This window comes from Canis lupus, chromosome 1, assembly GCF_048164855.1.
Source record: "Canis lupus baileyi chromosome 1, mCanLup2.hap1, whole genome shotgun sequence".
Classification (NCBI taxonomy): Eukaryota; Metazoa; Chordata; class Mammalia; order Carnivora; family Canidae; genus Canis; species Canis lupus.
Window position 1 is genome coordinate 73,496,586 of NC_132838.1, and position 129,001 is coordinate 73,625,586.

The 129,001-nt window shown below is 40.6% G+C and overlaps 2 long non-coding RNA genes across 9 annotated transcripts; both read left to right on the forward strand.

Annotated features, from left to right (window-relative positions):
• The first annotated feature begins 57,825 nt into the window (after positions 1 to 57,825).
• LOC140638308 (uncharacterized) lies at positions 57,826 to 93,651 on the forward strand. Of its 8 annotated transcripts, XR_012035413.1 has the most exons (7): positions 57,826 to 58,109; positions 60,885 to 61,211; positions 66,879 to 67,009; positions 69,575 to 69,676; positions 73,383 to 73,524; positions 89,186 to 89,727; positions 92,866 to 93,651. It is a non-coding gene; the product is annotated as an uncharacterized lncRNA (long non-coding RNA). The 8 variants fall into 8 exon arrangements; XR_012035411.1 differs by lacking the exon at positions 66,879 to 67,009 and having other exon boundaries at positions 73,359 to 73,524; XR_012035407.1 differs by lacking the exon at positions 66,879 to 67,009 and having other exon boundaries at positions 57,827 to 58,109; positions 73,383 to 73,534.
• A 10,626-nt stretch (positions 93,652 to 104,277) lies between these two features.
• Positions 104,278 to 108,229, forward strand: LOC140619612 (uncharacterized). The gene is made up of 3 exons (XR_012019496.1): positions 104,278 to 104,502; positions 106,159 to 106,322; positions 106,788 to 108,229. It is a non-coding gene; the product is annotated as an uncharacterized lncRNA (long non-coding RNA).
• The last annotated feature ends 20,772 nt before the right edge of the window (positions 108,230 to 129,001 follow it).

A 129,001-nucleotide genomic window follows, 5' to 3' on the forward strand; every position in this document is an offset into this window, starting at 1 on the left:
CACAAAATATTCTATAATAGGAAAAACGAGGTGTGAGGAGTATGGACACTTATGCACTATTATGAAATATATCGAGAAAATCCAGGTTTTGCAGTTCATAGGAAGCATCTGCATCTCCTTACAAGGCCCCACGTGTTGCAGGTGGGAGAAAGACAGGGGAGCCCCTGTTTTCCTACTAGTTCCATATTTCAGATTTCTTCTCTCTGCTGCGCCCTAGATGACAACTGGCTATATGAGAAAACTGACAGGAACTGGCAGAGGTGAGGAAGGAGAACTCAGGCCCCCGGGCACTGGCCCAAGGTCTTCTGGCTGTAGATGAGTCGGGCCATTCTCGGGGCATCTACATGGAATCTGCCAGGGGCAGCTAGCCCTTTCTGGCTTTCTGGGTACCATGTTGGGGATGCGTCATGAATCACTGTGCTCCACAGACCCCACGGCCCCCCCTGCCCCTTTGGCTAACAGGGGTACTCTCATAACTTCTGGATCTTTCTGCTCAGGAATCTTCTGGATCTTCGGCAGTAGCACTCAGGCTATCTATTCCACCATGTTGGAAGTGGTGCCACACCGATGACTGATCCCTAAAGACCTGCTTGGGAGTTGTCAGGGGCCCACATCTATGGACCTGGAAGTGGGAGTGGAGAGAAGATGTTGATAACACTGGCAACCGACCCCCTCTCTCTGTTTCTAATCCCTTTCTTTCCACACTCCTTCAAGGGGAGAAAAAGGTTCTTCTGCCTTCTGCATTACAGGAACTTACCTTCCATCACATTTTTTATCCTGTGACTTGGATTCTCTTTCTAGGACTTTAGGCGAACCTGTAGAACCAGTTTTCCCAAGCCTCACTGAGCCATTCACAGAATTGTCAAAAGTATCATATTTCTAGGGACTCGAAAATACGATTTTTGTCATCAAAGTCCAAAATTAACTCTTTGTGTGCATTTTTTGACGTAATTATACTGATTCCTCTCAGAGGCAAATGGATGCTTCTGGCAGAATGGGGAGACAGAATATATTGGGAAATGCAAATTGAAAAGCACATTGAGGACCACCTGGGTGGCTCAGCGGTTGAGCGGCTGCCTTTGGCTCAGGGCCTGATCCTGGAGACCCCGGGGGATCGAGTCCCACGTCGGGCTCCCTGCATGGAGCCTGCTTCTCCCTCTGCCTGTGTCTCTGCCTCTGTCTCTGTGTCTCTCATGAATAAATAAATAAAATCTTTCAAAAAAATGAAAAGCACACCGATGTCTTTCAATAAAACATTGTCTTCAGGCCACTGTTGTTATTCATTCTAAAAATGCAAACCTCCCAGTTTGGACAGAAACTTGGAAAGCGAAGTACAGGCATCAGTATTACTTCTTAATGCTTCTCTCCCGACTAGACCAAACTCAGATCTGTTGATATTCGATTTTGCATTGACAGTCTCCTCAGGCAGATGAAGAGCAAGGAGAGTAGGAGATGCTGGTGTATTTTAACAGGGATCCAGTTTCCCATGGCAGAGAGGGTGAGTCTGCAAAGCCAGTCTTCTTGACAGGCCAGTCCCCACACGGAAGCAGTATTAACTCTTTCTAAACAAATATATCTTTATTATGTCTTCCCTTCAAAAACCTTCAGGGTTCCCTAGGAGAGACAGATGGAAACTTTCAAGGTCCCTTATAATAGGGCATACTTTTACCCCGCAGATGCAGCTCCCACCACCCTTTGGTAGATAGGTTGTAGGCAGACAAACTGCTATGTCAGCCTGACATGCTCTGTCCCTTGCCACGACCCCACTCTGAACATCCATTTCTTTTTTCTGCTACTTAGATTTAGTTCACCCTTCCAGGACCAGTTCAAATCCCTTCTCATCTGTGAAACTTTCCCTAAAGAGTCAGCCTCTCTTTCCTTTGTATTTCTTTAGGTCTGTGGTTCTTAACCTGCAATGAGAATCAGAATTACTTGGCAAGCATTTGATGGGCATATTCCAGCTTCAGACTTGGAGAACTTAATTCACTTGTTCTGGGATTGGGTCTTTGTGGTTCTGAGACCATTCCTGCTGAAGAATCGGGGCTGAAATTTAAGGTCTGTCCTATTCTGGAACGTTCAGTTTGGCATTTAGCAGCCAGGGCTTGCCTGTCAGTGACCTGTTTGAGTGTAATGAAGTGTAATGAAGATCCACCATCAGGCTACATCAGAGCTGATGCTCCCACTGTCCCCCGGGGTCCTCTGCATGTCCCGGACACAGCAGTCTTCTGCTTGCTCAAGGAATGCTCTAGGAATGCCAGCATGTTAAGGGACATGAAAATTCCTGATACTTCCCTTGATTTACTTTGTGGGCAAGAGCAGAGGCTTTTCACAACATTGGATTTCAGACACGCAGAGCCCTCTGGTGGTCGTAGGATAAAACAACCAAATGAAAAGTCATTACTAGGGAGGAATTAGTATTAATTCATTAACATTTATTTGTTCAACACCTCTTATGTGTCAGACGGTACATTGGAGGTGCGTGATAACAAACAGCCCCCCACGATCTCCCTCATTTCAGTGGAGCACGAGAAGGAACAGATGATAAAGATGCCACTAAGCACAGAGGGCAATTCCAGATAGCCCTGAAGGCTCTGAAAAACAGCAGGTACGCGAAGGAGCCCCGGGAGAAGGAGGGAAGAGAGGGGAGAGGGTCTCATTCTGAGTAGGCTGTACCTACCTGAAGGGCAGGGTAGCCCCTTGCATAGCTCCCTCTGAGTCAGCAGACTCACCCCCGGAGTGCTGGGACTCCAAAGGAGGACAGGCCATGAAGGAAAAGACAATATCACTAGCAACTAAATAACAGGGCAATGAGACCTTTCCTTGGAGGCTGGATGGAAGCTTGACAGAGGCCAGGTCCCTGGAGAAGAGAGGCAGGGGTGTGGAAACTGGGCCTTGGGGCATGAAGGTTGGTCTGGAGGTGAGGTCTGGAGGTGATCGCGAACAGTGTGGGCCAAGGTCCAAGATCAGGAGAGTGACAGTAGGCTGGTGAGCAGGGAGGACTCCAGGGCACAGAACTGCAGACTGTAGAGCACTCCCTCTGCACCCACCTCTTCAGAATCCTAGCAGGAGAGATACCCCAGGAGGGGTCTGGGCTCTCAGGTCCCCTGTGCAATCAACACCACAGCTCTAGCAAATGTTCCTGGCCATTAGTCAGCAGTCACCACGTATTAGCCAGTGGGCACCCAGGGTGGGTGTTTAGTTAGTGTATGAGGGCGAGGGAATGTGGTGGCTAGGCTGTGCCCCTGTGCCTGAAACCTGGCCCACTCTCTATGTATCGTTAGAGCCTAAGGTCAAGAATTCTGTGTTTAGCACCAAGCAAAGTGTCTCCTGCTGTAGGAATTAGGACCTCAACAAATACTTATGGGTTTCTATTTGACTGTTTCAACTTTGGGCTTTGATTTTTGTTTGTCTCTTATCTGGAGAAGCATTAAAAGACTGGCATGTGAATCACATTGATGTGGGTAAATCAGTGGTTGATGAAATTAGGATATTTTTCTTCCTGATTCTCCTGCAAGCATGATTTAGATAATTTGTAATTATATCTGAGGAAGAATTACAATTATGAGATGCAAATGAGCTTAAAATGGTACTCTTTGGGATCAAATGTACACAACTGCTCAATTGTTGGAGACCTGCCCCAAATTTGTGTTTCAGTTATTTAGTGCTGAGTGACAAACCACCTTAAAACTTAGTGACTTAAAACAACGATTTCAAAAAGATATACGCACCCCTGTGTTTATTGTGTCATTGTTTACAATAGCCAAGATATGGAAGCAACAACCTTTGTCCACTGATGGACAAATGGATGAGGAAATGTGGTATATATAGTCCATGGAATATTATTCAGCCATAACAAATTAGGTTTTGTTATCTGCAACAACATGGATGGAGTTAGAGGGTATCATGCTAAGTGAAATGGGTCAGACAGAGAAAGACAAATACCAGGTGATTTCACTTATATGTGGTATCTAGAAAACAAGACAAAATAAGAAAATGAGAAAAAGAAATAAAGAAGGGAAGAACAAAAGAAGGAAAGAAAGAAAAGAAGGAGGAAAGAGACTCTTAAACATAGAGAACAAAGCAATGGTTGCTAGAGGGGTGGTGGGTGGGGGATGAAATAGATTAAAGGGATTAAGAGGTATAAACTTCCAGGTATAAAATAAAATAAGTCACTACAATTATCGTGGTGAGCCCTGAGTAGTGTATAGAATTGTTGAATCAATAGGCTATGAAACTAGTGTAGCATATGCTAATTATACTTCAGTTTAAAAAAGGGAAAACACATACCTGATTGTAAAATAATAAACAAACAAACAAATAAATAGATTTTGTTGTCTTTCCCAACCCTATGAGTGACTGAACTCAATTGAAAGAACTTCTAGTGGGCAGCCCCGGTGGCTCAGCGGTTTAAGTGCCACCTTCAGTCCAGGGCGTGATCCTGGAGACCCAGGATCAAGTCCCACATCAGGCTCCCTGCATGGAGCCTGCTTCTCCCTCTGCCTGTGTCTCTGCCTCTCTCTCTCTCTCTCTCCCCCTGTGTGTGTGTATCTCTCATGAATAAATAAATAAAATCTTTAAAAAAAAAAAAAAAAGAACTTCTAGTCCACATGATTTGGGCTGAGGCTATAGTCATTTGGGTGCTTGGTTGTACTGAAATGTCCAAAATGGCTCATTCATAGATCTGGCAGTTGACACTGGCTGCCGACTGGCTCCTTAGTTTTCGTATGTGACCCTCTTCATAAATACAGCTTGGGCTTCCTCCCAGCATGGGAGCTCAGTCCCAGGCAGTGTTTGGGAGGAAGGAAAGAGAAGTTGCTGGTCCTATTAAGGCCTCTGGGGTATGATAAGAAACTTTCACCACATTCTGTGTGGCAAAGTCCTCATGGGGCCAGCCCAGATTTCAGAGGAGAGACGTAAACTCTACTATTAAATTGTGAAAGGCATACATGTGCAAGAAGCCTCCATCTTTGGACATGACGTACCCTGCCTGCTCTCTGACCACTACAACTTGCATCCCTTCCATGTGCAAAATATACTCACCTCCTCCTTCCTACCTCCACTTAGTTTTAAGGTATTAGGTCACAGTCCAGGATCGCATTATCAAAACCTGGTTCAGGTATACATGGGGGTCCTTGGGTACAGCCTCACTGGTGCGGTTCCTGCCCTACACACCACACCCCCAACTTACAGTGTGAGAAGTGGACAGTGTAACTGCAGCAAATACAGCAGCAGGAATATAGCTGTCACTAGTCTATAGTAATTCTGAAACCCAGCCGTGTATATGTTGACAGGTGGTTGTGTTTTTTTTAAACATTTATTAAAAACCACTCCTCCTAGGGAATCGTTCTCTATGACTCTTGATTTGACTGATTGAATCTGTCCTTTCTTTTCCATTAGAAATGTTTGCAAACAAGTAGCTTTCTCAGCCTTCTTCTCCACAGTAAGAGGTTAGGCACCCAGAAATCTCATTTTGAGCTGTTATTCCCTTTAGTACAAATTAGTATAATTCCTCTATAAAAAACCGTTGTAGGTTTCCTATGTATCAAATTATGAAATTTTCTCCATTAGCCAAACTCCCTGGCCCATCACTGTTTTGAGACAGGCACCTCTAAACCCTGGAATGACAGTCAGGATGCTGTGGGCAAAGTCCGTCATGATTCTAGAAGGCCTATTGTCTGGCTGAGAAGGTCTTGAGACAACGTCTCACATCTTTCTGTGGACTTAGAAGGGTCTTACAGCTGTGTTCTTGGCTTGACTTTGACTCTGAGACCACATTTTACTTGCAGAAACCTAACTTAATCTTTACCTAAAGGCCAATCTTCCTTGACGACCTCTTCTTGGGCCTGGGGGTTCTCTGTGTGTTTTCTAAACTCTGCTCTTAAACTGAACTGTCCTGTTTTGAGGGACTCATCAGTTCCTTTCCTCAGATTTTCTCAGAGGCTACTAAAAGAAACTAGTAGTTCCTTTGAACATTCTGTCTGGAAATCTCTATAGCCAGGTGTGCATGTTTGTTGGTTACCCATTGTACCCATTGCTGCAGACAAGGTGGCCCAAATTTCAGAGTGGTGCCAAACTTGGACACAGATTGTCTTTTCTTCAGTCTCCAGTAGCAATTTCCTCTCTCACTTCTTTCAGTTTCCATCAATGTTTTCTTGGAGGGCCGTCTGGCTCTTGCCTGCCACTCAATCCCAAAGCCAAGGCTACATATTTTTGATTTCTGTTACAACAATACCCTAGATTCTGTTTTTTTTTTTTTTTTTTTTTTTAATTCTTGCAGAATAAACTCTAAACCAAATAAGCCTTAAAACTTAGTGGCTTAAAACAATATCGAGTTAGCTATCTCTCAGAATTCTGAGTGTCAAATGGACTCAGCTGGGCAGGCCTGCTCCCAGAGATGGCAGCTAGGACTGAGGTCCTCTGCGGGCTAGGCAGGAAGGGAAGCTCCAGGATGGCTCACTCACATGTCTGGCACTGGCTGTTGGCTGGGAGCTCGTTAGGCCTGTTGACCAAGGCCTTCCGTTCTCTTCCATATGGGCCTCAGCATGTAGCTGCACAGATGTCCTCAAAATCCGGTGCTTGAGTTCCAAGAAAGAGCATTCGAAGAGGAAGGAGGTACAAACTGCTAGCTGATGGTCTGGGTTCGAAATTCGCTTCTGGACATTTAAGCAATTGGAGCAAGAGGCCTGCCCAGATTGAAAGGGAGGAAAATAAATTCAGCCACTCAGTGGAGAAGTGGCTTGCATACCCTGGAGTGGCTGGAGTGGCTGGAGAGGCTGGAGGGCATGTGGGTCAGCTCGCCTTGGGAAATAAGCAAAGCAAGTGAGTAATGATCACCTCTTGTAGCAAGGAATCACATTGAATCAGACAGTGCTTTTCTCTTGGGGAGGAGAGAGACCTCACATTTCTGGAGCCCCCTGATCATTTTTTCTTCTGATTCATTCTGTATAGTAAAGGTATATTAATACTTCCCATTCAGACAATTGGTATTTTACTATCTACTTAGGGTAAAAAATTTACCAGGGTAAAAAAATGTGACATTTCCTTCTGTTGGACTGTGATCTTTGGAAAAAAAGTTAGAAAAATAGGGATTGAGGCATGAATCAAAGTCATAATTTAGCACTGATCAACAATATTAAATGTCACCACAGTGTTCTTTTCTGATAAACATAATTTTTGTAAATTGTTGCAAATTCTCTGGCTGATCCTGATGGGGGGAATGGAATGACCATGAAGAGTAAAGCTGTCCCTAAACCACACTTATTCCATGTTGGTGTGTGTCTTCTCCTCCTTCCTCTTCTTCATGTCCTTCTCCTCCTCTTCCTCCCCATCCCCTTCCCCTTGTCCTCTACCCTCTCCTCTTCCTCCTCCCTCCTCTTCTTCTTCTTCATTTTTTTAATTAAAAAAATTTAAATATCTTTTTATTTTTTAGATTTACTTAAGTTCAATTTATTAACATATGATGTATTATTAGTTTCAGAGGTAGATGTCAGTGATTCATCAGTGTTATTAACACCCAGTGCTCATCACATAACATGCCCTCCTTATTGCCCATCACCCAGTTACCCCATCCCCTCACCCCCTCCCCTCTAGCCACCCTGAGTTTGTTTCCTATGGTTAAGAGTCTCTTATGGTTTGTCTCCCTCTTCTTTTATTTCATCTTGTTTTATTTTTTTCTCTTTCCCTATGATCCTTTGTTTTGTTTCTTAAATTCCATATATGAGTGAGAGCATATGATGATTGTCTTTCTCTGACTTATTTCGCTTGGCGTAATGTCCTCTAGTTCCATCCACTTCATTGAAATGGCAAGATTTCATTTTTCTGATGGCTGAGTAGTATTCCATTTTCTTCTTTAAAAAGATTAACATGCTATAACAACTCAAACCATCTGGAATGATGTAAAGTTAAAAACAAAATCTCTACCTAAGCCCCACATCCTTCAAAAACCAAACGCCACTCTCCATAGACAACAGTTTCTGGTGGCAGATCTTCTGGTGGTTGCTATCATCAGAAAGCAGTTGTTCCCAAATTTTAGAGTGTATTGGAAACCTCTTGAGGGTCTGATTTAGCAGGTTTGGGATGGGGGCTGAGGATTTTAATTTCTAGCAAGTTCCCAGGTGATGACGATGCTTTTGTCTGGGATCCCATTCTGAGAATCCTGTCATGAAGAATAAAATTTTTGTTATTGACTTACACTATATCCTCTTCTCCTCTCTCATTTATCTACTATTTTTCTTAATTATATATATTTTAATTTGGGTGTTTATCTTCGTGTGAAATACAAATGTCCATGTTTATTTCTGGGTTGGTCATTTTTAGACAGTATCTATTGACAGCCAGAACTATAACAGGTGAGCAAACATGGAAATTATTTCTGTTGCTTTATAAGTATGTCTTCTGGGAAATTATACTTTTAACCATTTGGTGATGTTACAGGGAAATGCAATTCATTTTTACATTTTGTTCTTATATCTAGTCTTTCATTGCTAATCTGCTAATCTTTCATTGATGCTAATTCTTATAAGATTGCGCATGTTGATACTTGCAGTACTCACTGACTTTTACTGTTGCATGTTTATTTTCTGATTATAACAGACACTAATAATCCATTTTCATATCGGCGGATGTTCAGGATTTTAGGTAGTCTCCTGCTTCTGCTTCTCCTTTGACTTTTTCTTTGCTGTTACACAATGATGCAACAATAAAATTTTAGCACGTGTCCTTGTGGACATGTGCGATTTCTTTGTACCAAGATATGCCAGGGAGTGGAGGTACTGGGTTGGGGAGACTCAGATACCATTTACATATGCACAGTTTAGAGCCTGTTGGCCTGACCTGTTTTTCTGGTGATTGCCATGGTGACCAGCTCTGTGAGATCTGCCAGTGACTTCGCACGGGTCTCCCTCCTGTCTTTACTCCCTTCCTCCAGCCCAGGACTGCAGACTCTGCTCGTGTGTGTGTGTGTGTGTGTGTGTGTGTGTGTGTGTGTATAGAGTCTATGCCCACAGGGGCACACCTTTGGCACTGGGACACAGAGGCCAGTGGATGAACCTTCCCCTTTGTTCCTCAGGACTAACTGCCCTGCAGTTTGGCCTCTAGAAGGGTGATCTCCTTAGACCCAGCAGCCAGACCAGACTCTCCTGGTGTTCTGTTTCCCTACCTCACTCTGATCACTTTGAAGAGATTCCTTGTCCTTGGTGGGGATGGGGTGGGGCGGGGCAGGGTGTGTGTGTGTGTGTGTGTGTGTGTGTATGTGTGTGTGTATGTGTGTATGAAGCAGTGTCTGCATGGGCTGATCTCTTTGGCTAATGGGGCTGCTTCGAAGTCTTCCTATCTACCAGGGTAGGAGATGTGTGGAGGGCTTGTGGAGAGAGTACTCATAATTGAGACCTAGGGGCTTAAATGACACACCGTAAATGCTGCACGGAGGAGAGTAGGGATTTACTTTACTGGGCTTTAGCTTTGGGGTTCCAACAAAGTTGGTCCTAGCAGAGATCCTAGTATAAGGGTTGGTTTGTTGCAGTGAAAGTCAGCTAGGGATTTAGCTGTATATTCAGGAGGTTGAAATGGATGCGACTTGGATACCTATTACCAGCTTAGATTAGTAAAGAGAGTCAGGCAGATGGCTCAGTGACTTACTAGCCATGGGCACTCTAGGAAATTGTGAAATACTGTGACTGTTTCTTATCTGTAAAGTGAGAGTAATAAGAGCATACTGTAAAGAGTTACGGTGGGGGTAAGATGACTGATTTGTGCTATGCACAGAACACAATGACTGACACACAGTAAGTACTGTGCTAGGTACCACCACCACCATCATCATCTGGCCCATGACTGAGTTCCATGAAAGTGTATGTCGACTGATATACATTTAAAAAATCCACTCATTTCTATTTAGTTCCAGAAGTATAAAGGTATCTAGTCCAATCTCCAAATATCACAAAAGAAGACAAGAGGATCTAGAGATTATGTTTTGATTACATAGCTCACAGAGCCGGCAATTGGCAGACCCTGCAAATACTTTATGAAATGCCAACTCAAATATGGAAAATCAAGATAATTTCCAGACCTGTTTTGGCTTCTGGAAAAGTATAACAGCTGGTTTTTCCATTGCTGCTTCTGACTTTCAAGCACTTGGTAGACCAGTCCGACCAGAACTCAGATGCTTCTTGAAAGACCCCAAATGACATTTAAAGCATTATTAGAATTAAACAAATGTGTAAACCACTTTGTTGCCTGTAAACACCTTTTGGTGAAGGGATGTCATTTTAATTAAATGGAAATACGACTTTGCCTTTTGTTGGTCCCGCTCAACACTGATTCTTTTTTTCTGATAGAACATAGTGATGATGTGAGATTGTAATGGGTTTGGGTTGGTGAAATAAATCTTTGAGAAGATAAATTTAAACACCGTTTAATTCAATGCTATTAAACAGCTTTAGCTATTGATATCACCCCAAGCAGGACTCTTGTTCTTAAATGCAAGGGGAGTATGTGTAATTACTCAGTGAGTCCACTGAGAGGAGCCATTTCCCTAACAAAGATAGAGATGAGACCTGGAACTGGTGTTCAGGCATCCCCATCAAGGTCTAAAGATAAAATTACTTATGTGCGAGGTCTCCAGATTTCCAAATACACCATAATTTTGTACTAATCAGACAGAAGCATATTCAAAGAGGCAATACAAACATTTAGCTGCATTGATTTAAAGCATGAATTTGTTGAACTCAGCTGGTGGCACATCTCCCCAAGGGAAGGTGGCACATCTCCCCTTTGTTCTTTCTCTTTGCATTCCCTTCAGAAATATCAAGCACCACCTACAAGTTAGTTGCTGGTAGCAATAGCAATAGATAATGTTGATAGAGGGCTTGCTATGTGCTGAGTCTGTCATGAGTCCTGACTCATTTAACCTCACAAGGCTCCTGTAAAGTTGGGAATAGTTATCACCATCCATATTTCATAGCTGGGACACAGAAGTGCAGGGAGGTAGGTGAATGTCCTAAGGTCACAAAGCTACCAAGAAGCAGCCAGTCTGGCTCTCATACTTCCTATGCTGCCTTTCAATAGCAGAGCCCACTAGCCTTGGCTGAATGAATGAGTGAACAAAGCAGGAAGTGTGAGAGAGAGATCATGACATAAGGTAGCCCAGGCAGGTGTTCCAGTGATCAGAATTAGAAGGGTTTTCACTTGAGACAAAGAGAGAAAAGTCAAAGTACACAAATTAGTCCTCTATACAATCACGTGACTATAGCACAGACGCAAGAAAAGAGATGAAGATGAACTTGATTTAAATAGGCTTTAATAGCAAAAATTCTGTCAAAAATTCTCACGGATAATGATGTTGGGAATTGTAGCAGAAGGATTTGACCCAGATGAAGGGAATCAGGCATCAGAAACAGTTTGGGTGAAAAACATGCTGTGTTGAACAAAATCGAACTTTGTTATGGTTTTGTCTTCTCCATATTTTGTTAATATCTTTGAAGTGCCTCATCTTCCTGGACTGTCTTTAAAAGTTTTCCCTCTTCTCTTTTATTCCTGTTTTCATAGCTGTTTTGAATACCCTGACATTGCCATATTATCTTGGCCGTGATGATATGTGAACCCTAATTTGCCTGGTGATAAAAGAGATCTCACAGAGAAATCCAGAAAGTTAAGAAAACTAAGCCAATTTTTCCTGACTTCAAATGATTTCAGCCATACTATGTTTGACACACAAAATATTAAAGATGAAAAAAGTAAATGAATCATTTATAACCCCAAAGAGAGGAAAAGAGTCTCTTAGAGACTCTTCTGAGGAAAAATATCTAATATGGAGCCTGAGAGATAAGCTTGTGGTCCTTGAAGAAGCTCATGACCCGTAGCTGTGTTCACTTTCAGATTATTTTCTTGGCAAAACAAAACAAAACAAAATAAAACACATGGTGATTCAGAAAAATTAACTTCTGGAGACTATCTGCTTTGCCAAGGGTAGTGTGAGAGCCCTGTTTTATTATCCTTGTGAGTCATCTCTTCTTGGTTCTGTAAAAAGATTGCTATGAAACTCATTAACTTTTACTTAGGAATAAAACCAATGTTTGTGATTCATTTATAAAGCAGAAATTAATTGATTTCCATAATTAAATGGAGTCTTAATCTTTGAAGTAGAAATGACATTTGCCATTTACGATGTCATTTTAGGTATCAGTTGTTTGTGTAGAAGTCTTTTTTTTTTTTTTTTTAAAGATTTTATTTATTTGTTCATGAGAATACACAGAGAGGAGAGAGAGAGGCAGAGACACAGGCAGAGGGAGAGGTAGGTTCCATGCAGGGAGCCCAACATGGGACTCGATCCCGGGTCTCCAGGATCAGGCCCTGGGCTGAAGGCAGCGCTAAACCACTGAGCCATCCAGGCTGCCCTATAAGTCTTTTTTGGATTCTCTCACGGGCTTCATTTCAGTTCAGAGTAAGAAAGGCAGTCTTGGAGCTTTAGTCAACTGCTTGGCCATCTGGCTGGATGGTGCACAGAAAGTGAACTTTTCTTTTATCTGTTTAATTTCACCTCAGGAAGGGCCGAGTGGCCACAGAGGGGTTTTGAGCCATGGGAACCTAGGAGACTGGTAGGGGGCAGGGCTTGGCCAGATCCAGAGAAGGTGGCGGTTTAGCCACAGAATGCAGAGAATCACAACTAGAGAACCCACATCCATCAGTAAGTTCCAAAGGAATTGGGGATCTGAGAGAAGCCACCCAGGGGAGAGTCTATGTAGACACAAGAACAAAATGGGGATCAGAAAGCATAAGCAGGAGCAAAGAATGTCTAAGAAACTGCCTCTGATGGGTCCCCTGGGCCACTCCTTGTGGAGTTGTCTACTTGACACATGTCCTATGGCAAGGTCAGACTTCTTAAAGTGCATGGTTACCCTGAAACCACAGAGGCTAGAAAAATAAATGAAAAGACACATATGACTATGTAAAAAAAAAAAAAAAAAAGCCTGTCTAGCGAGTTGCATTTTAAGAGAAAGTTAAGACACTGTCTTAACAGCTTAACCCTCAGTCTGTGGATGAGGAGAATGGGGCTGGGCAGGGAAGGGGTTGGGGTGGTAGGGCCTCACTCAAGTTTACCCAGTCCCTGGGAGTCCCTGTCGTGGAGCTAGTTTTTCCCTTCACCTACCTTAGCTATCCTCCCACCTCAACTGTTTGGACGGGGGCTGGTGGTGACTCAGAACCAGGTCTCCCAGAGCCTGTGACTGGGAAGGTAACTGGGAGCGGGGCTGGGAGAACCCGCCCATGGAGGTGGGAACCACACTTCTCTTATACTCTTGCACCCTGGATACATGACGGCTTCCACACATTTCTGGGGCAAGTCTGAAAATCTATCATTTATGTTATATATATATATATATTTTTCATTCTTGTCAAAAACACCCCATAATACATTTTCTCTGGAATCCAATACCCAGACATTTTTGGGATAGCCTGATACAGACTTATATTCCTTCTCTGGGAAAAGCAGCTTTTGCATCTTGAGGGAGTTTTCTTTTCCAAGAAAAGGGATTGAGATGAATATCTTGGAAATTCTATCTCCTTGAATTGCCGGCTCATCATACTGGGAATTTGAGGAAAACACATGACATGTGTGACAAGATACAACTGTTGATGTGAGCATAGCAAACACTTACTGTGCTTTGTTCTAAGCACTTTCCCTCCTTCACTCACTTAATCCTCCTCGTAGCCCCCCCCAGGATACATAATTCCCATTTATAGGTGAGGCTACTGAGGTAGCTAATCAGTGCCAGGATGGCTCTGAAGTGAGCTGTCTTAGTCACTCTACTCAACTGTCTCCGAAAATGGAAAGGTGATCCATTTGTTCCTGTTCACCCCTCCCCTTGTTTTTGAATTAGAAAAATGGAAAGAGCACTATCTTTCTTGCCCCAAATGTCCTGGAAAATTTGGACAGTAAATCTTGTAGACTCTCAAGAAGAAAGAAACTAGTGTTGCTCTGGGGGAAGTTTATAGGTCTAATGGACCATCCGCTTGAGTGTGAGAGAACTAGATGAAATGTGAGCTTTCACAAATGCCTTTGGAAGTTGGACAAGATCTCTAAGGCTAAATGAGGGCAGAGGATGGGGGAGACGAAGAGGAATTACTGAGTGGTTCCAGGAGAGCGGGGCTGATCTGAGAGCTATTGCCTAAAGAATAAGAATTCTCACCCTGGGAAGACTTGGGTGGGTATATTGACTTAGCAAAAGACTATCATGGACGATAGAGTCTGTCGTCACTTTTGTGCCTCTCTATGAACCCCGCCTCATGGTATTCACATACTTGTGTCATCTCTGCTTCTTGAATCTGATCTGAGCTGGTCAGATTGTGAGTTGCTTTAACCAACAGAATGATGTACAGGAAGGTGGCTCAGCCAGCTTCCAGCTGTTGGGGCAATTCTAATGGAGGCACCAGATGTAGGAGTGAAGAAGCCCTGCAGACATCATATGGGACAAAGACAAGCTATCCTCCGTATCCTGACCAGAGAATCATGAGAAATATGCAATAATTATTGATACGGGCCAGCCATTAAATTTCAAATAGTTTGTTTCACAATGCTTGATAACCAAAATAAAGTGCATAATTTGCATGTCTGGGAGCTGCAGAGAACTGAGGCCCAAACCCCCTTTACTTGACCCCAGCTCCGTGAATCCTGGTGGCAACATTATTTCACCTGTATCCAGCATCTCACCTGTAGGACCCCTAGCATCAGTGCTGCCATGACTTGGCAGAAATTCTTCCTAGTTACCCCATATGGGCAGCCCCTCATCCCCCTGGGCTCCTCCTTTTTTTTTATTTTTTTATTTTTTTATTTTTTTTTCCCCTGGGCTCCTCCTATAATGTCTTGGGATACTCCTAAGCCTAAACAAGTGGAGGGGGTGGAGACTTGGACATTTGGTGAGAGATTGTGGTAGTTAATTTTATGTGTCAACTTGACTGGTCATGATTTCCAGATATTTGGTCAAACATTATTCTGGATGTTTCATGCTTGTGTTCATTGAATGATATTAACATTGCAATTGGTGGTCTTGGTAAAGCAGATTATCCTCCATATTGTGGGTGGTCCATATTTAATTAGTTGAAGGCCTTAATACAACAAAGATGGACTTTCCTAGGGCAAGAAGGAATTCTGCCAGAAGATGGCCTTCAGAGTGGAACTACAATTCTTCCTTGAGGCTCCAGCCTGGTGGCCTGCCCCCATCAGATTTTGTATGAGCCAGTTCCTTAAAAATCTCTTAACCTCTCTTTCCCTTTCTGACTTTGTATATATATATATATATATATATATATATATATATATATATATGTGTGTGTGTGTGTGTGTGTATAAGCCTGTTGGTTCTGTTTCCCTAGAGAACCCAGACTATTACAGATAATAAGGTTTGCTGCATATATTCTTTGTGTCACTGAATTGAATGAGCTCAAGACCTTCTGAGTGGGGACAGTAGTGAATGACCCCTTGTTATGTGTATTAGAGCAATTACTGGTTTGAGAATTTGGGGCTGTGTGTTTGGCTTCTCTGGCTCTGCCCCTCTGTGACCTTGGGAAAACCAATCAACCTTTTTGGGCCCCAGTTTCATTATGGCTATAGCTCTCAAAAATTTCTGTAATTTAAATATGGTTATTAGGATAAAAAACGAAACAATGGAGCCATTGTTACTGCAATAATGAATGCTTAATCATGGCCCAGGTGGGGACCATATAACAAGCTTTTTTTTTTTTTTTTTTTTTTTTTTTTAAGAGAGCTTTAGAAAGTGTGCATATTTTGCACTTCCTACTTTCTGCAGTTTAAGTTGTGTGAGCTGAACAGAGGGGGATTCTCGAGGGTTGCCATACTTAATCAATTATCCAGGGACATTAACTGGCACACCTGTTCACATTTACCTTTTTATTACTTGGCCTCAGAGCCAATAAAATTATGGTTTGTTCAATTCATTTTCATAACACATTGATTGCTTTTAATCATATGTTTTCTCCAAGTGTCTGAGTGCACAGGGGAGAAGGACTATGTAAGCATCAGGGTCTGTCACCTAAAGGGAAGCCAACAGATTCTCTTTGACCTCAAAGGTCCTAACAGGAGGAGGTGTGCTTTCCCGGCCTGGGTGAGCTCTGGCTCCCTGGCCCCTGCCCCAGCATTAAGGAGGCCTCTGATAGTCCTGTGCAACCTAAGAGCAGCACCTCACATCCTTAAGGGACCTACTGATGAGGGCTGGCTCAGGTCACCTTTATGATAACACAGCTGGGATCCAGTTCTCCCGTGAGCTGTGGACACAGACCACAGGGGTGGAGCACCTCTTACATGTTTTCTGACTCCCAGGAAGATCTTGTCTTGCTTGCTGGGACCCCGTCTCTGGACAGACAACAACAGTGGACTGGTTGCTGCTGCTCCATGTGGAGTTCTAGAGCCACAGAGATTTGAGCCTGGAAGGTGTGACCTTAGCGATGGCAGGTGCATAGTTGTCAAACTTAATTTCAGCGGTGGAGCCATTTGTTGAAAAGAAATGTGGTGCAGAAGTGCAGTATTGGAAGCTGATGGAAGGGGCACTTCAGGATGAAGCAGTCAGGGGAGGGCATGAGGGCTGATACCCCCTGGGGGGGCTCCCTCAGCCCTCACAAAAACCCCAAGGAGGTGGCCCAATTTTTCCTCTTACTCATGAGGAAACTGAGGCCCAGGATCATGAAGGGCCTTCCCAACAGCACTTTGCAGAGTGCAGCAGCCTGGTGCATTTCTTCTGGAAGCTTCTCCGTCAAGTTATTCCCACACCACCACATTGCTTTTACCCATGACTTGCAAGGATTTTGGTTTGCTCTTCCTGTTGTAAATCATGGTGGGTTGCTTCCGATGATCTGGAAGAAATTCTGCTGTCATATATGGTAGTTCTCCCTTATCTGTGGCTTTGCTGTCTGAGGTTTCAGTAACCCGTGGCTGGTCCTGATCTGGAAGCAGAAGATCCTCTTTCTGACATGTTGTCAGGAGGGCAGCAACTATATCACATTCTCCTCACTTCATCTCATCATGGAGGCATTTTATCATCTCACTTCATCACAAGAAGAAGGGCGAGTATAGGACAGTAGGATACTTTGAAAGAGAGAGTGAGACCACAATCACATAATCTTTATGATGGTGTAGTTATAATTGTTCTATTTTATTTAGTTATTGTTGTTAATCTCTTACTGGGCCTAACTTATAAACTAAAGTTTATCTTAGGTATTATGTATGGGAAGAACATAGTGTACATGTGGGGTTTGATACATTGCCTGGTGGTCTCAGAATGTACACCCCACAGAAAAGGGAGGACAACTGTACAGCCTTTCTGAAGATGCTTCGGTGAAGGAACAGAGATCAATCTAGGAGCTGGCTGCTGCTGTTTCTAATCCTGACCCCATGCCAACCAGCTTCATGATGATGGGGAAACTGCTTTCTTTCACTGGGCTACAGTCTCCTTATCTGGAAAATGAAAGTCATAACTTCTGGGATATGAGTCATATTAGCTGTTGTTGGTGCTGCTGTAGCAAATCATCACACACTTGGCAGCTCAAAACAACAAAAATGTATTCTCCCATAGTTCAAAGGGCCAGGAGTCTGAAATTGGTTTTGTTAGGCCAAAATCACCATGCCAGCAAGGCTTTAATCCCTCTGGAAGCTCTAGGGGGAGAGCGGTCTCTTGCCTCTTCCAGGTTCTGGAGGTTATCGACTGACATTCCTTGGCTTGTGGTCACATCACCCCAGTTACTGCCTCAGAGGTCACATTACCTTCTCTTCTGTGTGTGCCTCCTTTTAAGAACCCTTGTGATTATATTTAGGACCTGCCTAAAAATCCAAGGTACTGTCCCGACTTTAAGACCTTAAACTTACATCTACAAAATTTTTGCCATATAAGGTAACATTTACAGGTTCTAGAAATTGAGACCTGATACCTTTGGGGCTACTATTCAGCCTACCACTCTAGTTGACCTCAGGGCCTTGTTCTGGCACTCAGGGAAGATGATGTGTGCAAAAATCCTTAATAATCAAATGCATTAAGTATGGCTTTTTCAAGTGATAGCAAATGTATTAAGTTTTTTTATTGTAATAATGATAATATCTGTCTCTGCAGCAGAATATACATTAAAGTTACACAAGATAGTAAAATGTTAACAATAGAGATCTTACATGAGGTAAATTGGGTACATTTATTCATTTTACAGATATCAACTGATCACCTACTATGTACCAGGACTCTTCCAAGCACTTGAGATCCACTAGTAAATAAAGATTACTGGTTTTGTGCAACTTCTGTTCCATAGCAAGTTGGGGCTGGTGGGAGTGGAGAACTACCAATAAATGTGATAATAATGAACTTACAGAGTATGTGAGGAAGTTGGATAATTATTCCTATTGAGAAAGCAGGGACCAGGGGTTGGAGGTTGGTGGTAGGCCCATTGAATGGAGATACTTGGAGAGAGTTACAAGAAGCACAGGCATGTGCCCTGCAGGCATTGGGAAGAAGAGGGGTTTAGATTCACTATGATTATAATGGGTTGAGGTGGATAAATTGTTAACAGAAATGAAACAGTGAATTTGTTTTTCAACACACTTCTGCTGGCCTGTTTGAGGGATTGTGAGTGAAGATCTTACAGAGGCCATTCACATCGTGAGGCTGACCTGGGAAGGCTGGTAGAAGCCATGTCTTGGCAGAGAGTGTCTCATCCACCAGAATAATCTGCACACTCTAGCTGCCCGTGCTCTGTGGAATGTACACCAGTGGGCCTTGGGTGGCCAGCTTTGTGAAAGATGGGGTACTTTATTAACCCAAGGCAAAGGGGGTAGGGATGGCAAGTTATCACCTCCTTTTCTGAATTCCTGCACTGTCCATCCATATATCACTGGTGAGTGGTGTGGCGGATGTTTCTACTGTTCAACAGTGTCTGGTTCCCTTCTGCTTCTGGGCATCTAGGAAGACTGTACATGCCTGCCTGCTCAAAGTCAGACATGCCACGTGACTTGCTTGCCTTAGCCAGTGAAACATGAGTGGGAGTGACACGTGTCCCTTCCCAGAGAAGACTTTTAATTGGTGGTGTTCATCTCTCCAACCTCTTTTCCTGCTTCAGCAAGTATGCAAACATCCACCAATCTGGGGAGTTGACACAGAGTCATCACATGGATGACAGCTACCCTGCAGAATGGTCCTGACCTATAAGAGATAATTCATACCACAAAGATTTGGGGATTTGTTTCCATAGGTGAATCCTAGCTTATTTTGACTCACTATATATATATATATATATATATACTCACTATATATATATATATATATGCTGCCATATATATATATATATACACACACACACACACATGCACACCAGTTTTATATATATATATCATATATAATATAGTAGGCATAGTATCTTATATATATATATATATCTATTATAATGGGCATAGCATCTTACATCCATCTATTACATGCATGTATTTGCCCATTAGTTAACAAAAAGTCCTACTATACTATGGAAGAGCACAGGCTTTGGAGTTAGATCCTGTTTTTTGTCCTGGTCCCTTTGCTTGGTCATTGAGTGACCTCGAAGACCCAGTTTCCTCATTTTTGCAATGAGGAACAATGACTGGGAGCAACTTTTGGTTGGAGAAAGGGAAACATTGTGAGAGTTATGTATTGCCTATCACTTTGATGTGTATAGAGTGTGGATCCCTCAGCAGGGGAGGCAAGCCAGGTCCCTAAAGCATAACATGTAAGGAGGCACCCACTTCCAGGCTCATGCCAGGTGGATGCATATCTGTGTCAGTATCTGTCACTCCCTGGCTGGGAGATCGCAGCTTCTTGCTGGTCAGAGCTGTATCTGCTTCAGCTGCCTCAGGGACCGACTCCCTGGAGGGCTACATAACACGATTTCCATTTATAGGGGGCAGACCAGCACTTTTGCTCCAGCAGAAGGACTGATGCCTCAGAGAAAATTCTGTCACTAGCCCTAGACTGCCAACTTCCTTGGAAGTGAACGGAGCTCTTGCCTTCTGGCTTGGGGGAGCTGCAATGCTTTGAAACAAAAGGGTGTTTGGGGAGTCAGGAGTCAGGCTGGGTCTTCAAGGGGTGTTTGGTGATGCCCTTTCAGCTCAGATCCACTGTTGTTGGCAAACACCCAATCCACTTTGGACTGTTGTCAATGAGAGAGCTGGAGACAATGTTCCCCCCTCCCCCAGCCAGGCAGAATTCCAAATTATTGGCTGAACCAGACTAAACTAGGACTCATGGAAAAAACTTGCCAATGCCTTTTAATAGCTGAGTCAGTGTAGAGGTTTGGATGCAAAACTATCAAGTTCTAGACATTATACTTAGGAACATTCCAAAGTCACCAGGATAACCTGCAACACATATCATTGCTTTGCTCCTTATCTGCCCTTTCTTTTCCAGCACTTTGCCAGTTCTCCTGTTGGAAAACAAGGACACTGAGCACTTCATCTGTTTGCTTTGCCTCTTTCACCTGACCAAATGTGTGCTCTCAAATGAACTTGGGGAGGGACGCCTGGGGGGGCTCAGTCAGTTAAGCCTCCAACTCTCAGATTTCAGCTGAGGTCATGATCTCAGGATTGTAGGATGGGGCTCTGAGTTAGGACTACAAAATAAATAAAAATAAAAATAGATAAAATGAACTTGAGGAAAAACACTAGTCTGGGTTCTTCCTTCCTTTTTAGGATTTATTTATTTATTTTAGGTGGAGAGAGTGAGAGTGTATGTAAGCAGGGAGGAGGGGCAGAGGCAGAGGGAGAATCCCAAGGAGACTCCACATTGAGGGGCTTGTCTCTCCACCCTGAGATCATGACCTGAGCTGAAACCTCAAGAGCTGGACACTTAACTGACTGAGCCCCCCTAGGTGCCCCAGTAATCTGATTTCTTTGGTTAATGCAAAGGCTCAAAGTGTCCAGTTAAACAATCCAACAAATGTCATGGATTCTCTAGAACAAGATTAGATGCCATCTCAGATAAATAGACAAATGATCGTTCTATTTCACTGGCACAGAGTTTGTATTGTCATGTGATATAGGTATTCTAAAGAATGTTGGATTCTGCAAAATTGAGCACTTGACAGAACAGGGCATCTTTTGACCTTTGCACCTGTATAACTAGACAACACAAACAATCATCACAAAAACACTAAGACATTTTAAAAGGCATTGTTTCAAAAAAAAAATAGAAATATCACTAAAATATGGAACTTTACCTTTAAAAAAAAAGATGAAAGTTGTTTGATCGGAGGAGATGTAAGTCCAGGAAAGCCTGAGTTGTGAAGACAAGCGTATCATGCACAAAGCTTGGGGAGAACAGAGCAATATGCCCTTGTTATAAGGGGCATATGGTGAACTGAGCAAAAAGGAAGAACATGGAGTGAGTGGGCTTTTTACACAGTGTTCTATTCTTCGGTGGCTTTGCAGCAGTCAGCACTCTTGGTATGCTTGGTGGCTCAGTTGTGTTTGACTTTAACACCCTGGGACAAATCATGTATGAATCCATGGAACTCCTCCTTACATAATTCCCTTATTTGTTAATCACATAGGAAATAGTGCACGTCACAGAAATGTGCTTTATGGTCGATTGTGTACGCTCAGGCATGAACTGTTAGGATTGAGATCGAGGTGATTTTCAAGGAGTACAGGCAAGTGGAATCTTGACCAAAGAGCCTCCTATGGTCTCTCATCTTTCACCAATTTTCTCTTCTCTTATCCAGAAGGAAACTTACATCATCTTTTTCGTATTGACTTCTATATAGTATTGGTTCATAAAAGAAGCTCAGCTCCTTTCTTTTTAAAAAAGTATTATACTTGCAAACAAACGAGTTAAAATAGTTTAACTAAGGTTAGTGAAAACTTTCACAGTAAATAGACCCAGATTTGGGTAGGGAGAGAGGTTTGGCTTCCCAGTTTCTCTTCTATTAGTCACCGTTGGCAGGGGAAATTGTTAGCCTGAAGGCATCTAGATATTTTAGGAGAAACAAAATCTTAAGCTTTTAAAATTTTTCCAGCTATTTTGAGGCCTGGCAAAACCCCATGCATGTTTGCTGTTTTGGGTTTAGTTTTGCTGAACACTTTGCCTATTCAAAATCAAAGGAAGATTTAATCTGCATAGTATGTTTCTGATTATTTGTATGTAAGTCAGCAAAATGGTGCTTGGTCTGAGTTATTTATTTATTTTTTCATCTCTTTGATTCTTATTGCACTTCATGAATTTTTCCTCCCATTTCCTCTCTTTGGCTTTAATTTAATGAATGTCCTCTTCATGGACAATAAAATATTTGCATTTCGAGAGGCTCAGATTTTGTCAGAACATCAATATTCCCAAAGTGGGACACGATGATTTCCCATAAGGAATGTTGGGACTGTTTAGAAGCTGGAGGTGGGGCTTGGAAACCTTTGACTACTTCTTTGATTTCCTGACTTGCCTTTTTATTGGTAGTTCTTAGGGCAAATATGGTTGCTTATGTCTTAGGAATGATGGTAAGACAGGAAGGCAACACCACCAGCCAGCCTCCCGTCCTTCTTGCCCTTTCCCTCCTCCCCCTGCACAAACACTAAACTCAATCTTGCCATTGCTTTAAAAAGATTAGCTTCAAAGTTACAAGTTTAAAGAATCTGCAGTATTTTTCACAGGCTAAAACAAGAATATTTACGACCTGTCAACTTTGAAATAGTATTAAAGCCTGTTGGGCAATTTGACTTTTCCTCCTTCATTTTTCCAAATGTCTCATTTTATCTCATCCTCTTGTTATTCTACCTTCCCAAATGAACTTGCTCAGCTTTTCCAGATTTTGCGATTCTGCCCAGTGTCAGGAAGTGTTTGGCTCCCAGACTGCTGGCTTGGAGTGCTGGCCTCAGCAGGAAGCCCTGGGGGACAGCTGGTATCCGAGAGACTAGTGGGTTCGTGGCTCTTCGGCAGGTCCCAGGTTGCTGACAGAAGGCAGGACTCTGGCGCTGGCTCTTGGGCATCAGCTGCCTTCAGCAATGTCTCCTGGAGCTTACAGAATGTGGGTGAATTCAGGGGGAAACCAGGATCTGGAAGGCAAACACTGGGGGCTTGGCATTTATTTATTCTTTGCTTAAAATGATTCAACCCTGCCCATGAAAAGCAGTCCCATCTTTTTCCCCACCCATGGAACACATTTCCTCTGGATAACGCCTACACTCACAAGCTGAAATCTTGAATCATTACTGGTTTTATTTACATGTACTTTCTAGCTTTAATTTATGATATGGTTTTCTTGGGTTTAGACTGTATTTCTTCAGCCTTTAGCAATACAGATTACTTCAACTAAATAAAATTAATAACTTGTTTCCAGATTCACTGCCTGGGGTGGATTAGAAGGTCAAGAAAAACAGAAGGAATGCAATTATATAAAAGCCAATTCAGGATAGCATTTAATATTTTTCAGATAACAGCTTTAGTGAGATATATTTCACATACTATAAAACTTTTTAACAGTGTACAATTCAGTAGTTTTTAGTATATTCAAAGTTGTGCAACCATGACTATCTAATTTCAGAACATTTTTGTCACCTCAAAAAGAAACCTGGTACACTTTAGCAGACATACCCCATCCAACTCTTCCCCCACTCCCTGTCAACCATGAATCTACTTTTGTCCTTCTGGATTTGCCTAATACGGACATACATAAATGAAGTTATATAATACTTTGCCAGTTGATGGATATTTGGGGACAATTTTGATTATGAATAACACTGCTATGAGTATTCATGTACAAGTTTAGCTTGAACATGAGTTCAGTTCTATAGGGTCTATACCTATGAGTGGAATTGCTGAGTCCTCAGAAAACCCTAGACTTTTGAAAAACTACCTGTTTTCCAGAGTATCTGCATCATTTTATATTCCTACTAGCAGTTTGTATGCGGGCTCGAATTTCTCTACATTTTTTCCAACACTTGTTATTGTCTTTCTTTTTTATTTTAGACCTTCTAATGTGTGCGGACTGGTCTTTCAAGGTGGTTTTGATTTGTATTTCCCTGATGGCTAATGGTGCTGAGCATGTTTTTATGTACTTGTTGGCTCTTTGTATATCTTCTTTGGAAAGATGTCTACTCACATCTTTTATGCATTTTTAAATTGAGTCATTTGTCTTTTTATTGTTGAACTGTCAGAGTTCTTTATATATTCTGGGACAATCCCTTACATATGATTTGCAAATATTTCCTCCCACCCTATGGAATGTCTTTTCACTTTCTTAATGGATTCTCTTAAAACATGAAAGTTTTTAATTTTTAAAATATTTTTTAAAAGATTTTATTTATTCATTCATGAGAGAGGCAGAGAAACAGGCAGAGAGAGAAGCAGGCTCCCCGTAGGGAGCCTAATGTGGAACTTGATCCTCGAGCCCAGGATCACACCCTGAGCTGAAGCCAGACGCTCAGTCAGACGCTCAGTCGTTAAACCACCTAGGAGTCCCTTGAAAGTTTTTAATTTTGATGAAGCTCAAAATACCTACTTTTTGTCATTTGTGCTTTCAGTGTCATAGCTAAGAAACCATTGCCCAATCCAAGGTCCTGAATATTTACTCCTATGTTTTCTTCTAAGGTTTTTTTATAGTTTATATTTTTTTGGGGGGGGGGTGGGTTATAGTTTTAACTTTTATATTTGAGTCTTTGGTTCATTGTGAGTTAATTTTTGTATATGGTGTGAAGTAGGGGTTCACCTTTTTTCTTTTGCAGTTGATATTCAGTTGTCCCAGAACCATTTATTGAGAAAACTATTTTTCCCCATTAGTCTTGGCATTTTTGTTGAAAATCCAGCTTTATTTTTGGTCTCTCAATTCTATCTGTTGACCTGTGTCTATCATTAGGCCACTACCATGCTGTTTTGATTATTATAATTTTGTAGTATGTTTTGAAATTGGGAAGTATGAAATCCTCCAGCTTCTTTTTCAAGATCATTTTCGATGTGAATTCATTGCATTTCCATATAAATTGTAGATCAACTTGTCAATTTCTGTAAACATGGCAGTGAGAATTTAATAGTGAATTAAATTTGTTTTAAGACGAATAAGAGATTATTACTCAATCACTGCTATACCTTTTATCTTAAAAAATAAGAAGACAAAACAACTGTGAAGTGTTTGTGTAGTGAGCCAGGAAGGCAGAATAAATTGTAGAGGTTGTTTAGAATCAGGGAGGTCTGGATTCCTTGTGAGTGCACCAACTTCTAATATGATTTTGTATAAGTTGCTTAACTTTTCTGTTTCCTCAGAAAAAAACTGTAAAATTGGAATAATAATGGGTACATTGTAGAGTGACTGTAAGGATCGAATCAGGTAACTTGTTTTTTATGCTTCTGGCACAGTGCCTGGTATATCGGTGCCCAGTATATAGTAGCAATTATTACTGTTATTAGACATTCCCCACTTCTGTTAAGAAGAGAATTAGAAGAAATGAGACAAATTATAGACCTAATTATGCAGATTATAATATAAAGGAGAACTCTTGGTACCAATTGTGAATAGCTTATTAAAAGGAGACTTGGCTTCTTCACCTGATGAAATTTAAGTGAGCAGGACAGCCTACAGTATGGGGAATTTTAAAGTATATTAATGCCTGAAAATAGAAGAATATAATACACCCATGATTTTCAATGTGTGATGTGAGGTCTGTCAAGGACAGAGAGCTATTATGTTAAGCTGTTTTTTACTTTTTCCATTGTCTTTGTCTTGGAGTGCACAGTGGAGTTTTCCAGAAGCTAGATGACATATGATGATGTTATTGCTCTGATGAGAATGGGCTCTGTACTTTTGTGTTTTAGACTTTTTTTTAAGTTTTATTATGAAATACACTAAGTATCAATAGACATAACCCTTACAAGCAAAAGTTCTTTGAGGTCTTCCATAATTTTAAAGCATAAAGGTACTGAGCTAAAAAATTTGGCAATTTCTTTAGTAGACAAACCCTGAGATACCACTAACAACTCATGTTTTGAAAACCTTCTATATGCCCAATACTGTGCTAAGTTTTCTTGGCATCATGTCATTGAAGCTTGATGATAGACCATTGTTGAATCTCATTTTAATGGTAAGGAAACTGGTCCTGAGTAGGATTAAGTAAATTGCTGATCAGTGGCTGGTAAATGGCAGAACTAAGATTTGGACCCACTGCATCTTGTTTCTTGGGCTCTGTCTTAAGATTCTGTAGTGTTGGAGATTCAGAGAATATTAAGCTTCACAGTGAACTCTTGCTCTGGGATCTGAAGAGCTGAAAGTCTGAGGTATGTGCTGAGCACAATTTTAGAAGGCAATATTGTATTATGAATCTTTAGCAGTTGATTGGAACAAAAAGCCAAGGCCAGGATTGGGTCCATAATATTCCCAGAGATCTTGCCTTGACACTCTCAGCTCTTTCTAAAAGAGGTTCGTTGGCTGCCCTCTGTCCTTTACCTCGTTAGATTTATGAGCTCTTGATTGCAGCAGGGGAGAACTGGCCAATGCTATAAGCCCTGCTGTGGGGGCTGATTAATCATTAGCTCCCAAGTGAAATTTGGGAAGAGTAGGACAGCCAGGAAGGTTAAGATAGGGCTATGCCTCCACATATAAACTTCTTCTGGTGCCAATGTCTGTACTTTTGGCATTTTAAAAACAAAAGAGAGCTAGGGATAGCAAAATGAGGTGAGGAGGAGGGGCTGTCACAGGCACTGTTAGAAAAAAGGAAGGAAGGAAGAAAGGGAGGTTAGAAGAAAAGAAAAAAAATGTCCCTAATATTTTCATATTGCGAAAATTTCTTGACTAGACTTGTCCAATGTTATGGATATCAGAAATTTACCTAATTGATTTCCATCATTAAAAAGTCTTTAAAAAATTACCATTTATTATGTGTGTGACCCACAGGAGACCTCAAGGCTTGACTTTGCCCAAGTCTCCAACCCATGGGCAATTTTACGTTTGGTGGGTACACAGGTTCCATTCATCCCCAATTTCCTGGTGAAGAAACTAAAGACCATAGAGTCTTAGGAGTTTGCTTGAGATCTCACAGCTAGTTTACAACACAGACACCATGCTATTTTCCTTTCTCCAGATACTTCACATTTCTGGATTTTAAGGACCAGCAAGTTTTTGTTTTTGTTTTTGTTTTTTTTTAATGGAAGTGTGTGGAGGGGGAGGAGGGATGAATATAACAATGATCTCCAATTTTTTGTTTTAGCAAGTAAAGACATTAAGAAACCATAACCACTATTTGATATAAGTAGTTCTAATAAAAGAAAGGACATTTACCTGTATTTTAGTGTCCTTTGAAGAAGCTTAAATTTAGCTCTATGCTGTACTTTAGATTTTTCTACTTTCCTTTATTTGAAGGCATGTTGGGGTAAACTTTGCCAAAGACTATTCTTTATCTTCAAGCTGATATTTGACCACCAATGAGCTATATTTTTCTTTTTTAAAAAATTATTTTTGAAGTATAATTGACATACCACATTATATTTTATTTCAGTTTCAGGTGTAAAATGTATTGATTCAACAATTCTGAACATTACTCAATGCTCACCATGATAAGTGTAGTCACTATTTGTCACCATACAGCATTATTATAATATTATTGACTATCTTACTGATGTACTTTCCATTCCTCTGACTTATCTATTTTATAACTGGACATTTTCACCTCTTAATCCCCTTCATCTATTGCTACCTGCCCAACACCCACATCCCCTCCAGCAACCACCAGTTTATTCTCTGTATTTAAGAGTCAGCTTGTTTTTGTTTGTTTGTCTGCTTTATGTATTTAGGTGCTTTTAGTTTCAGGTATATGACATAGTGATACAACTTTTCTATCTGTTATGCTATGTTCACCACCAGGGTGATACTATTATAATATCATTGACTCTATTTCCTATGTTGTCCCCTTTATTCTCCTGACTTATTCATTTTATTTTATCTTATTTTAATTTTTTTAAAGATTTCATTTTTAAACAATCTCTACATCCAATGTGGGGCTCGAACCCATGACCCCAAGATCAAGGGTCACATGCTTGACTGATTGAAACAGTAAGGTGCCCCCCAACTTCATTTTATAACTGGAAGCCTGTATGTCCTATTCTTTTTCACCCATTTCCCCATCCTCCTTTTCCCTTTCATTTAACATTTCGTTCTCTGTATTTATAGGTATGATTCTACTTTTTGTTTGTTTCTTTATTCATTTGTTTTGTTTCCATTAAAAAAGATGAGATTTTGCCATCTGTGACAACACAGATGCATTTAAGGGTATTATGCTTAGTGAAATAAGTCAGACTGAGAAAGACAAATACTGCATGATTTTACTCATATATGCAGCTGTACTTTTAATTCAAGAGGAAGGTGGAGCATAACCCTTCCATAATCTCTTCTTTGAGAGTGAGAGCAAGCCCTGCTTCCTGATCTTTTGAATAGCAGGTGTGAATTCTAATGCTTGTAAGCTAAGCCCCCAGGGATGGCTGCAGTCAGTCCACTGAAAACCATATGTAGCAATGCCTGAACTCCCATGAGGGAAGTGTCCACCTGGCCTGCGTTACTGGCTAACTGTCAGGGCCAATAAAGTTACTGATGAGAATCTGTGGGATGGCTTTTCTTTCCATTTTCACTTGGATTCCAAACCTACGCGATAGAGCAAAAGGTTTATGGGAACATTAAATATCTCCACTAATTGTCTGACCTTCTATGATTGGGGCTTTGCAAGACATCAAAGCTCTAGTTTTCGGTGTAAGCTGAACTCAGCTGACCACATCAGAAAAAGAGAAATAACTGACCTTAGTTGGACTTTACCATGACTTCCATAGCAATGACCTTTGGTTTTTGCAATAACAAAGTTATAAATACATTATATCAGAACGGGTGGATGTGATTATACCATGTGTCTGCTTTTATAGGTGAGAATGTGAAAAAAATTCCTCCCTCAAGGTGGTCCATTTACTCCTAAATCTCAGCAAGAGTCTTGGTCATTTCAAGTAACTGGCTAGCCATTGGGGTGATCACGTTTCACTCCTAAATTCTGGGATAATCTTAGGAACTCTTAAGTCTTCTAGGGGGTTCTGAAAAGTCTGAATTAAAATGGGTCATGGGGAATTTGCTAGAGCAGTGGCATCACCCAGGATGATGCTAGTCCTTATCCATGTGCCCAGGATACTAATAATTGGACCCCATTTCAGCCCCAGACAGTGCTTCTCTTGATTTATTGTTCTGTTCCTGAGCCTCTCTGCCCAAACTTCCCATCTCCAGATTAGTTTGGAAGCTCTGGGATCAGTCTGCTTTTCTGGGGGCTGTGGAGTCTGTTGTGCCTTAGAGCAGCAATGGGAATTTAATCAGGGTTGAAGATACAGTTAATTAAATGAAACTAATAAGTATTTCCAGAGATCTACTGTGTGCAAGTCCCTGATTCTTGTCACTCTGTTGAAGGTAGTGGCATAGGAAAAAGAGATAAGAAATTTGGAGTCCTTGGAAATTTCAGACTTTGGAATAGGTCCTATGGCAACATAAGAGTACTGATTGACTTATGGGGGCACCTGGGGGAGCTTAGTAGGTTAAGCATCTACCTTCGGCTCAGGGTCCTGGGATTGAGCCCTGAGTTGGGCTTCCTGCTCAGCGGGGAGTCTGCTCATCCCTCTCCCTCTGTCCATCCATCTGACTGGTGCTTTTTTGCTTGCTCTCTCTCAAGTAATTAAATAAAATCTTAAAATAAAAAGTATACTGATTTATTTAGCACATTATTTATTTTGTATGTACTTTCTATTGTGATCTCACTGAACAACCATGGTAAGTGCTGATATCTCCATTGTACTGAAGCCCAGAGAGGCACTGTGTCTTGCCTGAGGCCAATGGCAAATGAGTGGCAGAGCTGAAATACTTGCATTTCTAACTCCAAAGTTGGTGATGCTGTATTGATTCCCAATTCTCTCCTCCAGACCCTGTCCAGGAAATAAACTGCAAGGCTATACTTGAAGCTACCAACTCATCTCAAATGCAGTGATCTTTTTATTTTTTTAAATTTTATTTATTCATTCACGAGACACACACACACACACACACACACACACAGAGAGAGAGAGAGAGAGAGAGAGAGAGAGAGAAGAGAGGCAGAGACACAGGCAGAGGGAGAAGCAGGCTCCCTGCGTGGAGCCTGATGTGGGACTCAATCCCAGGACCCTGGGATCACAACCTGAGCCAAAGGCAGATGCTCAACTGCTGAGCCACTCAGGTGCCTCTGCAATGATCTTTTTAATTGTACAGCTATTTTTTGGCATTTCTGCAGCCATGCTGATGACGCCTACCTTATGCCAGCTCCCCGAAGGACAGTAGTGATGGAGAAGAATGTTCTGGTTGTTCTCTCTGTGGAGACTCATCTGACCAAAACCTAATTTCGTGAACCTAAGGGCTGCAGGAGCCGCTTCTCCATCTGGGTCCACACTGCTCAGAAGACTGAGCTTCCTTTGGCTGCAAGATGGTGAATCATCTCTCCCCCTTGTTGCTCAAATTGACCACTGGATGTGGGGCCTGCTTTCAGGAACCATGAATTATGAAAGCAGGTTCAAAAAGGTCATCAGCAGAAATGGGGGTTTCAATCCAATTAGATCCTGGGAATTGTCTTAATAACACTGACCATCACTAAATTTCAAAAATGGCTTTGCCACTTTCCAGGCCTGGGCTGCAAAAAGTCTGGAGCTTTAATGACCTCTTATGTCCATTAAGGGATATGATAGACATGAAGTTTTATAAGGTAAGGACCAAAAATGGATCAAGCTTTCGATGCCAAAATTCCATTAAGCCTGCAATAAAGGACATAGCCGATCTATTTTGCAGATATATTTTCAGGTAGTGAAACCAAGTAAAATAATAAAACCTTTTAAATTTAATGTTTATTCTAGGGACTGATCATTTAAAAGAAAAAAAAACATTCTTAATGTGGCTGGGTAATATGTTTTTCTGCTCTCTTTTTCTTCAGGGGCCTAGTTATATTTTTTCTTTTCCCTAGGGACAAAATAATTTTGCTATAAGAGTATGTTGGCACATGGGAATAGATACAGGGCCCTTGCTGGATCTTTCTCTAGACTGACTTCTCTTTGCTTCTGTCACTCACCGAAAGGGCCACAGGAGATAAAGCAAGTCTCCCAGCCAGCCCTTATGATCTGGTTCAGCCCTACCCACTTAGTATTTATTTCATCCTCTTTCACTAAAATGAAAAAGCATTTAGCTTGTTCTTAGTGTGTTACTAACCATCATATAACTTGATAGAAGATTGGTGAGGACAGGAAGTTGAATAAATCCAAGCAGGAGGAAAAGTTGTGAAAAAGAACAAATCTTTTGCTGCAAAAATAGCTTCCATCACCAGAGAGCCAGAAATTTTGTTCCTGGAATGTAAGGGAGCACACGGTTAGATTTCCAGAGAAACCAGGGGGCAGAAAATGTAGGGGAAAACCAGTGATGGAGGTAAAAGTGATTTCAGTGATGCTCCAAGTTCATCTGAGTTTCCCTGCATGGATGCAGGTGAAGAATAAGCAGTGCTAGCTTTAACGGGTTGGATTTGCCAGGTTTCTCTGATGATGGCAAACAGGCAAGACCACAGTGCATAGAGTTGAGAGTGACAGCCTCTGAAGTCTCACCTGAAAGTGTGAGCAGTGACGAAGGGGTGTGCTCAATTGTCTGTGGGTCCTAGTGGGGCTGAGGATCCGTCGACCAGTAATACCAGGAATGCCAATAGTGGTCCTAGGCAGACAGTAAGGTGTTTAAATGAGGGCTGCTGGTGGCAGAGTGGCTGCAAGATCTAGGATGGGGCCGTGAGAGTTGCTGTTGGTCCAGAAGGGTAGGAGAACGTGCCAAGAACCCCATCCTCCCGAAGAAAACAAAATTCCAAGAGAAGCCAGAAAAAACCCAAGCAACAACACTCTGTCACCGCTGCCACTGAAATATAGCCAAGCACTGTTGCATACGAGTGCGCCTATAAGAAAACAACAGAAGAACATTACAAGTAAAAAGAACAGGTAACTTCTAACCAAACCAAAGCCGGGAACACAGACGGCTCTAAAGATAGTGTCTCAGGGAAAGCCTTCGGTGAGAAAGAGTTGCTTCAATTTGGGAAAATTTACAGTTCAAGAAGGAGATGTAATGTGGATGAACCTTTATGTTCCTCACAGTGTAGACCCGAAATATGCAAAAATCAAATGATTTAAGAGAAACAGATCAAGTTACAACCACGGGGACACACAGCAGTAAGTCAGACACCTTCGTGGGTGCGATCCGTAAACAGACGTCATAAGTGCACTGATTTTATTTGTACAAAGGCACGATGCACGTGCACACAATTTGTTCCTACCTTGAAGGCTGCGAACACCGTCAAGAGGGGGTAACCGAACACGGTGCAAACTAAGGTCCGGTGAGTTATTAGAAGAAAATCCAAGGTTTACTAACAAGTAGCTGATCGTTTTTATGACACCGAAGCCTAAGTCTCAGCATTTTAATGGAATTCTGGCTCTAACTTTGATTCAATTTCTGCTCTTGTAGAAGACATGAGCCTTAAGTAGTGAGGTTCCCGTTGTAGCTGGGTGCCCGGGTAAGTTAATATGCAGACTGACTTGGCCCCTCACCCCCGCCCGCCCCCGCCCCCATGCTTGTGCACAATGCTTTGAATGTTCTGTGTTTTCCTTGCCTTTGATTGCCATTCCATCCCCGGCTTCTCATTTCCTCCTCTCCTGAGTTTTGGCCGGCATATTTTTGGAACTTAAAAAAAAATGCATCCTCTGTCTTTTCTCATAGGCTTCGTTTGCATGTTAGTCTATTTTGGATATTTTTTTTCTCTGATGTCTTCAATATGCTTTATTTCCTGTTTTTATAGGCTTTATATAACTTAGGAAAAAATGTGATCCAAGACGTGTCTGGAGGAGAGGTGATTATTATTATTTTTTTACTGTAATATGGAATATATTGACCTGCAGTGTTTACATGGGGTGTGGTTTGCAGAGTTGTCTTTAGATGACAGTGATGGGAGTATTTTCAGGGGCTCTTCATCGTGGGGACCTGGGTACCCGGGAGGGCAGTGGTGGGACACACATGCAGACAATTAGCGTACATGCAAACAAGAGGGTGGGATAGTGTCTGTTATCCTTCCATTGGCCCCATTTCCTTCTCTTCCATATTAACATTATCAGTGACCATTGAACAGCAAAAGTCTGAACCGCTTGCTTCCACCTGTATGTGTATTTTTTCTAATTAATACAGTACAGTAACGTGAATGTATTTTGTCTTATGATTTTCTTCATAACACTGTCTTTTCTCTAGCTTACTTTATTAAGAATACAGCACATAATACATATCACATACCAGCTGTGTGTTAGTCCACTCTTTGTGTGGGCTAGGCAAGGCTAGCTGGTCAACAGTGTGCTAGTAGTCGTGAGTTCGAGGGGAATCAAAAGTTATATAGCGACCTTCGACTGCATGAGAGGTCAGGGCCCTTGACCCCCATGTTGTTCAAGAACCAATTGCACTTTTTTGTATTCAGTAAGTGCACAAATCCTAAGTATTCAGCACAAGGAATTTTGACAAATGTACACATCGTGATTACCACATAAAATGATTTCATCCTCCTAGAAAGTTCTTTTATACTTCTTTCCAGTTAGTTCCTATTCTCACGGCTCTCAACCACAGGAAACCTCTGACCTGCTATCTATCATATAGTTCAGCTTTCTATGCTCAAGAACTTCCTATAAATGGGACCATATGTGTTCTTCCATTTATGCATTATTTCATTCTGCATGTTATTTTTGAGATTTATCTGTATTATGTATATCAGTAGTATATTTGTTTTTTTCTTTGCTTCATAGTATTCCTGCATGAATATGCTGTAATTTTTTGTCATTTTTTTAAAATTTAAATTTTAGTTAGTGAATATACAGTACGATATTGGTTTCTGGAGTAGAATTCAGTGATTCATCACTTACTTACAACACCCAGTGCTCATCAGAACAAGTACCCTCCTTGATACCCATCACCCATCTAGCCCATCCTCCACCCACCTCCCTCCATCAACCTTTAGTTTCTTTTCTATCATTAAGAGTCTCTCATGATTTGTTTTCCTCTCTCATTTCTTTTCCCCCTTCCCATATGTTCATCTGTTTTCTTTCTCAAATTCCACATATGAGTGAAATTATATGTATACCACAGCTGGTTAACCCATTTTTCTATTGATGGAAATCTGGGCTGTTTTCAATTTTTTTTGTGAATAAAATTATTATTAATGGACAGGTCTTTTTATGAACACATACATTTGTTTTGCTTGGTCTATACCTAGGAGTGTTACTGCTAGGCCATAGGGTAGGTGAATACTTAAATTTATCAGAGAATGCCAATTTGTTTTCAAAGTGACTGTATGCTTTTAAACTCCCACCAGTAACCTATGAGAGTTCTAGTTATTCCACATCTTTGTCAACATTTGGAAGAGTTAGTTTTAATTTTAGCCATTATGGGACGCCTGGGTGGCTTAACGGTTTAGCGCCTGCCTTTGGCCCAGGGCATGATCCTGGAGTCCCAGGATCAAGTCCCACATTGGGCTCCCTGCGTAGAGCCTGCTTCTCCCTCTGCCTATGTCTCTGCACGCCCCCTCTGTGTCTCTCATAAATAAATAAATAAAATCTTAAAAAAAAATTTTGCCATTATTGTGACTGTGTGAAAGTATCTCACTGTGATTTTGCTTTGCATTTCCTTGATAGCTAATGAAGTTGAGCACCATTTCATATGCCTATTGAGTGTCTTTGTCCATTCTGGGTGGTATCACAAGAATACCATAGCCTGGGTGGCTTTACCACAAACATTTATTTTTTAGAGGTGTGGAGGCTGGGAAGAGACCAGTGCCTGGCTTGTAGACAGCTGTTTTCTTGCTGTATCTTCACATGCTGGAAAGAAAGAGACATGAAGGAATAGAGATAGAAAGAAAGATAAGTAGAGGGATAGAGATAGAGAGAGAGAGATAGAGATAGGGGGCTCTTCTCTTGTGTTTCTTCTTATAAAGGGTGCTAACTAATCGCCTTCTAATGACCCAATCACATTCTCTTGTCCCATCTTCTAGTAATATCACATCAGAAAATTTCAATATATGAAATTAGGAGGGTGACACAAACATTTTTTCTATAACATTGAGCATTTGAATATCTTCTTTGGTGAAGTATCTACTTAAGTCTTAAACCAATTTTATTGGGTTGTTTACATTTTGAATATTCCATTTCCTTTTGAAGAGCTTAAATTATTAATATGTTAAAATCAAGAGGCAACTAGATGCCTGGATTACCACAGGCTTTCAGATGTAATATCTGAATCAATACAATAAACTACCTTTTTCTTACTTGACAGGATAGGACTCTGAGCCTCAGTCGGATTGAAAACTCCTCTGAAAGGGGAAACTTTCTGACCTGAAGTATACAGCCCTTGGCGGTCAGTTCCACCAGATTTCACTGAGAAATGGGTGGGAGGGAAGCCATTACAGAAGAAAATTCATTTGCCTGGAGATTGGCCCTGGCTTTAAAAAAAATCGTTAAAAAAATCGTTTAAAAAAGTAATCTTTTATCTTAGAATACTTAGATTTTTACAAAAAAAGTTGCAAAGCTAATGCAAAGAACTGCCATATATCCAACTGGTCCTTGTTTTTCCTTTAAAGTTGTATTGAGATGAAATTCATATACCCTACAACTCTCCATTTACAATGAAATGGTTTTTAGCATATTCACATATATGTGACGTGCAACCATCACCACAGTCAATTTCAAAACATTTTATCATCTCAAAAAGAAACTCCATATACTTTAGGTATCACCCTCCATTCCTAAGTGACCATCAATCTACTTCTGTCTCTGTAGATTAACCTGTCCTGGATGTTTCATGTGAATCGAATCATACAATATGTGGTCTTTTGTCACTGGATTGTTTTGGTTCTGGCTGTTCCTAAGCTGCTGTGATCACTACCCCTCCTGGGCACTCTGCAAACTCTATTTCCAGTCCCCTTGCAGCCAGCTGTGGCACGTGGCTGAGTTCTGACCAAAGAAGTCCAAGCAGAAGTTCATGTGTGTGCCATTTCTAGGCCTGGCTCTTTGAGGGCAAAACCAACCCAAACATCCCAGCCCTCATCCTCATGCTCTTTCCTCATGCTTGGGCCGAGTGAAAAGAATTCTAAAGACCTAGACAAAGGTGAAAGCAGAAGACCAGAGGAGCCTGGGATGGCTGAATGAGGAGCAGAACCCTCCCCTGACTCTTACTGAAGAGTGGCTGGGGCTCTAAACAAATGTTTACTGTGTAAAATAAGCTCTTATGGTTTAGGAGTTGTTTGCTCCAGCATCTAGTTTTATCTACCTCTCCTACTAACACATTCTGTGAACATCCATGACTGTACATCCATGAGTGTACTTCTAGTGTGTAAAACTCTGATCAAAAACTCCGATCATGCCTGTCTTTTTATTAAGGTGTCTAAGACAAGCCATTCACTCAAGGCTAAGAATTAAGAATCATGATACATTTTCTGATGGTGCTCTGGCCTGGTGTGCCAGCACAAATTTGTGATACTTTCAAGCAGTCTTAAAAAAACAGGCCTTTCCTAAACTTAATATATTATTGAGTTGGAAAGAGCCAGAGAGGACATTCTTATGGAATAAATCCCATATATCCAAAAACATTTCTCAACGTCCTTATAGTGGATTCTCCAAGCTTAGCGTTTACTTCAATGTCTTTGCTCCATAATCTCCTAGAACATAGAAGCCTCCTTACGAAACATGAGGAACAGAGCTATGTGAATTTCAGGGCATTTCATGAATTATAAAAATCTGCTCAATTCCAAAGATCAAAACTTCCACCCATCTGGGGTATATAAATCCTATACATAGAATTTATGAGGAGGGTTATCTTGAATTATGTGTTGGGTGTTGGGTTTGGCACATAATAAATATAAATTATCCCCACAGGACAGTAGATTAACATCCAGGGAGAAAAAAAAATCAAGCATCTGTGAAATTTAAACAGGAAGATGCCCTACTCTTCTCAGAGAAAAAAGAGTTTATAATCCCTAGGAGATAAGAATGATGTTTTTAAGTTCTTTACTAACTCTTCCCCATGGGAGAAGGAGAGATTTATCTGCTCAGTGATATTTGGAAAAGGAGCCAAAACTTGGTTTACTCCTCTGGGTCTTCTCATTTTCATTTCTTTCTGCCCCCAAAGGTGCCTTCGACAGTCTGCTGGGCTGCTGGCTAGCAATGCTGTGGGAGACCTGTGAGCCAGCTGCCCCAGGAATTAGTGAGTGAGTCTGTCCAATTTTGATGGGAGGTGTTAGGAAGCCAATGGAGGCTGGCTTTCTAAGATACACCCTCTAGAACAGCTTCATTGGTAATCAAGCTCACATTTTCTTTTTCATCTCTCTGACCCTGTGTCTCTCAACTGGTTCTGAACTTGGAGTGTGCAGGGCATTAGCATTGGAAATACTTATTGGTCCCTTGGTTTCTAGCTGATGCACATCTAGTATATTGCATGTGACACACAAATCAATGACTACCTAAACCTTCCTTGCCATGTGCAAAATTGCACTGAGACTGTGTGTGACGTCAAAAGAACAATAGCATTTTTGAGTGTTCTCAAATAGATGGAAACTCCTTGAAAGGAGTGGAAAACTTGCATGAAAGGTAAAATCAGTCAAAGATGGCATATATGTAGGGGTTAAGTCACGTGGGAAAGACGGGTCTAATAGGAGGTCAGTGACTGAGGAGGCTGTTGTGTACTGGAATACTTCTGAAGATTAAATGTAGCCCTGCAGATGTCTATAAGTCTTGTATGTATGTAAGTTTATACGCAAGGAGACAAAAAAAAAATCTTTTCAATGTACCTCAGCATATGTGGTTTCAGTTTTCCAGAGGTTATTTCTGGTTATTTCGGCCCTGACTTTTTTTCCCCTTCTAGTTGTGGTCTTTTCATGACATATAAGAAATGTTATAGCCAAATACACAAAGGGAATCTAAGGATTTTGAGTTCATGTGTATTTCTCTTATTAAAAATAATCCGGGCTTTTGAAATTTCCTTAGCATACCCACGTCAAGGATGTGTCAACAGGAACAATGTGAGATTTGACATGCTCTTCGTTATGTGGTTTTCTCTGGATATTTCTCCTCCACCCACACTTGCTCTGTAATGTATCATTTTTTTATTTTTATTTTTATTTATTTTTTATTTTTTATTTATTTATTTTTTTTTATCATTTTTTTTAGAAGAGAAGGTAAATGAACACTTTCGGGGACATCATCACAAATCAAAAAAAGAGTGAACACAGCCTGAAGAAAGAGAATGTCAAGAATGGATGTGAACCATGGATACGTGAACACAAGGATGAGATTGTGAAAGCTCGGGTTCCTGAGATGGCCTTTGCTCTATGGTTTACTAACACCTGAGTGGCTTTGTGAGCGTACCACACTCTCCTGGTTCTAATTTCCATCAATCACCTGAGTGTTGGCCAGCATCTGCTCAGCTAATCATATGACCTTCACATAACCTTAAAGAAGCGCACTGACGTAAACGAAACATGTGTTGCAGTGTCTCGGAAGGATTCCCCAGCAGTGTTATTGGGAGAGGGGTGCCTTCACAGGGGCAGGAAGGGAGCCGTCTGCTGGAAGTCCTGGGCATCGCACCCTGCCCCTGCATCTGCTGTCTCTGTGGCCCCTGTGTCTCCTTCTCCTTCACTCCACAGAGATGAAGTTGGGTCCAGAGGCACTGGCCTTGGGCACCTGTAAGACTGATTCCAATGTGAGGAGCTCAGGATTCTTGCCAGTCGCCTAAGTGCTCAGTTCGGAGCCCCTCTTACTTTGGGCACGGGTGCATTCCCAGCAGCTTCCCCAGATGTGTTCTGTGGGAGAAGAGGGGGGAATCTGGTTTTCTGGACTGTGGTAATGTCTTCCTTAGGTAGGGATGCTTTACCTTTAGCCATAAGATCAGGCACATTTCCCTTTAGGTTTCTGGGGGAATATGAAATGAACATATAAATCTCATAGTTCAATACTTGAGAAATATTGAAGCCAAGGTTATTTGATGGCTCACTGATATCCTTGATGAAATTATGTTTTCTTTTAATTTAGATAGATTTTTTAAATAAGCCAGATAACTTTAAAAAAAAGATTTATTTATTTATTTGTATTTATTTGAGAGAGAGAGAGAAAGAGATCATGAGAGCAGGGTGAGGGGCAGAGGGAGAAGGAGACTCCCCACCGAGCAGGGAGCTCCTGTGGGGCTCGGTCCCAGGACTCCGGGATCATGACCTGAGCTAAAGGCAGGTACTTAACCAACTGAGCCACACAGGGGCCCCAAGGCAAATAATTTTTAACCTCTGTATTATCCAACATTTGAAGCCAAGGGCTCCCCCATGGCTTTGTTATACTCCACGGAAGCGAGGAGTCTGCCTTCCACACACCACCCTGTCCTTCTGAGCAGATCTAGTTTCAAGACACTCATTAAATGCCATATGTCTAAGGGCTACTTCAGGCTTTGTGTCAGACGTGGTAGTTGCTTACCTAATATTCTCTCCTTTTTCTTACTGCGAGAATCACATTTTGTTGTGTTGTCAATGCAGCTACCTTATGTGTGTTCATTTTCTAACCTGTCTCACTTGTGATATGGTTTTAGCCAAAGAGATGTTAACAGAAATCACTGGATGGGGCTTCTGGGAAAGGAATTTAAAGGAGCTTGTCTTGACTGACATATACTCCTTTGCCTTTGGCCCTTCTATCCTCCTTTTGCCTGGAATGGCCACTGTAATTGTTGGTGCTCCAGCAGCCATGTTGGGATCTCGAAGATACTGTAAGACTGAAAACTATGTGCTAAGGATAGAGGAGCCTGCATCCTGATGACATTGTAGAAATTCCATGCCAGCCATCAATTTCTCATCTCTATACTTCTTTTAAGTCACTGCCACCTGTGTTTTCTTTTACATTTCAGCAAAACTCAATTCCTGACTAATAAAATACTCTATTTTCAGATTACTTCACTTAGAGATAAAACAGAAATATGAATGTTTCACATGAAAACTTCTTTTTTTTTAACACATAATAGTTCTGGTGAAATTCTAAATTTAAACCTTGAGGACAGGGCTTGTCCTACCTGTCCTGTTTCTCTGTAAATCCCATGTAGCAGCAGCAAAGAGGCCTAGCTTAAAAAAAAAAAAAAAATCAGGATTTTTTAATTTAGCCTGCGGGAAAATCTCTTTGCTTTGGTTTAGTTGTCATTATATGCATGTGAATCCCATGTTACTTGGAGTTTCATGGAGAGAGAAGCACACAGTTTGGTGCAAAGAATAAGGGTTTTGCCATCTAAGCAGATGTGGGTCTGAATCTTGACTCAGCTGTAAAACAGCTGTGTAATTTTAAACCCATTACTATATCTTTCTTTCTCAGTCTCAGTTTTTTGATTTAGAAAATGAGGAAGGCTTTAGGGTAAAAGAGAAGAATCTGTAAAATAGCATTTCAAAGACACCCAGTGAAGTACCTGCTGCCATGGAGGATTATTACCCTGTGTTAGCATCTTGTCTTTCATTCTTTCACTCAGCAGATGTTTGTTGAGCATCAGCTTTGTGCCAAGACTGTGTCGGCATGCAGTTCGTTGACTCTCTGAATTTGCTTCAAATGGAATTATGGCTTCAGGGCTGAGTGTCAGGAGGACTAATGTTGATCCACTTAAAAGCCCACTGGCACTAACTGGGGGAGAGTGGGTTGCAGAGCTCCATCACAAGGTTTCAGTTAAGAAACCAAATTGAAATCCTAGTGGTATGATGAGGTTTGGTGATTACCATCCAAAACCAAATACAAGGGCCAGGATGGATCTGGTGGATACAGTCAGTATTTGGAAGCTGTAGCAGAACTTTGAAATTCCATCTGGAAAAAGCTGTACTTCTCCAGGAAACAGAATGGATTTTGGTGTAGAGAGACCCTAAAAACTGAAATGAAATGAGGCTCATTTCCTCATTGACTTCAGCCCCCACCAATTTCATATGTCTCACAGATGTGAAATCAAGTACCTGAAAATCGTTACAGTCAATGGATTATTTACAACAAGAAAGCATATATTTTACCCAAGCTGGCCCCTGAGTTTTCAGGAGATCTTTCTTCAGGTACCTCTTGAACTTGGCCAACTGGGTCAACTCTCCAATGATCAGCAACTTAGAGGTTGTTCAATATATACCCCTTGCGGATCATGACATGAAATAAATATTTAGAAGAAAGGCTTCGGAAAAAGTACAGAGAATTTACCTTGTGAGAAATTATTATTCATTTTCTTCCCCTCATTCAGCAAGACGCTGGACTCAAAGCACTTACAAAGAGCAACCGTGGCAGTGGTTCATAGTTGCTGCACGGTTCTCAAGTGCTGGGACTTTATGTGGCTTGTTATCATATTTAGTCCCAAGTGTTAATACCTGTCTTTCGTGAACGCAAACCCAATGTGGTTTCCCTGGGGAGCCCTGTGTCACAGTGGAAAAAATAGGGTCTCTGGTATCGGTAAGGCTTGAGTCTGCCTACTGTGTACCTTTGAGCACGTTATTGGACCTCCCTCAACCATAGGTAATTATTTTCCACAGCTTTTCCTTTTTTTCTCAGATGAGTAAACTGAGTCTGGCTGAGTTGGGCCACCGGCTCAAGGTCACACAGCTGATTGATGGAAGAGCTGTCTTCTATCTGCGAGTGTCTGCTTTCCCACATGCTTCTCTGCAGATGTTAAAGACTCCATGCATCACAGAGGGACAGGAGACACCCTGCTTTTACATGGGGGCCCAGTGGGGTGAACTGGATGCTCCAGTGATGGCAGGTGCCCCAGCCAGGTGTCTGCCTCCACCGAGGCCATGAGAGGGGCACGCATGGAAGAAAAACAGTTTACCGTATTTTATTTTTATTCGTTCGTTTTCTGGCTCTGGACTGGAATGTGAGTCAGGATAAGATCTGGGTTAGAGCCATCCTACGGGTTTCTAATATTTCACATTTCTTCAGGACGTATGGATGTTTTCTCCCTGGCTGGAGCAACTGCTGTTCAATTATCAAGTTGTGTTTACATTTTTCTCTTATCTCCACAGCATCATTTGGGTCTCCAGCTACTGTTCTGCTCTGCTTTCCTGGGATAAGCTTCTGCCATTTGACTCCTTCCATTGTCCTCATGATTTCTCCTCCCCTCATGCTGGCAGTACCTCTGCCGCTTTCTTTGTTATCAGTTACCTGCTTTCTGCCTCAATGGCTATTTGTGTAATTTCCTGTCTTGTGTTTCCTGGTGGGTATAAAGATTATCTCCTAAATATTTGTGCATATGGGGGAATCAGCATTTGCGATACCCATTACCTCTCCATTGAGGAAAATACTTCTTTCTCCAGTTTCTCAATCCGGATCTCATAATGGGTCTTTTCTCTCCTTTTCCTTCCTCCCTTCCTTCCTTCCTTCCTTCCTTCCTTCCTTCCTTCCTTCCTTCCTTCCTTCCTTCCTTCTTTTCTTTCTTTCTTTCTTTTTTTTTTTTAAAGATTTTATTTATTTGTTTGAGAGAAAGAGAGAGAGAGACAGAGAGCAGGGGAAGAGAGCAGAGGGAGAGGGAGAAACAGACTCTTTGCTGAGCAGGGATTCCCCTTGTGGGGCTTGATCCCAGGATCCTGGGATCATGACCTGAGCCAAACGCAGATGCTCAACCGACTGAGCCACCCAGGCGCCCCTCTTTTCTCTCCTAAAGCGAAAGTTGTCCTGTTGTTCTGGGTTTTCAGTGGTTTTGAGGAACACTTCCGGTAGATCCTGTGTAACACAGAAAACATTTTTGCTTTGAGCCTCAGAACTGTGTTTTATGGAATTTTCTTTTTAAAAACAGAACAAAGAGCAGTTGCAACTGCCAGTTCCTTGGCTCTAGCTGTTTTGTTTTAGGCCCTAAATGGTAACCAGACACTGACTCAAATTCCGTGGCCCCATGACCAACACCCCCCTTTCCCCTTTTCCTCTTGAGGTTCATTATTTGCTCCAAATTAAAACGTTCTGGTTGGAATGAGTGAGTATAAAGAGACAGGGCAGCAGGGAGCTCCGGTTGTGCTGGGGGATTATAACTCGGGGAGGCCTTCCTTGCTGGTCTCTGATATGATTAATCGGCCGAAAGGAGCATAGCTTTGTAGTTTGAGGAGATCGGTTTTGAAAGGAAGTCTGCTTTCGTTACCGTGACAGTTGGATTTTAAAAACAATTTCTCAAACTATTGAAGACAATTCAGAGGTTTTGGCTTTATCCAAATATGAAGTTGTTGTTCATTCATCTGTTCACGCCCTCGCTCATTCATTCGTTCATCCTGCAAATACTGATGGCATGGCTACCATGTATCAGGCATTGCCTAGGCTCTGAGGACACCAGGGTGAGCCAAAGCATTGGCCCCAGCTGTCTCCAATCTTGTGGCAAAGTAAGGGTGAGAAATATGAAACCGATAATCCTGTGAGTAAGTGAACATCTGCACACTGAGACAGATGCCCTGGAGGAGAGCAGGGTCTTTTCTGGGCAGATGAAGAAGGGTCGCCTGCTCTAGGCCCAGCTGTGTGTGCCCAAGCATGTGTCAGCAATGCAGGAAGACTCAAGAGCTAGCTGAGGTATGAAAGGTAGTTCACTGGGCAACGGTTGGGAATGGGATTTGCGTGTTCTTTTAGGGGAGCCTGTTCCCGTGAATGAGCATGGTGCATGAGGAGAAGTGAACGGAGACCAGACGGGTCAAGTTTCTGAGTGTGATAGGGCAGTGGAGTAACAGGGACCCGATTATAGGCCAGGACCAGAGATTTAGTCTTCCTCCTCAGAGTTGCTGATGGGCTCTGCACCATGAAATAATATGACTACATTTACATTTTGAGAAGAGCACTCTCGTTTCAGTGTAGAGAACAGATTTTTAAGAGGCCAGAGTGGATCCATTCAGTCACTTCAACCAGGGCCAGGATGGGGGTGGGGGGACACGTTGATCCCTGCTCTGACAGGATTGAAGTTTGGTGAGTGAGGACAGATAATCAGCTAAAACATAGATTAAGAGAAAAGTAAGTTCCATTGGTGAAGAAGTCAACCAAGAGGCATCTGACAGAGAGTGTGGGTCGACTGGGGCAGGTGGAGCTACCAGCACCAGTTCCCTGAGAGTTTTCAGGAAAGATCTCTTTCAGGAAGTGAGATTTTTCTTCCTAAATGCAGCATTTCCCCCCACTTTTCGGTTTTGTGTCTTACCTAGAGCAGAGCCCATCACCTTACCAGCCCTTTCGATGCTTGTCGCTATGTGCTGACTCAATAAATGGACCTCTGGATACCCTCAATTTTCCTTGGTCTTCATGCAGTCATGGAGTGTGTGAGCTTGAAGGAACTTTCTAGATCATCTGATTTGCCTCTCCCATCTTACAGGTAACAAAGCAGAAGCCTGAGGAGGAACTGTGTAAGAGGTTAGCAACCACATCATCCTAGTATGCAGGCTACTTCGCCTGGGGATCTCCTACCCCACCATTTGGTCCTCCTGGTAAGGACGGGGGCATAACCGTGCTCACTAGGTCATGCAGCCTGTTTCCAAAGCACTTTTCACTCTTGGGTGCGTAGGAGACTCCAAATACCTGCAGAAAATGAGTAATAGTCTTTTTTTTCCCTCCCCTGGCATCTCCTAATGCAAAAAATCTTGGACAGCAATCAATTTAATTTAGATTCCAGAAAGTGCTACTTTTTTTTTCAATCTGGCTTATGTTAATGATATTTTTAAAACACCCTGAAGCTCTAAAGTGTATTTAAGACCATGAAATAGCATTAGAAAGCTTTTGCCATTTACTTTACAGAGTTGCATGGAATGCAAAGTCCAAAAAATAAATAAATAAAAAAGAATTCGGTTTCCTATTGGTTTCCTTAAGATTTCAAACTCAATAAGACATCTCTTATTTAAGATCTATAAAAATAAATATATTTTTTTCCATAATTGAGTCTTATTGGCTAAGGTTTAATCTAGAACATAGTTTTCATGGCTGAATTCAAAATCCCTTTGGGACTAATGGTATAAACTAATTTGAAATAACGCTTCCTGAGCTGGTTTTAATTAAAGTTCTTTTATATTGGATCTCTTAAGAGATTCCCCACCACTACCTCCCCCTTTTTTTTGCAACATTGTTCTGGGAAAAAAGTCCCAGTGCGCTTGAAGGCATCAGATTTAGTCAGGGCTGTAGGCATTGAAGAAAGAATTAGGTAGTAACATTAATCCTGGTGGAAAACACTTTACTGATGAATTTCAGATCTATCCTACTGCCAGGGAAGTTTCTTTTATCATTTGAATGAGATAGGCATTTTATAATTTCCAGTGTCAGATGAAGAAGTTGAAATCCAGAAAAATTAAATGGCCATATTCACACAGCTAAATCAAAAGCGTTTTTATCCATCTATCAAGTGGCTTGAAGACATTTTGTATGGCATTTCAGCTTAAATAAAACAAACAAGCTCGGTGGAGGGGGAGCTTCACTGGGAACCAACTTAAAAATTCATAAAAATTCATGGAACTTAAGCATTCATGTTTGAATATCCCTTTGGGGCTTTGGTTTCTTTGTTTGGTTTTCACAGATCAGAATGGCACCAGAGAAACCAATTCTCCTGAGTCAGTTGAGGACAGAAAAACAGCAGCTCTTCCTCAAAAGCGTCACAGAAGTTAGGGGCTAATACATGTGGCTTCACAGCGGCAGGTGCCAGAGGTCTGACTCGGGTAACCGGTGATATAGTCTCCTGTGCCTGCTGTAACAATGGTTCTGAGGGCCAGGTGTCCAAACTCAGCTTTACTCCAGCTCCCGGTGGCTGTCACAATTCTTTGGCTTGTGGCTGCATCACTCCACTCTGTCTATGTGGTCTCTGCCTTCCCTGTCTGTGTCAAATTTCTTTCCACCTTCCTCTTATAAGGATACAGGTGATTGTATTTAGGGCCCACCCCGATAATCCAGGATAGTTTTCTCATCTCACAATCCTGAACTTAATAATATATACAAAGTCCTTTTTCCTTATAAGGTGATATTTACAGGTTCCTGGGATTAGGATCTGATATTTTTGAGGCCACTATTGAACTTGCCATACTGAGCCTGGATCCATCAGGCTGACATCATATATTTATGGCCAACAGAGGAACAGGCTTTGGGCAAAAGGCCAGCAGAAGAGAGCCATCCTGCTCTCCAGACTTGGGGTAGAATGTCATAATCAGTGTCTGGCAGAACAAAAAGACCAAGGGTAAAATCTTAAGCAATACAAGGCTTCAGAGTGACCACACTGGCATGATTACTGCTGAGTTTGTTTATGAGAGGAAAGAAAGCAGCCATGTTGGAAGCCTCGGGTGGTTTTCATATCCTGGAAGTTATGTAGAAATAGTTGGAGAGGAATGTGTTATTCAGGAGTGTAAAATGATTTCTTGTTCAAACAGACCGCAAGGCTTGAGAGACTAAAAAGTCCTCCCAGGGAGCAGAAATGTAAAATGCCCTTCAAAAGGTTATTAGTGTGGCCCTTTGGGGACAAAGGCACACATTATCCTGAGTCTCCTGTTGATTTTACCCCATGGAGACTGGTTGTTGAAGAGGCAGGATGAAACAGAAGCTTCCAGCCCTGGTAACCCAATGTTGTGGTGAGGAGCAGTTCTCCTTCTTGACTTCATTCATGAGTCCAGCATGGAGGGGGATGAAGATGCCCGGTTAGTGGACACTACACATTCTTGTCCATTTACTTGCTTTAGATGAAAGAACAGCACCATACTGCTCAAAAATAAGTAAGTAAATAGAATTAGCCAAACTAGATCTCTTGTAAATTTCAGAAGCATTTGTGGGCATTGGCAGCAGAAAGAAGCTTCTAGGCCATCAACATCACTGCCTTTCCAAAACCTAAGAAGTAAGGATGAGGCATTTCACCGAGATGTTCCAAATGCACATTAAGAGCATTTCAAAGCTTCCCATGGGCCTTGGTAGTTATGTTTAGGACAGAAAACACTTTTTTCTCACACTACCATCTATTGCCTCTAAAAGTTCTGGAACTCTCTGAAGTCCCAAATGTCCTACCTCTTTTCATTTCTTTCCTTCTTGCTCTCTCATAAATAATTTCATATGATTAAGTAAGTTCCAGAAATGCTGTTCAGGTAAAATTCTTACCTAGCCCCAGTTATCCAAGCCCAGCCCTGGAAGCTGCTGATTCTAGAATAAAGGTCCTCAAACCTTGGCTGATCCTCTATTTGGCAATACTGTGATTAAAGAGAATGGCTGGGGATCCCTGGGTGGCTCAGTGGTTTGGTGCCTGCCTTTGGCCCGGGGTGCGATCCTGGAGACCCGGGATCAAGTCCCACATCGGGCTCTCTGCGTGGAGCCTGCTTCTCCCTCTGCCTGTGTCTCTGCCTCTCCCTCTCTCTGTGTATCTCATGAATAAATAAATTAAAAAAAAAAAAAAAGAGAATGGCTGGACTAGAAGCTGTTTACCAGGTTGCCTCTGGCCCCTCCAACTCAATGACTTAGAGCTTCTATCTTGTGTCCTGTGGGGACACCAGACACTCTGCATCCACTGCTGACTGATTTCAGTCAAATGAGCAACAACAGCCTTGTTGTTTCTTGTCGAAGAGCTATGCAGTGGGGTGACCTGTGTTATTATACTGTTTGGGCATATCCATTCATAAAGCATTTTTTTTTTTTCTTTGTGAAAGGGAACTCTGTCCAGGACAACTCCATTCCAGGGTACAACACTAGCAAAACTGAGTTCTGTGACTCGCTGTTCTATCAGTGACAGTTTCAGCCGAGACAAATCTCATGGCACCTGGTGGATTTTGACCTTTTATCTTTCTCAAGGCTGCTGGATTTTGACCCTTTGTCTTTCTCAAGGCTGCACTGTGGAGATGATATTCCTGTCTTGTCACATAAACACCTTTCGTATCTGCCCTTTTCAAAGCCCACTTTTCCCTGATCACCAAGCAGTTGAAGTACAGTTGCCTCCCACATTGTGTAGGACATCTGTAGGCTCCTGGATTACATTTCCACTAGACTTGGTTGGCTAGTTTAGTAACCAGGCCCAGGACATTGGTGATTGAATTTGTCTGATGGTCAGTCACTGACACTGAATTTATTGAAAACTTTCAAGTATTTTCCATTCTTCTGGACCCGACTCAGACCCTGCATTTGGAATGAGGAGGTTGCTTAAACTCAGCACCATGCCATGACCTTTTATTCCCAGAACATCTTTTGCTCACAGGTACAGAGGTGCTGCATGATCCCCTCTTTCTCCACCATAGCACACTGGCCTGCTGGAGCTCAGAGAGGGTTGCTGCCACAGTTTTCAATGAGATTTTTCAATTGAACCAATTCAGTAGCGACACATATCCCTCACAGGAGAAATATTGATATTTCATTCTGGAGGAATGTTTGCTGGGAGAAAACATATTCAATATAATTATTTTTCTGCAATATAAACTACAAGAAAGAAAGGCTAGACTCTCCTTAGCCTCGTGGACTAGGAGATCCCCTAGACTGATGGAAAATCATGGATAAATAGAAAATGGAGAAAGAAAATATTTTTAAAAAGATTATTTATTTATTTATTTATTTATTTATTTATTTATTTAAGAGAGAGAGAACAAGCACATGAGTGGAGGTGCATAGGGTTCAGAGAAAGAGGGAGAAGCAGACTCCCTCTAAGCAGGGAGCCCAGCTTGATCCCAAGACCCTGAGATCATGGCCAAAGCCGAAGGCAGATGCTTAACTGACTGATCCACCCAGGCACCCTAAGAATGAAAATATTATGTGGATATGAGTTAAATAGAAGATGGCTGCAAGCTTGGTTTTTTCACTTCTGTCCCAGCTTACACTTATTGTTTAGGAATAAATATGTATAGCACCCCTTTCTTTTGCTCCTCAAATATCCTGGCTTAGACATTACATGATCACTCTAGTTAAACAAAGGTTGAGAAGCACTGGTCTGATAGGACCTCCAAAAGAGTTCCCAGAGCTGATTCAAGATGTAATATCTGGGAACAGAGTTTGGGTAGGAGAAAGGCTTCATAGCAAAATAAATTCCATTTTTTTCAAGTGTTGTTTATCAAAGAGATAATCATGGTTAGCTGCTTGGTGCTTGTAAACAAATTGTTTCCCTTGGTTCCAGATATATAAAAGAAAAAGGCTGATAAGAACCAAATATCATTTGGCAGCTAAAACATTTAGCTCTCATAATGAGAGGAGTGATGGGAACCTTATAGTAAAGAAGTAGGAAAAGGGAAATTAAAAAATCCATTATATCTTTCTTTGGACTCTCTGGATTTCAACTCTTTGGGGACTCTTTTTCTTAATTATCTTTTTTGCCTTTATCCAGTACAATTTAGACAACTCTTGCTTCTAAATTCCTTCTCCTACAAGGAAAGGGGGTAAAACTTAAGACATAACCTTAGATGTGATTACTACATTCAGTTGGGATGTATGATTATTCCTTGATTGGTCATGGGGAGGGCTTGTCCTTGTCTCTCCCAGAGAAAAATTGGCTGAGTAGCTTTGCCTCACATCCATGGACCTGAATAAGAATATGCTGTAACATGAATTATAATTAGTAATTAGGTTTTTCAGTTCATGCATGAGAGACTCTAATTTAAACAATGAAAATAAAAACAATGACACCAAAACAAGATCAGTGCTTGCAGCCAAGTTGCTCGAGTGACTATCTCCAGTGCATTTTTCTCTTACTAAAATCTCATCTCTGGATTTTGACATGTTAGTTCTCTCTCTCCCTCATTTAATTTGTAAGCAAAGAAATAAGGTGATAACCCATCTCCAACAGCTGTCCAGATTCCACCGCAGCCCATGTGAGTCCTGACGGACACCAGTTGTCTTGGGAGTCTTCTTAGTATGTTCAGAGAAACCTGTAGTTTTTTTTTTTTTTTTTTTTTGTTTCAGTTAGCTTTATGGATGTTTCAAGCTGGGGCCTGCATTTTTCTGTGGTAAGCTCACCCTTCAGTGTTCCCCTGGAGGCTTACTAACCTTGGCCATATTCATATTTTATGTGAGCTGAGCTGTACAAACTTGCTATTGCCATTTTTTTCTTGCACTGAAATAATTTGCTTTTCCCTTACAGCAAACCTGGGCTTAAACAACTTGAAACTGGTCTACAAACTGAAAGAAGAGAAAATTTGCTTTGCGGTTATCACATCAGAGTGAGATATCCCAAAATTTAAGAGATTATCATTGTTTTGTTTGAGTCAACATGTATGGCAAGTTATCTGTCCTCCATCAGCGTAGTTCACAGGAGTCCGTGGGGGAGGATGGTTTCCCCGGGAGGCTGGGTCTTAATGGACAGTGTTTAAAATTCAGTGCTATTTGTATTAAAATGAGTCTTCAATAAGGCTGGCCAGCTCCATTTTTATTTTACATGGTTTTCAGTGTCTGGGCCCATTATTCCTCTAACACAGGAAGGTATTCTGTGCATATTTGGCTGTTCCTGCAGTCTCACTCAGAACAGAGGAAGTATGGCTAACTAGTAAGAGAAAAATCCTTTGAAAGTTTCTCTTTATACTTGTCCTCTGCTCTTTCGGCAGATGCATGCCTGAAAAGAAAAGGTAGATGCTTATCTCTCTAGCTTGGTTCAGGGTTATAGAAAAGTTGCCCTGAATTAAGCATTTCTATCCTACTGGCCTACTGGGGCACTTAAAAATCCCAACCTTTAGACCACACACTCTTAATTGTGGCATGTGGGTTTCTACGAGTTGAAATTTAAAAAAACCCACAGAAAGTTATTTAACAGTTCCAACTTTTAAGTGTGTCCTTAAGTCTCTTCCAGACTAGGCCCTGTGGCCAAGAATAGTGACAATGGGTTAAACCATTAAAGGCCTTTGTCTAAACAGTAATCTTGGGGGGATGGGAGGAGAGGGGAAGACACCAACAGTGCAAGATGATACCAGCAGGTGTGATGGCCTTACTGGGAATGTGCTCATTGATTAACCCAGTTGCTTAGGAAGGCCCTGGGGAGCAGGACAATGAAAGGAAGAGGGAAAGGGTTAAGAAGGACCCTGATTAACTCATCACATGATTTGCCCTATGTTGTCCTAAAGGAGTGTAAATAGGGTCTGTGAAAATATATATTTGAAGAATGTATTGTTAATTATTTAGCAGCCGTATGGAGATTCAAGTCACATACCATCATGCACACATTTAAAGCATGAGCTTTAATGATTTTTGGTATATTTATGGAGCTGTGCAACCTTCATTTAAGATTTTGCACCTTTCCATTTTAGCAGTCCTTCTCTCTGCAATGTCCTTGCAGTAGATACTGGCTCACTTCCTTCTTGTCATTCGAATTTTTGCTCAAATGTCACCTCTAAAGAGCTAAAGAGCTTTCCCTTCCCTAAAATAGCACCCTGTTCAAAGTTCTCTTTCCTCCTGGCTTTGGTGTCTCCAGAGCCCTGGGACAGTCTGGTTTGTGTGGGTCTGCATCCATGGCCCTCCAAAGGCAGGACGTTTGCCCCGTTCCAGCTGCTTCCTCAGTTCCTGGGCCCAGGCCTGGTTAGAATTAGCAGGTGAGGGAGGAACAAGGGTGGGAAGCTGTTCTATCCTGCAGAGACAGGAGGGGAGGGGAAGTGACAGGAGCAGCAGCTACAGAAAAGGGCTGGCTCAATGATTCCTGGGTCAATCATCTCCTGCCACCTGACCCTGGAACCAGATGCTGCCGGATGGGATGTGGAGAGGGCAGGAAAGCCAGGCCTCAGGTTCTGGGACCTTGAGCTCCTACTTTGTGTAGGGCCTGCAGAAATGATTTGGTAGGACCAGGACATTGGGCCTCTGGTGCCTTGTGGTTCTGACATTCTAGAACTCTGATGGAATTCTCTGATGGGGTGTAACCGAACAGATACAGGAAAAGTGCACCTGGGACGACCCTACCTTTAATAAATCCTGTCTCTATGGCTGCCTTTGCCAAGTGAAGCTGCATTTCTCTCCTCCTTCCCCTCCACTCCCGACTCACATCCTTTTGGAAGGGTGGGATTTTCTAAGGCTTGGGGTCTTAGGCCCATATGGCAGAAAAAGGGTGGAATATAAGTTGTGCTTGAATGTGCCATTCGAGCTGGAGCTAAATTGAGGAAAAGCTTTGTCTGTGAGTTTACAAACATACAATTAAGGCTCTTATAGTTATCTAAATCCACTTTCTTGCCTTATAATTTCATGGTTAGAAGCATTACAGTTGTTTTTAGATTTTCGTTATAACTGCATTATAACCACAGACGGAACCGAATAGTGTTTGTTTATTTGTGTAACAAATTATGCCCCTCAGCTAACTTTCCTGTGTAATTTGCATTGGGTGTACATTTTGCAAAAAAGCATACATTGGTCTGAGGGCCTTCTTTCCTTCTCTCTTCCCCAAAGCAGCACTGATAATAGAAGGTTGGGAACCAACATGCACATAAGGATGTTTCACCCCCGAGTGTATTACACATTATTTTAGGTGTGAATGACACACGTGTCTATAGACAGACCTGCAAAGAGAGAATTGTACTAAGAGACCCAAATTCAAACTCCATTTCTTCGATGTCATCTAGGTAACTCCATGTCTGCTTACTTCATCGATCTTTTATTCCCATTTAGCTCTGGCCCCAAAGTGCACCCCAAACACACCCTTATAAATTGCAGATATTTTGTGCAAAACCAGAATAATAGTTCTCTGAGTTGCTATTGAGTTGGAACAAGATAAAGTCTGAAATTCCATTTCAAATCTTGAGGTGTTTTCTGAGTACACGCTAGAGGTGACCAGAATGACAAGAGATGGTGCTATCTTCTACATCAGGTTAAAATTTGTTCAAGGTAATTTTTTTTATCTGCACGTATGGCATTTGGGTCTGAGAATGAATAGGGATAAACTTCTTTCCGTGTGCCCATTTGAGACACTCTGTGTGAGCCAGGACTGTTGCCAACCTGGGTTCTGGCAAGAAAACTGAAGACTCGCGAGGGGCATGTATCTCATTCTGTGTTATTTTCTGGTTCTTCTCAGCAACCCAGATTTCCATTGTGACCACGTTGCCTTTGGGTGTCCCAAGATTTTATCCATGGCTGATTTTATCCTTCGGTGTTACTTACTTTCTCTTTGGCCTCACAGACCACCTGTGACAAATGGTAGAAATGCCTGAAGTGGTGGTAAAGTGGAGTTCATCAAAAACAAACATATGTAATATATTTACACAATTTGAATTGATTAGCAAGTTGGGTGGGGATAAAGTTTTAATTCAAAACAACATAGGAGTTCTTGATAAATGACCAGTCCTTAATTAAGCCTAGTAGATTCTGGATTCCTGGTGAGACAAAATAATTATAAACGTAGAAGAATAATGTAAATACCTTACATCAAAATATTGCTTTATAGTTCACATAACATGAGATAAATCATTCTCTGAGAGATCTTGTCTCTGGTATACACCAGCTGATGACCTTGGCAATGACCTCTCAGTTCACAGTTCTTAATTCTGCCCTCTCAGAGGGTGGGGGGAGTGGCCTGAGGTCAGGGTTCCAACAAAACTTCTAGTTCAAAACAATCTATGACTCTGGTAACTTCTTTTATTTTTTCTGCTTTGTAGATTAGAAATGAGAGGAATCATGGGTGTCTTGTGATCGGACAGGATGACTTATTTGTAATGTTAAGAGAAAAACACTAATTTCTTCTTTCAATCCACACAGGTTTCTTGGGCTCTTGCTATGTGTCGGGCATAATGCTGAGGTGAATTAGGCCACTGCCCTGACCTTCCAGTGGGGAGTAGGGTGGCCTACTTCCCTGGGCCTCCTGCTAAGATGGAGAAGGTCTTGGGCACCCTGGGACTAGGGGGCCACACCAAGTGGGAGGGGCTGACATAATGAGTTTATGAGTTAAAACAAGTGAACAAGGTAATTTCAAGTAGTGACAATTATTGGGTAGCAGATTTTTAGGATGATGCTATTGAATGCATTTGTGGGTGGGAGTCGGCTGGTGCTTTCAAGGATCCCCCAGGAGATCACGTTCCTACCCAGGCAGGGAGGGATGAGAAGGGAGCAGACATGCCATGAGCTGCAGGAGCTGTGTTCCAGGCAGCAGTACGGCAAGTGCAGGCATCTTCAGAGGGGGAAGAACTTGGCTTGCTTGAGAAATAGAATGTTCTGGCAACAGGGAGAGGGGTATGGGCCTTGTGGGCCTCACAGAAACTCAGACAATAACAAGGATAACTGCTGTTATATTCTGGGCCCTCACTCATTTCATGACATCAATCTGTGTAGTTATGCATTTTACAGACGAGGATCCTGAGACACAGGGACTTGGGGTCTTATTTCACCCCAAGATGCAAACCTCAGTGGATGATGTAGAGTCCACACTCGTCATCACAGACTTTGGTGAGGGGAACCCCTCTGTCAACATGAAAGTGTGTCCGTTCCCCCACTCTCCATGCTCACTGACACCCACACCCCCGCAAGGACCCTCTGTGGGTGACGGGTCCCCCAGCCCTGCTCCCTGCGGAGCCAGTTTCTGCTTAGCCAGGAACAGCCATTGGAGGAGGCCTCTGCTGCCTTTGTGGACTCGCTCCAGAGCTGATGGGGGTAGTTACGGGGTGGCTTGGAAACGGTCACTCTGTGTGTAATCAGGTCACTTCGCTGAGAAAACATTTCTGTTTCAGCTTCCTTCCTTCCCTGGGCCTCATCCAGGGAACAGTGTTGCTGACCTTCGGAGCCACAAAGGCCACAGATAATGGGGCACAGCAGGTCGATGGAGTCAGCAGAGGGGAGAGTCCATGGTGAGGATGCACACACACACACACACACACACACTCACATGCTCACACACACTCACCCGAGAAAACTGTTAGAGTTGCCAGCCAGAATCTCACATTGTAAAAATGTTTAGAAAAATAAGGCTAAGAGGCAGATGAAACCTTTCTAGTCTATAATTCTTTTTGATTGCCTGGGATGCCCCTGCTGCTCGGGATCGGGCAGAGGAAGAAGGCACTCGGCTCCCAGCAAGTGCAAAAAATCACGCAGCTGTTTCCGGGCCCTGCTGTCCTCACAGCTCGGCTGCCGTTCAGCGCAGCGTGGCCTCTGTGGCTCTGACTTACCCTTATGGCCTCACCAGAAGCGCAGCCGGCATCGAGACATGGGTTTCACACTTTCTTTCCAGGCTGCTTAAGAACGAGAGAGATCTCTTCCTCCAGGAGAAAAGGAGTGCCTTCTGATTAATTAGAGCCAGAGATGAAAAATCAAAGTGACATGGAAAATTCAAAAGATTGGGATGTTGAATGCCAGTTTTAAAAATTAATATGTAAGATTTAATAGATTACTTAGGCCTCATGACAATGAACCCTGAAAGATTTTTTTCTGAATCATCTTTTTAAAAAAATTTTCTTTGTCACGATGCATAAATGATGGGCTTTACATTCTGGGAATCAGGAGAAAAATGGAGAAGGAATGTCATATATTTTGTTTTAATATGTTCCATGCTGTCATTTGGTTTTGATATTCAAATCTCTTTTCTTTGTAAATTCCTAACTCCCCCCCCTCCCCAGCATAATCATGGTTCTTTGACTTTTACAAACTTACTGAATATAAATCCTGTTTAATTGTAGCCTGGTTCACGTGTACTAAAGAGTTATGTTAGTAACCAAAATGCTGTTGATCAGTAACTGGAGACAGATTTTGCAAAGAAAGGAAGGTGGAAAAAAATTGGGGGATTCAGAGGGGAAAGCTAGACTTGATCTTCCTTGTCCTTCTGTTCACTGCTTCAGCTGCAGGTTTTTCCAAGTTATGGTGGACAGGGACGCATCCCTCTTAACACAGGGGACATGGGGGGGGGCCGTGTATGCTCTCTCCTTTTCTGGTAATGTCTTTGTGGCTCTCTCTGTCTCCTCTGGACTCTCATATCAGTATCTCAGTTACCCTCGAGGGGTTGGTGTGCCACTGCGAGGAGCTGACCTGCGTTCTAGTTCCCAGTCTTGTTAGCTGTGTGACCTTAGCCAAGTTACTTAGCCTCTCTGAGTCTCAGTGTTCTTATTTATAAAAATGAAGAATGTAACAACAATTCCATAGGATTGTTAGAATTAACTCAAATACTGTATGTAAACGTTGGGCATCAATGTTTTAGAGTATTATTATCACTTTAAGTCTTGAGCTTTGGGTCAAAGTCAGAAATAAAGGACGTCGAGGCACCAGGTAAACAGTGTTTGGCCTTTATGGAGGCTTGGTGTGGTGCCAGGTGTGGCAGGAAGCTGGGGGCGTGAGGCTGGCTCCCCCAGGTACCGGCCCCCTTGCCCCGTGTTGCTGTGTGTCAGCTGGGGTCCCAGTCAGGTGGTGTCAGGCTTTTCGTTCGGCTGTCAGAGGGCCCACCTGGGTCCAAGGATGTTCAGCCTGAGGCAGATCTTGAAGTTAGCCTAAAATGTCCCTGGCGGAGAGCAGTAGCCTCAGAAGTGGAAGCAAAGAATTCAGGTCCATTCACTGGGTCACCTGGGGAGGCACCGCAGGGAGGCCGTGCCAGAATGCAGGCCCCTCAGTGTAGACTTTGTATGCCCTGCGATACCTCACAGGCTTTCGGAGAGGAAGCTAAATAGGATAGTATGTGGGTCACCACATTTTCCTTGCTTTCATAATAATACTCCTAACCGGGCACCTGGGTGGCTCAGTGGGTAGCATCTGCTTTTGGCTCAAGTCATGGTCCCAGGGTCCTGGGCATGAGCCCCGCATCAGGCTCCTTCCTCAGGAGGGGTCTGTTTCTCCCTCTGCCCCTCTCCTGCTCACGCACATGCTATCTCTCTATCAAATAAATAAAATCTTTAAAACATAATATTCATAATAATAATAATATGTACAGTTTCTTGTTTTCTTCCCTGGGCCCAGAGTTCTCCCACTGTCCATTTGCTATTTCCCAGAATCCTCTCTGAAATGCTTTGCTTAAACCTATGTGGTATTCAAGGTTTTTTTTTTTTTTCAGTTTTTTCTTCCTCAGTCTCCATCCCTAATTCATGCACACAAACTGCCCCCCACATGCACACATACACACACACACACACACACACACACTCTCAACTTGTTCTATAATCTTTAGGGTCTCACTCTCAATTAGTTATCCTGAAAAATACCGTCGCAATATTTCCTTTTTTTAAAAAAATATTTTCAAAAAGATTTTATTTATTTATTCATGAGAGATACAGAGAGAGAGGCGGAGACACAGGCAGAGGGAGAAGCGGGCTCCACCCAGGGAGCCCGATGAGGGACTTGATCCCAGGACCCCAGGATCACACCCTGAGCTGAAGGCAGATGCTCAACCGCTGAGCCACCCAGGCGTCCCTATCCTCACAATATTTCCAAAGCTGTTGGTGGATTAATGTAACACAAAAGCACTCTTGGTAGAAAATACCAGGCCAGGGCTCAGTGAATTTTTTCTTCAAAGGGCCAGTTCCTAAAGATGTAAAGCTTACAGGCCATACGGTCTTTGTTGCAGCATCTGAACTCGGCCACTGTAGCAGGAAAGCCGCCGCAGATAATATAGGAATGAATGCACATGGTTGTGTTCTAATAAAACTTTATTTGCAAAAACTAATAATGAACTTGATCTGCTCTCTAAGCTGTAGAGTGCTGCCCTCTACCACAGATAAAGGAATGAGCAGGGGTGGTGATCTCAGGTGGTAAGGCCGGCTATCAGCAGGGAGCTTTAGAGCAGGAGAGGGCTTTGATGCCACCTTCCCCTGTCTGAAGGTCCCCCAGACCCGGGCAGGGCCAGACAGAAGCCCTCGGCCTGCGTCCCCAGGGTTAGCTGAGCTGGCAACTGGCCTGGGGTGGTTTAGAGGATGGAAATTTCCAAGTGGGCCAAGAGCCTTCTCTCTGCCAAGGACTGATTCAGAGTTCAGGGATTAAGCCTCTGGCGTGGGGTAAGCCGCAGTTTCACAGGCTCTGACCCTCCCGGCACCAGATGCTGGGCCTGGCCAGGTACAGCACGTGCTGTTGAGAAGGTCCTCACCCCGGGTGTGGGCATGAAAGGGAAGAATGAAATGAGGGGCCCGAGTTTTCTGCTTTCAATCTTGATTCTCTTCTACTTCTGCTGAATCTGAGATGAGAACATACTTTGGAAACAACCAAGGAGCAAGAAGGAATTTATCCCCAAGGCCAAGAGTGAGTAAACTGCAGAGTGTTAAGTTCTCAGTAGGGATGCAGAGAAGCATGGGCACAGACCTCACATTCCATCCTCGTGCTTTGTTCTGCTGGCTTCATGCTGCTGCTTCCTGTGTGTCTGGAAAACCACTCCTGATTTCCAGGTGCTTAGCACGCATGTGCCAGCCTACAGGGTCTATTTCAAAAGCAGCTTGTAGTTACCTGGGTCATGTTTGCACCTTCTGTCGTCAGTCATCCAGCAAACACTGGTCTCCGGAGGGTGGAGGTGGGGGTGGGGCTTTGAACTCTGGAGCTTGAGGAAGACGCCTCTGGGTCAGTCCTTTGTTTTCTACAGAGACAGAGACCCAGAAGGGGATGGGAGTGGTTCAGTTAAACACTAATCTGAGGTGCATGGAAGACTAGAATCCAGTTCTATGGGCTTCTAGTTCTGTGGTCCATTCGTGAGACAGAACTACACTGTTGTCTGTGATGATAAAGGTAATGGGTTAGAGGCACCTGTAGTGGATTTCAAGTCCAATCAAAGTAAAGTAAAGGCTCTTTGACTATGAGATGGAATAAGTTTTTGCCTCACTCTGTAGCTCTAACTTCTTCAAATCCTATAAAAATTAGCTTTTGTTTCCTTGCATGGAGGTTACTTGTGTATACTTCTGTAGCAGTCGGGGTAGGGTGAGTTATGTTGCAGTGACAAGTGACCCCTAAAGTTAAGTGGCTTACAAAACCAGAGTTGTATTTCTCACTCATGTTATGTGCGTGTTGTGAGTTGCTGTGTTTCTGCTCCCCACCTCCTCTCTCAAAGGCTGAGGCTGGCAAAGCTGCCTCTCACCCAGGGTTGGAAAACTCTAGGTGGTAGGCCGAATCCAGTCTGCCATCTGCTTCTGTGAATATAAATATATTTCATTGAAACATAGATATGTTTATTCACAGATCTGTTTATTATTCATAGATATGAAACATGGATATTATTTATAACTGTGTTTGCATTTTACTAACAAAAATGAGTATTTGCAGTAGAGGTAGAGTACAGGCCACAGTGCCCCAAAATTTGACTTTCTGGCCCTTTACAGAACAAGTTGGCTGACCCCAGTGTGAAACATTGACAAGAGAAAAAGAGAGCAAACTACAGGCTGGTTCTTAAAACTTCTTCCCAGGGCAGCCCTGGTGGCCTAGCAGTTTGGTGCCACCTTCAGCCCAGGGTGTGATCCTGGAGACCCGGGATTGAGTCCCATGTCGGGCTCCCTGCATGGAGCATGCCTCTCCCTCTGCCTGTGTCTCTGCCTCTCTCTCTCTCTCTGTGTGTCTGTCATGAATAAATAAATAAAATCTTAAAAAAAAAAAAAAAAACTTCTTCCCAGAAGTGACACATGGTCATTTCTGCTCACATTTCCTACACTCGAACAAGACATGTGGCCACTCTTGAGTTCACTAAAGAGGGATGGAAAATCAACCTATTTCAATGTGATTTATGTTTTATTTGTACAAAAGTGGACTCCTTTTAAATTAAGCAGAAGAAAGATTTATGTGAAGGGTATTGGGTAATCACACAGTTGACAGGAAGGCTGGAAAGCCAGGCTCCCGAGGGAAAGAGGAAGAAGCACCACAGTCCCACCACAGCCATGGCCTCTGTGCGTCTTGCCCCCTGGGGTCTCCTGCACTCCAGGTCCTGACCATTGCCCACTTCCCTGAAGCCACTGGGGGTAACTTAAAATTGGACCTTAGCCTGCTTGTCATTCTCTCAAGATTCACAGTGCTAGGTGGGTGCCACTTATTGACCACATTTAAGCCATAAGGCCATGTCCTAGCCACTGAGAGGCCTGGGAGAACGAGTATAAAGGTTGTTGGTTTTTTTTTCTTCCCATCTTGGGAAGGCAGAAGGAAGGGGCCTTAATTATAAAGATTTATAAAGGGAGAGATTTCATTGATGTAGGACTCCATGCTGGGAAGCTCAAGCATCATCCATTCTATGCTCAAGTGCTGCTAGCTGGAGGCTGGGCAGGGTGTGCGGAAGAGTTTGGCACTGCTTTGGGTTTAACTTCTTCAGTGACATTTGGGCAGCCTTATCTCTCCATGCTTCCAGCCCGTGGCCTGGAAAGATTGGAGAAGGGTGGAACAGCTTCTCTCTCCTGGTTGTCCAGAAGCCACAATGACACTCATCACCTGGACTTTTCTTATCCCCTTCCTCCTTATCCATCATTCCATCCCCATGAAAGACCTCTACCTTTTTGTAAAAAGTAAGTCAGAAATCTAGTCATGGCCAGAGGGGCAGGAATGTATCAGAAATCAAATCGAATACGTTTCACTTTGTTGCTCCCACTAGGTAATTCTACTGGTGTGAATCATTGGGATTGGATTTTGTCCAAGCACTTTTAACCTCACAGCGTGCAAGGCAGGGGTTGTTTGACAAGCTGAGGTGGGGTTTGGTTTTGAAGAGGTGAACTCCATGGATACAGAGCACGCCTTCAGGTGGGGTACACTGAGGTCATGCCAACCAGGAACCCCTTTCCACTAAGGGCCTCCAGTTTGAACCTTTGAGTTCATATCCAAATGAAATTATGTATAGTCTAAAAGATCGAACAAGAGTAACTTGTAACTTTGAATCCCATGACTAGACCTTGCTCTCTACAAGCTAATATTTCTAACATATCTTCTATGTGAGTAACCCAATTGCATTGAATCATACTTTTTCCTTTGAAAAATATCGATTTGTTTGGTGGGAATATTTAAACACAGTTTTTTTTTTTTTTTAACTCTATGTTGGTATCTTTTTATTTTTTCCAGTGAATTTGAAGTCTCAGAATGTGGATGTGGCATGGAAAATTCTGGACCTTTAATGCTTCCCCACCTGAGATGACTAAAGCAGACAGATCTGGATTCTCTAAAAGATGTGAACCCCAAAATAGGAAAAGCTGGTGTGACAATCCAGGGGTCAAGGATGTGTTAGAACTTGGAGTCATGGATCTAAGACTCAGAACTCTTATTTGCAGGTTTGTGGTTGTGTATTGAATAATCGCTTTGGAACAGACTAATGGTCAAGAGCTTCCTAGAAGTGTGAGATGGCTTGTCACTGCACTTATATGGGAATACCTAACGGAAACTGTTTATAAGGTAGGTTTACATCTCTTTTGGTGATTTTGGATATGTCCAAAAAATGGCTAAAAGCAAAAAGTACATCCAGCATTGGGATTTTGTCTGCAGATTTCTATCCTATCTAGATCTTATGTTTTTTTGTTATGGTGTTGGCTGGGGGAGGGAGGCAGTGCTGTATCCCAAGGGTCAACATGGATATGGTGGCTTTGTTATGGCTCTGTAACATGCGATGAGCCAGGGAAAGGTGGAGATTAAAGCTCAGGCCACTAAATGGGAGCCCATTCTCCCTGACAAGAGCAGGACAGCAAAACAGGTCAGCAAGTCAAATGTCCAAATCAGATGGAAGATGAGTACAGCAGGTTGGGGAAACCGGGATGGGCAAAGAGGATTTTCCCTTCTTCGGTCCCTCTTGGCTTTAGAGTCTGATATCACCATTGGATTCTGTAGCCCATCCTGCCCTGGGAAGCTTCCATTCAGCAGGCTCTGTTCCCTCTGCCAGTGGAAAATAGAGAGCGTCTTCAAGTTGGCAATCCAGTTTCTTATTGGGACCAGTACCCTGACACCAAGGTTAAATTCTTGGAAGCCTAGATCCTACCCCCACCCCTTCAGCCCCCAAGTGACATCCTGGTCCAGGGAGTTGCTTATCTAGAATCTTATTGCTACCAACCAATAGCTGACTTCTTTTATCTCTGTGTCACCTTCTCTGGCATCACCTGCAAAGTCAGTCTTCTGTGAGGACCCAAATGAAAGTCAGATATAAGTCCCTGTAACTGGGTGTCCATATTCAGCTCTTTTTTTTCTTTGTTCTGCAGAGAAGCTTGACCAGGGAAGGAGGTTGAAGGTTTCTTCTATCACTAGGGTCTCTCCTGCCCAGGTCAGACCCAGAGTCCCCAAGAGCAGTAGCTCTACCAGGAGGCTCTCTTGAAATGATCAGAAGATGGTTTAGGGGGCACAGTGAAGCTCAGCCAGGCCTCTGATGACCAAGGGTGACTTTGTTCTCTTCATCTTTGTATCTGCTGCTGTTTGCTGCTGAAAATGGCTTCAAACCTCTGGAGTCCAGTCTTTCTTTTATAAAAATACTTTTCATATTCATTTCCTTACAAAACACACAAAAAACTCAATTTATATTCCACATATTATACATGATTAAAGCTTTCTCCCTTTATTCCTGCTTGCAAGGTAATTATTTTTATTGATGACAAATGTGAGATTTTGGTCTCTCATTATCTGCTTCACAAAAGAGAGTACCCTATTAGTCAAATAAAATTCACAATTTTGCTTTATTAAAAGATTTTATTTATTTGAGAGAGAGGGCATGAGCAAATGTGCGTGCACATGAACCAGGGGAGGGGCCTAGGGAAAGAATCTCAAGCAGACTCTGTGTTGAGCAAGGAGCCCCACATGAGGCTCAATTTTACGATCCTGAGATGATACCCTGGGCCAAAATCAAGAGTTGGGTGCTTAACTGACTGAACCATCCAGGCACCCTTATAATTTTACTTTTTAAGTGACCCATATTCAGTATAATAGATACATAATATTTCAACATACGGTTTCACAATTATAGTATTTCAGAAGCTTAGGGACCCTCTGGCCCAACCCCACAATGTACAAAAGGGAAACTGAGTCACAGAGAGGAAAAGTAACTTTCCCAAAGTCATATCGAAGTGTGCCTTCACAAATGCTCTTCCTGTTTCTTGGCCTAATGCTTTTGCTACAAAGCTACTTTTCCCTTAGTGATCCTGTCACTTCCTTTCTATGGACTGCTTTGAGCTAAAGGATTATCAAGCAATCCTATTTTTTAAAGGCTAAATAAGCACATCCCAGTTGCATAAATTGAAGCATGAGCTAGAAAGTAGAATTGTGACGTGGGCATCAGAAAGTCTGAGAGCTCCTCCTGCCTGTTCAGGTCTCTCTAGTGCTTATGGTGCTTCTGGGGCTGTGGGAATGTTGAGAGAGCCAAGGAACGGGATGGGGTAAGAGGGGATGTGGGTGTGCGGACAGGAGGGCAGTGAGGCAGCACAGAGCCCGAGGAGCCATCGGACTGGGGGACAGCCCACGGTACACTTTAAATAAATAGTGCTTTTCCAATTGGTGTTTACCAATTCTTAGTTGTGGATATTTGGGGGAGGCTCAAGAAAATGTTTTCACAGCCCTTGGGGATCGTGTAATGAGAAGCATGTGTAAACTGAATGTTGAAGGAGCCACACCTGGGACACATTTGACCCATGACAGATACTCATGTGGGAAAAGAGCCAATGTTTTTGGAGCTGGCCCATTTTATGAAAAGATGCCTATCAAAACAAACACAAGTATACAAACAAAGCAACAACAGCAACAAATACCTCAGGGCCTGAGATTTGGGCATGGTTTTCTGAACAAAAGACTCAGCTCCACCAAAGCTCAGGGAGAGAAGCCATAAAAGAAAATGCCCCAGTCTGAAGGAGAGGCCGTCTCACTTCGGCCTCATGTGCATCCCCCGCGGGGACTATCATGTTACCGTTTTAATGAAAAGCAGACACTTTAAAAATGACTTCATACCAAATGAAAAATGATTCTAAGCTGAGTATGGCTTGTTGGGGGGTGAGCATAGGACTCCCACAGGGATATCCGTGGCTCCTCTCGTCCCCTGGGTCCAGGGTTACCAGGGAAGTAGAGATGCAGCTGATTTGAACAAAAATGCCACGCCAGGGGGTGTCTTCAGACTCTGCACCCATCATATATTTTGTTCTCTTTGCTACTCCAATGTGAAAAAGCAAAACCATGTACTGGTCCTGATTCAAGGGCTCCAGAGTTCTAGATTTTATTCTGTGGCAGATAGGGAGCCCCTGAAGGCATCCTCAGTCAAATGCTGTCCTCGACTTGGCAGAAGGAGCCCTTTGTGATGGTGTGTTTGCTTCTTCTTGTATTGTCTCTCAGTCTTGCACTCAAGCTCAGTGTACCAAATCCAGGTCACTGAATGTCCCAGAGTTTCTCCTACCACCCCTTCCTTTGTCAATATTATTCCCCCTTTCTGCATGCCACTTCCACCCCATTTGCTTGGCTCATGCCTGTTCAAAAACCACTTCACCCTGAGTTCCTGCCTCCACCTCTTTAGTCATCTCGGTAACGGTATCAGTCATGCCTGTTACAGTTATGGGCTGGGGGAGGGATTGTCTGCATGATTCAGGGACTCTAAGTTCTTTGGCTGAAGGAAATGTGTTCATTCATCTCTGAATCTCCAGTGCTCAGTAACTTGTACAGCATCTGGAACACAGTAGGTGCTCCATAAATAGCATTGATTGAGTGAATCAAAGAATCTCAGGTTTATGAGTTCATAAAGTGCCACCTGATTGGACAACTTTGGGTACAGACATTGCTGGTTCACGGACAAGCCAGCAGAGGTAACTGAATCCAAAGAATAGAATTCTGGTTCACCTTCTACGGTCCATGATGTCTCTGAAAGTTGTTGGAAACAAAAGACTTGCCAAACAAAAGAAAAATGGCTCATTGTAAGCTCCACACATTCAAGAAGCTTTCGCTATCTTCCAGTATCTGGGTTCTCCACAGAACTCCAAGACAAATCACATAAAAGGAGTGCTATAGACTAAGAGAGTTCACGGCGAACTTCTCTGCTTTTGTTCAGTGTGGTCTTGAGGTCTATCCTTGGAGTGCTTATAGCCTAATTGCTAGTATTAGCAACCAAGTGAAAATGATGGTTGTAGGAGTGTCTGGGTGACTCCATCAGTTAAGCATCTGCCTTTGACTCAGGCCATGATCCCAGGGTCCTGGGATTGAGCCCCACATCAGGCTCTCTGCTCAGCAGGGAGTGTGCTTCTCCCTCTCCCTCTGCCTGCCATTCTGCCTACTTGTGCACTCTCTCTCTCTCAATCTCTCTCTGTGTCAAATAAATAAATAAACGAATCTTTAAAAAAAAGAAAATGATAGATGATAGTTATCGAAGAAGTCTTGGGTTCATGGCTGATAGCACATTTGCAATTTTATAGCTTTATTTCCTACATTAATGCAAAGGAATAAGTAATGTAAAATTGTAGTCACTGTGACAAGATCTGTGAATAACACAGGGCTCTTAGGGTTGTAAATAAAAACCCATCCTTGACAAGCTTAAACAGGGACTAGGGATTTTATTTACTCACAGATTTGAAAAATCCAGAGCAAGTCTGGCTTCAAACATGAGTTGATTCTGGGACTTAAATGAAATCAAGACAGTCTTTTCCTGTGGTTCAGTTCTGTTTCTGTATTTGCTTCATTTCCGGGTGCCATCTTGTGCCTCCAAAGCTCCAAGATCGTACTCTCTCAGTCCATATTAAATGTGAAAGAAGATAATGTTTCCTTCTGGAATCACCTACTCCAGTCCTGGGATTCATTCTGATCAGACCAACTTGAGTCAGGTGCCTCCCTGACCCAACCCTGTGGCTCTGTGGTTTGGATGTACTGAGGGTCCAGGCTTGTGACATTTGCTCCACTTTGGAGGCTAGGGGCAAGGGGTAGGGCTCCTCCCAAGTCACAGAGGATGGGGTATGACTCAAATCACCAAAACAAGGGAAGATGAATATTGGCAGGCCGGCAAAAATCATTTGTTGTCCATTCCAGGGACATAAAAATGGAAGTACAGTTTGATTATTCCCAGAGCCTATCAAAGCACAAAAGCACAAATGCCGTGTCCTGACCATTGTCCAGGCCAACTCTGTACAAAGTATTCCTTTTTCACTTGATACTTAAAGTTTGGGAGACGGCCCTGTTATACAGGGTGAAATAAGAATAAGACCTAGACCCTGAAACACGAAGGTACTTTCCTTATGCATGTGAGATGCCTTCTTTTTGAGCATTCTTTATAATCCCTGACTATGTAATACAAAGGATGTGTTGAAATGACTACTTTGTCAGAACCTCTTGGTTGGAAGCCAGACAAGGAAACAGGAGAAACGTTGAAGCCAGGAGGCTCTGTAACTCTGGGTAGGAGTGGGGAGCACCCAGGTCTGGAAGGAGCAGGGATGAAGGGATGAACAAACCTCTCTTATCCACCTTTGCAACTGCATCCAAGAGGGGCATCTGTGGGAGGGTAATTTATTCACTTACTCATTCATCTCTCCAACATTTCCTGAGCACCTCTGCCCATCCATGTACTGGAAATACATTATGGTACCCAGCACACTGCATCTTCTCAATAGATGTGTGTTCAATGAATGCAATCTGGAAAAATAACCTTTCATGTTACAATTAAAGATGTAATGTCACACATGAAAATACATCACTGGTTTACACAGTAAGTGTCCATGAATGTCTGCACTGGTGAAAGTATTGGTTAACAGATCCTGTCTGATTTGAATGGTGAGGTAAAAGTGACTAGTAAAAAGAATACTACTCATGGTTAACACTGGAGTTTCCTTTTTTTTTTTTTTTTAAGATTTTATTTATTTATTCATAGACACAGAGAGAAAGAGGCAGGGACACAGGCAGAGGGAGAAGCAGGCTCCATGCAGGGAGCCTGATGTGGGACTCAATCCCGGGTCCCCAGGATCACACCACAGGCTGCAGGCGGCACCAAACCACTGAGCCACTGGGGCTACCCAACACTGGAGTTTCCTAGTTATATCTATACTACTTTTCTTTGCACCCATTATCCCATTTAATTCCCTACAATGACACTATGACTTGTTACTATTAATTATCCTTATTTTACAGAAGAGGGAATGAAGGCAACAAGAGATTAATCAACCTGCGCATAGTCACACAGATTATAGTTGATGGAGCCAGGGCCTTCCTGAAGACCAGTCCACTTTCAGAATTGAGGCTCAGTACTGGAGAGACTAGAGGTACCAGACGGGTGCTGGGGTGAGGGACAGAAGTCACAGATTTATTAACATTACCTACCAGGAAAAACTGTTTACACTGAACTGAATCAGGAAGCTTCCAATGGGGTGTTATGGTCTCTCTTTGTTACGTAGGAAAGCTGAACACAAAAGGTTGTCATTGTATTTTAAGCTCTTAGCACTGAATTCCAATTGGATCAAAGCCAGGTGGACACCAAGCAGAATGGACTTGATTTAAAAAAAAAAAAAAAAAAGAATGGACTTGATACAGGGAGGGTGGGAGGAGAAGTGGAAAACGGGTTTTACTTAAACCTTACAGGGCCTCTGTCTGTGTCTTCCTTCCTATGGGTCTAGAGCTTCCTTTGCCCTCAGGTGGAGACTGGAAATCCCAGCAAAGATACTTGTTTTTAAATTTTGCTTTCACTGAAACAAAATGGTAAGTGGGCTCCCTGAGCAATCAAGCCAAGACTTTGAGGAACATATCAGAGTTTTTTGACATTTGCCGATATACAGACTTCCTGCTTTGTAATGGCAATTTCTCCTCCTTGCTGTTTCTGTGCAGTTATACTACAAGAGGTGGAGAGATGTTCATGTGTGCCAGAACATTAAAAGAAAATTTACACTGAACACAGTATAATAACTCTGGTTCTTTCTCTTTTATTAAAAACAAAATGTGTAAGAGAGTTCTGGTTTGGAGGCGAGTTGTGTTTGTAGTTCTCACAGCTATAGTGTTGATATAGCACCCAGTGCCCATCAAGACTTGACTCAGTTTAACTGTTTTGAAGACTTCTGTCCCATGCACTTGGTCATCATTTGGAAGCAGGCTGAGGAGTTGTTATGTGCTGTCTAGAATAGATTTTCCTGGAATTGTTAGACTTGCATAATTCCGAAGTAATCTGTAGCATTTTACAGTTGGGAAGGAACTTGGAGTTCTTGTTATGGATGGGCATGACCTACAATATCCCATGTGCTTGAGAACAGTGCTGGACCTTGCCAAAAGTGCGTGGCCTAGCCTGCAGGCTCCTTTTAAGAGGAAGGGCATTTTCTGTGGAAGGAGGCCCTGATTGACCATTGCAATCCTCAGACAGCTTTAACCATAATCATAACCCTTGCCTACTATGCTGGATACTTGACGGCTGTTGTCTTATCTGGACTTCTTCCCACTCACAAGCTCCCTCTGGGCTTGGTTTTTGTTCTTGAAGTTTGCAGAAGATAAACAACAGTTCTTTAACAGAAACCTAGCTGGAACTGGGACAAAACCTTCATGGGGAAAAGTGGCCATATCTTGTCACTTGAGCCTTCTGCTGTTTTTTGTATTCTTGTTTGTTTGTTTATTTATTTTTAAATAAATGTCATTGTGAAAAGCATTATTGTGCTGTGTAAAGGAAAGTCTCTCTGGAGTGCTGTTGCCTGGCTCAGCTACTCACTAGCTGTGTGATTTTGGGTAGGTTATTGAGTCTTTCTGTGCCTCAGATTTCCTCATCTATAGATCAGCATAATAAGAACATCATTAAGGGTCACCTGGGTGGCTCAGTGATTGAGCATCTGCCTTTGGCTCAGGATATGATCCCAGGGTCCTGGGATTGAGTCCCACATCGGGCTCCCTGCAGGGAGCTTGCTCCTCCCTCTGCCTGTGTCTCTGCCTCTCTCTGTTTGTCTCTCATGAATAAATAAATAAAATCTTAAAAAAAAAAATCGTTAAAGAAATCCCCTGCGTGTGAAATGAAATAAACATATGTTGATACCTAGAGCATTACCTGTCATATGGAAATCATTTGATTTTTGTTAATTATTGTTATAAAAATTATACAGAATATATATAGAATATAGATGTTTGTACCTCTTTCCTGACATGAGTTTGACTATTTGGCTGTGACATAAATACCTAGATACATTAAAAGTGAATAAATGCCAGGCAACTGAGGCCATATGTTGCCATTGGAATTCATTCACTCATTTTTTCATTCATTCATTCATTCATTCACTCACACAACACACACACTGTGGCAGGCACTAAGCTGGGCTTTGAGAGGCTTGGATAATTCTTACAGGCGTTAGTGGTAAGGTCTTCAGACTGGCTTCAGCATGGCGGTCCAGGAAGGCTCTAGGGGCTGGTAAATTTAAAAAATATATATTTTATTTATTTATTCGAGAGAGAGACAGAGAGAGAGCAAAAACAGAGGAAGGGGCAAAACGGAGATGGAAAAAGACAAGTAAAATAGCCACTGAGTGCAAGCTGGACTTGGGGCTTGATCCCTGGACCCTGAGAACAGGATCTGAGCCAAAGTCAAGTGCTTAACCCACTGAGACACTCAGGTGCCCCACAAAAATGAGATACTGTCAATCCATCAATCTCTGTATATTTACTGAGCATTCACCAAGGCAAAGCACCAAGCTAGGGAAAGAAGTAGGCAGAGTGGGCCCTGGGGTAGAAATACAACAAAGTACAGAGAACACCTGCTCTTGAGGAATTTACAGTCTTTTGCTGGGAAGACAAAGTACATATGTATGAAATGACAGTGTCAGGCTGTGACTTAAATAAGTGAAATCTGTATCTGTCTTTTCCAGCACAATGGTCCACCTGGATAGTACAGGGACACACGTTTCTTCTCAGTTGTACAGACCTGCCAGCTCCTGCTCGGGATGTGGAATGCCCTTCTTGGAGGGCAGGTATGGTTCTTTGATTTTCCACATGGCTGTGCCTAGTCAGGCAGCCCTGATGGTCTACCTCTTGCTTGCCAGGGCTTCTGTTTCTCGCCTCTGTGGATCCAGTAGATGAATCATTGCCTCTCTGTGTGCCAATAGTACGTTGTATAGACCTAGCATCTCTATCATGGTATTTTTCACATGACTTGGGAGTGGCTGATGGGTCTCTGCTGGCTTCCATTAAGAATTGCTTCATTTATCTATTCCTACATCACCAACCACCTCAGAACTTACTGCCTTAAAACTACAACTACTTAATTACCTACAATTCTGAGAGTCAGGAATTTGGGTGGGGCCAGGGGTGCAGCTTGCCACTGCTCCACATGGTGCTGCTGCCGTGGCTTTGCTGGGGCTCTAGGAACTGCTGTGGCCTCCCTCACATGTCTGGGCCTTGGTCCTGGCTGTCTGCTAGGGTGTCTCAGTTCCTGTCTGAGCTGCCCCTCTTTCTCCAGTGATGTGTCACCATTTAATAGTCTAGCTGGAGCCTTGTTATATGGCAGCTGGCTTTTAGGGGATGAACATGGAAGATGCAGTATTTCTGAAGATCTAGCCCAGAAATCACACATAGCCACACTTCAGCCAAAGCAAGACACAGGGATGTTCAAATTCAAGGAAATAAAATCTGCCTTTTGATGACATGAATGGCAAAGCCATGGTCCAGAAGAACATGAAGGAATGGGTTGGGCGGGGGTGGGGGGTGGGGATGGATGTGACCACCTTTGGTAACATCTTATTTATTTTCAACACTTAGCACATACCTGGAACATGGTAATTGTTAGTGATAAAATCTGGCATTTAATGAGCTCACTTACTTAGGCATTTACATGTATTATCTTGTTAAATCCTCACAACTCTTTGAGGTGTTATTATCCCCATTTTGCTGAGCAAATTGAGGCTTGGAGATGCTGGAACAATTGCCCAAGGTTATTAAACTAGTAAAATGTGGAACTAGAAATCAGACTCGGTAGCCTGGCTCCAGAGGTTAAGCACAAATCATTTTACTGAAAAACTGAATGATCAGGCTTTTTGTGGTTTACTTTTCCCTGGTATCATTTGTCACCATTACAGCCCTGTAGCTGCTTCTTGTTATCTTGTTCAGATGTGAAGGAAGTAGATGACACCTAATAGGTATAACCTTTGAAACCAGAAGAGACACGAGTGCTGGGTCTAGCTTTGACTCCTCTTTTATTTTTTCTGGGGCAAATCTCTCTACTGCCCATGCCTTGCAACAATTGGTTTCCAAAAACAAAAAAAGCTTCTCTGTGATGGGATGCTATCACAAAGAAGGTGGGCCTTTGGGTAGAAAGTTGGTGGTGGAATTTTCATATATTTTTTTAAATTTTTAAAAAAGATCTTATTTACTTATTCATGAGAGACAGAGAGAGAGAGAGAGAGGCAGAGACACAGGGAGAGGGAGAAGCAGGCTCCATGTAGGGAGCCCGACGTGGGATTCGATCCCGGGTCTCCAGGATCACACACTGGGCTGAAGGCGGCGCTAAACTGCTGAGCCATCCGGGCTGCCCAAATTTTCATATTTTGATGAGATTTTCATAGAGTTCATATTTACTTACTTTTAAAATTATGAGGTTATTACTTCCAACTTTCTTGGAATTAACAGAGTGCAAGAATGGATTGTAGATGCTTTTCGGTGAAAGTATTTGAAAATAAAAATTTTGACAACCTTGTATTCACTACCAAAATATGCCAGTTTCAACATTTTACTGGGTCTTTGTGATCCTAAAGTCTGGGATCCTCTGCTTCATCAGAGAGAGGAGGTAAGATAGTAGGTCCATTAAGAGCAAAGGCTGTGGGGTTGCACTGACTCCTGCTACCCTCTTTGAACATTGAGTCACTATTCCTTGCTATTCCTTTGCTATTGCATCAGCAAGGTGGATTTGGTATAGTTGTGATAATTTGAAGGTATTACTTGCAGAAAATACTTTCTTAGAAGAATGTCTGGCATATAGTAATGCACAATAAATGTGAGAGAGCATTATTATTATTGATCCCTATGAGATTCCCATACACAATGATGATTGGAATTCTTGTAACTATTTTTTCCTGACTGGCCCTGGCCAAGCAATTAACATTCCCCATTCAGCTCCATGAAGACAGAGATGTGGAGATGCAGAAACATCAGTGACTAGCTGAAAGCTCCATAGATTCCTGAAACAAAATCAAGCTTTCAGAATAAAAGGCCTTTGTCCTCAAATCCTCAAGCCAACTGAAGAATTATCTCTTGGTTCTTAAGGGTCCTGCTAAAAGATTTGAATTGCAATCCAATGCCTCTCTTTAAAGAAGATAAGCGAATAATGAAATTTTATCAGAAAGAATTTTAATGTTCTTAAAATTACATCTGGTAGAGGAGATTCTAGGAAGTTAGCTGTCAGCAAGCACTCTGGTACCCTCTTTGTTTAACTCCTTATGATCACCTACCAGCTGTCCCAGATGCACAGCTCCTGGGCTTGCAATTGGGCAGGATGGGAAGAGTGTGACCCTCAGAGTCCTCCAGGGGCCAGAGAAGGCTGTGCAGGTATAGGACTTTGTACCTCTCTTAGGAGCCTAGTGTCTGAATGAGGGTAATCCCACTCAGAAAGTCCCTCCATAGTCCTCAGAGATCTAGGACCCCTACAATACATGTCATGCCTCTCTTGCACATAATCCTAAAAGGACTTCACAGGCCCTGGAATGGTGGGAGAAGATGTTTGGTGTGTTGGTTTCCTGCCTTCCTTCGATTCTGGGCAAATGCACAATTCTTTGCTGAGCATCCCAAGGGGAATGAAATCTTCTGGTGCTTCATACAAGCCACTTTGTATATTGGGGATCTGTATATCGTCACTTTGCTATTGGGGACCTGTACTTCATGAGGTCACCACAGTTTAAAGTTCCCCACCAATCTGACTTGAGTCCTGAGGGTGAAGAGAAACAAACAGGCAAAGGAAATCTACAAGGCAACCCCAGAGAAAGAGAACAAGCTGAAATCTGAGAATAAGGGGGCTGAAGGAAACAAAGAAATGACAACTTGAATAATTAAAAAAAACTACAACACCAGGCATTTGGAGATAAGAAAACTAATCTTTCTATTTAAAAATTCAGTAGCTGGGGGCAGCCCCGGTGGCGCAGTGGTTTGACACCGCCTGCAGCCCAGGGCGTGATCCTGGAGACCCTGGATCGAGTCCCACGTCGGGCTCCCTGCATGGAGCCTGCTTCTCCCTCTGCCTGTGTCTCTGCTTCTCTCTCTGTGTCTCTATGAATAAATAAATAAAATCTTAAAAAAAAAATTCAGTAGCTGGGACACCCGGGTGGCTCAGCGGTTGAGTGCCTGCCTTCAGCTCAGGTTGTGATCCTGGAGTCCCAGGATCAGAGTCCCACATCCGGCTCCCTGCAAGGAGCCTGCTTCCCCCTCTGCCTGTCTCTCTCTCTCTCTCTCTCTCTCTCTGTCTGTCTCTCATGAATAAATAAATAAAATATAAAAAAATAAAGTAAAAATTCAGTAGCTCAGTGAAAGATGGACATCACTCTTAACAAAAATTGTTGTTATGGAAGATCAAATGGAAGGGAAGAAAGACTTCAAAGAATAAAGGGACATAGAGTAATCTTAATGAAAGTTTATAAAATAGTAATGAAAATATAATTGATCATTAAGGTAATGAAAATAATGCCTTATCAGGCCTGAGTTGATGCAGTGCTGGGTGAGTGGCAGGTTGTACAGAAGACTTCACAAGAAGGCTGAAGATGTTGTCCTAGATGGAGCTCAGATACCATGGTGCAAGAATGTGTCAATCACTCTACACAGAAAAGGCAGGAGACAGGTATGCAAAGGTATTAGTCCTTTTTCTTGTTTGATCTTGCTGTTCTTTTTATTGGCATGGCAGGCTGTGCCCACTGACAGACACGAGCAAAAGATTTTGGCTTGATGCCAAGTAGAGGGAAACATTGGCTAGGTATTAAAGAACCTTTTAGACAATAAGAGTCATTGAAAAAACAGAATGTATATCTCAGATGTTGGTTGAGATATCATCCATTTCAAAGTTCAAAGGAAGAATTGAAAATATTAAGTGTAATCATTGGTCTCAAATCTCAAATACCAACTGACAGACCCATGAGCTCCCTTGATTGGAAAATAAACAATGTGACTTTGGCAGCTTTCTCAATACTGTGTTGGTCTCACAGAGTTTACTAGCATATTATTAGCCACTTGATTGGGCCATGAATTTAAAAAACAATCTTTGAGATGGTTGTTCTATAGATGGAGCTATGGGAGGGATGGTGTGTGACCTATGTGTGGGAGGAAGGGTACACATGGATACAACAAAATTTTCTGCCCATCTATATACCAGCTAGACTAGATCTTCCAGCATCCCTTATAGTCAGATGAGAATGAAAGTGCTCCATGGGATGGGAATATGAACAAAAGTGGGCCATGTCTAAGCCTGGCCCATGAAACTGGCATTCAAGCTCCTTCAAGTCCTTTGACTTGCAAATGACTCTGAGGCTTTAAGGGAAGGTAGAAAATTAATATGGAAGGAGCCTGGGTCTCTGAATCTCCCAGTACAGGACAGTTGCTTATTTACCAGGATCACTTGCATGGCCCATTGTACTGCAAGAATAAACTTTTATTGCAGCAAGTCATTGAAATATTAGTTCTTGTTTGTTACAGCATCTAACAATACCCTAAGATAGGGAATGGGCCACTGTAGGTGCACCATGGAAATTTTGCCTTGAAACATTTGAAAGTGTTTTCCACAGACATGTATTAATTATGTGCTGTTTAAAAGCATACAGTGTTTTTTTTTTCTCCCCCAGTGTATCTTTGAACTCCCACACTCTCGTCCCCTCCCAAGACTTTGTAGAATCCAATAATTAGTTGAAAAAGAACCTTGGGCATACTTCATTTCACCAGTGGTGTTTGGGTATTTGCTACATGCTGGGATCTCTACCAAGCTGCAGGACACAGATGCAGTTGCTGCCCTCTGCTTGCTTGTCATTGGACTCTCTGCCAGCTAAGTGTCAACATTGAACACTTTCAGTGATCGAGGACTCTGTCCCTTCCATAGTCACTTGTTTGGTTGTAAAGAACTATAATAATAATATTTTCCTAATATTGAATATTAATCTATCTGTAATACCTGCTAATTGGATCCAGCCACCTAAAAGTTGAAGACATTTTTCTTCCCATTCTTCAGGCTAAACATACTGAGATCCTCCTCTCATTCCTAATTGTCTTGGCTTTGAGGGCCTTCCCCATCTCCAGAGGTACATTCCTATATGACCCTGCCTATTATCTTAGTTTCATCAATCACTTTCATACAGCAGTGCCCCAGAATGCCTGGTAACAGCTACCTCTGTGATGTTTCCTTTCTCTGCCTTAGCCAAGGCCCCTACCTCTCCAGCCTGGATCACACTGTAATCATTCAGCTGTTTTATTTTATTTTTTTTAAACTTTTGTTTCCTATCCCCATAGTTTTGTCTTTTTGAATCATCCACCCCTCTTTCCCTGACAAACTAAATTTCCATAACCCCTGATTGGTCTAACTCCTATGAATTACCCACATACTGATTTCAACAGATGACTTCCATGCCTAAAACTTACAACTTCAGTTTAGATTCCACTCTCTGGTTTCCCAGTCCCCTGGGGATGCCATGAGGAAGGGTTTGGTTCTGAAGGCTGAGTCAATCTTGTGCAGGAGCTTGGGCTTTGTCCCCCTGGCCTGTGCTTCCTACAGAGGAAGAGAGTCCTGGAGGGTGGAAGCAGTACATGACTTCTTGGAGCACTGTTTTTACTTGGAAATGTAGGAAAGAAAATTTCTTTTAAAATTGTAGCATATAGACTGCTTAATACAGTGTCATATGTTTATACAAATATTTAATTTGACACAGGAGACTAGATAAGAGCTACTTTTTTCCCTATCTAGTTTTTACTGATTATTTTAAAGTTTTCATCTCATTCCAGCTAGTTAACATACATATAACATATTAGTTATAGGTGTATAATACAGTGAGTCAGCAATTCTGTACATTATTCAGTGCTCATCAAGACAAGTGCACTGCGTAATCCCTTCACCTATTTAAACCTCTCCCCCAACCCCATTCACCTCCCCTCTGGTAACCATCTCTACAGTTAATAGTCTGTTTCTAGATTCGCCTCTCTCTTTTCCCTTTACTCATTTGTTTTGTTTTGTTTCTTAAATTCCACACATGAGTGAAATCATATAGTATTTGTCTTTCTCTGACTGACTTATACTCTCTAGCTCCATTCATGTCATTGTAAATATCAAGATTTCATTCTTGTTTTTATGGCTGATTAATATTCTATTCTATACATATGAATATATATATATATATATACACACACACACATATACATGTACATATACATACATATATATATGTGTATACCCCCCACATCCTCTTTATCCATTCATCAGTGCATAGACACAGGGATAGTTTCCATAATTTGGCTATTATAGATAATGCTGCTATAAACATCAAGGTTCATGTCTCCCTTTGAATTAGGACTTTTGTATTCTTTGGATAAATACCTAGTAATGCAATTGCTGGATCTATTTTTAACAATAAAAGATACTTTTGAGGAGGATTGATTTACAGTCTATCTCCAGTTATATATTCACTTTTTCATGTTTTGGACATTTGAAAGCTATGGTCCAGTGTTTTCCAAACCGTAGGTCATGACCCATGTGTGAATTATGAGATCAATTAGTAGATTCCAACCTGATTTTATTTTTAAAGAAAAATAGGAGTAGAATAGGATGGAATGAAGGGACTGAAATGGAATGGAACAAAACAGGATGGAATAGAGCAGATCAGAACAGAATAGAATAGAATAGGTCAGATAAGCACAAGTGCACAGAAGTTGTTTGCTTCAGTGATTCAGCAATCTTGTCAGGGACTCACACTTTTAGCATCATCCTAAGGCTAATTCCCTCCAGTTTTCTTAACATGCCCCATACTCACTAATTGTGTCAAATAAGACAGAAATCTTGGCTTTTTGATTTTCTTTAAAGAGTAAGGAGCATCTTCTTCGGTTTGATTTTCTAGAATTGGGTTTCGGTAAGTGCTACCTTTGTGCTGAGATAAATTCTTTCAACAGAGGCTAGAAGTAATAGATACTGGGGAGCCACACCCAGTGTCTGCTGCAACAAGTGTACTGTATTGTGAATTATAGATAGCAGGGAGCAAGGCTGAAGAGAAGGAAACCATTTAAAAGGTCCTGAGTATCTCCCTATTAAGCATGTTCTTTCTCCCCAGTATATATCTACATCCTTTTATCCTATAAACCCTGGCTTATCACCCACTCTCTTGGTAAAATCTTGTCATACTACTTCAGCTTGCACTGCCTCTACCTTCTCTGGATTCTTGTGTCTATTCTCTGAGCCTTGCCATTTGAGCATGTCCCAGTTCCAGCCATTTAAGGCTTACATTTCTAGCTTATTATGACAAGTGGAGGTAGAAATCTCATGTTATATACTTCCCTGTACCTTCTTCAGGTCTGGACCAGGCTTTCCTGATTAGGCTGATTCATTCTGGTGAATCATCTTTTTTCATACTGGCGGAATGTCAGAAATGACATATTTGAAATGCTGTATTTGAGGGAGAGGGGAACCATGAAGAATTCAGCTCTTCCAGGTAGCTCACGATTTTATTGTGAATAAACTGGCCCATGAGTTTTAGCAATACAAAGTCTCCCAACCTCTTTTTGGGGGAGGCATAGTTGCAGAGCCTCCTCTCTTCTGGGTACTCCATCTAATCCCATTTGACAGGGATAAAGGTTGAAAACAATGTGATATTAGTTTTGGATGCACAATTATGAAGACTGCTAATTAAGAGTTTGGAAGGAAGTATAGGAACTGTGAACATATTAAATCCCATTTCCTGTGGGATGAAAAAATAGGTCTGGGTGATAGTGTTTGTTAAGGGGATCTGAAATCTCAACAGAAACACTACTTTAAAGTTAAAGCTTTATTGATTCTACCAGGAAAAATTTCCACTAACACACACTTTGGAGTCTGTGGCCGTCCAAATCGAGTTAGAATGAATGTTATCAATATGTCACTGGGACATCTACTTCAATCTGTTGAAATTCCAAGTTCTGACTGTACGAGGAAACTTGGCGTCCAGGAAATTAATGCTCCCCACCCCCCCCAAAGAGGTATAATCAGGAGACCCTTGTACTCACGTTTCAGCTAAAGTCCAATGTTTCCCCCCCCTCTAATCCTTTATAGCCTTGGCTTTGATCAAAATAAGCTTAGATGAGTTCCAAAGATGAGTTCTGTAGAGAAGAAAAAAAAATGTCTTAGTTGCTTATCATTTACGAGAGACTATCTACAAACTCAGTCAAGTTTAAGGATATTTAATTGCTTGACCACTTAAGGAGGAAACATTCTCATTAAAAGGAAGGTACTAGTGCAGTCGGATACCTGACTCAATCAGTATTTTTACAAGTATATACATTATTATACATACTCAGTTTTGCTGATTAATGAATGAAGAGAATAAATAAAATAGAGTATAAAAGTTTGTGTCTGCTACATCTTGTGTTGCATTCCATAATTCCTTGACGGTTCCCCTACCCCTGCCAGCTTTATTTGGATATAATTGACTCTTAGCATTGTGTAAGCTTAACGTATACAATGTGTTGATTTGATACGTTTCTATGTTGCAAACTGATTACCACCAGAAAGAGCTAACACTCTCTCTTCATATAATTATAATTTCTTTTTTGTGGTGAGAAATTTAAAATATGCTTTCTTAGCAACATTCAAGTGTATGATATAATATCATTAGCTGTAATCACTGTGCTATACATTAGATCCCTAGAACTTCTTAACCTTATAATTGGATGTTTGTGCACTTTGATCAACAATGCTCCATCTCCCCTTCCCAACTCCTAGTAGCCACCATTCTGCTGTTTCTGTGAGTTTGGCTTTATTAGATTTAAGATTCCACACATAAGTGGTATCATACAGCAGGTCTTTCTCTTGATTTAATCTCAATATAATGCCTTCAAGGTCCATCCATGTTTATGATCATGGCATGATTTCCTTCTTTCTCACAGTTGATCAGTTTTTCATTGTATATTTATACCATGTCTTTTTTTTTTTTATCCCTCCATCCATTGCTGGACACTTAGATTGTTTCTATATCTTGGTGATTATGAATAATGCTGCAGTGAACATGGGAGTGTAGATATCTTACAAGCTCTTGATTTCAATTCCTTTGGGTATATGCCCAGAAGTGGGATTACTGGATCATATGGTAATTTCATTTTTAATTTTCTGAGGAAACTCCATACTGTTTTCCACAGTGGCTGCACCAGTGTACATCCTCATCAACAGTGCACAAGATTTCCCTTTTATCCACATCTTCACAAACACTTGTTATTTCTTATCTTTTTGATAATACCCATTCTAGCAGGTGGGATGGGATTTCTCAATGTGGATTTAATTTGCATTTCCTTGATGATGAGTGTTGTTGAGGACCTTTTCATGTATACCCCTTGAACATTTGTTCTCTTTGGAAAACCATCTGGATCTTCTGCCATTAATTAATTTGTTTGTTTAGCTATTTTAGCTATTGAGTATATGAGTTCTTTATTTTGGATATTAACTCCTTTTAGATATATAATTTGCAAATATGTTCTTCCATTTGGTGAGTTGCCTTTTCATTTTGTTTTTCTTGTATAGCACCTTTTTAGTTTGATGTAGTTCCTCTTACTTATTTTTGCTTCTGTTATTTGTACTCTTGGTGTCTGATCTAGGAGATTGCTGCCAAGACCAATGTTAAGGAGCTTTTCCTTATGGTTCATCTAATAGTTCTATGGATTCAAGTCATAAATTTAAGTGTTTAATCCATTTTAAGTTCCTTTTTTGAAAGATATAAGATAAGGGGCTAATTTCATTCTTCTGCATGTGGTTACCCAGTTTTTTTTTTTTTTTTTTTTTTTGAAGACACTGTTCTTTCCCTACTGAGTATTCTTGGCTTTTTGTCAAATATTAGTTGCCAGTATGAGTAAGGGTTTATTTCTGGGCTCTTGATTCTATTCCATTGGTCTATGTGTCTATAGATTTTGTTCTTTCTCCAACTTTGTTCTTCTTTTTCTGGATTGCTTTGGCTATTTGGGAGTCTTTGTTGTTCCTTACAAATTTTAAGATTGCCTTTTTTATTCCTGTGAAAAATATCATTTGAATTTTAATAGGGATTACATTGAATCTATAGATGCCTTTGAGTAAAATGGACATTTTCATAGTATTCATTTTTCTGATCCATGAACACAAGATATCTATTTGTTTGTGACTTCTTCAACTTATTTTGTCAAATTCTTGTAGTTTTCAGTGTAAATATCTTTCCTTGGTTCAAGTTGCTCCTCAGTATTTTATTATTTTTGATAGTATTGTGAATGGGACTGTTTTTTAAATTTCTTTTTCAGATATTTTATTAATATATAGAAATGTAACTGTTTTCTGTAAGTTGGTTTGATATCCTGCAACTTTACTGAATTTGTTGATTAGTTCTAGCAGTTTTTTTGGTGGATCGCTAGGATTTTCTCTATATAACATATCATCTGCAAACAAAGACAATTTCACTTCTTATTTTCTTATTTGAATGCTTTTTTATCTTTTTCTTGCCTGATTGCTGTGGCTTGGACTTCTCGTAAATGTTGAGTAGGGGTGGTAAGAGTAGGTACCCTTGTCTTGTTCCAAATCTTAGAAGGAAAACTTTCAACCTTGAACCACTGAGTATGATATTATCTGTGGGTTTGTCATATACAGCCTTTATTGTGTTGCAGTATGTTTCTTCTATGTTGAGTTGAGATTCTACCAATTGTTGAGTTTTTTTTTTTTTTATTTATTTATGATAGTCACACAGAGAGAGAGAGAGAGAGAGGCAGAGACATAGGCAGAGGGAGAAGCAGGCTCCATGCACCAGGAGCCGGACATGGGATTCGATCCTGGGTCTCCAGGATCACGCCCTGGGCCAAAGGCAGGCGCTAAACTGCTGCGCCACCCAGGGATCCCAATTGTTGAGTTTTTATCACGAAAGTATGTTGTATTTTGTCACGTGATTTTTTGGCATCTATTGATATGATCATATGATTTTTATCTTTCATTCCATTAACGTTGTGTGCCACATTGATTGATTTGCATATGTTGAACCATCCTTGCATTTCAGGGATAAATCCCATGTAATCATAGTAACTGATACTTTTAATCATTGAATTCGTTTTGCTAATATTTTATTGAGAATTTTTGACTAATTTTTCTATGTGCATCAGAGATATTGGTCTGTAAATTTCTTCCTTTCTTTCTCATTCATTCATTCATTCATTATTTCTTTCATTCTTTTGTTCTCTTGTCCTTCCTTCTTTCCTTTCTTTTCTTTTTTTTTTTTTGAGGTGGAAGAAGAAAGACAGAGAGAGAGAGAGAGAGAGAGAACTAGTGTATTTAGTGATTGCCATTTGACATAAATCCAATACCATTTCTGTAAATCAGAAAGATGCAGGAAATAAGGAACATCGAAAAACATAATATTTATTAAGATTTATTGATCACATAGTCTGTACTAGGCAGTTTCTTGCACTGTCTCTATTAATAATCACAAGAAATCTTAAGAGCTGTCTATGTTATTGTATTGGGAATATTCCACAATAAAATTGTCTTAATTTACTTAGTATTTTCCACTCTCAGTAAGTATTTCAGTGTTTTCATGTGGGATAGATACTGAAAAGTGGAGTTGCTACATCATAAAACATTTTATTTTTTTATTTTTTTGAGATACTAGTTTTTTATTTTTTATTTATTTTATTTATTTTTATTTATTTTAAATTTATTTTATTTATTCATTTTTTATAATAAATTTATTTTTTATTGGTGTTCAATTTACCAACATACAGAATAACACCCAGTGCTCATCCCGTCAAGTGCCCCCCTCAGTGCCCATCACCCATCACCCCCACCCCCCACCCTCCTCCCCTTCCACCACCCCTAGTTCGTTTCCCAGAGTTAGGAGTCTTTATGTTCTGTCTCCCTTTCTGATATTTCCCACACATTTCTTCTCCCTTCCCTTATATTCCCTTTCACTATTATTTATATTCCCCAAATGAATGAGAACATACACTGTTTGTCCTTCTCCGATTGACTTACTTCACTCAGCATAATACCCTCCGGTTCCATCCACGTTGAAGCAAATGGTGGGTATTTGTCATTTCTAATGGCTGAATAATATTCCATTGTATACATAGACCACATCTTCTTTATCCATTCATCTTTCGATGGACACTGAGGCTCCTTCCACAGTTTGGCTATTGTGGACATTGCTGCTAGAAATATCGGGGTGCAGGTGTCCCGGCGTTTCATTGCATCTGCATCTTTGGGGTAAATCCCCAGCAGTGCAATTGCTGGGTCGTAGGGCAGGTCTATTTTTAACTCTTTGAGGAACCTCCACACAGTTTTCCAGAGTGGCTGCGCCATTTCACATTCCCACCAACAGTGCAGGAGGGTTCCCCTTTCTCCACATCCTCTCCAACATTTGTGGTTTCCTGCCTTGTTAATTTTCCCCATTCTCACTGGTGTGAGGTGGTATCTCATTGTGGTTTTGATTTGTATTTCCCTGATGGCAAGTGATGCAGAGCATTTTCTCATGTGCATGTTGGCAACATCTCAACATCTTAAAAGCCATCTATGAAAAGCCCACAGCAAATATCATTCTCAATGGGGAAGCACTGGGAGCCTTTCCCCTAAGATCAGGATCAAGACAGGGATGTCCACTCTCACCACTGCTATTCAACATAGTACTGGAAGTCCTAGCCTCAGCAATCAGACAACAAAAAGACATTAAAGGCATTCAAATTGGCAAAGAAGAAGTCAAACTCTCCCTCTTCGCCGATGACATGATACTCTACATAGAAAACCCAAAAGTCTCCACCCCAAGATTGCCAGAACTCATACAGCAATTTGGTAGCATGACAGGATACAAAATCAATGCCCAGAAATCAATGGCATTTCTATACACTAACAATGAGACAGAAAGAGAAATTAAGGACTCAATCCCATTTACAATTGCACCCAAAAGCATAAGATACCTAGGAATAAACCGAACCAAAGAGGTAAAGGATCTATACCCTAAAAACTATAGAACACTTCTGAAAGAAATTGAGGAAGACATAAAGAGATGGAAAAATATTCCATGCTCGTGGATTGGCAGAATTAATATTGTGAAAATGTCAATGTTACCCAGGGCAATTTACATGTTTAATGCAATCCCTATCAAAATAGGGACTTTCTTCAGAGAGTTAGAACAAATTATTTTAAGATTTGTGTGGAATCAGAAAAGACCCTGAATAGCCAGGGGAATTTTAAAAAAGAAAACCATATCTGGGGGCATCACAATGCCAGATTTCAGGTTGTACTACAAAGCTGTGGTCATCAAGACAGTGTGGTACTGGCACAAAAACAGACACATAGATCAATGGAACAGAATAGAGAACCCAGAAGTGGACCCTCAACTTTATGGTCAACTAATATTCGATAAAGGAGGAAAGACTGTCCACTGGAAGAAAGACAGCCTCTTCAATAAATGGTGCTGGGAAAATTGGACATCCACATGCAGAAGAATGAAACTAGACCACTCTCTTGCACCATACACAAAGATAAACTCAAAATGGATGAAAGATCTAAATGTGAGACATCATAAAACATTTTAATATATACTGCCAAATTGTATTCCTCGTTACATCACTGTCCAGTTTTTCCTCAATCACATTTAATATTTTTTACCCCTAATTTTTCCCCCAAATCAGCGCAAAAATGGTTATCTCATCATTATTCCTAGAAATTTGATGGCTTAGAATTTTTAAAAAAGATTTTATTTATTTGTTCATAGAGACACACAGAGAGAGAGAGAGAGAGAGAGGCAGAGACACAGGCAGAGGGAGAAGCAGGCCCAGTGCAGGGAGCCAGACATGGGACTTGATCCGGGGTCTCTGGGATCACGCCCCAGACTGAGGGTGGCGCTAAACCGCTGAGCCACGCGGGCTGCCCATGGCTTAGAATTTTGAAGAAATCTTTTTTAGAAGAATAACATACTTTAAAGTGTTGGTTAGAGTTTTATAACCAAATAATAATAAAAAAAAAAAAAACGAAGAATACATGGCTGAACTGGAAAAGAAAAAGAATCAGATAATTCTTAAGAGGCCAGAAACAAAAAGAAAGTGTGAACCGTGGGGTAGGTGAGCTTGTGTCTCCTCTTGGTATAGTTATTAGTCAAAGGGGCTCTCTAACCAGTGTTATAAAGGGCCACATGTTCAGGGAACAGACAAAAACAAAAAGAATGAGACCCTCCATCAGTCAGAAACCACTACAGGGCTACATCTTTTATGTGATAACTAGAAAAAAAAAATTGGCCTAGCAGAAGGAGATGTTGGTAAGACTTCCTGTTTAATCCTTGACTCTGACTGGAGCCGGCAAAAAGGAAAATACTCACATTTAAAGATTATTACTTCCTAGATGTTGCAAGGATAATACAACACAACAAACAACACTACACATATAAATAGCTTAGATGAAATATACTAAATTCTTCAAAAACTATGAAATACGAACATTCATTCAAAATATAATAGGTAATATATGGGTAGTCTTATAACTATTAAATAAATTGAATTCATAGTTGAAAACCTTCCAAGAAATCTTCAGGACCAGATGGTTTCATTCAAATATTAAAGAAATAACAATTTTCTAATTTCTTCCAGAAAACAGAAGAGAGAATATATTCTAACTCATTTCGGGTTGCTGGCCTACCTTAATAATAAAAGTAAACAAAGACAGTACAGAAAAAGAAAACCATAGACCAATACCCCTCGGCATCATAGATGCAAAAATACTCAATAAAATATTAGCAAATTGAATCTAGCAATATATTAAAAGAATAAAACACCCTAAACAAGTGGGGCTTATTCCAGGAATGCAAGTTTGGTTCAATACTTAAAAATCAATGAAATCCACTATATTAAGAGCCTAAACAGAAAAATCATATGGCCATATCATTCAATGCAGAAAAAAAAAAAAAACATTTAACAAACTTCAACACTCATTTAGGATTAAAAACCCTCAGTATAATAGGAACAGAAAAAAGGTAGGAGATGCAAGGAGTACTGAGTAAGGAAAACTGTTAAACATGAATAAATCTAAGTAATCATTTGTTTTTTTTTTAAAGATTTATTTATTTATGATAGACATAGAGAGAGAGAGAGAGAGAGAGAGGCAGAGACACAGGAGGAGGGAGAAGCAGGCTCCATGCCGGGAGCCTGACGTGGGACTCGATCCTGGGACTCCAGGATCGCGCCCTGGGCCAAAGGCAGACGCTAAACCGCTGAGCCATCCAGGGATCCCCCTAAGAAATTATTTGTTAAAACAATGTCTAATTGTTAACAGTTGGAGATGACACTAAAATATGTAATAATTCTATACAAATCAGGAAAGAATGTATTTTTAAAAAGGCATAGCAACTTACATTGATGTGGATGTAACTGGAGGATATTATGCTGAGTAAAATAGGTTGATCAGAGAAAGACAATTATCATATGGTTTCACTCATATGTGAAACATTAGAAACAGTGCAGAGGGTCATAGGTAAAGGAAGAAAAACTGAATGGGAAGTCACCAGAGAGGGAGAAAAATCATGAGACTTTTAACTCTAAGAAACAAACCAATCTGGAGGGGAGGTGGATGGAGTGATGGGGTGATGGGGTAATTTGGTGAAGGGTATTAAGGAGGACATATGATGTGATGAGCATCAGTGTTATACACAACTGATAAATTATTGAACACTATATCTAAAACTAAGTATGTACTATATGTTGGCTAATTGAATTGAAATTAAAAAAAGCATACCAAGTTTCTCTTATTATTATTTAGATGTTATTTAGATGTTGACAAATTTACACTTTGTAAAGTTAATATCCATGTTCAAACTCTTAGAGTAGCCACAGAAGAATAGCAACAAAGTGTATAAAACCTATACTAGTGCAGGAGAACTAGGACATAAAGATAAAAAACAACCTCAAAAAATCTTAAGAAATGCTAGGCAGGTCATGATAATTATAGTAACAAAACAACAATGATCATGAAAGTAACTTTTATATAAAGGACAAATTAAAAGTACAAAATAAGATTAAGAAATGTGTCTTTAATCAGTAGCCCAGTTTGTACTGGGGTTATAAACCAGCCAGATATCTCGCTGGGACTAGGCTTCAACAATAGACGTTTGTTCCTTGCTCACTTTCTATGTCCATACTGTGGGTCCAGTGTGGCCCTGCCACACCCTTCCAGCAACTCTGGTTCCAGCCTCACAGAGCAACCTCTGTCCTGAACATTGAGGGTGTTGAGGCAGAGGAAAAGGAAATGTGGCAAATCATGAATGACACACCTCACTTACCCCTTATTGTACCAACAAGCCACATGGACACTTTTGAGATCAGTTGGGTGGGTGAGAAGTTGAAATCTTCAAAGAAGGACTACTTCAGAGATGGACAAAGTATTTGATGAATGCAGTCTACCACAAAATAAACCCAAAGATATCAGAAATTACATTTAATATAAGTATACTAAACTCTTTGGTTAAAAGACAAAGATTATCAGAAGTTGTTTTTTAAGATTTTATTTATTTATTCATGAGAGACAGAGAGAGAGAAAAAGGCAGAGACACAGACAGAGGGAGAAGCAGGCTCCACACAGGGAGCCTGGTGCAGGACTTGATTCCAGGACCCAGGATCAAGCCCTGAGCCAAAGGCAGATGCTCAACTGCTGAGCCACCTAGACGTTCCTATCAGAAATTTTTAAAATCATTTCTATGCTTTCTATAGAAGTTCCATTAGTAACATAAGGACATAGAATGAATGAGAATCATAGACAAAAGAAAACTGGTTATAAATAAATGGTAACCAAAAAAAAAAAAAAAAAAAAAAGCTAAAGTAGCCATATTAACATGAGTCTAAACATTATTTTAAGACAAGAATTATTATTAAAGTCACTATGCATTGGCAAAGGATAAATTTTAAATAGTATGGTCTTAATTACCATATACTTAAAATATATAATGTTATAATTGATAGAAACACAAAGAAAAATTTGTCATTTCATACCATAGTGCTAATCAACAGGCAAATAAAATAAAACAGATTAAGATAGCAGATTTGAACATCTTAATTAATAAATCATGATTATTAATTAGTGGGTATATATTTATATATAACCATTTATATATAATTTTATGTAATTATTTGAAAAGTAGAAAATCTCTATTACTCTATAATTATTTCAAAAATTGAATCAATAATTAAGTATCTTGATCTTGAGAAAATACCAGGTAAGATCTACTACCTGGTAGATGAAAGATTTGAAAGTAGCATGGAAGAATTGATTTAAAAGAGCATGAAAGAATTGATTAAAGATTTGCAAAAGAGGAAACAAATATATTATTGCTTTTGGTGATATCATTGTCTTCACAGAAACCCCTCCCAAACAATCAAAAAAATTCTTAAAATTAATAAGGGAGTTAAATTTTCTTGGTAGATGATTAGCATGCAAAAGTCAATTACTGTTCTACACAGCAGCAGAAGATAAAAATCATGTAGAAATAAATGTAATAAAAATGCACAAAACTATTATGGAGAAAACTATACAACTTTATTGAAATATGTTACAGAATAATTTGTTAAATGGAAAGTTGTATTGGTTTCCCAGGATTGCCATAGCAAATGCCACAAATGAGTGTCCTCAAATAACAGAAATTTATTCTCTCACAGTTCTGGAGACTAGGAATCCAAAATCAAGACATCAACAGGGCTGTGCTCCTTCTGAGCTTCTGTGAGAATGCTTCCTTCCCTCTTCTTCATTTCTCGTGGTAACCAGCAATCTTGGAATTCCCTGGCTTGCAGCTACCTAACTTGGATGTCTCATCTTCACATGGCTTTCTTTTCTTTTATCTTCACATCCATTCTTGTATAGGCACTAGTCCTACCGGTTTAAGGGCCCACATTATTCCAGCATAATCTCATCTTTACTAATTGCATCTGCTGATCTTATTTCTTATTTTCAATTAAGGTCACATTCTGAGATACTGGAGGTTAAGACTTCAACACAGTTTTCTGGAGGAACACTATTCAATCCATAATAAAAGTTATACCATGTTGATGGTTAAGCAAAACATATTCATGTTTCTGGGCATCTATCACATTTGTATGAATTGTTGCCCAAGTTTTGCAATGCAATTCCAATAAAATTCCAACAAAGCTGACTTTAGAATTTATATGAAAGAGAAAATGATCATGAATACAGTCAAGTTAAACTCTATGGAGAAGATCTTGGTAGAAAGACTCACTTTACTAGATGCCAAGACTTTCAAAGTGATATAAACTAAGACAATGGGATATTGGGGCAGAATTAGATGAATGGAATGGACTAAAGAACCAAGAGTCAGACCTATACAAATATGAAAAACCTATTCTTGACAGAGCTGGAATTGCAAATCAATGAAAAAATTGAACTACTCAATAAAATGGTCCTGGGAAAATATAGACATAAATTAAAAAATTAAAAATGGGTCCCCACCTCATCTTGTATTAAAAATAAGTTCCATGTAAATCCATGGTTTCTATTTTAGGGATAGAAGATTTCCTAAATAAGTTGTAAGGAGCACAAAACAGAGAAAGATTAATAAATTTTACTATATAAAAATTCCTAATATTAACCATCAAGTGTATAATTTCTTTCCATTTCCTTCTTCTAGCTAACTAATAAGTTCTAGACCTATGGTAGGTATGAGAGATTCAAAAGTGAAGATCACGGACAGTGTAGGGAGGAAAAGATATGTTTCCAAATAATTTCAGTTTTTGCAGTGTTATGAAAGAGGACTGCAGGGAACCCTAACCTGCCTGGAGCACCAGAAAAGTAACTGAAAAGATGGCATTAGAGGGGGCTAATGGAGTAGAGGTAGGAAGCAAAGAGCGCTCGTCTGAGGGAAGGGCAGATGCAAAGGTTCTGAGAACCTACCATGGGGCCAGGGAGGCTCAAGGGCAAGGTGCCCAAGATGAAAAAGGAGAAGTGGTAAGGTCAGATCATGGAGGGTCTTGGGGCCATGTTCAACATTTTGAAATTACCCAAGAGCCATGGGAAACTGTAAAAAATAATCAAGGAAATGAGATGATAACATTGCATTTTAAAATAGCAAACCAGGTGACCTCTAGAGAGTAGAGAAAGCATGAATGGATGTAGGAAGAGTACACATCATTTTGCCTTTTCCCATTCGTTAGATGTCATTTTTTCAAGTGTGTTTTATGAGCTAGGGAAGTAAGGAAGCTTTAAAAATAACATATTATATAAATAGAATAATGATAATAATGGTATCATTAATATATAATTACTAATTAATGATACCAATGCGATCCTTGTTTTACAGAAACTGACTTGCCCAAGGTTGCCCAAGAACTGGCAATTGAATCTGGACAGTTGGCGCTGGAGTCCGTGGTCTTAGCCACTGCACCATGATGGCCAGAATTAGGAGAAATAATAGAGCAACTGTATGTATGCACTCCATAGGAAACCATTCTCAAACTCTACCCAATGGACATACAATGGTTCAAAGACCCAATGGACATACAATGCTGCTTCTGGTCTAACCAGAGAGGTGACTTATGGTACGATGCAGGCCCATTGCTGACCCAGTCACCAGAGCTGAATCAGCACTGAGATGCTGCCCAGATCCATGGAGAGTCTGTTTAATATACTCAATGAGGATTGAGGTGGACTCAGACAGAAATTCTCTTCTTGAGTCTAGTTACAGACAAGAAAATCAGACTTATCTTCTTTGCTTGACCATAGCAAGTGTTGATCAGGCAATGAACGTTGTTCATCCACTTTCTCCAGTCACTGAGGTGAATGCCGAGATGGTGTGGCTAATTTCCATGACAGCCACTTGTACCAAATCCAACACCTGCACAGGTATCATATGTGTACTCACAGGCTTCCCTGTAGTGTTGGAAGACCTTGCTCTTTCAGAGGAGTTGTTTCTAGCCATTTCCCAGGCATATTAAGGGTTTGCTTGTATTTATAGCCACTGCTGTAGTCTGCATACCCACTGGACATCTGCACAGGACCTGTGAGGTTCCATGAGGCAAGGAGGGTTCCTTGTGAGAAATTTGGGGCTAGGGCAGCTGCAGGAAGGAAAGCATTGGAAGAGGGGGCACTTCTTGTCGTGGCTGTTGTTCTAATATGTTCTTTGTTAGCATGGCTCCTTTTCATTCCCTGTTAGTTTTTATTTCCCTCTGTCCATTGTCAGTAGAGTTGCAGCCAGGGGTTCTTTCTACGAACTGCCTCCGATTAGTGCTGGCTCAGCTGTGTTTTGTCTGTTGTGACTCCAAGTACACATGGTCACTGATGGGAGGCCAATGGCTTAGAAATAGATGGCCAGGAAAAACAATTACAAGACACAGCAATGTCAGTTCATTTCCTTTGTCTGGATCTGTGAGCGCACAGGTGCCTCTGCTTTTCTCTGAATATCAGATGATACATATTAGAGAAGTGTGATCCTTGCATCTACTTTGCTGGGACTTTCCACTTGGCTCTCTCATTCATTCCATTAATCAGTCAGTTCAGAGGCTGACCACCCCAGGCCGTCACACTGCCTTCCAAAGAAGTTAATCTACTAGGAAGAGAGTACAAGTTCAATGCCAGCTCATCAGCAAGAAGAAAATCGAATTGAGTGCGTTTTTTGTTTTGTTTTTGATAGTAATGTGTATTTGTAAATATAATTTATAATATGCCAAGTATTTTGACAATTATTCCAATTTGGCTCTCTCAAAAACATTATGAAAACAATTCAAGAAATTGTTAATAATGGTCTTATGCTTAGGGAGGTGGGGAAATTACACTTATATAAATCATTTTATTTTTCCAATGCACATGCAGTATGTTTGTATTTAAAAAAGAAAAAAATTGAAGAAATACATGCAGAGAAAGAAGGATAAAGAAAATGGGGAAAATTTAAGCAATTGGTGAATCTGGCTAATGGCATTTGGAATTCTTTGTACTATTCTTGCAAGTTTTCCATGAGTTTAAAATTATAACAGTTAGAAAGTTGCAATAATGGCCTAAAAAGATTAAAGGTATGTAATTCTTGGGTAATGTTTAAAATGGGTAATTCCAACAAATTTGCTTGGAATTTCCCCAGGAATCCCCCAAATGCCTAGATTACAGGCTTTGCTTAAAATCATAGATTTAAAATATAATAGAGTGAACTATAGGCTGTGGGAGAAATTGTTGTACAGTTGAAGCACAACACGACTGTATTCAGTTCATAGCTTTTACTGAAATATAAAACAAACTAAGCAAATGCTTTGAATTTTTTTTGTATGCAGGTGTGCAATTACAGAGTGACTGTTTGTTTTCTGAATATAGTATGTTCCATACGTTAGAAGGTGATAATTACCTTGTTAGATATCCATTCTATTTTTTACATACCATGAAATTCATCTGTTTTAAGTGTATAATTCAACTACCTTTAGTAAATTTATAGAGTTGTTCAACCATCACCACAATCCAGTTTTAAAATGTTTCCATCACCCCAAGGGATCCCTTGGGTCCATTTACAGTAAATCCCTGTTCCCACCCCCAGACTCCAGCAAATACACTCTCTGTCTTTACAGATTTGCCTGTTCTGGAGATTTTATGTAAGTGGGATCATACAATATGTGGTCTTTCCCATCTGGCTTCTTTCACTTAGCAGAATGTTTTTGAGGTCAATCACCCCTGTTTTTTCAGGGAATTTTTTCTTGGTGTAAGAAGTTACTCAGAGAATAAGCAAATACCTTACATTTACTCTGAGGAATGAAGAAAGTGAGCCACTAACACATACCAACAGGTCTCTCACAGCTGAATCTGCATCAAGAACTCAGCCTGGGGGATCCCTGGGTGGCGCAGCGGTTTGGCACCTGCCTTTGGTCCAGGGCCTGATCCTGGAGACCTTGGGATCGAGTCCCACGTCGGGCTCCCGGTGCATGGAGCCTGCTTCTCCCTCTGCCTATGACTCTGCCTCTCTCTCTCTCTCTCTCTCTGTGACAGTCATAAATAAATAAAAATTAAAACAACAACAACAACAACAACAAAAATAAAAACAAAAAATAAAGAACTGAGCCTGATAAATTTTTCTTGTCCAGAACTCATGCTCTCTCAGGAAAAGCAAAGCAGTTTGTTGACTATCTAAAGTATCTTCCAGAATTTGGGAGATTGTCATTACCTTAATTTCTTAGTGACACAGCAGAGACATTGAAAGAGAAAGAGATACAAGGACAGACTCAGGTACTGCACAGAGGATGCAAAACCAAAATGATTGTAAAGAGACATGTTTTGTGATCATGTCATCTGGCACCAAATGTGAGCTGTAAGGAAATGCCAAGACACAATGTGCTTTTAAGAGAATGTCAGTCTCAGGAAATATTGTATTTGATATAACTGCATGATGCAAAAACAATTTTAAGTGTTATCATTTCATAGTAATTTAAAACATCCCAGTTTATAAGAAAGTTGAAAGAACACATTAGATTATGAAGCCCAAGGGGTACATCTTTCTTATGGGTTTAGATAGCTTGAAAATGAATTAGCAATTTGTATACTCTTTTCTCTAAAAATGGCAAAAGAAGACATATTTCAATTGTATGTATGTATATAATTGCTATATATACATTATGTATAAATTGCATATCTTTCCATTTCAAGCATCTGTGACTCAGCCATAAATGTTTTGTCTTCTATGAAAATTATGAGGTTTACCCATCAGTTCTTTTAAAGAGTCTGTTTCATTGTTTTTTTTATTTGCCTTATTTGCATGTGTCTTTCTAACAGGTGCCCAGACTGTCCCGGCATCTCCTGATGGTCAATTTGCAGCCAGACCTCTGATACTGCTAGCATGTGTTACCTGCAATCATGCAATTAGTCATGTTGGTTGTGTGATTTTTTAAAAATGAGCTATTTCAAACCAAGGGTCCTGTTCAGACAATTCTGTCACCTAGATGCTCCATGGTTTTAGAAATTTGAATAAAAGCTCTTTTGCCAAATCTTACTTTTGTTTATTTGTTTTCCTAGGATACCCTTTTAGGACAGAAAGGGCTTCAATTAAAAATTTCTACACCATTTTCCTCCATGATCAAGGAATTGTGTGACTTCAGGGATGGAAACATTAGTCAGCATTTCACAAGATTAGATTTCCGGGCTGAAGATCAGAAGCTGCAATAAATCAATATCTGAATTTGCAAGTCAGTGAGAATAACAAAGGCACTTATGTTTAGCCCAACTGCAAGCCCAGCCAGTAGGACACGATCATCTTCATTGGTTCCCCAAGTGATAAAACCCACACGGATGGAGACAAAGAGCAGATGTGGCATCAGTGGTGGTCTTCTGTCCCACTACTGTGACTGGCGCCCCAAGAGGGTGAAAGACACCACATTGGACTGTTCTGTCATCACCATGAAAACATGATTCCCTTCCCAAAAAAACAGTCTAGCAAAATAACACAAACATGACCAAAGTTGGAGTTAATTGCTGCAGGAGAATGAGTGATCTAAGGGATCTTGGGGTAGTCAAAGTATCTCATTCCCTGAAAGCATCACAGAGAAGGAGAAATAATGTTTTAAAAGGTCTAAAATTGAATCCAGAAATTTGAGACTTTAGAACTTCTGGCATCAAATCCAGAATCCTCCATTCTCTTCTGAGACTCACTAACCAACTTGGAACAAGACTCTGAAAAAATGGGGCATATCTTCTGCCTCCAATCTTGCAGGGGAGCTTAGAATCTTCCTTCCATGAGAAGTTTTGGTACTATTTTTTTTAAGTTTTGTTATTTTTAATTAAAGTGTCCCTGCTTTCCTCCTCTTCCCTGTGTCTACATGTTTTTCTTTCTCTGCCAGCCATTCCTCATATTTGTAAATGAGAGAGGATTATGCAGATATATTCGTTCCATCCTCATCATCAACAGCATCATAATCATCATCATTGTCATTGTCATTATCTTTGGGTGACAAGAGACAACATGTGAACAGCAATCACAGTACGTAAAATCAGGGAAGAGTAAACTTGCAAGCATCCTGAGTAAATAGATGATATCTCTAAGAGCAGATGTTTCCACATGTGCTTCCACAAGCACATTCCTCTCTCACCTGTTCTCTTAGGGACATGCCCAGACAGTCAAACTATCCATACAAATACAGTACTTGTAGCCTGTGTCCACTTTAAACAGGACCCAGATTTTCCATTGGAATGCAGCTGCATGGCTAGCTCAACAACATCAGCCATCCTGAAGATTCAATGATGAAATAATTTCCTCAAATTTCCCTGGAGCTGATGACATTGGCACTCATTCTGAATTGGAGTGTTTATAGCATTAATTAGGGATCAATACATGTATTAGAGAAAGGAATTATGGCATTTTACTTTGGGAAATAGCATAGTTTTCTTCAGTATGACAGAAAAACTCTGTCTTGAAAGGAATTCAAGTTTTCCGTCTTCTTCATTTAAGTAACAAAGATGAAGAATGTAAACAAGTTGACATTTTAGTAGCAGTTCATTTAACCAATAATCTTCGATCATCTTCTACTTTCTGTGATGAGTATTATGCTAGAGAATAATAATAATGATAATAACTAATGTTTATTGGGTATTTACTATAATCCAGGTCTTGTGTTCATGTATCAACTTTAATGAGTGGTTGCCTGACATGTGGTGCTGAGATGGAGTCTGAGACCTTGTCAGGATTTTTTTTTTAATTTTTATTTATTTATGATAGTCACAGAGAGAGAGAGAGAGAGAGAGAGCGGCAGAGACAGGCAGAGGGAGAAGCAGGCTTCATGCACGGGGAGCCCGACGTGGGATTCGATCCCGGGTCTCCAGGATCGCGCTCTGGGCCAAAGGCAGGTGCCAAACCGCTGCGCCACCCAGGGATCCCCCTTGTCTGGATTTAATGAGAAAGAGTGTTGCAGTTGATTAACGATGTCCGCTTTGGGCACAAGAAGGAAAAATGATGATACGTACAAATATATTCACATCCTATGGCTTTGTATTATCAATAAAGATAGAATGTAGAATGCGACAAAGCACAATGACATTGTGCTCTGAAGTCCAGAGCAGAAATTCAGGAAAATCATTAACATGTAGGTGAATTTTATCTTAGTTTTGACAGAAAGTCAGACTTTGTTGGGTGAGGTTGAAAGAAAAGAGAAGAACATGTTAAGCAGAGGGAATCATTTCAACAAGATGCTGAGGAAAGAGGTAGGGTATGCTAACGGATAGCTACTAGTTGGGCCCATCTGGTACTTACAAGGGACAATAGGAATTTAGAGGGACAATAGTGTGGAAGAAAAGGAGAGAAAGCTTCAATATTGGCTGAAAGTGGTTAGAAATGTATAACTATTTAAATTATTTTGTGGTATGGCCAGATATGAGGATGATTTTGAAAAGAGCACATAGAATTTATCCAAGAGAGGGATTAGAGCATACCAGTGCTAATGCAATTGTGAAAGTCTGGGTGGGACATGTAAGTTCTGCTAGTGTAGGAAACCGCTGTGAGCAACATCAGCAGGTGGAATGAATTGTCTTGATAACCAAGTGAGCACATGGGTGAGGACAAGAGGCATACCTATCATACATTTCTATGACATTTATTTAATAGAAATAAGGAAGCAGGAGGTTTTATGATGATGATCTTTATTTTGTTCATCTTGATTTTGGGGTGTTGAGAGGAAATCCACATCTAGTAGGCAGTTGACAATTATGTTTGGTGATCAGGAAACTCTGTAAGGCCAGAAAGATGGTTTAGGGAGAGGTTTGCCTAGACATGATAGCTGATAAACTGAGAATTCAGGGGCTTGCCATGGAAGAGAGCAGAGACAGGAAGATAAAAATTGACCTTAGCAGCTGCCTTTTTAGAGTACAGAAGATGGAGCCATGCCAGCAAAGGTGACAGAAAAGAAGAGGTCATTAAATAGAAAGGAGAAGAGGACGAAGAGAATGGTCAACCTCAGGATCATTGTAAACAGCCCTGCCTTGAATTTCTTTTGGATTTTAGGATGCCAATGCATGTTCTCATCTATTATTTTAATTAATGTTCAAAAGTTTGTTTTAGAATGTTTACATAAATTATGAAATATCCCTGGAAGTGTCTTGGGTTTTGTGCTATTTTTGCATATGAACAAGTAAAATTTAAATTGCTCTTGAGCTATTGTTCTCTCATGCATCCCAACCATTGAAATGTGCAGAGGGTTAAGTGTAAAAATGCAAAGATCTCTCTTGAATGTTCATAGTCTCTATTTCCCTATCTGCTCTCAATTTCCTCCAGATATGAGCACTCCTTTCTTGCCATGTCATTTCCACTGACTGATGGGTCACAGAATGGACTCCATCACTGGGGCTCTATCCTCTTTTTCCAGGAGCCTTATGTAAAAGTCCATATATAAAAGTTGGCTTCTAAAAATCTTGAGGTAAATAAAACTGCCAAAGATATTATGATATTTTCATTTTCTGCCTTCTTTATTTTTCCTCCTATTTTTCCTTTCTCTATCTTTTTTTCAGAAAGTGATTCCCAAGAATTTCTGGGACTCATCCTCTAATACCACTTCTATTTTCTGTTTTTTTTTTCTTAATGTTTTCTTTTGCTGATTTGCTTCAGAATCTGTGATTTATGATTTTTATTTATTTTAGTAAGAATGTGTAGTAGGAGATCATGTGGAAAGCCATGCTTAAATATTCTTATGTTTTCTTCTGATCTGTAACTGTTCAGTAAGTGAGGGCTGCATTGGTATCTATATCTTGCCATCTTTCAGCAGCTTATATGGCATTCCTATTTTACCACAATATAAAACATGCATTCTCAAGGGGGCAATATCATCTCCAAAAGGGGTGAAAATTAGTTTCTTAGAGGGGGTGAGAAAATCTTACTCAAAATCTGTAAAGGACTTATATACATATGCGTAAACAAATACACAGTCTATCTGTGGTGTTATAATTTTACTGGAGAGTGATTAGGGAAAAAAGAGTCGGAAAAGTCTTCTTAGGCAGTGATGATGAAAAATAAAAGTTCAGAAACACTGATCTAAAAGAAAATTATGGTTTGTTTCAACACAAACTCTTGCTTGAGCCAAACATTATAAATAAATTATGAAGCATGACAAAATAGAGGGGAAAATGGACATTTTTGTCCAAATATTCACCTGTTTTCTGCCCTTTTGAGTGCTTTAAATGACCTACTCTCTATTAGTCATATCATTTTTTCTAATAATATTTTTCCAAGAGCATAATTCTAGGGTTTAGAATTATGAGTGACCCTGGTTTTTAATCTCCTTTATCATTTGTAAAATCACACAGTAGGCATTTCTGTTTAACTGTATGTATGTATGTGTGCACTTACCTTCTTCCAACAAACCATTATAATTCACCCCAATGTAGGAATATGGCAAGTGCTATAGAGAACAGGTAAGAAACAATAAATTTGGAATATTCAGGACCTTGGGAAATAGCAATTTTGTGCCCATCAAATAATGACCAGTTTCCTTTTTCAATCATGTCTGAATTGCTAAATTATATGTTGCTTCATCCTTTGATGGGCATCCTTTATCAACCCGTACCTTTCTGTTTATTAGGCCACATCCTTTTCCCTATTTCGATATGAATTTTGTAAAGTACTTGGCATTTTTGAAATAAATTTTGTAAACCACACCATCATATTATCTGTGGTACAAAATTGCAGTTATGAAATAAATCAATCATGGGATGAAGAGTACAGTCCAGGGAATAGGATCAATAATATTGTAATAACTTTGTATGGTGGCTGATGGTGACTACATTTACCAGGTGTAATGTATATAAATATTGGAATTACTATGTTGATTATTATAATATTGTATGTCAATATAATATTGTATAATATAATACCTGAAACTAAGATAATATTGCATATCAATTATACTTAATTGAAAATATCTCTCTGGGGCTCCCAAGACAAGTGTTTACTATGTCACTTGCCATGCATTATGAAATTTTTATATGTGTGTGTATGTGTTTAAGACTGATCTTCTCTGGGGTGAGTTGACCCCAAACTTCAGGAGAAGAGAGGTAGTCAAGAGTGATGAGAACTCAAGAGAATCATAGTGTTTTATATTTGAAAGAGTCATGGAGATCATCTAGAAAACTGTACAAGCTGCATTATTCTAATAGAATAGTGAAGGTTCACCAAGGCCCAGGGAAGTATGAGAAGTCCCCACACTGGGACAAGCTTGGGCAAACAGCCAAATGCCCTGATACTCATTTCTGCATATTCTTCTCCGCATCAAGTAATGATTTTCTGGAGTGCAAGTTTTCCTTTCCAAAGTTTACTTTCTTGTTCTTTGTGATATTTAATGCATAATTTCTCACAAGTGAAGATCTCAAGATGTCTTAATGATATTTTAAGTGAACTCAAGGCATTAAGAAAGATTAGAAATTTTCTAGAATGCTCTAGAAAGAAGACTCTTAATAAAAATCTAAATGAGTATGCCTAAAAATTTGTGTGACTATACCCTTCTATGGTCACCTGAGCTCTTAGAATGAAATTCTTTGACTTCTGGCCTTGTAATCTTTGTATACTTACTATCCCTTTCTTTTCTCCAATTTTTACTGGCTTTTCTTTTAATTATCATGTGTTTCATTCAGGTTTGTGAAACTTTGATAGTGGTGCAGTGAAAAACAACCTAATGAGGAATTATTAGAACTTCCATTTTGTGGGATGGCAGTATTAATAGCAAAATTTTATTTTGAAAACTTTCCTTTTGTACATGATTAACATTTTTTAATAAAAGCATTTGCAAATAAACTCACAACTCTTATTTCCAATGTGTGTGATCCTTTCCCTCTTACAGAAATATTTGTACAGAGTAATTTTTAGGTATATATATATATATATATATATATATATATATACCTAAAAATATAGGTAAATATAGGTATAGGTATATATACCTAATATATATATATATATATATATATATATATATATATATATATATATATACACATACACACACACACACACTCCTAAAGTTATCTCCTTAGGAGATATATATATATATTCTCCTCCCACACACACACATTTCAGAATGAAAAAGGTACTAGAGCCATGGGCTGAATATTCAACAGCAATTTTTGTGTTTATGATGTGGGATGGAAAGAAATAGAAATTAAACCTCTCTTCTTTCCACAAGCCACATTCAGACTGGCTCCAAGTGAAGGGTTTTCACACAGGCCAGTTTCTGTACTATGAATTTACCCACTTTTCAACCAGTCTTGAGAGATATTTTAGTCTCAGCATCTGGTCGAGGTCATCTCTCAAGCACAAGTGCACCACTGTGCCAGTCCTGGGGCTGTTTTATTTGATGAGGACCACAGCTCTCTGGCAGATAGGCTCTGTTTTGATTTCCTAAACCTCTTGGAGGTGAAGGAAGGTTTGCTGACTGTGGTCAGGAAGGTCCCAATTATGAATGATTCCCTAACCAAGTGTTGAAACACTGTACTTTGTAATTAAAATGCAAAATACACAAACTGCCAAACCTAGAAGAATTTTTTTTCAGGAATTTTCCTTGAAAGCTTAGCTTCATAGTTCCTTCAAGCATCTTCTCTCTAAATTTACTTTGATTCTTTTAGTCTGCCATAAACAAAATGATCTTGTTTGATCCCTTTGATTGATACTGTCTCTCAAGAAATATGGATATGATTTATGCTATTTATAGAATACATTTCAGAGACTTGCTTTTTTTCACATATATATCTCAAATCTTGTCATCATTCTACTTTGCTGCTGCTGTGCAAACTCTGTGCTACCAGGAAAAAGAAGGAAAATATAACTCGAGAGAAAGCATTTTTTTCCTTTTAATCTAGTAAAACTTTGCTCTGTGTATTGTAAGACTCTGTTATTGGGTGCATACAAGTTTAGAACACCTTTTTTTTTCATAAATTTATTTTTTATTGGTGTTCAATTTGCCAACATATAGAATAACATCCAGTGCTCATCCCATCAAGTGCCCCCCTCAGTGCCTGTCACCCAGTCATCCCCACCCCTACCAACCTCCCCTTCCACCACCCCTAGTTCATTTCCCAGAGTTAGGAGACTCTCATGTTCTGTCTCCCTTTCTGATATTTCATACTCATTTTTTCTCCTTTCCCCTTTATTCCTTTTCACTATTTTTTATATTCTCTAAATGAATGAGACCATATAATGCTTGTCCTTCTCCGATTGACTTATTTCACTCAGTATAATACTCTCTAGTTCCATCCATGTCGGAGAAAATGGTGGGTATTTGTCGTTTCTAATGGCTGAGTAATATTCCATTGTATACATAAACCACATCTTATTTATCCATTCATCTTTTGATGGACACCGAGGCTCCTTCCACAGTTTGGCTATCGTGGACATTGCTGCTAGAAACATCAGGGTGCAGGTGTCCCGGCATTTCATTGCATCTGTATCTTTGGGGTAAATCCCCAACAGTGCAATTGCTGGGTCGTAGGGCAGGTCTATTTTTAACTGTTTGAGGAACCTCCACACAGTTTTCCAGAGTGGCTGCACCAGTTCACATTCCCACCAACAGTGCAAGAGGGTTCCCCTTTCTCCGCATCCTCTCCAACATTTGTGGTTTCCTGCCTTGTTAATTTTCCTCATTCTCACTGGTGTGAGGTGGTATCTCATTGTGGTTTTTATTTCTATTTCCCTGATGGCCAGTGATGCGGAGCATCTTCTCATGTGCTTGTTGGCCATGTCTATGTCTTCCTCTGTGAGATTTCTGTTCATGTCTTTTTCCCATTTCATGATTGGATTGTTTGTTTCTTGGCTGTTGAGTTTAATAAGTTCTTTATAGATCTTGGATACTAACCCTTTATCTGATATGTCATTTGCAAATATCTTCTCCCATTCTGTAGGTTGTCTTTTAGTTTTGTTGACTGTATCTTTCCTGTGCAAAAACTTATCTTGATGAAGTCCCAATAGTTCATTTTTGCTTTTGTTTCTTTTGCCTTCATGGATGTATCTTGCAAGAAGTTACTGTGGCCAAGTTCAAAAAAGGGTATTGCCTGTGTTCTCCTCTAGGATTTTGATGGAATCTTGTCTCACATTTAGGTCTTTCATCCATTTTGAGTTTATCTTTGTGTATGGTGCAAGAGAGTGGTCTAGTTTCATTCTTCTGCATGTGGATGTCCAATTTTCCCAGCACCATTTATTGAAGAGACTTTTTTCCAATGGATAGTCTTTTCTTCTTTGTCAAATATTAGTTGACCATAAAGTTGAGGGTCCACTTCTGGATTCTCTATTCTGTTCCATTGATCTATGTAGAACACCTAATTGGTGAATTAAATCAGTTATCATTATGTGGTGACAATCTTTATTCCTAATAATGTTTGTTGATTAAAGTGTATGTTGTTCCGGGATCCCTGGGTGGCTCAGCGGTTTAGTGCCTGCCTATGGCCCAGGGCGTGATCCTGGAGTCCCGGGATCGAGTCCCACGTCGGGCTCCTTGCATGGAGCCTGCTTCTCCCTCTGCCTGTGTCTCTGCCTCTCTCTCTCTCTCTGTGTCTCTCATGAATAAATAAATAAAATCTTTAAAAAAAAATAAAGTGTATGTTGTCTGCTAGTTAACATAACTATAGCAACTTTCTTTTAGTTAGTAGTATTTGTCTGCTGTATTTTTTTCCCTATATATTTTTTCCATTCTCTCCACGTCTTTCTTTTTTTCTTCCACATAGCTGAATTGGCAGGAGTCAGGGCAGGAAATTAATGTGGGTCAAACAGTAAAGAGAGATAGAACTGAGACACACAAAACAAAGGACAAAATGCATTGCACTTAAAAGAGTACCTATAGAATGCTAATTATGCAAATGCTTCTACACATCTGGATACATGTTTGAGGGATGCTTAAAGAAGAAAAAGAAAGGAAAACTTTCTTTCATCAAATACCCATAGACAAAGCCAAATAACTGTACAAATGAGGAGAAAATAGCTTTCGTGTGTAAAGAATTTATAAAGAATGACTATATTTAGATGGGAAGGTAATCAACTGATTATAAAAAAAAGGAGCAGGGATCCTTCTCTCTCTCTCTCTCTCTCTCTCTCTCTCTTTCTCTCTCTCTGTGACTATCATAAATAATAATAATAAAAAAAGGAGCAAAAAGTATGAATAGGCAATTCATAGAAGAAGAAATGTGAACTACCAATAAACATATATTTAAATGTACAACTTTACTAGCAACTAAGGAAGGAAATGCAAATTAAAATGAGCTTTTATCTTTTACCTGTTAGAATAGAACATACTTCAAAATTAGATAAAATTATATATTGATAAGGGGGAAGGTATTATATATTGATGGGGGAAGGTACCTCTCCCTCTAAATGATATTGCTGGTCAGGATTTAAGTTTCTATTGCCTTTTTGCAAGGTACTTTGCCAAACCTTTTAAACTTGAATGTATCTTTTGAGCCAAAAATCTCACTTATTGGTATCTGATCAAGAGAAAGCCACATGTGTATGAGGGAGGCATGTACAAATCTATTCCCTGGTGGTATTTTATGGAATAGTTTTTTAAAAAAAGGAACCTTGAATTTCCACTAATGGGGTAATAATTTCATAATCCATCCTATGGAATATTATGCAGCAGTTTTTTAAATGCAAGAAATCCATACTTAACACTTATGAAACTACCTAAAGACTTTAGCCAATTAAAAAATGTCCACAAAGTAAAGAATTATTCTATTTATATAAACAATACAGATTTGAAACAAAAATATTTATTCCTATAGTTTTATATGTAAGTAGAATAAATTGAGTGGATACATGCTAAATTCACAGAATGCATCACATGGTAGTAAAAGAACTGGGAATGGAGGTACTGTTTTTAGGGTAAATATTTGCATCTATATTATTTCAATTTCTTAGAATCAGAAATGAATTTATATTTTACTCTTCATTTAAAAGAATTGTTTTTAAAAAAGATGATTTTACATTTGACTAATGGCTGAATTTTCAGTATGCTTTGATTTCACTGTTTAGATAAATTAGATCATAGCTTTTAAAGCAATGATAAAATTCTTCTCTAAACTTACAGGAAGAGGCTAGCACATACAAAATCTTTTGGTTGACCAGTGTGCAAAGCAAATTTAAAATTAACTTCAGCCTTAAGGAAGAAGCTTTGTGTCTAGAGTGAAATGAATAATTGGGAGCTATGAGCACATCTCTTTTCTTTGACACGGGGAACACTGACTCCCCTTTTCGTTAAAATCATGAGGGATTCTCAGTAGATACCACTGACCTGCAGAATGTGAATGGGACTGTCTGGAATAGTTCTTACTGTCTGTTTCATTAGATGTATCTTACTCTTCCAGGACAAAAGGCTCTTTTTCTTTTGAGTATGTCATGCATTTGGCTAGGTATTGCAAGCCTGGAGTCTGATTCTATAAAAAACATCACTATCTTTAGGATTATAAACTATGGTAGGGCCAAACCCTATAAACTGTATGATAAGTTTTAATCTTGCTTTAAAAATATGAGGCTTTTAAAAATTAAACTCAAACTCTGAGCTGCCATGGACTATAGTCTAATCTCTCACTTTACAGATGAAGAAACAGAACCAGAGGAGTTAAGTATCTCATTCAACATCACTCAGTGACTCTTAAATTCACCAGGTACACAGTGGCCCCGAACAAATCACCAATGTAGCCTCTCTCAGGGCGTACGTGTTCTTCAACTGCTACTTGTTGGAGGGACTGATCTAGAGCCACATGCTTATCTTAGGATAATTCTGGAGAATGATCAATTCTGGGCTGTTTGGGTAGAGCACCGAGCTACAACTGTCAAAACTGTCTATGGAGAACTCCGGAAGTTATTTATTGTTTACTGTTTTCAGGCTATCTTGACTTCAGACTGCCTAAATTCTATTCTCAAGTGAGATTTTTAAGCCATTATCCTTTTGAACAAAGAAGAAATTATGCTATCAATGTATAGAGAGTCTAAGGATACACATTTCTATGAAATATGGAAATTTAGAATGAAGGTTATTAGATACTTGTTAATAAATATCTCTAGTAATCTTGAGTTAGGTGCACAATTTCTGAAATATCTACTTACAGCAAAGATGAAATGAGGGTAGAGTATTGATCTTTATGTTTATTGCACTTCCTGGGTTGATATGGGATTACAATGTTATTTTAGTTTGTCTAAAGTGCACAAAACCTTTTTTGTAACTGAAATAGGATCTTTTCTTCCCTTCCCCCATTTCCTTTGTTTCTTTCCCCCTTTAAGCACGCATGTGTGTACATACACACACACACACACACACACACACGTTATCTCCAAAAGAGAAAACAAAAACAGGACCTGGAAACTCAAAACACATTGTCATCTTTCTGCTGAAATTGTACCCAGCAACAGAGTATTTCTACATTTCCTTTCCCTTCCTCCCCCTTTGCTCAGTACAGTCCAGGGAGATTGATAAAGGCTGGAGACCCAGGCTAGCAGGCCCATTTATGACAGTCAGACCCCATTACGGGCTCAGCTGAGGACACATCTGGAACCCATTTCCTGCCAGGGGGAACGGTGGATGGCGAGTAGTAGTCAGCGTTCAGCTGAGCCTCTCCTGTCTGGCTGTTGGCTGCCTCTCCTGGCCAGAGCCTGAGAACGTGGCTGCTAGTGAAAGTGTTTATGTGTTTATGTGACCACAGGTATGTGCTCTTGGTGACAGATCTCCTGTCCCATGTCGTGTGTCCTGGCAGGCAAGTGGAACGTGGGTTAGAGCCAGAGGGAGTGCCCTCTGAGGTTGCAGTGTCACTGCCAGAAGAGGGAGTGTCCCTGGGTGTGGAACTCGGGCTTCAGGAGGACAATCAGTGGCTTTTCTTCTGGATTTGGGCTGGCTGCAGCATTTGGGAATGATACTTCCTCTGCTGTTAAATTTAGTTATGGTTTTGTCCAGTATTGGGGGGCAGGAAGACAGGCTGCCTCACAAGAGACAAGTCACTCTCTGTGTGGAAAATGGATTTTCTGAGTGTAATATCCACCCCTTAGCAGAGCCATGACCATGGTCAGGTAAAGAGGGTCTCCTCTCCACCTGTCAGAGAACTCAGAGCCTTGAGACATTCAGTGAGCTGGGGGAGAAAGTGTCCCACAGATCAAGATGGCATCTGTGACATCTGTGGGGAGCCCAATCACAGTAGAAATGTTCCATCTGCTTCCTGAATGTTCTGGGAAAGGAAGGGGCCATGACAAAGACAAAGGGTACTGAGTGCTGCACTAGGCAATGGGAAGAATACCAAAGTGATATAAGTCACAGAATTTGTGTTCTGTTGTTATTCGATTGTGTTTACTGCTTTTTATCTTGAGATGCTTCAAACTCAGTGGGGAGATAAGGTTAAAAATGAAGTCTCCTTCATGGCTTTCTTCAGTTGTACATGTCCTCTGGAGGTGTGTCATCAGGTTGCTCTGAGTTTTTTCCCTTCTTACTCCGCACATTTTCCATTTCCTAGATTCCAGCAATCCTGGTTGTACAGGCATCCCCTGGTCAGTAAACCCAGACGTGGGCCATTTAATATCCATGGACCTCTCCCTCTTGCCCCCAGGTGCCTTGAGGTGCAGTCCCATGGTGAATCCACCACCCTCCTCTTTGTATCAGCACTTTTAAATCACCCACCTGGTAGCCCAAGTTAGAAAGCATTTTTTGACAGTCCCTTCTTTCTCGATCTTTCTCTATCTAATATGGTACACAAGTGCCATCCTTTTGACTTTCTTTTGAAATATCTCCTGAATGCATTGCCTCTCCACCATTTTCAAAGCCTTAGTTTAAGTATTCTGCATTTCTCCCTGGACTGTCAATGATTCCTGGCAATGCACAGTATGATGAGAACAAATGTTCCCTTTTCATAAGAAATCTTCTGTAACATCTCCTTTAGCACCCTGAAATGAAATTCATAAATAATGTAATCTATCTGAACACGTTTTGAAAATTCACATAAGGCTCAAAGGTTGATGTGAAGGGAAAATACAGTTAAAGAAATTTGTACTAGCTTAATACACACTTCAGTACATGAAGACAGAAGTAAGTGGTCAGTGACTATACCCACGTGAAGAATCGTCAGGAATGTGACAACTGTGAGTGCAATCCACTCTATGCGTGTTCTAGAAGTGGTTCAGATACTGAGAGTGATGCTGCTGTGAGGGACATATTTTCCAGTAAGGTGAAGGCTCAGGCAAATTTCTGAACCCAACAAAGTACAGTCTCCGCCCCCCCACCCCCACCCTGATGCCAAGGTTGCGTTCTTGGAAAATTCAGCCGTCTATTAAAATGATACCAAAAAGTTATTTTGTTTTTATATGTAAATGTTTAGCAGGACATTTGAAAATGATTCAGGACACAGGACAACTCTTCACGACTCCAGCATTGTAGGACAATTGGCATCCCCAATCTGTTCCCACTCACTGCCAGAAGCACCCCAAATCCTTGCAACAGCCAAGAAATCCCTTCACAAGTTTCCAGAGCATACCGTGGCAGGTAATAGGAGTCTACTTCTACTGGGAGTCACTACAAAATCTTAATTTATTTATGTTAACTTTTACTTGCTCAGGCAATCTACCTTTCTTTGTAAAAAATGAAGATGAATCTTTGTAAAGATGAATCTTTGTACCTTTCTTTGTAAAAAATGAAGGTGAATCTAAATTTCTTCTGACTTCCACTCCCACCCTGGTCTACCTCACTATCATTTGTAGAAGTAACCATGGTCAATTGCTTAGTATTATTATTCCAGGATATTTATTATATGTTAACCTGCAACTTATGTTCCCCTAGAATACATAGGATACCTGTTATGAGTTGATTGTGTCCTCTGAATATTTGCATGTGGAAGTCTTAGCCCTTATTTGGGTATGCGATTATTAGAAAAATAATGAGGTTAAGATGAGGTCATCCTGGAGGAGGGTGGGCCTCTAATTCAACATTACTTATATTCTTATAAAAAAGGGGACATTTGGACTCAGACACGGCACACAAGGGGAATGCCATGTGAAATAAAGGCAAAGATGGGGTGATGCCTTGCAAACCGAGGAATGATGAAGATTGCCAGCTAACGAGCAGAACCTAGGGGAGAGGCATGGGGCAGATTCTTCTCATAGGCCCAGAAGGAAGCAACCCTGCTGATACTCCTCTCTCAGACTGAGCCTCCAGAACTGGGAGACGCTACATTTCTGGTGTTTAAGCCACGCACTTTGTGATACTTTTCAATGGCAGCCTCAGCAAAGACATACAATACTATTCTGTGTCTCTGAGCTTTAGGTGACAGACAAGAAACAAGCAGAATTAAGACAAGCTGAGGAGGAGGGAGGCCTGGGGCTCCTACAGGTTGAATGACCTCCCTCTGTGGAGGCGTCAGCAGGCTGGAACCAGAAGCAGAAGCGCACTTCGAGCAGAGATGCTTGCATTCACATTGCCTTTCCCGTGAGTCCCATCTCGCAGCAAAAGACGCATCTATTAAGTCAGATTTGCAATCAAGTTGTTTTTATCGAAAAAAGAAAGTTGCAATTAGTTTCGAGCCTTCTTTCAGGCAGTAGGTTTGAGAAATGAAAATAATGAATAACTCAAACTGTAGCTGGGAGCATGACAGACTTTTAACTGGCTGCAGTTTATAGCCTGTGTGGCTGGGAGAAATGAGATCTCCATCTCATTCTAGATCCTTCTCTATACCTTGCTAAGCATGCATGATGAAATGGGTTCCATAATACTGCCTGAAATGTACAGCATGACATACTACTGATGGAAATGAAATGAGCAGTTCAAAATCACGGGCCCTGAAAGAAAAAGCAGACCTTATAATATCCAGTTTCAAAAAGTAATGTATTTAAAAACAATTTGCAAACTGGAAAGGCAATTAAAAGGGTCCTTTTACTCTACTGTGCCATGTGTCACAAACTTTAAGCTTTGAGAGTTGCTCATTGCATCTAAGATTGAGCCAAAGACATTTGGCTTCAGCAAAAACTAGGAAAAGCACTGCTAAAATGATCATATTCTATGTAGTACTTTGAATACTTTCAATGATGACAGATTCTTCTGAAAGCAGGGTCTGTGGAATATGCCTCTCTTATAGTATTTCACCCTGAAATATTTATAGGAATGTTTCTGTATACTTTAAGATTTTATATTCTAAATGGAAACTTCCAAATATCAAAAATAGTATTAATTTTCTAAAATAGTGTAAGCTACGCACAAAAAAATAGTGTAAGCTAATATTATTAGCCTGTATTATTTTGTTCTTCATTCAGAATAAAGTATATTAGTGCATAAACAATAGAGATACAAATTTTATTATAGAATTGTACAATTATCCTGTGTACTCAGTATCATAGAGATGTAAACTTATAGTTCCATCAACATGTCTGAAATTGGCAGGTTTAAAATTAAAATGTGAACACCCCTTTTTTGTATATGAGTTTGTTTCTTGCTTTTCTGGTGTCTTTTAACATGCAGAGATTACCAAAGTCTTAGTATTTCTCTTATCCCTAATTGTCATAGTTATTTGTCACTAATGAAATTGTTTGGAATAAGTAAAGCAACTTTGCCAGTTAAGCAAGATAATCATGTAGCACTATAAAGAAAGGAGCATTGAATATTTTATCCAGGAATGATCACTTCTGTCTTGTGACACCATTGAAGCTCCTTGAGAGGGTGACAGGAAGAGAGAGACAAACCTCACTCTAACTGTAGCAGCTTTCTGGGCATAGTGTCTTTTACTCAAAGCACTTTGTAGATTTATCGCCCTTCATAAACACAATCAACTCTAATCAAAGCCCTTTAGTGCTTTTTGAGTCGCGTGTTGAACAATTCAAGATGAGCTCACCACTTAGGCTCCTTTTCCTTGACATCCTCCAACATCCTTTGCTTCACCTGACTTTCTCTGCCGTCAATACTCTTCCATTTTTTCTTTCTTGCCTTCCTTCCCATCCTTTATGCCTTCAGCAACTTCCGAGTCTCTGCCTCAGGGAAACTTTCTGGGCCTTTTGCTCTCCAGGTCAGACCTCCCTACCTCCACGTGCTCTTAACACTATGATCTTTCTTTGCATGTCACAGATGTATCATCATGAGTATCTGCGTGAGCACTTGCCTGAAGTCTGTCTCTACCCCTGCTCTGTAAGCTCCACAAGCATCGGGGCTTTGATTTTCTTCACCTCTCATCTAATGGCATGTCTGGCCCATATTTGGTAATTACTATATTGCTAAATATACTTAATAAATATTGGTAAATAAATGGATGAAGGACAACATTGTAAACTAAGCATTTCTAGTTTAAAAGCCTTGTGCTAAGAGACTTATTATTATGAAAAAAAGATGATGTTTCACCAAATATCAACTTGTGCCACTCAAAACTGACCATGTGCTCAGTGGATTGACCACAGACCAACCCTCATGCTCAAGAGCAGAATGTACGGGGTGCTTTTAACAATCAAGAGCACTTCCACATAGAAGTATTTCAGTACATGTGATGAAGTCCCGTGGAAAAGGGACTTCAGATGTTGAGTTGCTTTTGTATATAGTTTTTTCATTCAAAGGCATGAACTAGGGCACTCGTTATGCCATGGTGTCAGCATGAAATACAAGTCTACCCGGATGGTCCAGGTAAAGCGACTTCAGGAAGGCACTCTTTGCAGAGAAGAGAGACTAGACATGAGCAAGAGATGTCCAGACATGTAAAGATGTATAACAGCAGGAAGTCATTACCATCTCCCTCAGGACTGCTGGAGCCTGGGGGGAAACAGTGCCATTGGAGCCCCCTAAGAGCTGGAAGCCTGAAGAAGATGGCTACTCTCGTGGGGACAATAGTCATGGAGAAATGCAGATATTGCCAAAGATATAGCACCAAACAGGGAGGAAACAGAGAAGAAATACTCTAACCCCCTCCTCTTTTCCTACCTGCTACCAGCAGTACCCCTGTTGGCTGAACCCAAGCAGAACCCAGTCAGAGGTATGCCCCTGGCAGGGGAGCCCAGATGTTGAGCCACCAGAGAGAAAGGCTGAGAATAGCTCATGGGAAGGGGTGAGAAGTGGAGAATGACAGCACATACTCTCTGCTCACGAATCTATAGGGAGAATAATCCCTGTTTGAGAAAATTCCTTAGGTATTACACTAAGCCCAGAGTGAAATGACAGTGTTCACTTGTAGGAGACTATCTTTGACCCATCTCACAAGAAAGGTTTGAAAACAATCCATAATTACAAAAGCACTGAACAGGCTAAAACTTGTTAAATATCATTGATAGCACTTTTGTTATTTTTAAATCTGTTATGTTTCAAAATACATTTAAGGTAGATGTATCATTGTCATATATGTTCAGTTTTCTCTTAAGCTTTATCTCTCTGGATATTTTTCTATCACCGTTTGACTCAAGAACATTTTTTTTTCCTATAGGAAGGCAGGAAATGGAAAAAATTCAAGGAGAGAAATAATAATAATATACAATTTTTTGAGGTACTCTGAAAATCTATGTTACTCACCCTCAAATGCTGATCTGAATACACCATAAGTTGTAAGGCAGATACTTTTTAATATATTTTTATTACTCTAAAAAATGAAAGAGACTCTTTTCCTACCTGTAGTTCAGGGGTGAGGACTTTGCCATTTCTAATCAATAGCATGGCTATGTTACTTGGTTGGCATTTCATTTGGCAACCTATAACTAATCCTAATTTAAATTTTTTTTTTTTAAATTTATGATAGTCACAGAGAGAGAGAGAGAGAGGCAGAGACATAGGCAGAGGGAGAAGCAGGCTCCATGCACCAGGAGCCTGATGTGGGATTTGATCCCGGGTCTCCAGGATCGCGCCCTGGGCCAAAGGCAGGCGCCAAACCGCTGCGCCACCCAGGGATCCCCTAATCCTAAATTTTTAAGGATGATACAGGAATTTGATGCCAAATTAGTCAGGGGTGGAGAGGTTTTCATTTTTTGGTTTTGCTTCTGTTCAACATTAGTTGAGAAGCATTAATGTGTAGCTTAGGAGGGAGGAAAATGAGTGCAGTTTGAAGGCTCTTTTGATGGTGATGAAGAATGATCCAAAGGAGGAGTTGACTGTCAGGGTTCTCTTTGGGTTTAGAGTGAGGTAATTGGTGAAGCTCAAAGCCCAGGTCCTTTAACAGAAAGTCCTCCAAGCCCCTCTTTGTGGGCTAATCTTTTGGGAAGACTGTCCAAAGCAATCTGACTGTATTGTTACAGTCAATACTGACTGTATTGTTAAGGCATCTGAGCTCTGGCCAAGTCAGACATTCCAAGGCTCCTATTTGCTGGACTGTGAATTTCAGTGCAGTTTTTAAGTACTTGACATGGTTTTCCAGTCATGTCCTAACACCCTAATAATCAGGGCTGGTCCTCTAAGTAGAGAAATTTCTTTGCTAAAATGCTCCATTCACTTCGATAGAGGTGCGTTTGTGTTACCAAATCGAAGCTACTGAAATCTTCTCTTTAAAGATATGTTAGTTATCTCCAAGAATTAGATCCCAAATAGTAACAGTTTAGGACAGAAGTTTTAAGGCAGAGAATTGAATGATGGGGACATAATGATCCCAAAACTTTCTTTCATCCTGTGGTGTACAGACATCGTAGGGTGTATGCTTCCTAACATTTTCATCCTTTTCATTCCTCCTTTTTAATTATTTTATTACATTTTCATAGAATTTTCATAGTCTCAGTGACATGTAATAGGGCAAGCACGAAGTTTAGGGTCAGAAAACACAGGTTTCAAGTTCTTGATGCAATGGCAAGTCACATAGCCTCCAGGGGTCTTACTTTCCTTATCTGTGAAATAGAGTTGTGATGTGTCATGGGCTCTACCAGACTCAAGCACTGGGAAGTGAGAAGGCAGTTCTAGAAAGTACTGAAGCTTCCTTGGTTCTGGTGAAAAGGTCCCACTGAGTCATGGCAACAGAGCATGAGATGAACAGAATCAAGTCATCAGCGTCAGACAAATTTTTCCCAGCTCCAAAACCTTTTGCAGATTTTGATCTTTAGAGCATAAAGTCCAAATGCTTCAGTGTGATGCCCGAAGACTTCCTTTCTCCAGCCACACCCGACTTTCCATTGCAGCTGGAGAGGCAGCAGCTCCTTCAGCTACATGTTCATTCTACTGTCTCTCCTTCTTCCCTCAAAATAGCCCATGCTTTTCCTGTTGTCAAGAACAGCCTCCCGTTTTTCCTCTGCCCACCCAATTTCTACTGACTGCTTCTGCAGTCTTGAATTAACTCAGCTGCCCAACTGCTTGTTTCTTGAGGGATAATGCTTTAGAGAGGGAAGAGAGAAGAAACCTGGCATCACTGAGTACGAAGAAATGCTGTATCTCTCATCTCGGTTTGTGCTCGTACCCACCCTGCAGTAGATGCTATTCCCTTATTTTACTTATGAGAAACCCAAGGTTCAGCAAAGCTAAGTAACCCGGCCAAGGTCACATGCTATTAAGGGGCTAGTGTCTCACCAAACCCAGGGCTGTGCAGTACTTGCTGCCTGCCTTTACCGATGCGCGGCTCTCCCCTAATGCTGATGTAAGTAAACAAGCATTTATTGACTGATACAGCTTCAAAGGACTTCAAACCTTTTCCAACAACCAATGGTCAATCAGAGACTGTTAATTCCTTTGTAAACATTTGACAAGAACAGATGCCTGCACATGATATTCAGGTAGTTTTCACTTTTTCTAATCAGGTAAAGGATTTGTGATTATTTTTCTTAAACTGTACAATGGAGGAATGGTTAATTTTGTTCATATTTAAGCCTAATGAGTTGTTAGGGTGTACTTAGAACGAGCTGGCAGTCACAGTTCAGAGAAATAAATTCCACATAATTTTATTGCCAATGTAACTTTTTTAGAATTTAATTGGCTAGGTCTGATTTTTAAAATATGTCCATGTTTGGGCCTCCATTGACACTCGCGGCTAGTACTTCCTTCACGGTGGAGTGAAACTGGCCCCACGGAAGCAGGTGGGCTGCAGCTGGCTCCTGCTGAGGTTTAGGGGGTGGGGCATTTTAGACTCTCTTCTGGAGAAACTAATCTCACACCAGGCTACACGCACACCAGACAAGAAGTTACCAAACCCTGACACTCTGTCAGACACACTCTCAGAGATCTGAAACCGTGCTGGTTAAGGTTTTTTTTTTTTTCCTTCTTCTCCTTCTTCTTCTTCTGCTTTTAAGCTGCCTGAGGTGATGATGACTCATTGCAAGGTTAACGCATTTCACCTTTCACTAAAGCTGCAGCCAAAATATTTTTCCACCTTTATGACTCACCCTTTTCCCAGGCCATTAAATTAGTAGGAGTTTAGAGAAAATATACCAGGAAGGCTGAGGCTGTCCCCCTCATTCACCTGATGAGCACGGGTGTATCCCAGCTATAACCTGGAGTCTCCTGTGTTGGCCGGGTTCAGGTTGAACTTGGACTTCAGGACTCCATGGGGTTCCGATGGAAAAGGCACTACGGTTTTTAGAACACTGCTTTTCCAGTTTCGGAGTCATAGACTTTCTCTGATTGCTACGAAAACAAGGGTCTCCTTGATGAGAAAGTGGATGTCATGAGTCAACCAGAGAAACGTGTTTCCTTGCGGTGCATTTCTAGGTCCAAGTCTTCAGAGAGCTTCTCAGTGGGCACCCTGACCTAGCTCCACCGCGCCTCCCTAAACGTGTCTTCTGCCGGTTTCCTACATTATTGTTTCAGCTAGACCATTCTTTCCATGGACTTGAAGCCTTGCCACCATCTCTTCACTGAGGATTTCCTTCCCACACCTGTGGCCAGAATGTCCTCCCTTCCTTTAATCCATCCATCTAAACCTTAACCTTCTTTCCTTCTTTCCTGGCTCAGGCTAAATCCTACCTTTTTGGTGACATCTGCTTTGACAGAAATTGCTTCCTCTCCTTTGCCACTATAAAAGTCTTTCACTGCTTTTAAGAACCTCTCTTTGCCAGTGATTCTGTAGCTTTACCTCGATGTATCTATGTGTAGGTTTCTTTTTATTTACTTAGCTTATGATTTATGCCTTTCAATTATTCTCAGCCTTCATTTCTTTGAAAATATTTTCACCTCTTTTTTCTTTGCTTCTTGATTGTCTCTCTTTTTGGAACTCTGACTAGATATAGATCAGACCTTCTTGTACGTCTGTCCAACATTCTTTGCCTCCATCATATTTTCCATGTCTTTCTTTTCTGTGCTTTGTGCCATATCTTTGGATCTGTATTCCAATTTTGACAGTATCTAATCCAAACTTCCCACTGAGATTTTTTAAAACAAGTTTATTGAGCTATAATATAAACATATAATTTGTATACATGAATTCAACCATTTTAAGGACTTTACAGGTCAATGACTTTTAGCAAATTTACCTAGTTGTGCAACCATCATCATAATCTGCTCTCAGAACATTTCTATCTCCCCATAAAATGGCTCATGACCATTTAGAGTTAATCACTATTCCCACAGCCCTAGGAAATCCACCAATCTAAATGTATCTACAGATTTGCCTCTTGTAGATAAATGGAATCATATAGTATGTGGCCTCTGTGGTTGGTTTCTTTTACTTAGTATAATGTTTCTGGGCTTCATTTATGTTGTAACTTATATCAATAGTTTGTTCTTTTCCCTACTGAATAGTATTCCACTGCATGGAAGATACCAGTTTGTTTATCCATTCATCTCTTGTCCACTGACTTTTCAATGTCTAAGACTCTACGTTTCTTTCAATAAGTTCTATCTGATTTGATTTCAAGTTGATTTCATAATAGTATTCAATCTAGTTGTTTTCTTATATTTATGCCATCATTTCATGTTAGTTATTTTAAACATATTTTTAGTTGGTTTTTAAAAATTCTAGAGACCTGAAAATCTAAGCAGTCTGAATCTTGTGTTTTCTGATGGTGTGATTCATGTTTATTCTGCCTCTGTTTCTTATGTTTGGATTGAATTCATGTTTTGTGGGAATCTTGTGTGTTCTAAATTTTAAGTCTCCTGGCCAGCACCCAGGATGACCCTTTTTCAGGTTCATTTTCAGGTTTAGAGTTTCCTAGACTTGGTGGTAGTGTAAAAATTCTATAAAAGACTTTTTCTCCTGAACAAGAGTGGAAGAAGGACAACTTTTCTGGTTTGCTCTTTTTTTTTAATCCCCCTTTTCCCTCAAAGTATGGTTCTTTGAGTCCCAGCTCAAATAGTATATATGTATACTCAAAGAGTATATAGTCCAGCGTCTCAGTTCTGAGTCTTTGATTCAGGCAGGTCCAAATCCTTGACTCTTGGTCTTAAAAACAACAGCAACAACAACAACAAAAAAAACCAAGGTCTTACCTGAGGCTACCTGAGGGTAACCAATGTACTAGTTTCCACTTATCACTTGTCTTTTCATCTTACTCTTAGTTTTTGGTCCTTTATTTTATTTAGGAATATAATCACATATACCTTTTTAAAGTGTTTTTTTTTTCTATTTTATATAGAATTTCTGAGTGTTTTATACCATGAAGTTTTTCAGTATTTAATGTACTTTGGAACACAGATGAACGTAAGCAGTCAGTGGTTATCTTGCTGTCCAGACATCAGTGTGTTCACATCTGAAAGTGTGTGTGTGTGTGTGTGTGTGTGTATATATATATATATATATATATATATATATATATATATAGTCAGTGTCTATGCTAGAAACACAAGCTCACTTATCATTAACCCAGAATTAGTGCCTGAATAGAGGAAATGTAGGTGTTTATAGAGCTAAACTGTTTTTAAGTTTAAGTAATAGCTTTTAAAGGTCACACTGAATACTTCTGGAAGGGTCATTTTTTTGTTTTTTTTTTTAGCTTTTTGACTTGTGGTATGAGACAGTAAATTTCAAGGAAGTAATACTGTAATAATTTTTGGATTTTGTGGAATATTTTCTATCTTTATTTTAATAGTTTTTGTAATACAATGTTATGCATTAAAATTCACAAACATATTTTTTTTTTATTCCAAGGGTTGTATGCCCAGAATAAATGTTCCTTCCCAAAGCTGTTAATGTTGTGGCACACTGGGCCATCTTGTCTGCAGCAGGGAATAGAAGAGTTATCTTCTGATTATCCCTTTCATAGTGAGGTTCCTATTTGAGGAAGAACATAAAATTATCTGACTTTGACAGGACCCAAGGAATCTATTTAATATCCTCTTAAGGCCTAATTTGAAAGCTTCAGATATATCTGTCTTTGAAGGGTTCTATCTTATTCCTATGAATTTCTTAAGAACATTGTCTCCAGCTACTCATGTATTAATTTCCCAGGGCTGCTGTAATGAATTATCACAAACTTGGGGGCATAGAGCAATAGAAGTTTATTCTCTCACGGTTCTGGAGACTAGAAGTCTGACAGCAAGTTGTGGGAAGGGTTGGTTCTTCCTGGAAGCTCTGAGGGAGAATCAGTTCCATTTGTCTCTTCTAGTTTCTGCTATTTGACAGCAACCCTTCGCATTCCTTGACTAGTAGACACATTGCTCCCATCTCTGCCTTCTTTTTCATATGGTGTTCTCTTCTGTAGTATCTGTGTTTCCACATGACCTTCTGATAAATTATTAGATTAGGGCTCACCCTGATGCAGCATAACCTCATTTTTAACTAATTACAACTGCAAAGATCCTATTTCCAAATAGTGTCACATCCTACGGTCCTGGGTAGATATGATTTATAGAGAGATACTGTTCAATTCAGTCCAGTCCGTGCTGTGGGCTGGCCAGAATGAGTACAAGCTCCAGAGGTCTCCATTCCAGAGACCTTGTCAACACTATATGTATCCTCTCTCAGTTGAGAAGTAAGGTACCAGTAGCAGTTTCAAAGACCCAGAGATTCCTAATGTAGAGCCCAGATATAAAAGCCCTTGGAGAGAAACATCATTTTTATTGTGAAAAGCATTGGCAATCCACAGTAGCTGGGCTTTGCTGGATCCATCCATCTGGCTGTCTTGTAAAGATGCATTTCAAAAGGTGAGAAATAATACAACTTACCTATAAAAGAAATAGGGCTGGGGCTATCGGGAGCCACTGGTAAGGAGGGAGACTTAGTTTTCAAAGCTGGCAGGCACCTTGTCTAAGTCTTGAGAGTTCCTAACATTCTGGGCAATTATGAAAACAAATGGAGCAAAACTGCCTCCAGCCATGACCTTCCACCTTTTCCCAGTTCCCCCCGGATCACACAGCAAAGATCCCAGGGTCTCTACAGATATTCAGCTCCCTTTAAAACACACTCTCATAAAAACTAAGCAGTGTCATCAGAGAAGAAAAGCAAACGTATTCAGATTTTTTTTTAGAGCCCAGGAGGACTTGAACAGTACTAATTTTTTGGTTGGTCTGATGAAAGAAATAATGTGTTTTTTCACCAAGAAGCATTAAATGCCAGATCTAAAGTCTCCCGTCTCCCATTTCTCCCCAGAAAGCAAAAAAGCTTTTTCCCCCCCTTTTGCATTGTTCTAACTGCACACCTTTTATGCTATAAACCTACACTAGCTCCAACCACACAAACCTGTGGTTTCCAATGAAGCCTCTTCATGGATCGCCATAACTCAGGCATAGAGAAATAGTGGTACAAAAGAGAATGCTTCTTGGAATTCATAACACTTCCTTACTTTGCTGACTTTATATTAGAAAGTAATACCTAACTGCCCAGGGGGATTTTAAAGGAGTCGTTGGCTACGTACAAAAATGAAAAAATATGAATTAATTTTAATTCCGTAATAGATCTCTATGGTTGCTATCTTAAAGGAAGGATTACAATAAGGAAAAGTTTTCATTCTATTCACAAAAATCATAGTTAATACTATTCTGACATGAAATCTTTGTTTACCTCTTGTAGGCGGTGTAATAGGTTTGTCAAACTAGTTCTATTAGAGGTCCTAATTTAAATCTCCTATAAATCAACTTTAGTTGGCTCAATATCCTCACCCACAGTGATTTTAATTCTGTAGAAATAATGACTTGGCTTTCCACTCAAGCTTTACCTTTATTTGTGGCTTTAAAAAGTGTTGTCAAGGCCAACACTTTTCCCCCTGGGCTTTCCTGACTAGCTGGTATAATATCAGTATACCCAGGTGCCCCAAGCTCTGAAACTTTTTAAAGTCAAAGGTTAAGGTAAGGGATGGGGATACCAACACGTTACTTGAACTCATGATGGGCAGGGATAAGGCCAATTGTTAATCCCTTCCTATTCTCAGTAACCACTTCTAATTCTTAATCACTTCTTAAGACTGAGGTTTAAGCAATTTTTGGTGGCAATATGTTTTCCTACTTTTTGTAAAAATAAAAAAAAATTTTATGTGCTTATGGTTGTTAAAATAATATATTCAAATAGATGTCTGGGTGGGTCAGTGGTTGAACATCTGCCTTCAGCTCAGGTCATGATCCTGGGGTCCTGGGATCGAGTCCCACATCGGGCTCCCTGCAGGAAGTCTGCTTCTCTCTCTGCCTGTGTCTCTGCCTCTCTCTGTGTATCTCTCATGAATAAATACATAAAATCTTAAAAAAATATATGAACTGTTAAAAAGTATTCCAACAATTACAGCAAAATAGCTAAAACATCTACCCTTCCAAAAAAGCTTTAAAAAGTTAAAACATCTTAATTTGGGTCACTTTGAAATAACAAGCATTAGTATTTTAGGGTACATCCTCTTGGATTTTTTTTCTAAGACAGTACATATATTGAATAATATGTAATAGATTATAGTCATAAAAGTTGTATTATAGTATATATTAAATAAATATCAACTTCTTTTTTTCACTCTGCATTAGCTCATGTATATCTTTCAGTATCTAAATACAGATCCTCATCATATGTCGAAATGGCCCAATAGAATTCTCTAGATTTTATGGATGAACTTTAACTAGTTTCCTCTTGGTAGATCTGTTATTTTTCTCTGCTACAAAAATTAAACATATTTTGAGCTTGTTATTTCCTTATCCACATGCAGTTTGTATTTTGTGCAGCTTGAATCAATTATTTGTTGCCTTACATGTTTGTTTGTTTGTTTGTTTGTTTTTTCTCCTATAAATAAATTTAAGCACCCTCAACTAATCACTCATGGGCAACTACATCTACAAGAGTTGGCCTGATCCTGTAGGGATCAACAGGAGGGGATGTGAATCTGGGTGTCACTGCCACCATTCTTTTTCACAGCTTATTGAATTATCCTCCCTGTTCCTCATTGTGATACGCACATTCGTCAGTGGGTATACATGTATGTATGTGTGCACACATAAAAGTATGCACGTCCATAACAAACCATTTTAGGAAACTGAAGTTCTCCTTCCACATAACGCTGACCAAATACATTCCCAAACATGCTGATTTCAACATTTTGTGGATACTCCCACAGTTGGCTATTATCTTTGGAAAGTATGTTTCAAATATCAAGTCCAAATATGAAAAATATTTTGAGTGTTCTAACAAAGCGAAAAATGGCAACACCAGCATTATAAATAAAGCATACTTTAGTCAAGTTTTTCAGAAAATAACCTCACTTGGAAAAATCATCTTTCAAATTCTTCATTTTAGAGACACATATACATCTAGTGCAATTGCTGGGAGATAGTATAGCGGTTGTCACTACCAGCATAATGCAGTGTGACTTTTTTTGCTGAATACTGTGTTCATATGCATTTTGACTTTTGTTATTTATAATAATTCTGTGAGGGGAGCTGGGCAATCTTATTATCTCCATTTCATAGATTCATAGATGAGAACCCTGACCCTAGAAAGGTTGATGACTTGTCTAAGGACACCTTCAGCATGGGATGGGAAGATGTCTGAGTCAGACTCTGGAGTTTTTGTTTTTGTTTGTTTGTTTTTTTAAATCTCATATGCTTTGCTAGCATAGGTGCCACTGGTTCACTTATAGCTCCATAAAGTCTGTCTGTTGTGGTAGTTTTCCCTTACTGCAGAGTTTGGGTCCATGAGCATCATTTGGAATGAGATCATTTTCCTATAAGACTTTTGTTAATAAAACTGTTCCACAACTGATTCACTAGATATCGGTCAAGCATGAGTTTGCCTCCTTGGTCGTTGGCATTTTTAAATGTTTCTAGGGGCTTGGTTATGGGGAAAAGAGTTACCTCTGACATACTTTATTTTCCAATAATTTTGTCACTGGGCTGGTGTGACTGTTAGATGTACACATCCCCTCTACATCCATTGCTAGCTGCCCTCTCTGGGTGCCTCTATAAGACCATGCACCATAGTTCTTTATCAATCTATGTATCTTATTACAAAAATATATCAGACCATGCTTTGCTGATAATCCTTAAGCCAATCTATGTTCAGTTGCAACCACTGTTAACATTTAGATGGAGTTCTCCCATTTTTTTTTTTCACAACCTCTCCAATTTTTTTTTTACTGCCATACTTGCTTTTGGTTTGTTTTTAAAAATTTGTGTCAGATTGTAATGAAAAAAGTTTGTATTCTGCTTTTTAAATGTAGTTATATCATAACCATTTCCCCATGTCATTAAATAAATCAAAGCACATTCTTATGGTAGACAATTTTACAGCTACGTTTATAAAAATATTTAACCATTCTTCTATTTTAGGCCCTCTGATTGTTTAAGCAAGATTGTGACAATGATGAAGGACAGTAAGCCTGGATCATTTCCTGAAAGTTGCTAGCAACTTATGTTTCATTGATGGTGCATGAGAATGTCTTTGTCATGGACTCTTCTAAAAGTCTCATCACCTTTAAATATTTTATTAAAATTCCTTGCCAATTTTTAAAACCAAAATAATACCTTATTTTATTGTAGTCACTGGATGTGGACATGTTTGCTCTTCTGAGGTCTACTAGAAGCCATTCCAATTCCTTTGCTTTGTGGTATTTGCCATCCTTCCCTTTGGCCCATTTCTTACCTTAGGAAGAAGGGAAGGTGGTCTGGCCCAGGCACTGTTGGTGAGGTGTTGACTTGCACAGCTCCCACTTACTGTTCATTCACAGGTTAAGGGGAATGTTCTCTCACCTGCATCTCCTGGCCCAACCGATATGCCACCCAGTTAGGTTCTGCCAAACTGAGTTCTCTCCCCTCTCTGACAAATGGGAATGCTCAAGTACACAACAGAGCTCCCTTCTTCAGAATGTCCTGTGACTTAGTCTGTTTTATTGGTGTTTTACTTCATAGGCCCATAGCTCCTGGGAGGCACTGTGCCATAGCCACCATCATGCCAGGCTGTCTTGGGGTTAGGAATTGCACTTGTTTTGATGAGAAAAGAAGCATCTAAAAAGAAAAAGATACCTCTTGGGCATCTGGGTGGCTCTGTCAGTTAAGCATCTGCCTTCGGCTCAGGTCATGATCCCAAGGTCCTGGGATCAAGACATGCATAGGGTGCCCTGCTCAGCAGGGAGTCTGTTTCTGCCTCTCCCTCACCACTCATGCTCAAGCTTTCTCTCTCTCAAATACATAAATAAAATCTTTTTTTAAAAAATGATACTCCTGCAACAGAAGGAGAGTTCTCAAGTTGCTTGAAGTTCTCATCCTTCAACAAAAGGGCTGACAATAAGGAACACACGGAGTCTCAGGCTCTCTTTTCAAGTGTCAGGGGTAGTCTGTTTCAGGTGGCCATGCATGAGTCACCCACTAGTCCATAGTTCTGGAAGTAATAGAAATCTTCTCTAGGTTGGTGGCCTGTATCTGTTTCAATGTGAGACAGTTTCTTCTTTCATTGGATGCATCTTTACAGATATTTTGGATTGGAGTATCAGAAGATTCCATCAGTGAATCATAACAACGCTCTTCAATTTTTATTTAAAATTAGAAGCTTCCATTGGTTTATTTTATTTTAAGGGCAGTATCTGTCACCTGGGACTATTATTTGTACAGACAGCATACCTTTATGTTTCTCTTGCCTTTAAAACTAAGAGAACTTTTTGCCACCCAGAGAGCATGTCATCCATTTCTTGTTCCATGTTCTGTAACAGCATTTTGCACAGCAGATGGTTTTTCATGCTGACTTCCTCAGAAGAACCTGCCAAGTAAGGGAGAGAGTTGATATTTTTTCCTTCTTTGGAACACCCACCGTGTTCCATTAACCACCATGGAGGCCACCAAGCTCTCTGGACAGTGACCCTTATGCTCTGTAAGGCTTATTTGGCCCTTACACACATCAAAAGACAAAAAATAATGCAACATCAAGCACCTTTATTTTTTTTAAATGTTACAAGTTTGGTGATTAAAAATAATACCTCTAATTCTAATTTTTCTCTTTTTGATGTGTATAACTTTGCCATTTTTGGTTTTCGTGGATTGCCTTGGAATAGAGTTCCTCTTTCCTCATTCATGAAGTGTGGTCCTGTTTTATCTTTTCATTCCCTCTGGGGAGGATTTTTCCTTCAAGTTGCCTATAACCTTCTAGTTTCCAGTGTCTTCTCCCCACCTCTGACAACCTGCATGACTTTTAAAAATCATCTTGCACCATCCTGCCTTTCTCTTCCCAGAAGCTTTCCTTGATCCAACCTGTTTAGAAAAAATCATAGTGTGATTTCTGCTTCCACTGCTCTTCTGGTATTGCTTTCTGAAAGGCCATCTGTACGTTTCTGAATCAGTGGAGTGTCCCTGCCTCTATTCTTTGAACCCTCTGTGGCATTTGGTACCTGTCATCATCTCTGCTTCCTATGGAAGCTGTCCTCTTTGGAGTCTGTGACCTGGATTCTGCTCCCAAGGGTGATCTGTGACACTGTCAGGGCCACAACTCTGTAACCAACTTGTGCATGGCACTGAGTGGGGCGCATGACACTTTAAGGTTTTCCTGTTTGTTAAAGTTGGGTTATAAAATCTACTTCAGAGATACATTATGAAGATCATAATGAGAAGGCCTCATGGATACAAGGATGCTACTTCTCATTCTTTCCTTGTAATGACGGCTCTTCCTTCTCTTGACACTTAAATGTACCCCCTTTCTAGGATATACAATTTATATCCTAATTGTACAATACATCCTAGTCATACATCCTAATTGTAATGACTTGCTGGTATATCTTCCTAGTGACCTAGAAATTCAAGCTGCTCTCCACAGATGGAGTCTAGAAAAATAGCTCCAACTTCCCCCTACCTTGGCCTTCATGACCCATCAGTCAGTCATCACGTTACATGGTGATATCTAGTGAATCCAGTCAACCTACCGTGCCTCTGTAATAATTTCCTGGACCATCATGAGATTATCTCTGTGAACCCCGTCATGGTCCTCAGATTTGCTTGGTTCCACTTTGTCATACACAGGGCCACTGCCAGGTCAGTATTTCAATGGGCATCTCTGATTATGGCTTTTCTCTGTGTAACTGCCCCTAACTCTTTACACTGATCCTACATTCTAGCCAAATGGGTTTACTCACTGTCCCCTGCCTCTACCTTTGAATCGGATGGATGTACTGGTTTGCTCCATTCCAATGCTATTCTGCCTTTATTAACATCTGTTGCAATTCGGATCCTTGTTTATGCCTCAGTTGAAATACCACTGTTGACAGGAGACATTCGTGGACTCATCCAATTCTACATGAAATTTCCTTCCTCTGACCCTCTTATAGCACTTTACTTCTTTCTCTCTAATGACACATATGGCACAGGGATTTGTAACTATGCACATATTGTATATTTGTCTTACTCTTTCTACTGAGCTCTTTCCCCCTTGAGCTCTGGGACCACAGATTACTCACCTGTGTATTAGTTATAATGCTTATATCTTTGGCTTGCATGAAGAGGATGATTGATCAGTATTTATCAAATCAGCCTCTGTGTTGTGATAGTAAATAATGATGTGTGTATAATGCAAACTCACTTTCCTATTTTTCACCACATTTGCTGCATCCTTTTGGAAATTTGGAGGAAATAAATTTTTAATTATTGTTAAAAATTATAATAACTCTTTACATCTTCAAATGTATAAATAAGAGCAAGATATTCTTGAACTTTAGGTTATAAAGAGAAGAAAGAAAGAGGCACACTGAACAATTCCTTTTACGTTTCATCCTGGTTAGAAGCCAACGTAAATGCTTGTGCTACATGAACAAGCATATTTCCTGCCGTGAAGCCTTGGCTGTTTATCCTGGGACCCCTCTCCACCACTGGCTGCCCTCAAACAACTATTAACCCCTGCTTTGAGCCAGCAAACCAGATGTGAGTTTTTTTCAGCAAATTATTGGTTATTTCGCCACATGTCGTTTTTTTGCAGTTAAGTGTTTCCAGCTTCTCAGAGCATTCCACAAGAATAACATCATATTTTTCCTCCAACCTGTTAATTAACATAATTATTTATCAGCTCTAAACCACAGCTTGAGTTTGTTAAGTGGCTAGCAGAACGTATATTCACTGGATGGAACACAGTTCTGCTAGAGAACAAGGTAACAATAAAAAATTAATTAAAATTAATTAATTAATTAAAAGTAAATTTAAAAATAAAGTAAAAGAGAGTTTTGTCAAGGAGGAGGGACACTTCATTCCTCCTTTTGCTTCTGGGGATCCATCACTCTTTGCTCAGGCTATTCCCCAGGTATTGGCTTGATGTCCCTAATACTTTTCTCATCATTGAGGCAGCATGGTTTCCAGAATGAAGGGTTTCTTGTGCCATCTCTAGCTCCAGTGTTTGAAATCTGTTTTTGTAGTTCCAAAGGGTTAAAGGGTGAAGAGGGTTAAGCTCTATTTTTCCTGCCACTCCCCAAATCTGCAGGTTCTTAGGCTTAGCAGAGTTCCTCTTGATATCCCTGCCCACCATACTCCCCAGAGTTACTGTTTTTGCATTTACTGGGTGAGAATAATTGTGCCTTTCCTTTACATCAGCAGTTCTCAAAGTGCTTTCCAGGACCTCCGAAAGTCCCTCTTTCGGGGAATCTGCTAGGTCAAATCTATTTTTTCAAGATGGTCAGATACTACTTGTCTTCTTCCCTCTTGTCATTCTCTTACCAGGATACAATGGAGTTTTCCAGCAGATCAAATACAGAAACAGAAATGAGAGTCCAGCTATCTTCTATGGAGCCAGATAGGAGTGTGATATACAAAAGGGCAAAAGCAGTGCCATCCTTCTCACTCATATTTTTTTGTTTTGAAAAATATACTTATTCACAAAAGTATTATTTTACATTAACACATAATGTTTTCCTGTTATTTTGTAAAGATTTATTTATTTATTTTAGAGAGAGAGAGCTGGGGGAGGGGCAGAGGGAGAGAATCTCAAGCAGATCCCCTCAAGCAAGCTCCCCTCTGTTGAGTGCAGAGCCTGATATGGGGCTCTATCTCAGGACCCTGAGATCATGACCTGAGCTGAAAGCAAGAGTCAGATGCTCAACCAATTGAGCTGTCCAGGTGCCCCTTGCTGTTATTTTTAAAGTAAATTAAGACAAGACATCGTCAGTTTTAATTTCTAATATAGTTACCATTTATAGATACTATTACCCACATAACCAAAAGCACTCTGGGAGCCTTAATAATTTTAAAAGTGTGAATAAGCACTGAAACCAAAAAGTCTGAGAATCAGGGCCTGTCACATATCATTTACATGAAATGTCCTTGTCTTAGCAAGCTTCCATTATTATATGAGTCCAATGGCATGTTCCTTAGAAGAGAAGTCAAATACACCAGGCATGTGTAAGTGTGTTAACACTTTGACAAGGGCTATAACAAATGGTTCCATCATCCATGGAGATGACCTCTGACCACCCTGAGCCAGCTTGCTCTAGAAAGTAACCTCATGCATGATCATGCTCTTATGGGCAGAAGCCAAAGGGCTGAATATGAGAGAAGCTGGTGGCTATGGGTCCAGGAGAAGGGAAAGACAGTCTTGGACTTGGATTGGTGCCTGGGGATACAAACACTCATGGGGAGGAACACTGGCTATCTACAAAATTTTTCTCTTTGGTATTATTCCTTGAGAGCAGAAAATCCGTTTTCGGAATTCAGCTCTTGCCTGCACTGCGGTTTTTGTGAAGACAATAATTAGTAGCTTTCAGTGGATTTCATGTGAAAGTCAAAGTGGCTCCAGGCTGGACCAGAGATGGATACATGTCCAAATGTTTAAGCAGAAATTTAAATAGCTGAACCACAAAATATTTGGATTTGATTCCAATTCCCGTAAAGTAGGTGCCATCTTGGAACTTCCTGTGACTGTATTCTGCTTTTCTCAGAGCTCATTGACAAAAAGTCTTTCCAGCAAGCAGTGCTTTATTAGCACATTAGTGCTCCCCCTCTCCATTCCATTCTAAGAAAAACCTCACACACCCACAGCCAAAATTCATTTCCATTCTATTTGCAGAATCCAAATAATAGCTTATTCACACCAGATTTGACAAAAGTCATAGTCTCCTTAGGAGTAGAAACAAGTATAGCTTTATTCAACGAATTAGTTTTTATTGAATAACCCAAGACATCACATGATAAGAATGAAGAGACACCCAGCCCAGTCTTTGAGCGCTGGGTTGTAAGTCCCTTAAACATTAATATTCAGATTTCAATGATTCATTGTTTCTTCCTGCTCATACATTGCTACACATACCTCAAAATTACCTTCAATAATTTTAGGACCCTTTAAGGTGAGGATGCTTGGTTATGTCCAATCAGCTTAGAAATTAGCTCCTAAGTACATTCCTTATTTATCCAACCTAAATAGCACTTTCCAGCTCTGATACTTTCAGAATGCTATATGTAGCACTGAATTCTACTCCTGAAACTAATATTACACTGTATGTTAATTAATTAGAATTTAAATAAGAGCTTGAAACATAAAAAATACAGAATGTTATTTGTCATTATTTGAGCTTGTCTTTCTTATTTATAGGTGTGTGTTCTGACACCCTTTTTGTTAGAATGGAACTCCATGAAGCAGGAACGTTATATTCCTTAGTGCCAAAGCAGTGACTGGTACATAGTAGGCTCTCAGTATTTGTTGACTAGAAGAATGAAGTTGCAATATCCTTTCTGAAAACACTTTTTCTCCGGACATAGCCACTTACCTCTGATGGGTCCACTCTGAATCTCAGGGTTTTAAGTTCTACTAACATCTGTGGTTGTATCTTAGGGGGGGGGGGGACAGGCTCAGAGAGAAGCATAAGGCAGGGGATTCTATCACCAAACTGCCCATAGTCAACTTGTGAACAGTATCAGTCAGGGTCCTTCAGGGAGCAAAAGTTAACCCTAAGTGGACAATTTGAGGAGAGGGTAATAAAGGGACTATCTATAAAGGTGCAGGAAAGGTTTAAAGAATCTAATGAAGGATGCTGTTGTCCACTTTGGCTAATGATGCCGGGAGCTGTTCTCTTTCTGGAATCCTGAGAATGTGATCATAGGGAGAGGGCTACCTGAGAGGGGTTGGGGCATTCGGGAGAGAAAATATGGCCACCTTTGCAAAGTGCTGCTGGAACAGAGCCAGAATTATGAAGGGAAGCTTGAGAGGCTGCCAGTGGGGAGAGGACAAAGAGAGATTGGAGCCCTCTTGGACTTGCTTGGTGGGAAAAGAAGCATTATGTACAGCAACTTCTGGATGTGTGTTTGTGATTGCCTGATGGTAATGTTGTGTTCTCAAAGTGACGACAACCACAATTACGGGCTTTATCCTGAAAAATTACCTGTAGATCCTCAGACCTGTGCTATTCTAAATTGGGAGTAGCAAAGATCTGCCTCCATTCCCACCCAGGGAGGATGAGGAGGACAGAGCAGGCAGTGTGTTGGGGAACAGGACACCCTGTCTCTCCCCATACAGAAATCATGTGTTAAAAGTGTCTGGCAACCAGTCAGTGACCACAACATGGTCAGTAATAATTGTATTAGACTCCCAATAGATAGTTGGGCTTTTGTAGGTTTTTGTGGCCTCTCTTAGACACTTGAAACAAGTGGAACTGGAATTTGTGAGTGATCTTTCAGTGATATCATCCAGAGTTGTCCTCAAAAGAAGCAGATCTATCACACTCAGAAAGTCTGGCTCCAGAGCCTTTGCTCTTAAAGCATTTGTGGGTGCCATACTTGTGTCTCTTTGGTTTCTGCTGTTCTTGGGCACCAACAGCTCCTTACTGCTCCCTAGGCTCTCTCCTGATGAATCTCTGACTGGAGGCTCCAGTAGACCAGAAGCACTGAGGAGTTAAAACTAAGGAACATCTCTCCACCAACAGTCAAGATTTGGTCACTGGAGTGACTCATTCCTCCAGTGGGAGAACTCCCATACCAGTTCTTCACCGTCTTGCATGGCTTCCTGGTGGGACTCAGCCTTGGGAGTCTTGCTCACCCACAGCATGACCTTACTCATTCCTGCACCCTGATTTGCTGTCTTCCCTTCTCTGGCCTGCTGCCAACTCCTCTCCTAGTTCTTTGTGGGATCTTCACCCTCACAAACTGTTTATACTCAGATTCCTGTCTCATGGCCACTTCGGGAGCAAAACAAGCTTAACATATTGCCCAATCTGATCTCCTTACCTTAAATCTCCCTCCTTGCTCTAGTGTTTTCAACTTTCTCGTAAACTCCTCCATTAGGAAACAATCTTATATTGATTATTCATACCTTCAAGTGAATTGAAGTTAAAGTGTCATGATTCTCAAAATTTCTTACATTTAATACAGTCAACCAAACTGATTATGCTTTACCTTTATCCTTCATGAGCTCTAGGAAGAATTCAACAGAATTGACTTTCTTTTACTTAAATCATTCTTCTGCTTTGCATTCCAAAGTATCACCAAGCTCTGTCCCTCTTTTATCTTCAATGACCTGCTATGTGTTCATTCTTTGGAAAACAGCTACTTTTTGGAAAAAGAAAGGAAGGACACGTGTATGATTCTTGTCCCTTTGCTCTTCCTCTCCACCTGCTGGAAGTAGTCCGTTGGTTTTTATGGTGTTAGTGATTGCATTTAAGCTGATCTAAATCTGTATCACCATAACTGGCTTTTCATCAGAATCCGTGTCTCCCATTTTTTATGTTTCAAACATTTCTATATACATGCCCCTTTTTCTCAAGTACAGCCTGTGTATATAAAGGATAATTCTTGATCTTCACTTTAAAATATCTCCTTTTGGGATGACTGGGTGGCTCAGCGGTCTGCCTTTGACTCAGGATGTGATCCCAGAGTCCTGGGATCGAGTCTTGCATCAAGTTCCCTGCATGGAGCCTGCTTCTCCTTCTGCCTATGTCTCTGCCTTTCACTCTCTCTCTGTGTCTCTCGTGAATAAATAAATAAAATCTTTACAATAAAACAAAATAAAATAT